Source organism: Meles meles, chromosome 19 (assembly GCF_922984935.1).
Source record: "Meles meles chromosome 19, mMelMel3.1 paternal haplotype, whole genome shotgun sequence".
Taxonomy (NCBI): Eukaryota; Metazoa; Chordata; class Mammalia; order Carnivora; family Mustelidae; genus Meles; species Meles meles.
This window is the reverse complement of record NC_060084.1, coordinates 52600335-52719771: the sequence shown is the minus strand read 5'-3', so window position 1 is coordinate 52719771 and position 119437 is coordinate 52600335. Positions and strand designations below refer to the sequence as shown.

The 119437-nt window shown below is 52.7% G+C and overlaps 4 protein-coding genes across 11 annotated transcripts; 2 read left to right on the top strand and 2 right to left on the bottom strand.

The window, feature by feature from the left end:
• Positions 1-12167: 12167 nt before the first annotated feature.
• Positions 12168-17055, bottom strand: CLEC11A (C-type lectin domain containing 11A). 2 transcript variants are annotated; one of them, XR_006816252.1, is made up of 5 exons: positions 16735-17055; positions 16323-16509; positions 15834-16025; positions 14613-15400; positions 12168-12599 (listed from the first exon to the last, which is right to left on the bottom strand). XR_006816252.1 is itself a non-coding variant. In XM_045988319.1 (4 exons), exons 1-4 carry the CDS (start codon positions 16879-16881, stop codon positions 14955-14957), a joined length of 972 nt encoding a protein of 323 aa, XP_045844275.1. In that variant the 5' UTR covers positions 16882-17055; the 3' UTR covers positions 14606-14954. The 2 variants fall into 2 exon arrangements, 1 of the variants encoding a protein (XP_045844275.1); XM_045988319.1 differs by lacking the exon at positions 12168-12599 and having other exon boundaries at positions 14606-15400.
• A 3555-nt stretch (positions 17056-20610) lies between these two features.
• Positions 20611-66621, top strand: SHANK1 (SH3 and multiple ankyrin repeat domains 1). Of its 4 annotated transcripts, XM_045988199.1 has the most exons (26): positions 20611-20978; positions 23477-23774; positions 23987-24190; positions 24687-24758; positions 25853-25961; positions 26056-26207; positions 27978-28145; positions 28575-28691; positions 32815-32892; positions 33122-33188; positions 33449-33779; positions 34684-34877; positions 38464-38577; positions 38736-38811; positions 39273-39302; positions 46870-46952; positions 47161-47285; positions 47842-47977; positions 48262-48342; positions 48900-48923; positions 49122-49190; positions 49626-49744; positions 56977-57073; positions 58748-61865; positions 63234-63314; positions 63733-63817. In XM_045988199.1, exons 2-25 carry the CDS (start codon positions 23520-23522, stop codon positions 63277-63279), a joined length of 5865 nt encoding a protein of 1954 aa, XP_045844155.1. In that variant the 5' UTR covers positions 20611-20978; positions 23477-23519; the 3' UTR covers positions 63280-63314; positions 63733-63817. The 4 variants fall into 4 exon arrangements, with proteins under 4 accessions (XP_045844155.1, XP_045844152.1, XP_045844154.1 ...); XM_045988196.1 differs by lacking the exon at positions 63234-63314 and having other exon boundaries at positions 63733-66621; XM_045988198.1 differs by lacking the exons at positions 39273-39302; positions 63234-63314 and having other exon boundaries at positions 63733-66621.
• A 521-nt stretch (positions 66622-67142) lies between these two features.
• C19H19orf81 (chromosome 19 C19orf81 homolog) lies at positions 67143-75825 on the bottom strand. Its single transcript, XM_045988366.1, has 6 exons — positions 75812-75825; positions 75142-75209; positions 69853-69925; positions 69628-69748; positions 68242-68381; positions 67143-67462 (listed from the first exon to the last, which is right to left on the bottom strand). The coding sequence occupies exons 1-6, from the start codon at positions 75823-75825 to the stop codon at positions 67267-67269; spliced, it is 612 nt and encodes a 203-aa protein (XP_045844322.1). The 3' UTR covers positions 67143-67266.
• A 5733-nt stretch (positions 75826-81558) lies between these two features.
• On the top strand, positions 81559-96637 carry SYT3 (synaptotagmin 3). Of its 4 annotated transcripts, none has more exons than XM_045988245.1 (11): positions 81559-81616; positions 82627-82757; positions 84273-84443; positions 87387-87912; positions 90389-90776; positions 91010-91228; positions 93067-93187; positions 93395-93566; positions 93675-93807; positions 95835-95903; positions 96105-96637. In XM_045988245.1, exons 3-10 carry the CDS (start codon positions 84293-84295, stop codon positions 95898-95900), a joined length of 1776 nt encoding a protein of 591 aa, XP_045844201.1. In that variant the 5' UTR covers positions 81559-81616; positions 82627-82757; positions 84273-84292; the 3' UTR covers positions 95901-95903; positions 96105-96637. The 4 variants fall into 4 exon arrangements, with proteins under 4 accessions (XP_045844201.1, XP_045844199.1, XP_045844202.1 ...); XM_045988243.1 differs by having other exon boundaries at positions 81560-81616; positions 84278-84443; XM_045988246.1 differs by lacking the exon at positions 81559-81616 and adding an exon at positions 81965-81995.
• The last annotated feature ends 22800 nt before the right edge of the window (positions 96638-119437 follow it).

Sequence of the window (119437 nt, the reverse complement as noted above, 5' to 3'; positions counted from 1 at the left end):
CCTTCCCCCATACTGTCTCCAACCCCCAGGAATTTCCCTTCAGGTCCTCCAGGATGGTTGGACCTCTCACCCATGGCCACCTCAGACATACTCCCTCGGTTCTGCCAAGGGCCTGGCATAGCCTGGAGGCCTTGTCCCCGGGTGTGTAAGGCATAGGGTTGAAGCACCCACTAGCCACCCTCCCCTCCCCCACCTAGGGTGAGCTCCAGTGGTCTGAGCAGCACCCACACTTCCACCACGTCTGGCCTGGGATCCCCCATCCCCACCAGCCCCAGCAGAAGCAGCAGGGTAGTAAGGCCACAGATGAAATTAAGGCTGTTTGTCAAAATGGGGAGAGGATCCTGGATTATCGGGGGAGGCGGGGCACGTAGTCACTGGGAAGTAGAAGAGGGAGGCAGAAGAGCGAGGGACCCAGAGACCAAGCCTACTGGTTCTGAAGATGGACCAAGGTTCACGAGCCACAAAACAGGGCAATTTCAGAAACTAGAGAAGGAAAGGAAATGGACTCTCCTCTTGAACCCAGTGACCCTCCCCCCCCATTTAGGGCCCCCAGAACTGCAGGATAGATTCATGTAGTTTTAAGCCTTTAAGATTATAGATATTGGTTACAGCAGCCATTAGAAATGAATACACCCATTTCATAGACCAGCAAATGGAGGTGCTCTGAAGGCCACACAGTTTGAAGGTCAGTAAGTTTGCCTCTGAGAACAGGGGTAGGGAGTTGAGGGCAGGCAGCTGGGAGAGAGGGTCTGGACCCAGGATGGCTGCAGGGGAGGCCTGGAGGGCGTGGCAGGCTCTGGGAAATGGGGAGGTTAGTCTCCCATGCTCTGCCAGACTGGAAGGAGGTGAGACAAGGGAGGGTGTCCTGGATTAGAGCCCACTACTAGCCCCTCCCTCCTTCATTCTCTCTTCTCCATCTCTATGGTCTGGCCCCCACTTAGGCCTTCTCCTCTCCCCCTGGACCCCCATGCTCACTTTCTCCTGGCCTCTTTCTGGGGACCCCAGAGAGACTCCTCTACATTCAGGGTTGACTCTAACCCTCCTCTGCTCACACACCTTCCATGGCTCCCCAGTACCCCTCAGCCTGGCCTTCCAACAGACTCCATCAAAGCCTTCAACTCCATCTCTCAAGCCCACCCCCTCGACCCCTTACACCTGGTCCCCGCTTTGTCACAGCCGTAACTAACTTGATAGCTCACTGACTATATCCGTCTCTGTGGCCAGCCTGCAGCCTCTCTGAGATCAGGGTCCTGGGCTGACTCCTCTGGGGTCCCCAGCATCACCCACCACTGGAGGAGGCACATGCGAAGTCCCCATTTTCAAAGAAATGAATAATTCATTACACTGAGTAAGGTCTGGGTCAGCACAAGACCCAGAGGGTGGGGCAGCGCATCATTCATGACAGACTGCATCTCAGGAGCGAGGGACACAGAAGCGAATGAAACAGACAAAGGCATAAGGCTGTCACCTTGCCCCCCTTTCATTTGATTCTGCAGGGACAAGAATGGGAACCAGGAGACCCATAGCACAGCTGGTCGTGTGTGTCGGGAAGGGCGTGGGCTCTGGACTCCCACCACAGTGCTGAGTTTGAACCCGGACCCTGACATCCTGACCCTGACTGGGACCCCCCCCCCCCCCAGCAGTTCAGTCTCTCGACCCCAGCAGGGGTGCGTGAGGATTAGGAAGCATTCTGTGCTCAGTCAACAGGAACAGAGACTACGGCTTTGTTGCCGCGAGGAAGGAGGGCTTCAGGTGCTGGGAAGGGAAAGGTGTCAAGTGTCAGGGGTTGAGGAGTCTCCTGACAGACATTTTCCGACATTTGATGACAGTCTGTCTGTCTCCCACGGCTAGGAACATCTCAAACCAGGCCAGATTGGGGGCGCCGCCTCCCCTCTCTCCTTGCTGAGAGAAATAGAGGTAGTGATTAAGAGCGAGTAATTGCTTCCCTCCTGCCGGGGAGGTAAATATCTTTCTGCAGGATTTTGCTGTTCAGGACTGTCTTCCCTAGGCTGCGAGTTCTGTGAGGGCAGAGGCCATCTTCTGGTCAGGGATTCCAGAGATGGCAGAGATTTGTGGCTCTGTCCATACTTGAAGGGACAGACTATTGTGAGGAGGATGCTGTAGGCTCTGAAAGATAGGGGCTGTCGGCCCCTCCCCTTGGGACATAAGCTCCTCCCCCAGAATGTCAGCCCCTCCCCCTGGGGTATCAATCCCTCCCCTGAGATGTCAACCCCTCCCCCTGGAATGCTAGCTCTTCACCCAGAATGTCACCTCTTCCCCAGGGCTGTTGACCCCTCCCCCAGAATATCAACCCCTTCTCCTGGGGTGTCAGCCCCTCCCCCTACTAGGTCAACCCTCCCTCAAAATGGCAGCCCCTCCCCCTGGGATGTTAGCCCCTCCCCCAGAATGTTAACCGCTCCCACCGGCATGTCAGCTCCTCCTGTTAGCCCCTCCCCCTCAAATATCAAGCCCTCTCCCTTGAATGTCCCTCTCGAAAGTAGGGATCATTGTCTCCTTCGCCTCTCTGTCTCTAGAGCCTAGAACCATAACGTTCAGCTCACCAGTTCTCAATAATCAGGACTGAATGGATTAGTGGGGTCAGTCTTTTCAAGGCCCGACTACCACTTACTCTGTGACCATTGGTAAGTGACTTTACCTCTCTGACCCTCCAGCTTCCTCATCTGTAGACTAGGCATAATCTCAATATCACTCTGGTAGAGTCGAGATGCCGGTTTTGGGTGTCTGTATGTTTATGGAGTGCTGGATAGGGCCTGGAGCACAGGTCACCATAAGTGCCGGTGAACTGCCTTTATCTGGGTGAATGAAGCTGTGATCACCTTCTTGGATTCTCATAGAAATTTTATTAAAGAGAGATTTTCAGTCCCTAAAATCCGAGGCTTAGGGCATCAAGCCTCTCCCATGGAGGCTGCCCAAGGAAATGCTGATGAAGCTGTGCTCCCTCTGGGTCTCAATCCCACCTTACCAACCATGCGGGGCTCTTCCCAACCAAAGACTACCATCTCCCTGAGGAGGATCCTCAAATGCCTCTGAAACTAGTCTCCTGAAAGACTACTTAACCACATTCATTAGAAAATCAATACAAATTTAAAACTTCACAGCGATCCCACCGGTCTCCTGGGGTGTGTGGGAGGGGAAGGTGGAAGACAGTGACATCGTGGTCACTCTGATGAAACACAGGAAATGCCCAGCTGGGTGTCCTATGGCACCAGCTGGCAATGCAACATGCCACACGTCCTCTGGCCTGGCCAGTCCCCTAGGAAGAATAAAGACAAGGAGAAAATTCTTTCTTTTTTGTTGCTGTTTTAAGATTTTATTTTATTTTATTTTTAATATTTATTTCTTTAAGAGAGAGAGCAAGAGAGCAAGCACATGAGCCGGGCCAGGGAGGGCAGTACGGGGGAGAGGGAGAGAGCAACTTTAGCAGACTCTGTGCTGAGCATGGAGCCTGATGCAGGGCTGGATCCCGGGACCCTGAGATCATTACCTGACCCAAAAACCAAGAGTCTGCACTTAACCGACTGAACCACCCAGATGCCCCAAGATTTTTTTTTTTAAGATTTTATTCATTTATTTGACAGACAGATCACAAGTAGGCAGAGGGCAGGCAGAGAGATAGAGAGGAGGAAGCAGGCTCCCTGCTGAACAGAGAGCCTGTGTGGGGCTTGATCCCAGGATCCTGGGATCATGACCCGAGTGGAAGGCAGAGGCTTTAGCCCACTGAGCCACCCAGGCGCCTCAAGATTTTACTTTTTTTAAACAACCCCTATACCCAGTGTGGGGCTTGAACTCACAACCCCAAGATCAAGAGTCATGTGTTCTACCCACTGAGCCAGCCAGGCACCCCTCAAAGTGCTCAAAGAATAGCAGTGGCAACCAAGAATCTTATACCTAGCAAATCTATCTCTCAAAAGTAAAGGTAAAATAAAGACATTCCTAGATAAACAAAAACTGAGAGAATCTGTTGCTAGCAGACCTGCCTTACAAGAACTACTAAAGGAAGTTCTTCAGGCAGAAGGCAAAGTTATTCCAGATGGTAATGCAAATCCACAGGGAAAACTAGTTAAGGTAACTATGTCATTTTATTTTATTTCATTTTCTAAGGATTTTATTTTTAGTAAACCCAACATGAGGCTCAAACTCACAACCTTGAGATCCACAGTCACAGTCTCCACCAACTGAACCAGCCAGGTACCCTGGTAATTATGTAATTTTAAAAGACACTATTAATGCACAGTTTTTCTCCATTATTCTCTTAACTGATTTTAAAGTCAATTGCATAAAATAATATGCAAAATAACGTATCATTGGCCTATAACATGGAGAGATGTAAAATATTTGCCAATATCAACACAAAGGAGGTGGTAGAGGAAAGCTAAGGAAATAACTGTGGATGATAAAGTAATAATAATAATTATTGTTGGGTTAGTAATATTAATATGTAATGACAATAATACCATAGGAAGAGAGAAAAGAGAATAGAGCTCCATAGGAGTTCCAATTCTCTATCTCACTGGAATTAAGCTAGTACAAATAAGAACCTGATTCTGATCAATTAAAATGTAAGCCCCAAAGCAACAACCAAAAAAACAAACAAACAAAACAAAACAAAACCAAATAGGTAAAGAACTCTTCCAACTCAGTATCAAAAATACAAATCACACAATTTTTGAATGGGCAAAAGATCTGAATAGACGTTTCCCAAAGAAGATACACAAATGGCCAAAAAGCACACGAAAATATCCGCATCATTAGCCGTCAGAGAAATGCAAATCAAAATCACAAGGAGGTAGGTACCACTTCGCATCCACAAGGATGGCTAAAATTAAAAAGTCAGATAATAGCAGGTTTGGGCAAGGATGAGGGGAAACTGAAACTCTCACACACTGCTGGTAGGAGCATAAAACCGGGCAGACTGTGGGAAACGGCTAGTAGTTCAAAAAAGTCAAACATAGAGTTACCCTGAGATCCAGCAATTCCCCCTCCTAGACAGACTTCCAAGAGAAATGAAAACATAAACCACACAGAAACTGGGACATGAATATTTATAGCAGCATTAAAGGTGGAAACAGTCGCCATGTCCCATCGACTGATAAATGACAAACAAAACGCAAGATATCCATACAATGAAATGTTATTCAGCCATAAGAAGGAATGAGGGGCTAATCCATGCCGCAACCCAGATGAAACTTGAGAACACCACACTAAGCTAAAGAAGTCAATCAAAAAGACGACCATTTACACGATTCCGTTCATCTGAAATATCCATAATGGGAAAATTTGTAAGATCAGAAAACAGATTCTTGGTTTCTTGGGGCTGGGAGTGGATGGAGAGATAAGATAATTGCTAAAAGCTACAGGTTTGGGGTGCCTGGGTGGCTCAGTGGGTTAAGCCTCTGCCTTCGGCTCAGGTCATGATTTCAGAGTCCTGGGATTGAGCCCCGCATTGGGCTCTCTGCTCAGCGGGGAGCCTGCTTCCCCCTCTCTCTCTGTCTGTCTCTCTGCCTACTTGTGATCTCTGTCTGTCAAATAAATAAATAAAATCTTTATTTTAAAAAAAAGCTACAGGTTTGGTGTTGTTTGTTTATTTGTGTGTCTGTTTGTGATGGTGAAATGCTCTCAGACCATGAAGATGGTTGCTCATATCTGTATGTACCAAGAGCCGATGAATTGTCCACTTTAGTTGTATGAATTATATGGTATGTGAATCTCAATAAAAGTTTAAAATAATACAAGTAGAAATTTGCTTACAACTATATTACATCTATGACTTATTGGTGAGGTATTAACATCTGTATAACATTTAATCACTCAACCAAGAGCATAGAGTGTCTTTACTTTTATTCCAATCATCTTTGAGTCCTTAATTAAGAGTTTGGGGCACCTGGGGGGCTCAGTCAGTTAAGCATCTGCCTTCCACTGGGGCAGGGTCCTGGGATGGAGCCCTGCATTGGACTCCTTGCTCAGTGGGGACTCTGCATCTGCCTCTCCCCCAGTTCATACTCTCTCTCACTCACTCTCTCTCAAATAAATAAAATCTTTTAAAAAAATAAAGTTTTCAGGGCGCCTGGGTGGCTCAGTTGGTTAAAAAACCTCTGCCTTCAGCTCAGGTCATAATCCCAGGGTCCTGGGATCGAGCCCCACATCAGGCTCTCTGCTCCGCAAGCAGCCGGTTTCCTCTTCTCTCTCTGCCTGCCTCTCTGCCTATTTGTGATCTCTGTCTGTCAGATAAATAAATAAAATCTTTAAAAAAAATAAAGTTTTCTCCCCCAGAATCTTAATTTTTTTTAATGTGCTAGTTCCCAGATGATTTCAAGGTATTTCAGAAAGATGGTGAATGGTATTTTTAATTACATTTCATGTTTGTCTATTGTTGCTGTAAAGAAATGGAACTGATTTTTGTAGGTTAAACTTGGGAGTTTTTGTTTGACTTTTTAAAGATTTTTTATTTTTTTAAGTAATCTCTACACCCAACGTGGGGCTCAAACTCACAGCTCCAAGAGATCAAGAGTCTCACGATCCACGACTAAGCCAGCCAGACACCCCTCTAGGTTAATCTTGTAATTCAGGACCTTGCTGATATCTCTTACTTGTTCCTACAGCTTTTTAAATAAACCATTAATCAGGATTTATATACAGTACTGTGTTGAGCAACAGCCATGATGAAAATATCCTAATATCATTCTTGCTCTTGGAAGGAAGCCATCCAAAATTTTTATGGTGTTTGCTGGAAGCTTTAAAAGGTTAAGAAAATATCCTTTTCCCCCTAGTTTACTGTTTTAATTTTCACTCATAAATAGATATAAAACCTTACCAAATTATTTCTCCACATTGACTGAAATCATTACATTTTCCTCCTTGGTCTGCTAGTGAATTACACTAAAAGAATTTTTTTTAAAAATTTTGAAAGACCCTTGCTAACTAGTGATAAATCCTGCCCCATCGTGATGAATTACGATACAGTGTTGGATTTAATAGGCTATTATGAAATGTAGGATTTTTGCACCCACATTCACAAATGAAATGGACCTATAATTTTCTTTTCTTGTACATGTTCCTTATCTGGTTTTAGAATCAGCATTGCATTAGCTTCCAAAAATGAACTAGACAGATTCTACATGATTTTTATTTTCTGGAATAATGTGTATAAGATAAAAATTAAGCATTTCTTGAATATTTGATATCAGTCACCTAGAAGACCATCTGTGCCCCTGGAGATTTTTTGAGAGAGAGAGAGAGAATGGAAATCTTTGACTCTAACTTTGTATATTTTAGTAGTTACTGGTTTACTCAAGTTCTTGATTTTTGCATAATTTTGGGCATTTTACATTTCTCTAATAATTTGACCATTTTTTTAAAGATTTCATTTATTTATTTGACAGAGAGAAATCACAAGCAGGCAGAGAGGCAAACAGAGAGAGAGGAAGGGAAGCAGGTTCCCCGCTGAGCAGAGAACCCGATGTGGGGCTTGATCCCAGGACCCTGAGATCATGACCCGAGCCGAAGGCAGAGACTTAACCCACTGAGCCACCCAGGCGCCCCTAATTTAACCATTTTATCTACATTTTTATTTTTTTTATTTTTTAAAAGATTTTATTTATTTATTTGACAGAGAGAGATCACAAGTAGGCAGAGAGGCAGACAGAGAGAGAGAGAGAGAGAGAAGGAAGCAGACTCCCTGCTGAGCAGAGAGCCCGATGTGGGACTCGATCCCAGGACCCTGGGATCATGACCTGAGCCGAAGGCAGAGGCTTAAACCACTGAGCCACCCAGGCGCCCCTTATCTACATTTTTAAATGCTGGCCCATTGTTGGTTATAGTACTATCTAATTACATTATTTTTTATTTTTTTAAAGATTTTATTTATTTATTTGATAGAAATCACAAGTAGGCAGGGAGGCAGGCAGAGAGAGAGGGGGAAGCAGGCTCCCTGCTGAGCAGAGAGCCCGGTGCGGGGCTCGATCCCAGGACCCTGAGATCATGACTTGAGCCAAAGGCAGAGTTGAGCCACCCAGGCACCCCTCTAATTACATTTTTAAAAGTTTATTCATATATTTTTTATTCATATATTTTTAAGTAAACTCTACACCACCAAGGGGCTCGAACTCATGACCCCAACACCAAGAGTTGCATGTTCCACTGACTGAGCCAGCCAGGTGCCCCTAATAACTCTTTATATCTCAGTCCTAGCTATAATTATCCACTTTTATGGTCTGTATTTTATTTGGAGCCCCTCTCTTTTTTTCTTATTCAGTTTTGCCAAAAGTCAATCGATCTCAGTAACTTTTTCTAAAATCAACATCTTGTTTTGTTAGACTTTTCTCCCCTCTTTCATCCCATTGATTTCTGCGCCCCCTTTTATTGGTCACTTGTTTTCTCTTGTTCCTGTGGATTTGCTTTATTGCTGATTTTTCCACTGTTTGCTTTAGATTGTTTGCTCATTGTAGAAAAAAACTATTTATTGGATCAAGTTTTTATCAAATGCTTTTTTTCCATCTGTGGTGATTGTCATCTGGTTTTCCTCTGTTAACCCATGAATGTGAAGAATCAATGAATTGATTAAATCAGATAGTAGTATTTTATTTAGGACTTTTTTGATTCATGAGAGAAATAGACTGTGGTTTTCCTTGTTTACGCTGTGCTTGAGTATTTTTTCAGATTCTATTTTTTAAAATAATCTCTACACCCAGCGTGGCACTCGAACCCAAAACCCTGAGATCAAGAGTTGCCCACTCTGCGGACTGAGCCAGCCGGGTGCCCCTGTCCTTGACTATTTGTGTGTGTGTGTCAGTGTGTGTATTAATATTGTAGTAACCTCATAAAATGCGTTGGGGAGTGTTAGTTCTTTTCCTAATTGCTGGGTGGGTTTATGCAAAGTTGTAATGACTTGTTCCATGAAACGTCATACGAAGCAATGATTACTGAGACAGGATGGTCTTGATGCTGGCTTAAACAGGTGAATCGATGTGCGGAACAGAGAGCCCCATAAAAGACCCACAAATACTAAAATATAATGAGGCAGGGACCACAGAGAATCAGAGAAAGATAACTACTTAACAAAGGCTGTTGAAATCATTGTTTATCCTTAGGAGGAAAGTGAAACTGATTTCTATATCACACCTCACAAAAATCAACGTCAGGTGGACTGAAGACTTTCGTATGGAAGGGAAAACTTTAAGAATGCAAGAGAAGGGGCGCCTGGGTGGCTCAGTGGGTTAAAGCCTCTGCCTTCGGCTCAGGTCCGATCCCAGGACCCTGGGATCATGACCTGAGCCGAAGGCAGACACTTAACCCACTGAGCCAGGTCCCCCAAATTAAGGGATTTAAAACGAAGCCCTTAGAGTCAGGCCTAATCCAAGCTGACTGGTATCCTTCATGAGAGGACATTTGGACACACAGAGAGACACCAGGATGCCTAAGCACAGACGGAAGGCCGAGTGAGGACACAGAGAAAAGGCAGCCACCTGCTTGCTGACACCTGCATCTTCAACTTCCAGCTGCCAGGACGGTGAGAAATACCATTTCTGCTGTTTAAGCTACCCTGCCTTTGGTACTTGGTTACAGCAGCTCTAGAACCCTCATGCAGATATCGTTGCTACAAAGCTCAAAAACAGGCAAAAAGAAATCATATGCTGTTTGGGGACGCGTATATACATGCCAAAGTAATCATGGAAATTGAGTGAAGGACAGACATGATTCAGGATCGTGGCTACAGGTGGGCATGAAGGAAAGAGTAGTAAATAATAATGTCCTAGTATTAAATCGAATGGTAAATTAATGGGCGGTCTCCTCATACCTCGGTCCTTACACATAGATTATTTTGCATGTACCCACCATTGCCCAAAAGACTGTTTTGAAGGCAGAGCTGGTGTTCTACTTCCCGCCACCTCTGTCCTCCAAATCCATCCCAGCTCTGGCTTCCTGCCCAGAAGGCTGCCAGGAGCTGTCACGGCTCAGGGTTAGAACCCGAAGTCCAGTTGCATTTGGAGTAGGTGGAAATAGACTGAGAAGGGAAGGTTACTTGCCTCCTGCAAGAATTTCCAAAACCAGGCTCATGCTGCCATCTGGCCTGGCTCACACAACCACCTGTGCTTTGGAAAAAAAGCGACTTGCTGCTGGAATGACAGAGGCTGGCATTTTAAGAGGCGGTGGTAGCTTGGGGCTGGAGCAGAGAAGAGGTTGTTCAAATGAATGAATAAAGAACCCGGGGCTGGCACGGAAAAGCCTGTAGAAGCCAGGAGGGGGCCATGTGCAAAGTGAACCACTGAGGACAGAAACAGGACCTAAAACAAAAGCAATCTTTCCATGCTCTCCATGCTTCCCTTAACTAACCATAAGGAGGAAGGACACGCTTCACCTCGTATATTGTGGCAGAGAATGAGTACCCTGAGTGGAATCACCATGAGTAAATAGTCAGGCAAATTCAAGGGAGGAACTCCTATTAAAAAAAAAAAAAAAAAAAGGTTAGGTTGTTCTTCCAAAATGTCAATATCATAAATATGGAAATGTTCCAGATTCAAGGAGATGTGACAACAAAATGCAATCCCTGAGCCCAGACTAGATCCTGAACTGGAAGGGGAAAGTGCTATGAGAGAGCATTTGGGTCAACTGATGAAACTGAGGGCTCAAGACATTAGATAAAAAGAATCAGTAAATGCAGGGCACCTGGATGGCTCAGTGGGTTAAAGCCTCTGCCTTCGGCTCAGGTCAGGATCCCAGGGTGCTGAGATCGAGCCCCACGTTGGGCTCTCTGCTCAGCGGGGAGCCTGCTTCCCTTCCTCTCTCTCTGCCTGCCTCTCTGCCTACTTGTGATCTCTATCTGTCAAATAAATAAAATCTTAAAAAAAAAAAGAATCAGTAAATGTTATGTTCATTGAGGTTGAGGATTGTGGATAAGTAAGAGAGTATCTCTGTTTTAGGAAATACACACAGAAGTATTCAGGGGTAAAGGGCGACGGTGTATGTAACTAAAACATGCTTCGGAAAATAGATGCATGTACTGAGAAATGAAAACCAGCTCGGACTGTAAACCTCTGCCTACCATTTACCTACACACACAGATAAGGTTCGGGGCAGAGTTAATGGGCAACATTTCTCCCAGGGATATGCGGCACCTGTGAAGGGTCCCACCACCCGCTTTGTGAGCAAGGACTGCTCTCTTACTCACTGAGGAAGTTTGTTCTCTAAAATCACAGGCTTTTCGAAACTTTGTTGTTTGAAAGTCTATCCGTAGGAATGGAACTTAGCCCACTTTTCCCGGAAGATCTACGTCACTTTGACACAGACAAGAAGCCTCAATTTCCAGCCCCGAAGAAGAGCTTTATATAGAGTTTCTGGGCATAGCATGCCACGTTTATCTTAACTTTGTAGTTTCCAAGGAAACAGGATCCTGAGTCCACTTTGCAGTCCATAACTGTTGACTCATTTATACACATCCCTGCTTTGCTCTGAAGCTACCAAACCACAGTTTCACTCAAATTTCACCAAATTCTTCTCTTCCCCTGAATGCCGTAAGTTGATCACAGCTTCTCTTTTGGGATGTGGTCTCCTTCCCTGCAACTGGTCAGTAAACCTGATTTTAATTTGTTCCTGCTAATTGGGTTAGGACGGATGGGTGGGTGTTGGATGGATGGATGGATGGATGGATGAATAAGTAATGATAAATCCAAAGCAATGGGGTAAACTGTTAACAATAGATAAATCTGGGTAGAAACTATTTGTGTTTGGGCAGATTATCTGTAAGCTTGAGATTATTTCCATACAAAAAGTGTGTGTGCTTTTTTTTTTTTAGAGAAACTAAGTTTAGTTTGGACCAGTATTTAGCCATTTTTTTCGAGGCCAAGAAAGAATTTTCATGTCGTATTTTATGTTGTAATTTAGTACATATTCAAGATACTCATATTTTGAGAAATATTTCTTCCCATTTTCTACGCATTTTCATATTTTCTATGCACTTATGTTTTAAAAGACGCTTATTACCAATTTACAATTATCCGTGGAAATTCACCCGTATTTTTAAAAACTCTTGGAAAGGTCTGAGCACTGGTTACAGTCTAAGCCTAAATGAATGTCAAGACTTCGACTTTGGGGTTTTCTCCCCATTGACGCGTGACGGGACTACATTTCCCAAAATACCTTTGGGGCGAGGCCCGGCGGGGTGAGGGAGGGGGAGGAGGGGTGTGAGCTGTGATTGGAGACGGCCAAGTTCCTACCTGTCACTTGGGAGGAGGGGGCGGGATTTTCGAGAGGACTTCCATGAGGTTCCGATGGCTGCTGGGAAACGTGGTTCTGGGAAGAAGGGAAAGTCCTGCCGCTCGGACTTCTGGGATTTGTAGTCTTGGCAAACTGGTGACGACCGAGTTTTTCTTCGGCCGGGTCATGTCAGGCATTGGGCCCTTCCTCCACCACCGCCCTGCAATCTCTTCAGGCATCGATCCCAGGCAGCTGCTGAGACCTTCCCTGGTCCGCGACTCCGAGCTCTCTAACCGCAGGTGCTCCGCAGAGTCAGGGCGGGGGCATTGGCAAATGCTGGTCTTTAGCAGGCCTGGGAGGGCTTCTAGAAGGTGAGGGGGGCAGGGTCCCTATGAACAGAACTGAGTCAGGAATCAGTCCAGAATGCATCGTACAGGGGAACTGATCTGATGCTTAAACAATCCTTGCAAAACGCCCTTCACCACCATCCCACGCTCCCACCTCTGTGTGGATGTAAGTCTATGTCCAGGCTTAGACTGGACGTATGACCAAACAGTGACACCTAGAGTAATGGATGGTGTGATAAGGAAAGCCCCCAAGTATGTGGGAGCCCAGGGAAGGCTCCGGACTCAGCCTGGGGGAGGGCAGGGAGGAAGAGAAGCAGAGATCGAACTCATCTCAAGGTCCCAAACATGGCATCATGTAGGCGTCTTTCTTTCCATAAAGAGCTCCCCTATGCCTGGGGATGGTGGGGGCACAGAATTGGTCATACCCAGCCCTGTCCAGCTAGGCTCCCTGGTCTGGCTGATCGGGGCTTACTTAGCTCAGAAGAGAACTCAGCATTTATGAACATCACAGGGGCACCATACCCTGCTGGGGAAAGGGGAAGCAGGTTGTTCAGGGTGACACATTGGCCAATTCTTGAAAGAAGCTGAACATATGCAAAGACAGCATCTGGATAGAGCATGCAGAGGTGAGGGGGAGGTTAAAATTGTCACGTGAGAGTCAAATCTGGTGTTGCAAGGACCCCTCTGTGTCCAGCACTCTTCTAGGAGGTAGACACTCTTACCCCCATTGTACAGATGGGGACACTGAGACACAGGGATTATATCTAACTTTATGTGCCTGGTAGGTAAGTGGCCAAGATATGATTAGAACCCAGACGTCTGGCTCCAGAGTTCAGGCAGGTAACCACTGACCTACTCCGTATTCACCCACCACTTTCCAGAATGTCAGGTGTGTAATGGTGGGCCCCTTCCAGGCAGTAGCAGTTACCCATGTCTGCCTAATGTGCCCTCTGGTCACCTAGAAGACAACCTGCTGCCTTCCCCGACCCCAGGAAACAAGTTCAGAGGAAGAATAATTTTGAGCAAGGTCTTCAGTCCCCCAATTGAAGCCTTCCTGACTAGAGCCCCCCCCCCACCCCCTCACCCCCTCATCATTCCCCATTCTGTTACTCCTGTAGGGGCTGTGGGGTGAGAAATGACAGGGGTGGAGATGACAGGGATGGCTCATTCCTCCCACTGGTGGATCCAGTGGTGACATTTAGGCTGGTGGTACCATGGTGAAGGAGAGGCAGGGATATAAGGACAGACAAGGTCACACTACATTTCCTGGGCTCCATGATGATGTCAGGGTCAGGCCAATGTTGCCACTATTGCGCGGGGGTGGGGGTGTAGCCTGGGAAATTCCAAAAGAAGAGCTCCTCCCTCAAAAAGTGCTGTCCTCAGTGCTGAGGCCCAGGCTGGCCCACTCCTGAGTATTCTGACTCAGGCAACGAAGGTATGAAAAAGGTAAAGAAAGGTAGCATGTGACTCACGTTCAACCATCTTCAAAATGCTCACTTTCCTAGGCTCCCCAGAACTTTCCAAGAGCTAATACAAGGTGGGATGATTATTCCCATGTCCAGGTGAGGAAACTGAGGCTCACAGAGGAGGGACTGGCTTATGGCCTCATAGGCAGGGAGTAGAGAAGGAAACACTGGGAGGGAGCCTAAGCTTCCAGGCTGTACAGGTTAAGCTTGCTTCTCAACACATGTCCCTGGGGGTAGGGGAAGGGAATGAGGCAGGGGCTGACATTATATGATGCAGAGGAAACATCTGGTGGAAAGAGTCTGAGATACACCAACTAAACAAAATTAAAGGGGCTATTTCTTGCAGGACTTGTCAGAACCTTTAGCTCCTTTGTATTTCCCAGATCTCTTTGACCAGGACCAAGGCAAAGGCCTGGACAATGGCTGACAGACTCTGTGTCCCAAAGGCCATGAGTGGGACACAATGGGAGTAGACGCGTCAGCAGCACGTGCATGCGTGCACTCCGGGCATCTATGTGCAGGAGCAGATGATGTGTGTATATTTGTACATGTGTTCTCCATCACTCTGATTCTGGGGTTCAAACGATACCTGTAAAAGCGGAACAGGACAGGCATCCAAAGGCCAGGGTCTTGCCCTTCCAGGCTTGCCCGGCGACGAGATAAAACACCAAAAGTGCCTCCACCGCCCGCTCAAGTCAGATTCCACAAGGCTTTATTGGCGCATAACTTAGCCTGGTGCCCGCCGCTCCCAAGAAAGACACAGGCGAGGAAGGGCTCTCGGCTCCACAGAAGACCCCCTGGGATCGCCCAGCCAGGGGGAACACGCTTCCATCCGTGGGCAGGGAGGAAGGCAGGGAAGAGCGTACTCGGATGAACCGCCCAGCCAAAAGGCGAGTGGTGGGATGGGCTGGAGACGCGAGGACAGGCCCCGCTAGAAGGGGTACTCGCAGACGTAGTAGAGGCGGCGTTCGCAGTCGTGGTCCCACCAGGAGCCGTCATCCGAGGCTTGCGCCACGCAGTTCTCGAGCGTGCCGCCGTTGGGCTGGTTGGGGCTGAGCGGGTGCGGCGCGGGGCTAGGACCGGCTCTGGGCTCCGGACGGGGCGCGCGGTGCCAAGCGAAGAAGGACACGCGCTGGCCGTTCTCGAAGAGATATAGTCCCTCGGAGCGCCGGTCGTGCACGCCCAGCCACACGGGCCAGTTGTAGGGAGCGAGGGCCCCGCGCAAGTAGCGAGTGAGCGCCTCCATCTGCTGGCGGTCGGCAGGCTGTGCCAGGCTCCCGCCCCGTGCCACGCACCGCGCCTGCGCCGCCGCCTGCGCCTCGAAGTCGCGCGATAGCAGGAAGCACTTGTGGCCAAGGCGCAGCCCCTTCAAGCAGCCTGGGAGAGGGGAGGGGCGGGGTCAGGGGGTCCGGGGGCGGGGGGGAAGGCGGGATCGGAGCCTCCCGGGCGGGGCTGGGAGGAGGCGGGGTCAGAGCCACAGGGAGTAAGGAGGCGGAGAGCTGGGACCGCTGGGGGTGGGACCAGACGGCTGGAACCGGACTGTAGGGGGCGTGGCGCGGCCCGAGTCGGGTACGCTCCACAGCGCGGTAGGAGCGGGCCTCCCCCTCCGCGCGCCGGCTCTCCGCTTTCACCCTCCCGGCTACTCTAAGCTCTCCGTAAGCCAACACCCTGCACATCTCTAGGAAACCGCTCGTCCCTAACACCCTGGGTCCTCACGTCTCTTCAGATGTTTCTGGGCCCTCTCCTCCCTCCGGTCCTCCACTTGACCCGGATCGTCCCACTTTCCCTGCCCGGCGCGGCGCGGACTCACCCTCTAAGCGGCCATGCTCGCGCTCGGCGCGCCTCTGCGTCTCCTGCAGGGCTTCCACGGCGTCGCGGGTGTCGCTTGCCGCCTCCCGCAGCTGCCGCAGCCCCCGAGTCAACTCGACCACGCGGGTGTCCAACGCGTGCAGACGGACGTGCAGCTGGTGCAGGCCTGCGTCCAGGCCGGCCAGGCGGCCCACTGCGGGCAGACAGGGAGCACGCTGGACGGGACCGGGGAAGCGGAGCTGGCGGATCAAAGGGCCTGGGGGGCAGCTAGGGCTTCTGGGGGTAGAGTTGCGGTGGGCGGCACTCGGGATTTCTGGAAGGTAGGGGCTCTTGGGAGTGCAAGACCAGGCACCCGGAGCTCCCAGGGACATGAGGGGTGGGGGGCTGGGCGGTGGGCCGTTGAAAGGTCCGCGGCAGTGAAAGGACGGATCGTTTTTTGAGAAAAGGACCACGGAGGCCTGGGGGCAGGGCGGAGCTAATGATTACTCACGGATATAAGTGACGGTGTCCTCAGGGGTGGGAGAAGGGCTAGGGCTAGAGGAGGGCGTTGGCGTTGTTTCCTCCTCTTCCTCCCCCTGACCGTCCTCCTCGGTCCCCCAGGTCTCTTTGTCTTCAGGGGTTCCCTCGGGGTTTTCGTCCCCCCTCCCAGCGGGCAGTCCCAGGGCCTCCTGCAAATGCTGATGCGGGGGAGGGATGGTTAGGGCCAGCCCAGCTGCGTTCAGACGCCCCACACGCTACAACCACATTTTTCCAGCAGTGAGCCTTGCTTGAGTCCCTTGTCGGAATCCATCATCCCCATCCTTTGAGCCTGCCCAGTCACTCTCCCTTGCCTATTTCCCTAACCCTGTAATACCCTCCCTCCAACACCCACAGTTCCCCCATCAAAGTCTTAAGCAACTCACCTTCAGCATCAGGGCCTCCCTTTCCCGCTCCTCCTCTTGGGCGCCTCCCCAGACCCCCTCCCACTCCCTGTCCGCTCCTCGAGCCCCATGGCTAAAGCCCAGGAGCTGAGGGACCACCAGGGCCCCAAGCAGCCAGGCTGCCTGCATCAGGCTGAGCTCTGCAGCTCCCAAGGCTGCAGACGGATGTCTCTGGGCGCTGGGGAGTGCGTGCAAATCACTAGCCCCTGGTTTCTGCCTCTCCCAGCTTCTCTCGGTCCCTCTCCTCCTAGCTCTTGTCTCTGTCCACTGGTCTGTTCATCCGTTGGTCTCTGCTCCTCTGTGTGTGTGTCTCTCCCCGCCTCTCTTGGCTCCCTTGAGGCCCTGCCTCTGTGGCCGGAAACCTCCAACGTTCCAAAGCCTGGATCCCGCCTTGGGTCTCCCCACATACCCCCCTCTTCCCACTTTCCAGAGCTCACTTCCGCCCTGCCCTTTCCTTCCATCATGGCCAAAAGCTCAGATGGTCCGAAGAGGATGGAACTGGCTCTCCAAGGGATTCTGGGGACTCGACCTGTGCCCAGGAACACCCTCAGGGGGTTCTTGGGGCTTGGCCCTGCTCCCTACTCCTCCTCTTGGCCACTCTTCAGGAGCAGGGAGACTGCAGGGTCTCCATAAGGTTTTTATTATCCTGTGACCACCATCGCCCACACACCCTGCTGGAAGAGGCTTTCCCAGGATTCACAGGCTCTAGGGCGCCTCCTGCCCCCAGCTCTCCCATCCTGGCCTCAAGCCCTTGCCCCAGGATGAAAATGAGTGTGTGTGCCTGTCTGTGGGGACACATATGAAGAGTATGCATGTCACTGTGCGGGCAACTCTAGAAGGCGGGGTTCTGGGATTCATTGACTATACTCTCCTGGAAGCCCCCCGGCAGGGGCAGGTCCAGGCCCTGGGTGGGGCAATGCTGGGGACTCCAGCCCTCACCTACAAGCAGACAGCAGGGCAAAAGGGAGCGGGGAAGGGTGGGTGGGTGGTGGTCAAGGAAGCTTCCTCCAGGAGGTGGAGTAGACAGATGCAGGGCTTGGCTGTGTGGAGCTCTGAGCATTCAGCCGCGCCACCTCCGGCCTGGACCACTGCAGTCACCACCTCCTGGCTCTCTCCCTCCTTTCTCCGGAGCCCCTCCAATCCACACTGCTTGCCGCAGCCAGAGCAATGCTTCCAAACCACCGTAAATCAGATCTCGTCACTCCCCACTCCCCTGCTCCCCCAGCTTCCCATCATATACAGGAGGGAAGCCAAACCCTGTCCTCAGCAGGGGCCTGGGCTGCCCAGTGGGAAGCTGGGAAGGATGGGCCCTTGGCACCTTGGCAAGCTCATCACCCACCCCTCCCTTTGCCCCCCAGGCTCCAGCCACACCGCCTCTCCACTGTTTCCTGAATGCCAAGCTCCTTCCTACCTCTAGCTTTTGCACTAGCCTTTTGCTCCTAGATCCTCTTCCCACAGCTCCTTCTCATTATTAAGGTCTCAGTTCCGTGAGGCCTTCTCGATCATATCCAAGGAAGCTGCACTTCTACAACTTAACAGCCCATTTTATCTTGTTGGTCTAATCAAGACTGGATTGTCTTGTTTGTTCATTTCCTCGTTTGTTGTCCGTCTCCTGCCAACCAAAGCAGGCATTCTTGTTCATTGCTGCATCCCCAGAGCGAGGACAAGGCCAATCTAGCACACAGTAGGTGCTCAATCAGTCTGCTCCATGAGGACAGAAATAGCCATTCCTGGTAGGGTAACAGCTTAGCCAAAAAGGCTGAAGACTGGACCACTGTGTTTAGGTGGCATCCCAAGTTCCTTGGGGCAGGGGGAGAGGGGCATGCTGGGGAGGGGCTGGTGATCACCAGGGTGGAGGTGGTGAGGGCAATGAGAGAGAAGCTGCAGACACAAGGAAGCAGGAGGCCAGGCCAGGCCCACTCTCTGCCAGACCCGTGAGTCATGCAGGGCTTTCCCAGCTGGGGCCTGGCTGGTCATGCCAGCCGCCATGGAGCTCAGCAGCCTGGGTCTGCAGGGCCCACTCTTCAAGGGAAGAAACTGAGGCTCAGAGAAGGGACGACGCAGCCTGCTGGAGGTCACCAGTGTGGCAACAACTAGCCAAGGCTTTTGGCTCTAAGCAAGGGCAGGGCATGGGCCCTCAGCTGCTGGGAGCCCCACGAGGGGGCTTGGAAATCCACTCCTCCAGCCTTCCCTTTTCCAAGAAAGCAGAAGGCAGTGTGGCATGAGGGCAGGCCGCTCACCCCCTGAGCCTTTCGGCTGCCTCTTAGGGGCCTGGGGACCCCTAACTAGCAGCTAGAGCCCTGGAGAGAGAATGCACAGGCTAGGAAAGGCCTCGCAAACTGTAGAGGGGCGCACAACCTCTCTCGCTGCTGGTGCCAGTGTGGGCAGCTGTTCTCTCCCCGGGCCCAGATGCTCGCCACCTGGGCTGGTGTATGCATGCAGAGTGGGACCTCCTGGGGCAGGGCTGGCTCATCCCTGGTACCCTGGAGCCCACAGCTGGAGACGCGGCCAGAGGTGTCTCCGAACTGCCCTCTGCAGGTGCCTGTGCTCCAGCTGGCTGCTCTGGAGGCGCTGGTGGAGCTAGAAGGATAGGAGCCTGGGCTCTGGGGACACTCTCACCATTGCCCTATGGGACCTGCCCTGTCTCTCTGGGATGTCCCGGGCCCCAGAGACCTGAGCTGTGAGGGGACCTTGGGAGTATCTGTGTACAATGAAAGAGGACATGCCGTGATGTTGTGCCTAGCCGAGAACAGCCACGGTGTAAAGACTGAGCCGGCTGCCTGTCCCTGCTCCTTGGTGCCACCTCTTCAGAGCTAGGTGACCTTGGGCACCAAGTTACTTAGCTTCTCTGTGCCCCAGTTTCCCTTCTGGAAGATGGTGATGGTGAAAGTCCCATAACCCATTGGACCGGTGTGAGAAGTGGACGAGTCAGTCCAGAGCAGAACGTGGCACACGCGAAGTGCTCAGGAAATGTCAGCTAGGGAGGGGAGCCACGGCACAAGGCTGTGCATCTAAATGGGCACGTGCACACCTGTGTGATGGATGGTGGGGGGAGGGTGAGATGGGACCACATGCACACTACCCCTCACAATTGCGAGTGTCCATTTCTAGATTGCACGGAGTGGGGGAGATCAGAGCATCCTGCGTGCCCCTGCGGGGGGGTGGGGAGTAATGCTGTGCAGCGCGTGTGCTCTGGCACGAGGGTGTGATATGTGCATGTTGTAGCTGGGTGTGTTTGTGGTGATGTACACTCAGGTATGTTAGGTCATGCACACGCAGGAGAGTGTATGTGGGGGAACGTGCGACCGTGCAGGGCCAGCTAGTGACTCTAAGCACCTGTGCCTTGGGGGAAGGGCTGTGTGTGTGTGTGTGTGTGTTTGGGGCGACGGGAATCTATAGCTCTCACAATCCAATTTGGAGGTTTAGAGTCTAGCGACAAATATTTATTGGGTCCTACTGTGTGTAGCCGGGTTGGGAAGCGTTGTGGGAAGGGGCGGTCCTGGGGTGGGTGTGTGTGTGTGTATGTGTGTGTGTGTGTGTGTGTGTGTGTGTGTGTGGATCGGTATCCTTAGGGGGGCGGGGCCCCATGGTCCGGGTAGAGGGGCAAGCAGGGGTAGAGCCCGGTAGGGTTATCTGGTGGCGATGGGGCGTGGTGGGGGAGGGCAGGGGGAGGGGGCGGAGCCGGCGTGGGGGGGGGATGGGCGAGGTTTGGGGGCGCGGGGAGGGGCGATGTCTCCTCAGCAGGCTCGGGAGGGAGGGGAGAGGGCGGAGGGAGGGGAGGGAGGGAGAGAGGGAGGGAGGGAGAGAGAGACAGGGCGAGGGAGAGACAGTGAGAGCTAGAGAGCGAGAAGGGAGGCAGAGGAGGCGCGGAGCGGGCGGCGGCGGCGGCGGCGGCCTGAGGAAGAGGAGGAGGAAGAGCAGGCGGAGACGCCGCGCCCGGAGCCGGCCGGACCGAGCCGGGGGCGGGCTAGCCCGGAGGGGCGCGGCGGCCGCGGCAGAAGGGGGGGCGCTCTGCGGATGGCCAGGCCCGGCCCGCGGGGGGGGTGAGGTCCTCGGCCCCCCCGTCCTCCCCCCCGGCCCCCGCCCGCCCCCTCCCCGGCCCGCTCGCCCTCCGGGGCGGTGGGGCATGGCCTGAGGGTCCCCCGTCTCCGGGGGGGTGGGGGGTGGGGGGAGGGGGGAGGGGCCGCGGGCGCCGCCGACCGGGACTCAGCAGCCCCGCCAGGCAGGTAAGGGGACCGAGGGTTTGGGGGACCTGCGGGGCCGGGGCCGCGGGAGGGGGCGGGGGCGCCCCGGACGTCCTTGGCCGCTCGCCGGGCTCCGGGCCCGGGTGTGCGGTGGGGGGTGGGGGTGAGGAGGGGAGCGTTGCCCCGGGCGACGCCAAATTGGGTTACGCCCCAGTCCCCCGTCCCATATAGCAGACTTGAGGGGAGAATGAGCCCCCCATCCCCCGCCAGTAAGGCCCCCAGCCCGAACCCGCTTCCCCGCGCTCCCAGACCAAGGGCTCGTTCTCTGTACCCACCTCCTGGCCCTGCCTGGCCACTCCCCCGCCTCACCCACCCAGGCTTTCCAGTGCCCACAGACCCCGTCTGCAGCCCCACCGCGCGAGGCCCCTCCCCCAGGTCACCCTGGTTCTCTGCCCCTCCGTCGGGGGTCTGGGCCTTGGCCTCCTCCGCCCCCTTCGACCCCCTCTAGCTCTGGCTTCTCCTCCTAGGCTCCTCCAATCCCCTTCCACCCCCTTCACCAGCTCCCCTCATCCCCACCGTCTCCTCTCCCTTCTCCACCGGCCGGCGCGCCCCCTCGGCTCCCGCCTCCGAGTCCCGCTCCCGGGTGCCCCCGCCCCCTCTCCCCGGCCCGTGGCTCTCCCCCACCAGTTTCTCGGCCCCAGCCCCGGCTCTTCTCCCCGCCTTTCCCCGCCTCTCTCCGCCTCCATTCATTCTCCCGGCCCAGCTCTCGGCCACACCAGCTGCCCCCTATCCCCCGCAGCCTCCCAGGGCACCCCCTCTCTCCCCTTCTCCACCCCCCCCCCCGCCGATTCCTCAGCCCGTCTCAGTACCAGCTGCGTGCCAGCTATTCTTAGCCGCGGAGCGTTTGATTCATGCCGCCCCGGCGGAGTGTGCCCGCTCCCTCCCTCGGGCCTGAGGGGGAGGGGCCGGAGCTGGTCTGGGGGGTTGGGGGCAGCCGCACGCGCGGGGGAGCCCGGGCCAGCTTTGCTTTCATCCCCCAGGCCACCCCATTAGTGCCCGCTTGAGGCTGGGGTCAGCCAGGGTCAGCCGAGGGGGAGTGGCAGCGGGCTCCGGGTCCGGAGGTGGGATGTGGAATCCGGTGGGTTGGAGGCTGGGGGGCCTCCGCGAGGGCAAGGTGAGGCAGCTCTGCTGGGTACCTGGGGGGCGGGTGGGGGGGGTGCTTCACTGTCTGGCCACTCATGGGGGAGGGGTTGGCCAGCTCGAGATTAAGCTGCTCCCTCACCCACAGCTCTTGGAGCTGTCCTCTTCGCACACTCATTTTGTCTTCCCTCCCCCAACCCCCCCAGCCCATCCCCACTCCCCCAAAGTCAGCAGTACCCTCCACTGCTTCCCATCTCCATGGCAACGGTGCAGGAGCTGGGCCTGGTGTGGGGGGGAGGGACCAGACCAGACATTCTGGTTTCCGGTGCTGGGGTGGGAGACTGGGAGAAGAGAGAGGCGGACCCCATTTGGGACCTCGGCTTACAAGGCCGCCTCCGGAGAAAATAGTGGGGATCTGGAGATGACCTCCCACCTTGGTCCCCCAGACCATCACCCCACTTCTTAGCCACCCTCCCAACCCCCCAGGCCCGCTCCGAGTGGATCTACCAGTACCAGGCAATGCCAGTCGCCCTGTCCTGTAGCGTCAGTGCCCAGATGCGCCCGCAGGTTATCCACAGCCACCCCACGCTGACCCAGGCCACCGCACTACCAGCACCAGTCGGCCCTCCCAGGCCGGTCTCCCCACCCACCCGCACCCCTCTCAAGATGCCCCCCAACAGCCTGCAGAGGCCACGTCTTGTGGTTCCCTGAGGGATGCCCCATGGGTGATCCTCTGCCCCATGACACCCGCATCTGAGTGTCCCTGCTCCTCTGGGACACTGATTCCCAGCAGTCCTCTGCACACGTTGTCAGCCACACTTCAGTGAAGTCACCAGTTCCACCCGCTCCCGGGCACCACTCCCGGGCACCACGCGGCCTCCCACTTCTGCTGCCCCAGGCTCACGGCGCCTCTGTCTCCCCAATACTACATCCCAGCCTCCCACCACCAGCTATCCAGGAGGCTGACAGGAGGGACCCGGGTGAGGGGCCAGGCTGGGTGGGGCCGGGAGGCCAGGATGCCGGTGGGTCGTCCACCTGTCTGTCCTCAGCTAATTTTAGCTGCATTTTCCGTGGCCTGCCAAAGTGGGCCAGTAGCTCCCGCGGTGATTCTGCGGTTTCTGGGACACTGCCATGCTGGGTCAGCGGCAAAGTGGGGCGCAGGAGGGGTGGGGGGCTGTGAGCAGGGCCAAGGGCAGGGAAGGAGATGCGTTGGAAGCATGGCAGGGATGGGCGTGTGTGAGCAGAGATGGCAGGAGTGTCTGGGGGTGTGTCCAGCCTCCTTCCTGGCTGCCTGGGGCACGTGGCGTGGCAGCCCTAGACAGCTTGTCCATGACTTGCCTGTGGCCTCGGAAGAGTCCCGGGCTTTCCATCTGACAGCCGCCCTTGGCCCCCCCCGGCAGCCGCCTGTGATGCTGCTGTCCCCTGTCGCCCCGTGGCCCCACGATGACCCACAGCCCCGCGTCAAGCGAGGACGAGGAACGCCACAGTGCCAGCGAGTGTCCCGAGGGGGGCTCAGAGTCCGACAGCTCCCCAGACGGGCCCAGCAGAGGCCCCCGGGGGACCCGGGGCCAGGGCAGCGGAGCACCTGGCAGTCTGGCCTCCACCCGAGGCCTCCAGGGCCGCTCCATGTCTGTCCCAGACGACGCCCACTTCAGCATGATGGTCTTCAGGATTGGCATCCCGGACCTGCACCAGACAGTGAGTGACCTCTCGACAGCCCGCTGGCCAGCAGGGCCCGGGGACCCCAACCCACAGGAGGAGGCTTCTGGTGTGGGGCGTCCTCCCACCTGGGCCCCCTCTCCAGACCCCCACAAGCTTCCCCCCAACCCAGGGTCCCCGTCCCGTTTCCAGAATCACCCTACCCCCTCTCCAAACCAGCTCAGGCTCCTCTCTGTCACCTCCCCAACCAGAAATGTCTGCGCTTCAACCCTGATGCCACCATCTGGACAGCCAAGCAGCAGGTGCTCTGCGCCCTGAGCGAGAGCCTGCAGGACGTGCTTAACTACGGTCTGTTCCAGCCGGCCACCTCAGGCCGCGATGCCAACTTCCTGGAGGAGGAGCGGCTGCTCCGGGAGTACCCTCAGTCTTTTGAGAAAGGGGTGCCCTACCTGGAGGTGAGGCCCACAGACTGTTCAGCTTGGTCACAGAGGAGAGAAGGCTGGCCCCGTTGTTTGCCCCGTCACGCCCTTGCAAGGGAAAACCTGGTGGGCTCTTCCAGATCTCCTCCTCAGCGGTAGAGTCAGAGAGGCCTGAGCTCAGAGGACAACCTGTTTTGCCTCTGGCCAACAGAGTGGCCTTGGGCAAGTCACTTCCCTGCTCCAAGCTTCTCCTCGCCTTTCAAAGTGGGAAAGGATTCACAATTACGTAGGTGTTCTAGAACATTCTGTGTGGGGTCCAGACTCCTACTCCTCCAAGTCAGGGGTTGCAGTCCACATACTTCACAGCAGCCCCGCACTCCTCTGCCTGCCCAGCCAAGGCTCCAGGATTGTTTCCACCTTGACCCTGAGATGACCAGCCCTCCCCTCACCAGCTCAAAAGGAGTCCAGCCTCCTCCTCAAGCCCCTGATTCCAAGTCTCTGTGTCTCTCCCCTCATACCCCCCTGGCCATAGTTCCGATACAAGACCCGGGTTTACAAGCAGACCAACCTGGATGAGAAGCAGCTGGCCAAATTGCACACGAAGGTGAGAGAACCCTGCTGGAGTTTACTCCCCAACATCCCCCACAGAGACCGGGACCCCCCCACCTTCCCACTTCCTCTCCCACCTTTTCCCCACAGCCTTCCACACTCCCCAGCCCCTTCTGTTCCTCTGCCAGGCTCCCCCACTAACTCGAGATGCTGTGTTGCATTTAGGACAGCCCCAAATGCCATCCTTTTATCTCCATCACAGCCCTTCTTCTTTCCCCTCTCTGCCCCTTATTGCTCTGCCCAGGCCCCCCCATTTCTCCCTTGCTCCCACTTTTTTCTTCCTTAGACTCTCCCATCTCATCTCTGGGTCCCCCATATCCACGCAGAGCCCCTGCTTCCCCCCACTTGGCCTGAACTCCAACACAGTGTCCCTCTGCCTCAGGGCTGTTTCGGAGACACTCCACAGTTCCCCCAATCCCATGCCTAAACCCTGCCGGGGTGTCTCCCACTCCCGGCCACATCGAGCCATGTAGTCCTCCAGGCCTCTGACCGTATAGATGTCGCTTGTATCTCCCCTGGCCCCCTAAGACCTGGGAGAAAACCAGGGGCTGCTTTAGCCAGAGGTGAAGAGAAGGCTTCTTGACACTTGGGGAAAAAGCCTGTGTCCCCTCCTCATGCCCCACCTGGCCCCTCCATGCATTCTTCTCTGCCCTCCCCCAAATATTCCATCCCTCCAGACCTGCGCCAGCCACTCTGGGAGCCACTGGCCACATATGGCTCCCCAGTACTTCCGGTGCGGCAGGTCCAAACTGAGCCTCGCTGCGCATGTGAAATGCCCACCAGATTTTGAAGACTCTATGCCCCAAAAGAGTAAACTCTCTCCTTGATACATTTCCTATGGATTACATGTTGATGCGGTAGTATGGTGGCTAGATCAGGTTAAAAAGATAGGTCATTAAGATGAATTTTGGTACAATCAACAGTGCCCCTTCCTCTTTTTTTTTTTTTTTTTAAAAGGTGGCTCCTAGAGACTTTCCAATGCCCCATGCGGCTCGCTGTGTATTTCCACTGGCCAGCTCTGCTTGGGACCCTAGCTTTTTTCCCTTGCTCCCTGACCGGCCTGTCTTCTCTCTCTTGTCCATGGCTCAGACGGGGTTGAAGAAGTTCCTGGAGTATGTGCAGCTCGGGACGTCTGACAAGGTGGCGCGGCTGCTGGACAAGGGGCTGGACCCCAATTATCACGACTCGGATTCAGGAGGTAGGGAGGGAGCCAGGTGATTTGGAAGAGGTTTGGCGGGGAGCCCAGAATGAGGCATAAGGGCTGCATGTGACTGGCCTTTCCTGCCCCTTAGAGACCCCCCTGACTCTGGCTGCCCAGACGGAAGGCTCCGTAGAAGTGATTCGAACCCTGTGCCTGGGAGGGGCCCACATCGACTTCCGAGCCCGGGATGGCATGACAGCGCTGCACAAAGCTGCGTGTGCCCGTCATTGCCTCGCTCTCACGGTGAGGTGCCAGACCCCCGGGACCCTCCCCCAGACTGCAGTGGTCCCCTAACAGGTTGAACGGCAGCGAGTTGCCCCAGACCCGCCCTCCTCCTCCCCTTCATCTCCCTTGACCCCACAAAGCCATCGGGTCTCCCCTTTGCCTCTCATCTCGCCTCCTGGATGTCCCCTCCCACGTCCCCGTAGGGATGCCACTTCTGCTCTTCCCTCAGACTCCTCTCCCTTTTCCGTTTGTTCTCTCTCAAGCCTCAGTTCTTTAGATTAGTTAAAAATAGTCTCTCTTCGTGTCCCAAATACAAAGCCCCTTTCCAGAGCCTGACACACACGCAACCCCCATGCTCACTCCTCCAAGGGACTCCGAGACCCTCTGCTGCTCCCCGGGTGCACCCACCCTCCAGGGCACTGTCACACGGAGCTTTCCCCTGGAAGAGCCTAGGGAGATCCTAATACCTGCTACCCAGACATTCTGGCTCCCTCTGACCCAGCTCACCCCCCAGCCTCGCCTCTGTCTCCCTGAAGTGTCAACCCTCCCTTCTCTGTTCCTTAAAGTACACCGTGAGCTACCTGCTGGGCCCCCAGATGCAGACACTCCTCCGTGTGCTCACACACATTCCCTGCAAACACAGCCCGTCCACCTACCTTCCCCAGGTGCCACCCCCCATACCTCCTGGTGCAGCCCCTCACCTACCCTTCTGGCCTGGGGCTCATTCCCCTCCTCTTAGAAGCAGACGCAGCCCTTCCCTGTGCTTTGCGACTAAAATGCACTTTCCCAGGTAGATGAACCCGCATCTCCACTTATGTGGTCTTGTTTTAAAATCCCCTTCCTCTCCCCTCACCCCAATGGCACTTGATCCCTCTTCGTACACAGGTCAGGATAGACTGCCCCCAGAGATATGTAGCTGTTGATAAAAGCCCAGCTCGCAGATGCTCCGGTGGGATGGACCCTCCCTTCCCTTTGCCAGCTGCTCTGAAGGCCCTAAATGCAGTCAGACGCCAGCCACAGAGATCTGCTTAGGCCCTCTGGATGCACCCCCAGTCTGCTCCCTTCCCCCCAGACCGATCCTGCTCTCACCACCACCCGGCCTCCAGACCGACTCTGTCCAGTCCTGTAGCCACTGGCCACATGGGGCTGTTTAGATGTAAATTAATTAAAGTGAACTAAGACGAACACTTCTGTTTCTCGGGCTCGCTGGCAGATTCGAGCACCCCGGAGCCCACGTGTGGCTGCTGTGTTGGATGGGTGGGGCGGTTGTAGGCTGTTTCTGTCCCTGCAAATGTCCTGGTGGACAGCGCTGCTGCAGGCTGTCCTCACGCAGCTGCTGCCAACACTTCTCTAATGATGCTCAGCTCCGCCAGCCTCTGTGCCCCCTGTCCCCCAGCCCCCCGGCCTCAGCGAGGCTGGCTCGACTCCCCTTGGTCCAAGCTTGCCCTTTTCCCAGATCTCCTTCTGCAGCCCATCCTTGGGATGCTGGTCCCAACTACGTCTCCTGCCTGGCCAGGGATCCTCTCACGTCCAGACTATTCTCTCCCATGGTCCCCCAACTGTCCTCCTTCTAGGATGAGGTGCTGAGGCACCAGGCTTCTTCCATGTCTCATTCTAAGTCAGCCACGGGACGGGGGAAGAGCCAGCCTCAAGGTCGTACAAGGGCATCATGGCAGAACCCAAAACAGCCTTGGCCAGTGTGGGTCACCCAAGACTCCCTGCCCCATTGGTCCCTTCAGGTTGAGCCAGGACTAGTGGGACAGTCTTCTGTCTTGTCTCCCTCCTCAGGCACTCCTGGACCTTGGGGGCTCCCCCAACTACAAGGACCGCCGAGGCCTGACCCCTCTGTTCCATACGGCTATGGTGGGGGGCGACCCCCGCTGCTGTGAGCTGCTCCTTTACAACAGGGCCCAGCTGGGCATAGCTGATGAGAACGGCTGGCAGGAGATTCACCAGGTGCTCCAGACTCGGCCAGGAGGGGTTGGGGGGGGGGATGTGTGCGGAGGGGGTGTGCCTGGGCCCTGATCAGAGCAAGGATCAGAAACCCTTGTGCAAAGAGCTGGGGATCCAGATGCTGGGGTCCTCACAAAGCATGGGGGTGGGATGAGCATGGTCTCCAAGGAGAAAAAGATGGGGGGAGGCAGGGACGGGGGGTACTGGACATCTTGATCCCTGAGATGGCTGGCGATGGTCTCTTGAGCCTCTTGCAGGGCCAGATCAGTCACCTGTGTCTTGGAATGACCCGGGAAGCTGATAGTCTGGGCTCCTGGGCAGGAATGGAGGCTGAAAAGAGAGGGAGAAGGAGGGTTTGCTGGCATCAGGCTACAGATAGATGCTACGGTTGGGAGACTCTGATGTGGCCTTCTGGGTTCCCTGTCTTCCCAGGCCTGCCAGCGGGGTCATTCTCAGCACCTGGAACACCTGCTCTTCTATGGGGCTGAGCCCGGAGCCCAGAACGCCTCGGGGAACACGGCCTTGCACATCTGCGCCCTCTACAATAAGGTCTGCTCTGGCAGCGCCTGCCTGGGGCCCTCCTCCTGCCCCCAGCCTCCCAGCCTCCCTGCGCCCCCTGTTCCATCACTGTTTCATTCGTTCGTTCGTCTGTGCCTTCATTCATTCAGCAGACTATTTACTGAGCACCTTCCCCATGCTGAGGACCAGGTAGCGAGCCAGACAGATAGCCACCCCCCCAGCCAAGCAGGACTTCCTGTTAGGCTCTAGGGCAGTGGGAGGGAGATTCCAGGGGATCTGGGTCCCCGCGGGAGCCCGAGCCTGAGCTTGGCCTTGGGGCTGGGGTGGAAGTGGCGCCCCAGAAAATGCAGTACCAGTGCTAGGACGAGCAGGAGTCAGCTGAATTGGAAGGAGAGAAAGGGTGTTCCAGGCAGTGGGCACAGCTTGGGTAGCAAACCAGAGGGGAGAGAGCACATCAGGACTGTCACCAGACGGGGGAGTTGCTCCCCGGGTCCCCTTTCCTGTGTGTCTCCATTCTGCTGCCCATGGAGGACCTGCTGTGTGCAGTGCCTTTTGGGGGGCGCTGCAGGGGACAGAGGAAAGGCCAAACCATAGCCTAGAAGGGAGCAAGAGCGTATTGCAAGTTGTAGCAATTCAGGGTTGGGTGGACGGCCCCCACCTCAGGAGCCATGGGAGGAGGTGAGCCAGAAAGAGCTAGCAGGGGCCTCACAAACCAGAACCAGAACCAGCCAGTTGTGACTTTCAGCCTGCTGACCCCAGCCCTGGGAGATCCTGTGCGAATTAGCCCCTCAGTCTCCTTCCCTGTTATCCAGGGCTTCCTGCCCTTGGAGGGGTGCCTCAGGGACTCCGCAGAGCGGGGCTTGGCACGCTGGTGCTGGTCTGCCAACCACTTCTCCCCCTCCTCCAGGAAGTCTTCCAAGACAGCCCCAGCCCCTTCTGCCTCATCAGAACTTGCAGTGCTGGGAATGTGGCAGGTAGCCACGTGCCGCCTTGTGGCAGCAAGCAGTCTGCTCTGCCGAGGAAGAACTCCGTGTTTGTCAAACCCAACCAACGCGGTGCTGTCATGTCCCCTCCCCAGTGTTTCTGTCTCTCCTGCACCCTGATTCCCCCGTTCCACAGCCTCGGCGCATGGCCTGTGGGCAGACCCCCCCCCCCCCAGACAAGCCTTCTCTCAGGCTCTGTCCTTTCCCTGCTGTGGGGATGAAGTCAGCTGATTGAAGGGGAGGAAAGACCATGTGTGTTGAGCGCTCATCCCCAGAAGGAAGCATTGTTCGTCAGGACATGGAAACTGTATCATTTCAACAGGGAAAACTTAGTATAAAGAACTAGCGTGTGGGAGCAATTACCCTTGGCCGGAGGAGCCTCCTTGAGCTTCTCCTCTCTCGGTGCAACGGGTCAGTAACACCTACGGAGCAAAGGCTCGAGTGGATGGACGTCTTCGCATGGCGCTTAGCTAGTGGATGTTGAGAAGAGAGAGTTCGTTTTGTGTTTCTCCCTACCAAGTTCTCAGACCTTAAGCTTCCCCAGGGCCAGAGCTAGGTCTGACCGATTTCCTCACTCTCCCCCACTGGTCTCCTGACATGGCTGTCTCTCCCCTGCTGGTGAAGGTCAGGTTCATGTTATGTAAGGCCATGAGCTCCTCAAGTGTGGAGGCTCAGTTTGATCATTCACTCAGCCCCGAGGCTGCAGGACGTACTCGGCCTCAGTGCCTCTATGTTGAATAAGTGAGCGGACGGATTAATTATGAATCAGCTACCTTGAATTTGCCCCAGGACCACACAGAGCCCCCCTCAGAATATTCAACAGGTGTTTTCTTTGCAATAGACTGAATGACTCAGTGAATGAATGACTTGAACAAATGAATTCTGAGTGACTCGGCTCCATGTCCTTCCTCCTCCTCGTCCTCCTCCTCCATCCCCGTGCATGTTTCATGGGCATCTACCAATGGGAGATGAATCGGACTCAGCATGGTGCCTGTCTGGGGAGCTGGGGGTGGGGGCGCGTTCACACCAGGCGAAGAGGCAGCTGTGTAGACAAGGAATTGCAGTGCCGTGAGATCAGTGCTAGGACACCAGTAAACTGAGGTTCTTGAGGCATAGGGTGCATTGCTGGTTGGGCTAGAGGAGATGCTCTGGGCCTGGGCTGGGCAAGGCAATGGTGGAGGCAGGCAGACACGCAAAAACACACAAACAGCAGTTAACAGTCTAATTGGGGGTCAGCATGTACAACTTACTTGGATGCACACACATACTCTCACACTCTCACAAACACACCCAGAAAACTGAGCTAACTTTGCTGTTCAGGGATCGACTTAGGCAACTGGCATTGTACACCCATAAGACACAGATGAGCCCTGGGCTTCAGAGGCCACGTTTGAATTCTAGCTGCTCCACTCCCCGGCTGTGTGACTTTGGGCACAGATTTGCCCTCTCTGAGCCTGTTCTGTAGAACGGGACCATACAAGCATCCTTGGCATGCTTGTTACACGAAGAGAGTGAAACCGAGGGGTGCTTTGTGAATGCTGGTTGAATTGCATCCGGGGGGAGTTGGAGAGGGGAGTTGATCTGGGGCCAGGCTGGGTTTGTCAGGCAAGACAAAGGGTGGAAGACTCCAGTAACAGTTTATTGGACAGCTCCTGTGGTCTAGGCATTATTCCAAGTGCTGGGTGCCCCTATGTAAAACTCACGATGTAGTGGGGGAGAGATGCTAATGAGACAAGTAAAAGAGAAATGTCATTTGAGGGAGATAGCGTCATGAAGAAAATGAGCTAATACTGGCTTAGAAGAATGCCTGGCATATAGTGGGCATCGTATAAATAAAAATAAAACAGGGAACAGGATAGGGAGCTATTTTGACAAGGTAGCCAGAGACGCCCTCTCCGAAGATGCAGAAACATGAATGAAGTGAGAAAATGAGCCATGTGGAAATCTAGGGGCAGACAATTAATTCCAAGTAGAGGGAGCAGCAGGTGCAAAGGCCCTGGGGCAGGAGCATGCCTGTCAGAGGAAGAAGGAGGCTAGTGTGGCTGGAGTATGGGGAGTGAACAAAGATGGCAGAAGATGAAGTTGATGAGGCTGGAGGTAGGAGAGCAGGAAAACCAGGTGGAGTTGGAGTCTCGGGCCATGGTGAGGCCACTGGGATTTATCTAGACAGCGAGAGGGAGTGACGTGGCTGACATTAGGAAGGCACCGATCTGGACATGGATGGCATTCCTACCTCCCACTGTCCAACTCTGGCCCCCTCTGCCCACCCCCTTCCTTCTGGGTCTAGCAGAATGCATGATAAGAGGAAAGACTCTGGAGCCCGAAAGATCTTCATTCAAATCCAACCGCTGATAGTCACCAGCTGCATGACGGGGGACTCCTTGTGATGCCTTAGATTCCTCCTCTGTCAAATGGGGATAGCAATTTCCATCTCGTGCAACTGTTGGGCAATACAGTGAGCTCTGCCTCTAAAGTGCTATGCCCCTGACATGCGACATAGGAAGCCCTCCGTGAAGCCTGGGTGGGTGGCTCTGGACTTCGGCACCCCTGGCCCCAGGAGACATTTAGCCCTATGTGCAGACATTCTTGGTTTTCACTGCTAGAGAAGGGAGTGCTAGTGGCATCTAGTGGTAGAGCCCAGGATGCTGCTAAGCTTCCTAAGATGCACAGGACAGTCGCCACGACAAAGGTGGATCTGGTCCCTAATGTCAGTAGTGCGGAGGGCGAGAATCCCTGATTCTGATGAGCGCCGTCCAATAGACTGTAACACGGGACACGTGTGTAATTTTAAGTGTCCCAGGAGCCGCATTTAAAAAAAAAGTTAACAGGTGACATTAATCTTTGTAGCATATTTCAGTAACCCATGGTTTCCAAAGATATTATCGTGTCAACATGCAAGTGATATAACAATTATTAGAGATGTGTAATTTTTTTTCATGCTAAGTTCTTGAAATCTGGTGTACAGTTTACACGTATAGCTCAGGTCAGTTCGGACCGGACACATTTAAAGGGCTCTTGAGCCACGTGTGGTAAGTGGCCGCTGTCCCAGGCCAGGCAGGTTTAGATCAGGTTGTTCCTGAAGTTCTCAGCCCAGCTCCTCTGTCTGCTCATGATCTTCATGGTTTCCTTTTGTTTCACCCTCTGCCACCGACCATCGCTTTCGTCCACAGGAGACCTGTGCTCGGATTCTCCTCTATCGAGGAGCCAACAAGGATGTGAAGAATAACAACGGACAGACCCCCTTCCAGGTGTGGGGCTGTGAGGGCTGGCGGGGGGGGGCGGCGGGGAGGTGCACACAGAAGGCAGGGGTGAGGAAGGCGGGACAGGTAGGGGTGCTGGCGGAGAGGCTGGTGGTTGGGGAGAGAAGGGGGTGCGGTTGCTGGGGTGAAGGTTTGGGGGGCAGGGGCCTCACCGTGCTTCCTGCCCTCTCCCTCTGCTGCCTGGGCCACCCCACCTCCCTGTGCCCCCTCCCTCCAGGTGGCCGTGATCGCTGGGAATTTTGAACTGGGGGAGCTGATCCGAAACCATCGAGAACAGGATGTGGGTGAGCGAGCAGGGGTGTGGGGCTGAGGGGCGATCGGATGGGTACCTGGGGGTGTTCAGAGGGACTGGGGAGTCAGTGGGCTGTGAGACTATCTGAATAGTAAAAAGGGGTAATTAGGGTAATAATGGGTGCAGTTCCCACCCCCCACTCTCTCTCATGGCTGTCTTTCTCCCGTTATGCCTCTCCTCCCTTGCCTGCACGCCCCCTCCGCCTGCCTGTCTCCCCTGCTCCTTCTGCCCCCTGCTGCTATGCCCTCCCAGTGCCCTTCCAGGAGTCCCCCAAGTATGCAGCCCGGCGACGGGGACCCCCGGGCGCAGGGCTGACGGTGCCCCCAGCCCTGCTGCGGGCCAACAGTGATACCAGCATGGCCCTGCCCGACTGGATGGTGTTTGCCGCCCCGGGGACCTCATCCTCTGGGGCCCCTGGCCCTACTTCAGGGCCCCAGGGCCAGTCGCAGCCCTCGGCCCCCAGCACCAAGCTCAGCAGTGGGACCCTCCGAAGCGCCAGCAGCCCCCGGGGCGCACGGGCCCGCTCCCCATCCCGCGGGAGGCACCCCGAAGAGGCCAAGAGGCAGCCCCGTGGACGACCCAGGTAGAGGAAAGCTCAGCCCTGGTCCCAACCAGATCCTATCCTTGGAGCCGCAACTGCCCCCACCCACGCTGGCACCCCATCCACCCCAGGCCCTGGTCCACCCCCTCAGGCCTCCAGATCTTGCTCCTGCCCCCTGAGGGGGGGAGGGCCTTGTAAGCCGCAGTCTTGCACCTGTCCCAGAATGTGCCAGTTTAGCTGAGCACCTGCTCGATGCCAGGGGCCAGGGGTGGGAAGCCCAATGAAAATGTTTGTTCCAGCCCCTGAGGACAGACAGACAGAAAGACAGGGCAAGGTGAGAAAAAGCCAAATGGGGTGGGGATGGACAAGGAACTTGGGGAAGGGTATCTGAGCTTAGGGAAGAGGCCAGAGGAGGGGTGGGGGAGCAGAGGAGCCACTCAGGGTAGAGGGAGGATGAGCAGGGGGCATTCTGCGGGGGTAAAGAAGCCAGGCTGGGAGAAGGGGGACTGTGGCTGGCCGGTATGTCCTGAGGACACGGAAGAACGAAAAATCATGGCGGGCTGGGCATGGCAGGCAGAGGAGTTGGACCTGCACCAGGAGGAAGCTGGGAGTCGCTGAAGGCTCGTGAGGGAGCTGAGAGATGACACAGTCAGAGCTCCACTTCAGGAAGCTGAATCAGGCACAGCATGCAGGGCCGTGGGAGGGGCAGAGCCGGAAGCCAGGAGGCAGAGGAGGGGGCCGGGGGGCGGGGGGGGGGGGCAGCAGTGGGCCGGCAGAGGGAGCCCCCAAATGCCCTCTTCCCCTAAGGATGCCAGAGCTGGGAAGCCCACTCAGACCCCCTCCCCGCTCTGATGCTCCATCTCCCCCCACCCCACGGACCCCTGTTCTCCCAGAGGTGCCCCCTCCCTCCACTCTCCCCTGCCTCTCACACCCTCTGTGTATGCAGCTCCAGCGGGACGCCCAGGGAAGGGCCGGCAGGGGGAACGGGGGGCTCGGGGGGCCCTGGGGGCTCCCTGGGCAGCCGCGGGAGGCGCAGGAAGCTCTACTCAGCGGTGCCTGGACGCTCCTTCATGGCGGTGAAGTCCTACCAGGCCCAAGCGGAGGGGGAGATCTCCCTGAGCAAGGGGGAGAAGATCAAAGGTAACCGGGCAGGGCCTGGCCAGGCTGGGGGCGAGGGTCGGGCAGGGGAGCTAACCACTCGAGGAAGCAGTCAAGGACAAACAGTTCTCCAGGGCCTAGACTGTCCAGGGCATACTCTGGGGACCCCAGAGAGCCCCCTGGACACCCCCGCCCTGAGCGTGAATCGTGGCTCGCCGCAGGACATGTTGAGGCAGAAGAGGGAAATGAGCATTTGGGGACCCCAACACCATGCCAGGCCCTGTGGGAGTGGTCCCCCCGCAAGATCGGCCTTTCAGGAGGGTGTTGGGACCCCCTCTGACAGTTGAAGGAAAGGTCTCCCAGGTCCAATGACGTGCCCCAGTCCCCAGTCTGAACCCATGGTCTTTCCTGCCACCTGGTGTGGAGCGGGGGGCCAAGCCACCTTGACTTCACCTCCTGCCCCTGCCAGGTGTTCTCCTCTGAGGAACATCATGGGGCCCACTTCTTGGGGCTCTGAGACAGGTGCTGGAAGCCAGGGCCGTGCCCAGGGCTCCCTGAGCGGCCGGCGGCTGCTGTTCCTGGAGTTTGCCTCTCTTTGGTTCTTCTGTGTGCTTCTGGAAAACGGTGCCAGTAGCCCTCACGTGCAGACTTCGCGGGGCTGGTGACGTGTGTTCTTGGATAGAATGAGGCTTGGAAACGGGAAGCAAGCAGACGTGGCAGTGAATGCGAGACGGGGGAGCAGTTCTTTGCCGACTCTCGGCTGCAGAGGAGCTGAGTAGTGTAGCGCTGGAGGGCCAGGCTTCCTGGGTTCAAATCCCGGCTCTACCGCTTCTTGGCTGGGCACCCTCAGACAAGAGACTTTTCTCTGGGCCTCAGTTTCTTCATCTGTATGACGGGACCCTGATGAGGATTTAAAAAGTTCCTTTAAAGCATCCAGGACAATGCTGAGCACACAGCAAACGCCAATGATCATGGTCCTCAGTGAGCCCCCACGACAGGAGCTCAGAGAGGAGAGAGAGAGACCCCGGCTGTCTGGGAAAGTTGGGGGTTCCTCCCACAGGAGACAGAGGTTGTGTGGGTCATGGAAGGGTGTGCAGGGGTCAGAGCATCAGCTGGGTCATGCATCGGTATCTGTTCGCATTCTCTCTTCCCGTAGCCTGAGTTCCTGAAGGCAAGGTCACATGTCCTTGATCTCTGGGTGGCCAGGGGCCCATGTCAGGACCCAGGACCCAGGAAGCCTCAATGCACATCTGTTGAATGAATGAATGAATGAATGGCCAGACGGAGGAGCAAACTGGGGACCGGGGCAGTGCCGCTAGAGGCAGGGCGCCTGGGAAGTGTGTGCGCCTGTGCGTGCACGGATGCAAGCCACTTGGAGGGTGTGGTCTGCGCTTTGAGACTGAGTTTGAAAGAAGAAGGGGAAGCTAAGGTCCGAGGGTGGAACCTCCCGTGTGCAGTATCTTCCAAGTTTCTTTCTGAAATTCAAGCCCAGTACTTCTGTACGCTGCCCGGTTTGGATGTCCTTCCTTTACAGTAGGACATGTCTTTGCTTCAAAGTGCGCCTCCATCCACCATGCCCTTGAGGTTCCCCCCTCCCGAAGAGGCTGCAGGCTTCCTCTGCTCTCAGGCCAAACCCCAGTGCCTGTGCCTGGCTGCCAGCCCCTCCCCTGACCACCCACCAACCTCATCCCATGGCACTCTCTCCTTCCCTCACAAGGTGCCAGGAACCTCTTTCTCCCCATTCCTCACATGCCCCAAGCCTTTTCCACACCAGACGCTTTGCACATGCTGTTCCTTCTCCCAGGACAACCTTTCCTCCCTCTCTGCCTCTTCAACTCCTAGGATCTTTCCAGTCTCAGTCTGTATGTCATGTCGTCCAGGACACCGTCCTGGCACCTCTTTGCCATCCGATTTATAGACCCCCATCTGGCCTTTCTTTGGACACCTGGTCCTTCTCCCCTGGAGTGCTGACCTTAACTTTCTTTTTTTTTTTTTTTAAAGATTTTATTTATTTATTTGACAGAGAGAGATCACAAGTAGATAGAGAGGCAGGCAGAGAGAGAGAGAGGGAAGCAGGCTTCCTGCTGAGCAGAGAGCCCGATGCGGGACTCGATCCCAGGACCCTGAGATCATGACCTGAGCCGAAGGCAGCGGCTTAACCCACTGAGCCACCCAGGCGCCCCTGACCTTAACTTTCAATCGTGCGGTCGCCTACAGAGTTACACCTCCCACGGCTGCCTGCGCGGAGTCTCCGCGAGGGCAAGAACCACATTGGTTGTGTCCAAGGGCGCTCTACCCAGTGTCTAGCCTGATGCTTGACTCATGACCAACACTAAATAAATACTCATTCGGTGAACAGACGATTGATTCCATGACCACTCAGTCGGTCACTGGAGGGCTAGCCAAGAGCCCAGAGCCCTTTTTACTCCCTCACTTGTTCCTTTCCCTGACCTTAAGCATCTCCTCGATCTGGTCTCCCCAGATCCTCCCAAGGGTGGAAGTTGAAGCAGAGAAAGCCACCAGGGGGCCCCAATTCAAATCCCAGTGTGACTTGAGCCGTCTCTGGGACCAGGGACTTTTCTGTTTAGCTGCAGCTTCTTAGTCTATAAAATGGGAAACCAGTTGTCGCCTACCCCTGTAGGTGTGAGGAAAGTATGCGAAGGGCAGGGCGCAGAGAGAGCCAGGAGAAATGAAGAAATGGAAGACCGTGCGTTTGTTACTGTTGCTTTGATCATCAGTATTAGAAGCAGCAGCAACACAGTGCTTGAACAGAGAGGTCGCGAAACACTGTGACTCCAAGCATTCACCCTGGAGACGCAGTGCGGTGTTCAAATCCAGACTCTATGGACGATAAGCCGTATATTCTGAGCAAATGACCTCGGCCCTCTGAGCCTCAGTTTCCCTGTGGGTAAAAGGGGTTTAACGAAAGTGTCCCTTCTTAGAGTTCTGGTCACCGGTGAGAACTGGATAGACATTAGCAGTTCCCAATGTCTGTCTTTGTCCTTGAGCAGTTGCCATACACACAGCACAGCCAGTCAGCAAATGTGTGCTATGTGTGGCTAAGAGATGGGGCCAGCAGGAAACGGCCTCCAGGGACGGGGGTGGAGAGGAAGAAAGAGGTGATTCTAATCTCTTCTCCTGTCTAGAGCCAGGGGAAACAAAGAGAGGCAGAGGGCAGGGGCTGGGAGCAAAGGACAGAAATTTGAGTGGCCAGGAGGGAGTGGGAGGGAATGGGGACTGTGGCGGGACTGCGGAAGGGTTTAGGGAGTCTAAAAGGGCATCAGGAAACTATAGAACAGTTGAGCTGTGCCTGGTTGGTTACCAAGGGAGGTGAGGGCCAGTCCTGGGTGGATTTAACCTGTGAGGACCATGTCACCAGACACAGCCCTTTCTCCCAGTGCCTCTGGATGTCCCCATTGGATTCAGAAAGCAAGAATGCAGGAGTGATAGGATTTGGTTCTCCAGCCAACCCCTCATCCCTTCCTTGGACATTTATTAAGGATGCCCTTGGGCCAGGCCCTGTGCTAGGTGCTGGGCAATTGTGGCAAGGCTGTGCATCAAGTATGTTGGAGCTGGGGAGACGACACAGAAACACAGAAGTGTTTCTATGTCCCTGCTCCCCACCCAGTGCTTAGCATCGGGGAAGGAGGCTTCTGGGAAGGCCAGGTCAAAGGTCGTGTTGGCTGGTTTCCTTCGGACTGCCTAGAAGAGGTGGCGAACCGCTCCCAGGAGGGAAAACAAGGTAATGAGGACTCCCCAGTTGTCCCTGATCATCCTGGGGTTCTCCCGACAGGGGTGGGATGCTGGGGGTGTAGAGGGAATGACATGAGCCAGGACTCCCCGGAGTGGGCCCATGGTTTCCAGAGTGAGAGTCCAAGGTCGTCCTTTGTCCTCCTGCAGAAAGCCGCAGTGACAAGGCAAAGAGACTCTTCCGGCATTATACCGTGGGCTCCTACGACAGCTTTGATGCCCCAAGGTAAATGTCCTTACACCCTTGGGTGCCTCTCACCCCAGCCTCCCTTCATACTCCACCTTTAAATATGTCCACCACCTCCAAGCCTCCTTTCTGCTCCCTCAAAAGTTTGATCCAGAGGTGGGAGAAGGCAGAGTTAGCTTCAGACCACAAGCCCAGTCCCAAACCGTCCTTGGCAGCCACTGAGACTGCCCAGTTTTGGGGTAGCCTAAGACCAATGGGGTGGACAGATAAGTATGGAGCTGTCTGGGGACCTGGGGAGCTCGTGTGTGTGGCTGGCTGGAGGCCTTTCTCCTTCGTGTGCCCCATCTCTGTGCGGTCACGTGCAGCAGAAGTGTATGCATCCCATGCCTTGCACGGGTTTGGGGAGAGGGGCAGGCAGAGCTGGGCCAGGAGGGGTGGGGGTGGAGAGATGGGCACACTGACACCTTTCCCCTCCCTGGCTGCTGGCTGACTTGCTTCAGAAGCTTGATGGATGGGATTGGCCCAGGGAGGTGAGAGGGGAGGGGAAGGGAGGGCACGGGGTCAGGAATGGGAAGAAAGGGTTGCCTGGGGATATGTGGACTTGCGTGTGCACGACCAGAGCTGGTTTCCCTGTGCGTGAACATCTGACACTGGCGAGCGTCCTTGTACGGATTCTCTGAGTGTGTCCTTGCCCCCGTGTCTCTGTAGGTGAGCATGACACGTGTCTGTGTGCATGGGTGACTAGAGGCCCCAGACCTGTAGCCCTGTGCCTGTAGATGCCCATGACAGCGAGAGGGTCTGTCCTACTCTGTGTAGATGGGTGCATTTTTGGCTGTCATTTATGGGCGCGCGATTGAGGCTAATCGTGCGGTTGGCACTGCACATTTGTGTTTCCCTGAATCTGTGTGTCTGAGAATGAGGGCAAGTGTTTCCAGGGATGTCAGTGTGTCTGCTTACCTTGTACGGACAGGTGGGTTTCTGCACACGTCTGTCTCTTTCTATGCATGCCACTGTCCGTGCGTGCCAGCCCAGAAAATCGTGTGCATGCATTTGCATCTGTCCGATCGATCTGGAATTCAGGACTGGGGCACTGGGGGAGGGGAGGGCAGAAGAGGGGAGGATTCCAGGGCATGGGCTTCCAGAAGGGCAAGACTGTGGGGGAGGGATGGTCATAACTGGTATCTGAAAGATGACACCCTCCCCCACTGTTCCCCCCATCCAGGGAAGGGTCTCCTTGTTTGTAGCATCCTTCCATTAAATGTGTCCAAACCTACGTGTCTGTGTTCTGGCCAGTGGGGATGGGTGAGGGGGTTGGGGAAAGAGAAATAACAAGATGGGGAGAGAGGGTGGGGCTGGGGTGCCACCCTGCGCCCGGAGTGTCTGAGGCGCTTGACCATTGTGCATGTTCACCTGGCACGTCTCTGGCTTTGGGCACCGGGTGAGTATCAAGGTCCCCCCCACCCCAAATCTCCCTATCAGCCTCTGCTTCTTGTCTCTGACAGTGTCTCTCTGGGTTTCTCCTTGGTCTTGGTCTGGGAATCACTTGCCTCACCAGCTGGATTGGCGTGGTCCCTCTTGCCCTCAGCTTCTTCCTTCTCCTCCCCTAGCTCCATCAACTTCATTCCCTCCCCTTCTCCTTCCCTCCTTGTGCCTGCTAGCATGTGCTGCTCTGTGTGGTGCGTCTGAGCCTCTTCCCCTCCAGCCCCCCCCCCCTTACCCCATCTGAGGGGGCCTGGTCTGTGTTGTGTGCCTTGCATCCCTGCTGGAGCTGTGAGGTCCTGGCCTGTTGCCACCCTCTCTCCTTCCCTTAGGGGGTCTATGCTCTCTCCTCTCTGGAGTGAGCTGCGGTGTGTGTCTGTCCCTCCTCTGGGCTTCTTTGGGCCTGGGGGGAGGGGTGTCTCTCACTGCTCTGGAGCCCAGTCTCAATGTTTCTAGCCTTCCCTTCCTGGCCCTTCCAGACTGTGTCGGGGTGCATTATGTGTCGATCTGCGATGGGGGGCTGTGCGTCCCCTCCTGGGGCCTCTCTCACCGTGGTATCCCTGCCTGGGAAGTGGGGCTCGGTTCGCGCGTCCCCGCACGCGGTCGCGAGGCATCTTGTATGGTGTTGTGCGTCTCTCTCTCCGCTCTCCCTCGCTCTGCACCTGCGCGGGAGGGCTCAGGAGGGGGGAGGGGGTTAAGGGGGGGCCCCAGACCGGAAGTGCCTCCCCTTCTCCTCCCCCCCCCGCGCCTCGCCCCTCCCCCTTCTCCCGCCAAGGGGGCCCCCGCGTTCCCCTCCCGGCCCCCTCCCCCCCTGCCCGGCCCCCTCCGCCACACGGCGCAGGACGCCAAGGGGTTAAAGCCTCGCGCCCGCCGCCCGCCTCCGGAGCTGTCCGCGGTGCTGAAGCCGGCGCCGTCCGCGGTCCTCGCGCTCCCGCCGCGGCCCGACCCCGCGCCCCGCGCCCCCGCGCCCCCCGGCATGTGAGCCCCCGGCCCTGCCCTCCCTCCCGCGGGAGGGTGCGCGCCCCCTCCCCCTCCCCCCTCCCGGCGCGGGTCAGCATGAGGCGGGGCCTGGGGGCCCGGACACGGGGGTTCGGCCGAGCGGGGACGGGGACGCGGCGGCGGCGGCGGCGGCGGGGGCGGCCGGCACCGGGACCCGGACCGGGGCCGGGGCCGCGGCGGCGATGGCTTTGTCTGCGGTCGGCGGTGGCGGGGGTCTCGGAGGCGGCCCCGGTGGGGGCTCCCTGCCGCAGCCGCCCCCCGCGCTCTCCTCCAGCTGGCCGGCCCTGGGGCCCCGGCGGCGCAGCGTCTGGTACATCTACAGGTAACGGAGCGCGCCGCCCCTTTTCTCCGCGGCAGGCTGGGAGGCCCAGGCCCGCTGTGACGACCCTCCCCTCGCCGCTAATCCCCCAGCCTTGGGACTCCTCCCCCCTCCAGCCGCCCCCCCCCCACTCGCTCTCCCCTCACCTTCCCCCTGTGGTAAACCCTTAAGGACCCCTCTTCTCAACCCTTCTCTCATCCTCGTCCGTGGGCCTCTCTCCCCGAGCCCTCCTCAGCACATACACTCCTCAGCCCCCTTCCTAGGCCCTTTCAGACCCCCCTCATGTCTTCCTCCGAAACCTTGCCCCCAGTCAGACCCTCCAATCGGATCCCACTCCGGGGTTTGGAACCCACTACCCCTTTCTGCCCCCCTCACCGCCCCCACTCTGTGGAGCCCTCCCCGTGGGGAGCCACCGTGGCTCCCCCTCAGGCACCCTGTTCCACTGATCCCCATCTCCGCACACCCCTTTACAGAGTTGGCAAGTCCCCTCATTCATACCCCTCTCTCCCATTCACAGTCATCCCCCCATCACACACACATCCCACCCCCGGCCTCCCCTCCCCTCCTCTTTTTCCGCTGCGTGTCACTGTGCGACTGTGCATGTGTCAGTGTGGCTGTGTTGATGTGCGTGTGTGTGACTGCCTGCAGCCGTGCGCGCACGCGTGTGTGTGTGTGTGTGTGTGTGTGTGTGTGTGTGTGTGAGAGAGAGAGAGAGACAGACTGACAGAGATGGAGAGATGGTGGGCTCCCAGCCCCCCTCCCCCAGCTGTGTCCATCTGTGTGTCCCTGTTTGGCGGTGTCTATCTGTGTGTGTGACTTGGAGCCACAGAGAGGCTGTCTGAGGATTGTGTGTGTGTGTGTGTGTGTGTGTGTGTGTGTGTGAGTGATAGAGTGGGTCTGTCCCAGGGACTGCGGCTGTGTTTCCCATTACCTATCCTCTCATGCCAGGCCTGTCCCCTCCCCCCCACACACCCCTCCTTTTCTAGTCCCTCTGCGTGTCTCTGTCCCCATGTGCCCCTCTCCCTGCCTCCAGGGGGTCCGTGCCGGTGTGGGGCATGTGTGCTGAGCCGTGGGCTGCGCTTCTGCACGGGGAGCTGCTTCTGCCTGTGTGTACCACTTCTCAGCATGGGAGGGGGCTGGCTTCCCAGCGAGGGGGCCTCTGTGCAGGTCCTGGAGAGACCCATGGAGATGGGTCCATGAGGAGGGGCTGAGTACTGGAGGGGGTGCCTTGTACAGCAGCCAGCTCTAGGCTGTGGGATCCTGGGTGTGTGAGAGGCACCTCTGGGGTGGGGGTGGGGGGGAGTGGACACTGCTGCAGTCTCCGCGTGTGGGATCCAGGGAACAAGAGCTGGCCGCTGAGCTCCGGAGGCCGCTCTGGAGTCGCCAAGGGATGGCCTGGGGGAGAGCATTGTGTGTGTTCCTGCAGGGCAGGTCGTCAGCAATGCCAGCCTGAATGGGGTATGGAGTGGGTAGTGAATGCTGGGGCAGGGGTGGGGTTAGAGGGTCTCAGGAGGAGGGAGGCTGATGAGAATGGAACAGGGGAAAGTGGAGGACACCGAAGTGGGGGAAACGGGGGGGTGCTGGAGCATAGAGGGTGCGTGGGGTGTTTGGAGAAATGGGGTGAGGAGGATTTGGGGGTGGGGATTCAGGCAGCACAGGGAGAACACAGAGAGGATGCAGGGAATGTAAATGAAATGCAGCTGCAAGTACCAGGAGGCGGAAGGGTGCGTGAGGAAGTGAGTTGAGGCTGCAGAAGTAGAAAGCGGCTTCCACGGAGGAGAATGCGGGGGACTGGGGAGTATGAAAGGAACCTAGGGTGCTGTAGGGGACACGGTGGGGTTGCATGCAGAGGCAGGAGAGGCTGAAGGAGGGGTGAGGCGAAGGGAAGGGTGAGGGGGGCATGGGAAGGGTGAGAGGTCACAGAGGTCCGTGGAGGACACTTTGGGGAAGGGGATGGGCCGTGTGCAGAAGCGAAACAGGAGGTAGAGGGATGGCCCAGTGCGGGTGTGAGGAGGGCTAGGGGAAGTGAAAGCTAATGAGGGTGGTTTGGGCCAACAGGGAGCTTTCAGAGGGCATGGAGGCGTAGGGAGCAAGGCTCAGAGAGGTAAAGGGGCACACACACACACACACACACACACACACACACACACAGAGGATAGGGAGCACAGAGTTTAGGGAAACTGTTGGGGCAGAAGGGCAGATGGGAAGCTGGAGGAGAATGTGGTGGGATGAGGGGGATGAGGGAAGCATCCCATGGTCAGGGACTGGGCGAGAAAGTCATAGGAGTGCGGAGAGAAAGGAGCCTGTATGGGATGGGGATGCTTGAGAGGGAGGAACAGAGGTAGTGTTGTGATGATCTGAGGGTGTTTGGACGCATCTTATTGGAGTGTACGGGTTGCCTGTGAGGAATTCAGTCTTTGGCTTTGACCCTTTTTTAGCTGCTGTGATCTCGAGCATGTTACTTCTCCGTGCCTCAGTTACCCCTTGCAGGGGTGTTGTGAGAATGTGTGAATAGATAAATGTTAAATGCGTGGAGCCCCGTCTGGCATTCAGCAATGGGTCACTAAATGTCACTCATTGTGCTGAGGGCGTAACCTGGAATAATTTCAGGCACCGAGGGGTGGGTGCTTCTGGCCAATTCAGGGCAGATATATATGTGCTTGAAGTATTTGGGTGCAGAGAGAGAACAGTGTTATAACTGCAGCCACCCAAGTATTTCTGCTGTGTTTCTAAGATTACATGCTGTGTGACCTTAGGCAAGTTGCCTAACCTTTCTGTGCTTCTGTTTCCTCACCTATAAAGTGGAAATAGTACTTACAGTTATGTCAGAGGCTGGCTAGGAGAGACAACCGAGTTACTTCCCAGTGAAGGGTTTCAAATACCGCCTTGCACAAAGCAAGGGCTTCTTCCTGGCGTGCAATGGACATGGGAGTTCTATTGAATTATATGGGGGGGATGGGCTATTTGGGGAAGGCTTGTGTCTGGAGTGTGAAGATAATGTGGGATAAAAGAGAGATTCCTGAGGTAGGGGAACGGTGTGGGAAACAGAGGGGTTTGTGGCATGAACAGAAGAAAAAGAAACAGTTGCAAATGAGGGATGAACAAAGTCCCAAGGCCACTCTGCCTGCTGGGAGCCTAGAAGTCTGGAGGGGGTAGGGGGGTAGCAAGGGCATAAGGGTTCAGTATATGTGCTGCTGATGCGAGCACAAGGGCATAAGAGTTCAGTGGAAGTAGTCAGGCTGGGACAAAGGTGGGTGTCACAGAATGCATGGTCAGGAGCAGGCAGCTCTGAACCAATTTCTGTTGACCTTGTCCTTGCCCTCTTCCTCCTCCTTTCCCCTCCCTTCCTTCACCCCTTTTGGAACTCCTTCCCTCCTCTCTTCCTATACCCCTCCCACCCAGCTACAAAGGTGGCCTCTCTCTGGCTTGAATATAAGATCCAGAAGACATGGTGGGTTAGTGTGGCATGTTGACTGGACCATGGTGAACCTGAAGAGAGAGCTGTTGCTAGGTCTGCCTGTCTATACACACGTGCTGTTGAGCACACCCAGTTACGATAAGGGGAGGGGGGGAGGGACGGGGGCAGGGCTGCCATACACGCGCATGCGCAGAACGCTGGCGCAGAACGCTGGCGCTGTGGTGCAAACATGGATGTGACAGTGACAGTGGAAGTCGTGGGGGGTCACGGGAGTACACAGGGGTGCTTGCGTGTCAGGGGAGTGGTACCGAAATACAGTAGGAGCGCAGCGGGTATTATTGGCGTGTGCTGGGATGTGTTCAGGGGGCGTGTTATGGGAATACACTGAGATCCAAGTGAGGGGGAGTTATTATTGGAGCATACTGGGATGTGTGGGGGCGTTACTGAAATCTACTGGAGTAATCGTGAAGCGCTGTTTCGCCGAATCTGTGGGGGTAGGTAATTGAAGTGGGTGGGGAGCACGCTTGGCTATTATTGGCGTGTGTTGGGGCTGGTGGATATTACTGGGATCTGCTAACGGGTGTGCATGTGCGCTGGAAGGGTCTCAGACGTGACCACAGGGAGCTCGGGGTATAGTAGGGTGTGCATTCTAGTGGGTGGGGGGTATTCTTGGGGCTCCCAAGGGAAGTGGGGTTGGAGTCAAGGTGAATGGGTATTCCTGTTGCATACTGGGCTTCCTGGAATGCAATGGATATATAATCTTGAGGTACACTGTGGTGATTAGAGGGTTTGAAGGTGTTACCTGAGCAACCCCGGGCAGGTGTTGAGATTCATGGAAAAAATTTGAGTTTAATTGAACTTTCCTGGTTATGTGAACATCACCTAAATGTGCGACAGGCTTTGGTGGCCTGATGGTGGCGACTGCATATTCGTGGGTAGTTTGCATTTTTACTAGAACCTATCCACTGCATGCAGGAGATACATTGGAGGTATACCAGGGAATAGAAAAGTCTCTGGGGCTCACTAGAACTTCCTGCAGCGATGGAAATGTTCTGTAACTGCACTGTCCGCCTTGATAACCACTAGCCGCACATGGCTACGGGGCACTTTGAAACGTGGCTAGTGAGACTGAGAAACTGAACTTCTCGATTTAATTTTAATTAATTTGCATATAAATCGTCACATGAATCGAGTGGCCACCATCTTGCACAGTGCTGAGTAAGTGAGGCTACAATCTGCTTGGGTACCTGGGGGGCCGTTACTGTAGTAGATAAGTGGTCAAGGAGTTGGGAGGGCTATCGTCGAAGTACCCATGTCCTGTTGACTTGGTAACTTGACCCAAGACTTAGTTAAAGGAATCCTACCGAGCACATGCTTGTGCCCTGCTTCGTGCTGAATACCGTACATACTGAACTCCCACAGCGACCCCGTCTGGTGGGGCCTGTTATTGTCTCACATTATAGATGAGGAAATTGAGGTCCAAGAAGTTAAAGCCTCCGGCTCAAGGTCACAGATAAGGAAGTGGCTAGTGGGGGCTCCAGTCAGGCTGTCCGGTAATCTGACAACTTATCTCCCATCCCTTGCGCTGCGCCCGCACACAGTGGGCTTGGAAACTGCTTGCTGAATGGATGGGTGGATGGATGCACAGATGAATGAATGAGGGAAGACTGAGTGGGAGAGTGAGCACTCCGGGCTCTGAGGGGGAGGCCTGTAAGGGCTGCTGTGAGCAAACACACATGGAATGGGTGAGGAAGATCCTAGGAGGTGGGATGAACGGCTCTGGAGCAGGGGCTCAGGTCACCGGGTTGCTGCTGGAGCTCAGACTCCCGTGTCTCATAATCCCTTCTCCACCCCCCCTACCCCCACCCCACCCCCTTGCCAGCGATTACATCATTAAGGAGAAGACAGTCTTGCTGCAGAAGAAGGACAGTGAGGGGTTTGGGTTCGTGCTCCGGGGGGCCAAGGGTGAGTGCCGGCTGGGGAGGAGACGGGAGAAGGGCTCTCTGACCCTGGGGGATGGACAGGGGAAGGGACCCCAGCCCACACCACCCCACCCCCAGGGTGCTGGTCCCTCAGCTACGGTGAGGCCTCTGTGACTTGGGTCTGAGCCCCATCCCCTGCTCGGCCTCTCCACCCCCTCCCCTCCGACCCCGCCGGCTCCTCCCATCTGCAGCGCAGACCCCCATCGAGGAGTTCACCCCCACCCCGGCCTTCCCGGCGCTGCAGTATCTGGAGTCTGTGGACGAGGGGGGTGTGGCATGGCGAGCGGGACTGCGGATGGGAGACTTCCTCATCGAGGTGAGTCCTGACCCCCAGCCCCAGGGGCCTTCCCAAGGGCTGACCTCCAGCACCCCTTCCACAGATACTGCTCTCTCCCTGGGACCCTGGTGACAGAAATCCCTAGGCTCCTCCCGATCCACAACAAATCTGCCCAAATCCGGACACTCTTTCAGCACTAGGCCTCCCAGCCCCCCAGCCCACCCCCTAGCCAGCCTCGCTTCCTTCAGTGATTCCTTCCAAAAGTCTTCTCTGAACCATCAGAAGAAAACAGAGCTATTCCCCAGCACACACACACACACACACACACACACACACACACACACACACACACAATGCAGGGGCATGGATGGGGGGGTGGGAGAGGGGAGAATAGGGTGAGCTCAGCCCCTTCCCTGGCCCTGGGGCCGGGAAAGTTACCGAAGGAGAAGTAGGGCCTTGCAAAGAGAAGGGGTGATGGGGAGGCCAACAGTGATACACACGGGGCAAGGCTGGAGGCCACTCTGTTGGGGACTCTGAAGCTGAAAGCATCCCTCCCCTCACCTCCTCTGTGTGGTGTGGGGTATCTGTGCCACAGGTGAATGGGCAGAATGTGGTGAAGGTTGGCCACCGGCAGGTGGTGAACATGATCCGACAAGGGGGCAACACGCTGATGGTCAAGGTGGTGATGGTCACCAGGCACCCGGACATGGATGAGGCTGTCCATAAGAAAGGTGCTTCTCCACTCATTTGTGTGGCCAGACCTGGGCACCCCACTGCCACCAGACTCAGATCCTCAGAGGTCCTAATGGCCTAATGGTCCCCACCACTGGCCTTCCCTTCCCCAAGGCTGCTTGTTCATGACCCTTCTGGGGGAGAAACTGAGGTAGGGAGGGCTCAGCATGCTGGTGGCAGTCATTCTCTGATATCTGGGAGCACTGCAGTGTTGGTGGGGGGGGGGTGTTCATGGGCCTTCTCTCCGGATACTGATGCCTGACCCCCACCGTCATCTTTTCAGCACCCCAGCAGGCGAAGCGGCTCCCACCTCCAGCCATTTCTCTGCGTTCAAAGTCTATGACCTCAGAGCTGGAGGAGATGGGTGAGCCTATGGGGCTGCTGGGGCACAGGCGCTGGGGAGGACGGGGGTGGGGGGGGGGTTGGACAGAAGGGGGCTGAACCAGACCTTGAGTTTGTTAGTGTTGTTAGTGACCAGGGGTCCTGTCCTCATCCTGTCCCTAGTCCATGGGTCAGACTCTCTCTGGCCTGCGTGTGTGTCGCTGGGAAGGGGCGTCTGAGAGTCAACTTTGCTTTGTCCACTTATATCTGTTTCTCTGTCGAGTCTCTCTCTGGGTCTGCACGTCCCTCTTACGGGTCCCTGTTTCCTTTCTGGTTTTCTCTATCTGCCCCAACTCACCCCACCCCCATTCTCTATCTCTTCCTCCACTAGCTTCCCCACCCCCATAACAGAAAGGAAGGCCAGCCCATCCCCCAGACAGGGCCGAGTGGACCTGGGGGTTCCGGTTTCCCCTGACAGGGGGCAGATCAGGCCACTGACCGCCCCTACCCTGAGGGAGGAGGGTGTTCCAAAGAGGGGACCCCTCGCCTCCCCCTGAAGTCCTAACTCTTGGCTCCTCTACTGCCTCTCCCCCGGGCTAGTCTCCCCCTGGAAGAAGAAGAGTGGTGAGTGGGCACAGGACTGGCGGGGGGGCCCCCGTCCCCATCCCGCCGGCGGACTTGCCCCTCTCCCTGACCCGGGCCCGGGCCCTTCACTGCCCCACTCGCGCTTGCGCACGCCCGCTGGCCACGCCCGCTGGCCGAGCTCGCTCCACCCCGCCCCCGGGGGCGCCCCTGGGCTTCATTCGCATCCTTTGCCCACAGAGTATGAGCAGCAGCCGGCGCCGGTGCCCAGCATGGAGAAAAAGCGGACCGTGTATCAGATGGCACTCAGTAAGATGGCCCAGCCCTGCTCCCCGTGCTGCCCAGGACCCCTGGCCCCACGCCCCCTGCCCCTGCACGCAGCCCCTCCAGCCCTCTTCCAGCCTGCCCACCCTTTCGCCACCTCCGACCTGATCACATCATACCCCAGCCTTGCCCCAGCCATCAAGTGCAAGCGCCCACCTCTGTCCTCAGCCTCTCCCCCCACCCTTCTGCTTCCCCTCCACCTTCCCTCCTGTGCCGATTTGCAGCCCTGACCCCTTCCCACCGCTGGGTCCTGCCTTCTGGGCTGGAGATTCTGTCTCCATAAGGGCCATCGGTGCACGGGAATAGGGGAAGGGGTGCTCTTTCCTGGTTCATACAACATACCGCATGGGCTCCTGGCAGCTGTTTCTGCCCGAGGCCAAAGCAAGCTTCATTTCACTGCCTCTTTCCACCTCCCCTTAGACAAACTGGATGAAATTTTGGCGGCAGCTCAGCAGACCATCAGTGCAAGCGAGAGTCCTGGACCCGGTGGCCTTGCGTCGCTGGGCAAACACCGGCCCAAAGGCTTCTTTGCCACTGAGGTAGGCAGCCTGGACGGTGCGGGGGGTGGGTGGAGAATGGGAGCAGAGTGGAGAGGAGGCTTGGGGGATGCACACTCCATTTTCTCCTTGCATAACCTTCCCGAACCCGCTGTGCTGGATGTCCGCCCTGGAGGGGCACCGCCCTTCCTGGGTCCCCTCTTTTCTCCTCACTCTGGGAACCTTCTTTTCTCTCTGCCCATCCTCTTCCTTATTCTCCTCCTATGTCTTGTCCCTCGTTTCCTCACTCCCCGCTCTCACCTCTTGTCCATCTCTGTCCCACCTCAAGAGTCTCAGGGAAGGCAGAATGATGTCACAACTGGTGAGCCCTGGCATTGGCCCAGCACGTGATAACAGGTGCTCAACAAGTGGGAGTTTTTAAAATATTATTTATTATCGCCATCTCCACTCTGCCTGCTTTTCCCTACAACAGAGGCGGACCTGTAATGGGTGGTGATCCTATTTTGGACACTACATTTTACGTGGATTATCTCGTTCATTCCTAGGATCATCCACACAGCCCATTTACAGAGGGGAAACCAAGGCTTAGAGAGGGAGGCAATATTTCAGTCCAGGCAAGTCAGGCAACTGGATCCATGGCCCTGGTTCTTCTGGTGGGCATGATGGTCCTTTCCTAGCTGGCTTGTCATTGGGCTGTGCCCCTTTATGGGAAACAGCCACCAAGCAACCTCCGCTCACCTTCCAGAGTCCCCTGCAGAGATCACACACCACCCTACTTCTCTGCTCAAGCCGTGCCCTCTGATCCTGCCCTAGACTCCTTCTTCCCACAGGCCACACCCACCACCCAGTGGCCAACAGGCTGTTTACTCTAAAACTGGATTCTTTGGCTTTTGAGGGACCTTGGACCCCCTGGCAGGCTGGCCTGGTCCTCCGAATAATGCTAAGAAGCATAAAGTAAATTACTTAAGAAAACAAAAGAAGCCAATTAACACTGATAATACAGTTATCAAAATATTTTTTAAAAGCAAAATTCGTGGGGCACCTGGCTGGTTCTGTCAGTAGGGCAGGTGACTCTTGATCTCGGGGTCATGTGTTCAAGCCCTGTGTTAGGCCTAGGGTTCAGTTAAAAACATACACAAAGTAAAAACATAATTTATGATATAGTAATATCGGTGCTTTTTCATCAACATGTTAGCCAGCAAGACCTCGTGATGGATCTTAACTCTTAACTAGTCATGAGGCGCATAAACACAATTTCAAGAGATCTGCACCCCTGTGAAGGGCTATGGGACGATCTGGGATTTCTACTGGGGATACAGGCACAAGTCTTGCTAAGGCCAGCTTGGTTTGCTGCCTACATCCTTAATCGAGGAAATACTGTGTTTTTATTGGAAGATAATGACCATAAAGATGTAATTTTTTTTCTAGTCCAAGTGCATGGCCCCCTTGAAGTCTAGCCACAGATCTACTAAGGGTTAGACTGCCTACTTTAGAACGCCTCAAATGAAGGTGGCAGATTTTGTACTCAGACTCATAGAATTGCTTTCAGATGTAGAAGCAGAGGGTCCTTGGCCACCTTCTCAGGGCTTGGCAGAGTGCCCTGCACGCAGCAGTCCCTCCCGTCTCACCTGTCCCGAGTTTCTCAAGGAATCTGAAATCTCTGAGGCTGTGAGGACCCTGTTCTGTGCCCACCTCTGCCGAAGGTCGGTGTAGACTCAGAAGTGCATGGGCAGTCAAGCCAGGCAGACCTGCCTTCAAGTTCTGACTCCCTCTGACTCCCTGAGTCACTTGAGCCATACTGCCTGATTTCTCTGCATCCTCAGTTCCCTGCTTTGTATAATGGGGCTAAAGCCAGTCTTGCTGGTCCTGATGAGGATTGAATGAGGTCAACTCCTAGCACAGCAAGCTCTCAACACATGGCGAGCCCTCTTAGGCCATAAAACAGACTGGAGATGCCACAATGACTAGCCAGTGAGACTTGCATGTGCCCCAGAGACCCTACAATAGCATATCACACTCACATACTCGCTCCTAGAGTAGATAGGGCAAACCCTGCTTTCATTTATTCAACAAACAGCAACCAACATGCCAACTCCTTCCTGGGTGAACCATGGTTACAGGACAGATAAGATCCCAGCCCTCATGGAATTCACCATCTGAGCTCCAAAGACACCCCTACAGGGGCCCAGACGTGGGCCAATGATAACATCTAGTGCCCCCATGCCCCACCCTCCTGGAAATGAGACTCCTAGGCAGTCACCTGAGTTCTTGAATGGCATCTCCCTTCCCTCTGGGTCTTAGAGGCCAGTGGTCATTTTCCCTTTTTCTTCCCCCTTCCAGGGTCTAGCCCTGGGCCTTCCCAAAGCCCCACCTCTTGTGTTGGGGGCTCTCTTCACCCCATCTCTGTTCCCACCTTTCCAGCAGACATCCTGACTTCTCACACTCTAAGTCAACACAGGGGCCCCTTCCTGCTGCTTCTGTATCTCTGTGGCTCTCTCCCCCTCTATGGTCTTGTTTTCTGTTTCTCATTTTCCCATCTGCTTCAGCTTCTCTTCCCTCCTCCCTGTCTCACTTTGAGCCCTGTGCACTAGACCAGAGGGGGGTAAGCAGGCAGTGTGGGGGCTCAGTATTGCCACCCAGGCCTCTTTGTCGGTCAAGGTGCTTCTTGGGCTGTCTCCTCCTAAGGTTCTGCTGTCCATCCATCTGTCCTCCCCTCTGTGTGGCTTTGTCTCCCTCAGCTACTGTCTCTGTTACCTGGTCTCTGACCCCAAGGGATACCCTACCTTCCCCCCACTCTTGCACTGTCCTCCCTTCTCCCCATCTCTGTCTGGGTGCCAGTCTCAACCTTTCTCTGGACTCTGTTTTTCCCTCTGATTATTTGGCCGTACCCTCTTGATTGCATTGTCTGTCTCTTTCCCTCCTGTTTGCATGCCTGACCCTCCTGGAGCAGCCCTGCCCCCCCACCCCCTTGAAGGCCTCTCAGGACTGCCTCTCTTCCTGCTTTGTTGGGGCCCTCTTTCTTCCCATTGCTGTCTCGTTTCCCCTCCTGTCTCCCCCCTCTGAACCCCCATCTCTGTCTTTGTCTATCTCTGTCTCTCCGCCTGTTTCCCCCTCCGCTCTCTCCCCCATCACCCCTTTCAGGGGCTGTCTCCCTGGCGCGCATTTCTCAGCCTATCTTCAGCCTCCAGGCTGTGCACAGCACCAGGGCACACACTCTGCCCTTGAGGCATCAGACCCACAACCGGTGCACGAGGTGGCACCGGAGGAGGGCGGACCTCTGGCTGACTTGCTGGGGAGGAGCTTGCCCGCAGCCGGTGACGTCACGCGCACCCGGGCCCTCTGATTCGCTGCCCCTCTGCGCGGGAGAGGATGCTCCCCTTTCGTGGATGGAGGTCAGCCTGTCCCACCTGGAGTCTGTGTGCCCCTCAGGCAGGCAGTCCAACGCCTCCTCAGACGCTTTTATGGCTTCTCCATCAGCCTGGCATCTCGTCTGCCACTCTGACCCCTTTTATGTCAAGTTAACCCATCATTTAATCCCTCCTCTTCCACTTAGAATGTCTTCTGGCAACGTGCCAATCTGACTCCTCTCCCTTCACTGTGCACTTTCTTCATTCAGAGGAACTCCTCCCCTGCCCCTCGACCCCTCCCCTGTCATTCGGAACCCTCCCCCACTACTCTGCCCCCCCACCCATCCCCATGCCCATTCCTCTACCAGATGCTTCCCTCACTTTCCTTCCCACGTCCCTATTATCCCCATGCTCGCCCTCCTCAGCCTGGACTCCTGCACATATTTACTGAGCACCTTTATGCGTTGGACCTGCTGGGGTTGGAAGAGCGAACCCAGTAAAGCCACTCCCGTTAGGGAATTTAAATTCCTGGGCAAGGGCTGGATTTTGCAGAATTGGGTTCTTCCATATGTGAAAAACCTCCAAATAACAGTGGCTTGAACCAGAAGAGTCTTGGAGCTCTGTCATGTTAACGAAGTCTGGAGTAGGTGGGTATGGCAGCTGCCATGGTCATGAAGACCCAGGACCCCTCTCACTTTCTGCTCCACCATCCTAACCTTTCCGACCACGTGGTCACCTCCTAGTCCAAGATGGCTGGAGCTCTAGCCGTGCCACCAGCATTCCAGGTAGCAGGAACAAGGAAGAGTGTCAAGGCAGAAAGGCAAAGGAGGGCACATTGTTGTTTCTTGGGTTACCTCTGAGGAGACTTCCCCAAAGTAACACACAAGGCTTGCGCTTATACATCCCAACCTACCGTAGTTCCCGTGCCCCCACGCAGCTGCACAGGATCCTGGGAAATGTAGTTCCAATAGGTGCCAAACCAGATTGGTTTTTTTCTTACCAAGGAAGAGTAGAATGGGAAATGTGTGGGCTCCATGCCCAGCGAGACAGACAATGAACAAGAAGCAAATAATTATAATAAGTCTACACTACACTAGGTTAATTTCAGGGAGTTACAGTGCAGAGTAACAAGCGGAAGCCTCTCCAGGGAGGAAATATCTGAAACTAACAGATTCCACCCATTATCACCTTTCTACCAGATGTCTGACCTCATCTCTCACCCCTCAGCGCCCCCACTCTCCTGCTCAAGACACATCGGTCTCCTGAGTGTTCCTTGAGCACACCACACTCACTCCCACCTCAGGACATTGACAATTGCTGTTCCCTCTGCCTGGCAACTCCCCACCACCCCGGGAATATGAATGGCTCCCTTCTTCTGGAAATTGCTCAGATTCAGTCTTCACAGAAAGGCCTTCCTTGATGGCCCTGTTGAAATCCTCCTCTCCTCCCTCTCTTCTGTCCGCCCAACCCCGTTATGTTACTAATTTATTTTGTCTGCCTTCCATGTAGGCAGGGGGACTTTGTCTGTTTTGTTGATGGCTGCATTTGCAGCATCTGGAACAGTCCCTGGGATGGCCCAGGCGCTCAGTAAATATCTGTGGAATGAATGAATGGGACAAATGCAGAGATGGGCAGTCTCAATCCAGGGGGTGAGTGCAGGGAGAGGTTAGGACAGGTGCATCCTATGTGGTCTAAAGCAGCTCTGTCTTGTCCAGTAGAGTTACTGTGTTGCAGGAATGGGTGGTGACTAAACCCTTGAAATGTGACCAGCAAAAACAGAGGAAGGGAATTTTTCATTTTACTTTATCTTAATTTGTTAAAATTTCCATCTGAAAGGGTGGTGGTTGTTGTATTGAGCAGCATAGGTCTAGAGGAAGGGAGAGGCCAGACCGGAGTGGGGGTAGGAAGACAAATGTTCCCAAGCAGAGCAAGGGGAAAGGATGTTCCAGGCAGAGGGAACAGCGTATGTGGAGGCTCTGAGGTGAGAAACAGTACAGGAAGTTGAAAGAGCATGATGGGAGGTGAGGGCAGTAAGGTGGGGACTTCTTCAGAATTGGGGTTCCCTTTCTCTGTACTTCGGGCCCCAAAGACAGATAAGAGTGACATATGAGGTCACCTGGCAGAAGCACTGGAGTCAGTGCTTCTCATTCTCTTCTCATTCTCATGCTCGTTCATTCTCTTTTAGTTACTATTCATCCGACACAAGCTTATAGAATATCGGGTCCTGGTTGGAAACTGGGGACCCAGCAGTGAAAGAGAGCAGCAGCGTTGTTACCATCCAGCAGGCTGTTAGGATTCCATGGGCCTTTGGCACTTTTGCCTTCCTAAGTCCCTCCCTCAAAAAAAAATTTAAAAATCTGCATTTTATGGCTGTGTTGGTGCAAAGATGAGTATTATCATCCAGACTGGATTCTATTCATGTTCCCCCCTCTGATTTTAAAGGAAATGAAAATATTTTGCCTGCAGGTGTCATGGGCCAGAGATACCATACCTCTGATGCCGTCAGGGAGCCAAATTCTGGGCAGGGAGTCAGGGAGGGAGCATGTAAACAAGGTGTCTCAGATGGAGATGAATGTCCTAAGGAAACAGGACAGGGAAGTGCAGTAGACAGCGACTGGGAGGGACATTTGTGTAGAGGACAGAAAAATGGAAAGGAATGTGTGATGAGGAGCAGAAAACGTTTCAGAAAGCAAAAGCAGGACTTATGGGTGCTCTAAAACAGGGATGGACCTTGGGGTGTTGGGGCGGGACTGGTGGACACAATGGAGTCAGAATGAGCAGGTAGGAGATATAGGCAGGGCTGGACTGTCCTGGGCGCCTGCGTTTCCTATAGGCAGAGCCTGAGATGGGGATTCCTGCTCTGACAGTATTGTAAGGGGAGAATTATAAGGGAGAGAGGGGGGCAGGGTGGGCTGTGGGAGCTCAGCAAATGTGGCCCCCGCTGGAGTCCCTTTCTGCCTGATCACTGGGAGAGTTTGAATTACACCACTGACTTAATTCTGCCTTGGATCTCCCTGTCAGTTGGTCCTTGGCTGCAGGCTGTTCCCAGAAGTAGGGGGACATGGGGTGCCAGGGTGCCTCAGTCAGTTAAGCGTCTGCCTTTGGCTTAGGTCAGGATCCCAGGGTCCTGAGATGGAGTCCCTGCTCAGCCGGGAGCCTGCTTCTCTCTCTGCCCCTCTCCCCAACTCGCGCACTCTCTCTGTCTCTCTCTCTTTCTGAAATAAATAAATAAGATCTTAAAAAAAGAAGAAGAAGTAGAAGTAGGGGGACATAACTACTTGGGCCCATCAGCTCCTTTGGAGGAGGTGGACTCTTTAAACCCAGGGGCAGCCAAGAGTCCAGGCAGGTGACACTCTCAGCAGCTGGGGATGGTCACAGCGTCCCAGCCAAGGGGATGCGGTATGTACCAGCAGTGTCCACCGCAGACCACAACTCCAGACCAGAGTTGGGAATTCCGATTCCCTCCTGACTGGTGATGTGGGATGCTCCTGTGGGATTTTAAGCAGGGCAATTGCATGACCTGGACTTCTTTCTGAAAGATCCCTCTGACTCTTACGTGGCAGAGTAAGAAAGGGGTAGAGGGACAGGGGAAGAGGTTAGGGCAGTCAGCAAGCCAGGCAATGCTGGGGACTTGGACCTGGGGGTTGACAGCAAGAATGGAGAAAAGACCCAGATTAGTGTTCGGTATGGGAAGCAGAGCAAACAGGGCTGCTGAGAATCTGCTTTCTTTTCCTTTCGTTCTCCCCGCTGCCCAAACTCAGACAATTTTCCCTCTTCCAGAATTCCCATTTGCCTTCTCCATGCCTTTCACTCTTCCTGCAGAGGCTTGGAGCAGGCTTGGAGGCTGGCTCTGTGGTGAAGTTGTGATTCTTCAAGCCCAGACTGATCTTTCTCTGTTGTCTTTTTTCTCTGACTGCCACCCTAAAGTCAAGCTTCGATCCGCACCACCGCTCGCAGCCAAGTTATGAACGTCCTTCTTACCTGCCTCCAGGACCTGGGCTTATGCTCCGGCAAAAATCTATTGGTATGTCACCTGGAAGGGTGGGTATATTGGATGCTAGCAGGGGAGGGGGAGGCTGGGAGGATGACAGTTAAAACAGGAGGAACGAAGGGACTTTGAAATGTTCTTTTCTACTTCCGTATATGACCACAGTTCCATCCAGCTGGGCAGAGAGCTCAGGCTTTGTTGTTGGGCAAGCCTGGATCTGAATTCTGGCTCTTGTCCCTCCTAGCTGTGTGGCCTGGGGCAAGTAGATGTACCTCTCTGGGCCTTGGGTTCTGCATCTAGAACATGAGCATGTTATTATTCCTGCCTGGATGCAATGAGCGGAGCCCCCACTACCTACTTTCTTCTCTCTTCTACCTGACTTCATTCATGCGTGGATGCATTCTACAAATGTTTATTGGGCATCCACCCTACGTCCTAGACTGCTGGGGATATGTCAGTGAACAAAACAGAGGAAAGGGTCCTGCCCTCATGGAGCTTGCCTTCCAGCAGGGGAAGACAGACAAGAGATTATAATGACAAGAAACAAGACAATTATATAGTGTGTTGGCAGTGGTAAGTTCTAGTGGGGTGGGAAGCAGAGTAGAATAAGGGAGATGAGTTCTGGGAGGCAGATATGAGCCAAAATGTGGAAATGAAGGGGGAGAGCGATGTGGATATATGGCAGTAAGGTATTACACGGAGCGAGAACAGCCAAGACAAAGGTCCTGAAGTAGGACTGAGCCACCGTTTGTCCAGAAGGGGGAGACTATCGGATGGGAGGAGATCAGGAGTACAGCTGGGAGCCTGCTAAGTTTCAGATGCCATTGAGACATCCAATTAAGTGGATATGGCATTTGGATATAGGAGCCTGGAGCTCAGGGGAGAGGACCGAGCCCCAGGACAGATGTGGGCTTCTTCAGCAGAGACCTAGTGAATGAAGCAGCATGTCACTTGAGATTGCCAAAGGAGAGAGAGTAGTCAGAGGGGAGAAGAGGGTCAAAGACTGAGCCCTGACAGTGATAAGTAGGCAGACTTCACTCTTCCCATCCACGTCCTTCTGTGACTGGGTCTAGCTTTTCTCCCATTTCCAGCGTCCAGAGTCTACCAGTGAGTCTTGCATCTGTGAGGTCTACCTGTATCTCCTTTATCTCATCTCAACTACCTGTAAAGCCACCCAGCATTGCTTACCCATAAATTGGATCTCTCTCGTAAACGTTAGCCTCATCCTAACCAGTTCCGTCTGTGAAAGCACAGGCTTTATGTGCTAATTACATTTTATTTCCGCGTATGCATGAAAAGAAATCTGTGACTATGCACCTAAACATGCATCTGTCCCGGGCTCCAGCCACTTTTGCTTCCCCCAAGCCACCACGAGCGTAGGCTGTGTCTTTGCGGGAATTAGTAAACGGCGCCCCCTCCTGGCATGGGGAGGAAGTGCAGCTGAATATCGCCCCGCCTCCCCTTGCTCCCCCTGCCGGTTGCTTTGTGCAACGCACAGCCTGTGACATCAAGCCGATTTACCACAGCTGGGGAACTCTGGACTAGTTCGTGTGAGGTTCTTAGCATGTATTCAGTGGTGACATATTATTATTATTGTTGTTGTTTGTTGTTGTTGTTGTTGTTGTTGTTGCATTAATATTGTAGTACTATGGTATAGGGGAGGAGGGAGACCCCCTCCCCCCACTCCTGGATCCACTGTATCTTCCCCAGGGGCTGCAGAAGATGATAGACCGTACCTAGCACCCCCAGCCATGAAGTTCAGCCGCAGCCTGTCTGTGCCTGGCTCGGAGGACATCCCCCCACCGCCCACCACGTCCCCACCCGAGCCCCCCTACAGCACACCTCCAGCCCCCTCCTCCTCCGGCCGCCTCACTCCATCCCCCAGGGGAGGGCCCTTCAACCCCAGTTCGGGTGGCCCCCTCCCGTCCTCTTCCCCCGCATCCTTTGATGGACCCTCCCCTCCCGACACGCGTGTAGGGAGCCGTGAGAAGAGCCTGTACCACAGCGGGCCCCTGCCCCCCGCCCACCACCACCCGCCCCACCACCACCACCATCACGCCCCGCCCCCCCAGCCTCACCACCACCACGCCCATCCCCCTCATCCCCCGGAGATGGAGACGGGCGGCTCCCCCGACGACCCCCCACCCCGACTGGCTCTGGGGCCCCAGCCCAGCCTGCGCGGCTGGAGGGGCGGCGGGCCCAGCCCCACCCCGGGGGCCCCGTCCCCGTCGCACCACGGCAGCGGGGGCGGAGGCATCAGCTCCTCCCAGGCCCCGGCCCTGCGCTACTTCCAGCTGCCCCCCCGGGCGGCCAGCGCGGCCATGTACGTGCCAGCCCGCTCGGGCCGCGGGCGCAAGGGGCCCCTGGTCAAGCAGACCAAAGTCGAAGGCGAGCCTCAGAAGGGAGGCGGCCTCCCTGCCGCCGCCTCGCCCACGTCTCCCGCGTCCCCGCAGCCGCCGCCCGCCGCGGCCGCCCCCTCGGAGAAGAACTCCATCCCCATCCCCACCATCATCATCAAGGCTCCGTCCACCAGTAGCAGCGGCCGCAGCAGCCAGGGCAGCAGCACCGAGGCCGAGCCCCCAACCCAGCCCGAGGCTGCGGGGGGCGGCGGCGGCAGCGGCAGCGCCGGAGGCTCCTCGGCGCCGAGCCCCGCCCCGGCCATGTCGCCGGTGCCGCCGTCCCCCTCGCCCGTCCCCACCCCCACCTCGCCCAGCGGCCCGGCCACCCTGGATTTCACCAGCCAGTTCGGGGCGGCCCTGGTGGGGGCGGCCCGGAGGGAAGGGGGCTGGCAGAACGAAGCCCGCCGGCGGTCCACGCTCTTCCTCTCCACCGACGCGGGGGACGAGGATGGCGGCGACAGCGGGCTGGGCCCAGGGGCGCCCCCGGGTCCCCGGCTGCGCCACTCGAAGTCCATCGATGAAGGCATGTTCTCCGCCGAGCCCTATCTGCGGCTGGAGTCTGCGGGCGCGGGGAGTGGCGGAGGCTACGGGGCTTATGCAGCGGGCAGCCGCGCCTACGGGGGCGGCGGGGGCAGCAGCGCCTTCACCAGCTTCCTGCCGCCCCGGCCCCTGGTCCACCCGCTGACGGGCAAGGCCCTGGACCCCGCCTCCCCTCTCGGGCTGGCCCTGGCCGCCCGAGAGCGGGCGCTGAAGGAGTCCTCGGAGGGTGGTGGGCCCCCCCAGCCCCCTCCAAGGCCCCCATCGCCCCGCTATGAGGCCCCGCCGCCCACCCCCCACCACCACTCGCCCCACGCCCACCATGAGCCGGTGCTGCGTCTCTGGGGGGCCTCACCACCGGACCCCGCCCGCCGGGAGCTGGGGTACCGTGCGGGGCTGGGCAGCCAGGAGAAGTCCCTTCCGGCCAGCCCTCCAGCTGCCCGACGCTCCTTGCTGCACCGCTTGCCCCCCACAGCTCCCGGGGTCGGGCCCCTCCTCCTGCAGCTGGGGCCAGAGCCCCCGCCCCCACACCCCGGGGTGAGCAAGGCATGGAGGTCGGGAGCCCCCGAGGAGCCGGAGCGGCTGCCCCTTCACGTGCGGTTCCTTGAGAACTGCCAGCCCAGAGCCAGTGGGGCGGGGGGAAGGGGACCCCCCTCGGAAGACGGGCCGGGGGTTCCGCCGCCCAGCCCGCGCCGGTCCGTACCGCCCTCGCCGACCTCCCCGCGGAGCACTGAAGAGAACGGGCTTCCCCTGCTGGTCTTGCCGCCCCCTGCTCCCTCGGTGGATGTGGAAGATGGCGAATTCCTCTTTGTGGAACCGCTGCCTCCGCCTCTGGAGTTCTCCAACAGCTTCGAGAAGCCAGAGTCGCCCCTCACACCTGGGCCCCCGCATCCGCTGCCGGACCCACCCACCCCGACCACCCCTTTGCCCCCAGTGCCGCCCCCTGCTGTCGCCGCTGCACCTCCCACCCTGGACTCCACGGCATCCAGCCTGACTTCCTATGACAGTGAGGTGGCCACACTGACCCAGGGGGCCCCCGTGGCTCCTGGGGACCCCCCTCCGCCAGGTCCACCGGCCCCGGCTGCCCCTGCTCCCCCGGCGCCACAGCCTGGCCCGGACCCACCGCCCGGCACAGATTCTGGAATAGAGGAGGTAGACAGTCGGAGCAGCAGCGACCACCCGCTGGAGACCATCAGCAGCGCGTCCACACTGAGCAGCCTTTCTGCGGAAGGCGGGGGCCCCGCAGGAGGCGGTGGTGGAGGCGGTGGGGCCAGTGTGGCCAGCGGGCCGGAGCTTCTGGACACATACGTGGCCTACCTGGACGGCCAGGCCTTCGGGGGCAGTGGGACTCCTGGCCCACCGTATCCCCCGCAGCTCATGACTCCTTCTAAGCTCCGGGGCCGGGCTCTGGGGACCAGTGGAGGCCTGAGACCTGGCCCCAGTGGGGGACTCCGGGACCCTGTCACTCCCACCAGCCCCACTGTCTCTGTGACGGGGGCTGGAACAGATGGGTTGCTGGCCCTGAGTGGTTGCACGGGACCCTCGACGTCGGGTATGGCTGGGGGTCCAGTGGCAATAGAGCCGGAAGGCCCACCAGTGCCCTTGCCATCGGCCTCCTCTCTGCCTCGGAAGCTGCTACCCTGGGAGGAGGGCCCGGGCCCACCGCCACCACCCCTGCCCGGGCCCCTGGCCCAGCCTCAGGCCTCAGCCTTGGCCACAGTAAAAGCCAGCATCATCAGTGAACTCAGCTCCAAGCTTCAACAATTTGGGGGCTCCTCGGCAGCTGGTGGCGCTCTGCCCTGGGCCCGGGGAGGCAGCGGGGGAAGCGGGGACAGTCACCACGGGGGATCCAGCTACGTCCCTGAGAGGACCTCTTCCCTGCAGCGGCAGAGGTGAGCCGGGGTGGGTGTTGGTGACGGAGGCCACAGGGCCAATGCTGTGGGTACCAGAGTCCACCCACCCCATAGCTGCATCCTTGGAGGGTCCCAGGTGGTAGAAAGAAAACAGAAATGGGGCTGGCTTGCAGGAGTCTGTCCTCAGAAGCATGCTTTCCCAAATGCTTTAGCTCAGTAGCTTTTGTGGTCTCTTCCCATCACCATGACAACCCACATCCCATGGTGAACAAAAAAGTTACCAACAAAGGAGACTGGAGCACAACTTGCCAATGTCTGTTTCCTTGGTGGGTTGTCATTTCTGACAGTCCCTGAAATCAAGTCCCTTGAACCCGGTGTGGCTCAAGCTTAAGAGGCTCTAGGGCATAGTGGTTTGGTGTGTGGGCCTGGAGCCCGGCTTCTTGGGCTTTGGTCTCAGCCCGGGACTTCTAACTGGGAGACCTCAGGCAAAGGAACCCACCTCTCTGTAGAAGGTGGACAAAATTGGACCCATCTAAAGGGTTTTCAAGAGGATTAAATGTGGGCCTCTGTTGTAACAGGAGTTGGGGGAAGGGAGGGGCCTCTTACCAAGGCCCAGCAAATGTAGAGGGAAAAAATACAGGATAGTGAAGAAGTTTCCTAAAGCAGCAAGCTTAGCCAGGATCGCCAGAAAGTTCGAGCTCATTCAAGACCTTCTAGTCTTAGGGCAAGTAGAGTCACATTCCTGATTCAGGCACACGGAGAGAGTGAGGAGAGGTCTCTTAATCCCCTTGCCTTTGGCTTTCTGCAGAGCTCACTCTAACTCTGAGGGTCTGATGTCCTTATGGTGATGTCTGAATGTGGTTTTCTCAAGCCTTTGAGATCTTAGGGCAACCGGCTGGTTATTTCTAAGTATTCTGGGTGGAGGAGAGAATGCTTAATGTAGGTGAGATGCACTGCTATTGCTTTGGCACCTACTGTGCACTGGGTGCCCTTCTGAGTAACAGGGACACCATAGGGGACAGGACAGGCAAGGTCCTGCCCTCACAGAGCTCATAGTCTAATGAGGCAGGGATGGGGATGGTCAGAAAATGCCTCGCAATAAACCAGCAAGATGAGCAGAAGCTTAAGGAAGGGAGGGAGCAGATCCCATGGCTACATGGAGGAAGTGAGCTAGGCCCGTTCAAAGGTCCTGAGGCAGGACTGTTCTGAAGGAGCTAAAGGGATGAGGGGAACCTTTTTCTCCCCTTGTTTCTTCTCTCTTTCATCTCCCTCTCCTCATCTCTCTCCCTCTCTCTCTCTGTCCCCTATCCCCTTCCATCTCTGTCCCCTGAACGCTCACCCTCTTTTTGTTCCTCTCTCACCGTCTCCCTGTCTTCCACTCTGCTGTGACTGGCCATAACCCGATAGGCAGTATAGAGTAGTGGTTAAGAGCTCAGACTTTGGTGCCATATAACTGGGCTCTGCCACTTCCTGGCTGTGTGTCCTTAGGCAAGTTACTTAACCTCTCTGTGCTGCTGATAATAATAGTAACCTGCATCAGGGCTGTCATGGGGAATACACTGAGATGCGATATGTAAAGCACTTAGAACAATGCCTGGCACACGTGAGCATCAGTAAGTGGTGGCAATTATTATTATTATCACTTAATGTCTCTTTTTCTTTCATCTCTCTTGACTGTCACCCTCTCCCTGTCCTCTCGTTCTTCTCTCCCTTCATTTCTGTCCTGACATCTGTCTCACCCCCTCTCTCCTTCTATCTCTTCCCATCTCTCTCCTCCACTTCTCTACCCCCCCCCCCCCGCTCCTGTGTCTCTTCTCTCCCTACGTCTTGACCTCTGCCTCTTTCTCACCCCTCCATTGCCCTCCAAATCCCCTTCCTCCACCCTTGCTCCTTTGTCACCTTCCAGACTCTCTGAAGACTCCCAGTCCTCGCTCCTCTCCAAACCCGTCAGCAGCCTGTTTCAGAACTGGCCCAAACCACCTCTGCCGCCGCTCCCCACAGGAAGCGGGGTTCCCCCTTCAGCCGCTGCAGCGTCGGGGGCCACCTCACCCTCAGCCTCCTCCTCCACGTCCACCCGCCACCTCCAGGGCGTGGAGTTTGAGATGCGGCCTCCTCTGCTCCGCCGGGCCCCCAGCCCCTCACTGCTGCCCGCCTCGGAGCACAAGGTCAGCCCTGCGCCCAGGCCCTCATCCCTGCCCATCCTGCCTTCCGGACCTCTGTATCCGGGCCTCTTTGACATCCGGAGCTCCCCAACCGGAGGGGCAGGAGGTTCAGCTGATCCTTTCGCCCCTGTCTTTGTGCCATCACACCCCGGGATGTCTGGGGGGCTTGGCGGGGCCTTGTCAGGGGCCTCCCGCTCCCTCTCACCAACCCGCCTGCTTTCGCTGCCCCCGGACAAGCCTTTCGGCGCTAAGCCTCTGGGGTTCTGGACCAAGTTCGATGTGGCTGATTGGCTCGAGTGGCTGGGGTTGGCTGAGCACCGGGCGCAGTTCCTGGACCACGAGATCGATGGCTCCCATCTGCCTGCCTTGACCAAGGAGGATTACGTCGATCTGGGTGTGACCAGGGTGGGCCACCGCATGAACATCGACCGGGCTCTCAAATTTTTCCTGGAGAGGTGATGGCTGGCCTGGACGGACCAGCCCGTCCACAGAACCCCTGGGCCTACTGGCCTCTTGACCTCTGACCCCTGACCGTCATTCTCTCCCCCTGGGCCAGGGACTCTGCTAGAACTGCGCCCTGCCCTCCTCTCCCAAGGCCGGAGGCCACCAGGTGGCCTGATCCCAGCCAGACATTTGCACCTCACAGGAGGGGGCAGCTGACACAAGACTGTGTGTGAAGCAGGGAGCAAAGGAGGAGGGGGAGGGTGATGGAGGAAATCACAGAGGGGGATGGAGGAGGAGGGAAGGGTCGGTTCTGGGGAGGGGGGAACAGACAGAGCCATAGAGGGTCAGCCCTGAGCCTGACTGGATGCGGGGTTGTCCCCGGCCGCAGGGGAAGGGGGTGCCCTCAGATTCCACCACCTGCCGCCCCTCTAACAACCCTTCCCCCCCTCTCCAGGCCCCTGGGCTCTCCCCACCTTCCCCTCTCCCCAGCACATACAGCAGCTGCCGCTCCCCCCCTACACACACACCGCCCCGGCCTCTTGCACGCTCCTTTGCACGCCTGCTTGCCTCTCCTCTCCCTGGGCTACAATTTTGCACAAATTTGCCCTCTCGCTGTCTTGCACACTCCGCCTTCGCTTCTGGCTCGCGAGGCCCTCTCAGTGCTCAAAAATCCCGCTTCCCTAGCACACATTGCATTTCTTCCTCCATGTTCCATACCCTTCCTGTCTCAAACTTTTGCCTGCGTACTCTTTCCTTGGTACCTTCCTTTACACACCTCACTCCTGAAAATCTCTAAACCCTTGCTGCAGACACACTTGGGACACCCTTTTCCCTACCCACTCACAAACTCTGTGCACACGTATTTATTCTGTGGAACACACCTGCCTTGACTCTGTCCTTGTGCACTTACTATCTCATGCACGGCTCCTGACACGCTTGTGCCCATCGTCTTTATGCATTTCCCCTTCTTGTTCTCCAAGCCCCACGTTCTGACTCTCCACGCCTCTCCCTCTCACAGTGACACTCCCACGCCCTTCCCTGCCCCTCCCCTCCTCACACCATCACTTCTCCGGCAACCTGCACACCTGCCTCCCAGGAACTGCTTCTCTCTCATTCCCTTCCTCTTTGCCAGGTTCCCACTCCTGCGCACCCTTCTTTTCCAGATCTGTGTCCTGCTTCATTCTCAGCTCTTTTGTGAGCTTTCTCGCACACTCAACTCTTGCGCACATGTCCTCCCCAGCTCTCCCGCCGCTCTCTTGAAGCCATGTTCCTTCTCTAACGTCTCTGCACACCGTGGCTTTGCTGCACACTCATTCTTGAATCTCTCCTTATTCCTGGTGGCTCCCGGACTGTTTCAATCTCCCTGGGGGGAACTCAACCATCTCTCTCCTTTTGCACACTTGTCTCCTTCCACACGCTCTTGGGCTGTACTGTCGTTTCTTTTCCTAGCATCCTTGTTTTGTGCCTGTGGAGGAACACCTCTTCTGGACATTCGTACCCTGCCTGTTTTCTCACCTCTTGGACACTCCTTTCTCCTGGCAAGAGAAGACCCTATGCACACTCCCCTCTTGCTCACCGTGCCTCCACACTTCCTCTCCTCCCTGCTCCAGTCTGTGAACTCTTGCACATCCCCCCTCCTCTCACTCTTCCTAGACCATCTCTCCATTCATTTTGCACGAAGATCCTTCCCCCTCCAAACCTTTCCTTTTCTCCAAGGAACTCCTCCTCCCTCCAGCATGGCTGTTCCCTTCCTGCACGCTTCCCCACTTCCTTTATTCCTGGGGCTTGGGAATTTTAAGCCACCCCTTCCCCTGGGAAGCCCCCTCTACTACTGTGGGTAAAGGGGGGAGGGCATCGCCCTCAGGTCCCCCCCATGTTCAGCTGCCAAAGAAGGGAGCTCCCCCTCCTTTCCCCAAGCCCATTCCCTCTCTGCTGCCCCCTACCCCCGAGGGAGGGGCGCTCCGTCCATGGGGAGGGAGGGTGCTTGCAGCCCTCTCCCCTCACCACGTCAGGGATCTGCGGGGAACCTTGTGGGAGGGTCGTGGGAGGGGGGAGGGGTAGCAAGGAGGGGGGCAGAGGTCATGCTGGGCCCCTACCCGCCCCCTCCCCCTTGTCGGATGCCCCCCGCCCGCAGGGGGCCTGCGCGGCGCCCGTCTATCAAGGGCTTGTTCATTTTGGATGGGTGCCGCGGGGTTGGGGAGGGTGTAGGGGGTGGGGGGGGGGGGAGGAGAGGTCGGGGTGGGAGGGGGAAGGGACTGGATGGGGGCAGCGCGGGGCGGAGAGGATAAAGCAAAAAGAGGAACAATAACAAAAGAAAATACAAAAAAAAAAACCTAGAACACACACAAAAAAAATCCAGAAAAAAAAAAACCTGAAATAAAAGCCCGAGAATTGTCTTCCAAGGGGGGTGGGAGGAGAAAAGAGGGGGGCGGATGAGGACGTCTGGTTCTCGCTGAGACGGATCGGCATGGGTTGAAAGCCCCGGCGCCCGGGTCTTCCCTCTCGCGAGCCTCAGTTCATCATTCAAGGGATTGGGACCCAGGCGTCCATTTGCAGGGACTGGGGGAAGATGAGGGAGGCGGGATTATATTATGGGGGTTCATCCCTACCCCCCCATCACCTCCCTCCCCCTGACTCCCCACCAAAATTTTGCAGAGAGAAATGGCTTTTGTACCAGGTCATTCTTTATAATTAAACTCACAGTATCCACCCCCTTGAGCCGGCCCCGCCTCCTTCCTGGGGAGGCAACGCCCCCTTCCCTCGGGGGGTTCCGGGTGGGTCGCCCGAGCCCGCGGGGCGGTGTGCATGCGCAGCCGGGGCCCGCCCTCTAAATGTTAGTCTTCCTCGGTCGGCTCCGCCCCTAGAGCCTCGAGCATGCGCCGCCGTACTAAGGAGCGGCGCAGGTGCAGGCGGTAATCCGCCAGCAGCAGCTCGTCGTGGCGCACCAGCGGGTGTGCGTTCCCGCGGAGGCGGATGCCGGAGCGCAGCAGCCGCGAGCGAGTCTGGAAGTCAGTGACCGTGATGAGCCACCTGCGAGGGGGCGGGGCCAAGAGGACAGGGACGGGGCGGAGACCGGAAGGAATCGCTGGTGGTCCCAGCCCCGCCTTTAATTGTCGGAGGGTCCCTGCCTGGCCCTCCCCGTTCGTTTACCCACTGCGGTTGCTCAGCTCGTCGCGCTGTCCCTAAACCCCTCAGCAGCCCTGCCGTTCGCCGAAGTCAACCCGTACTTCGATCCTTACGCGGGTCATCCTAGGTCCCGTCATCTCTCAACCTGGTCCTTACCCCAACTGCGGTCTGTCGAGACTCCATCTCTTCAAACCGCATTTCCAGGGCCGGGCCCCCTTCAGTGTGTCTCTCAGGCCTGTCCCCTGATTTAGGTTTCTCCCGTCCTCGCCCCCAGCTAGACACTCCAGGCCTCTGACCCTCTAGATCTCTCCTGGTCCCCACTCCTTCAATGTGATGGGTCCAGGCTCCGACCTCACACCTCGGTGTTACCTGTCTGGGTCACTCAAAGTCCATTTCCTCACTCCAGGTCCCGCCTTCTCTCTGATCTCACCTGGCGCTCTCACTCACCCTTCACCGCGCTCACTCACGGCTCGAGCCCCTTCCCGCTTCACTTCTCTCTCAACCCCATCGACCGGCCCTTGCACCCATCAGGCCCCTCTCCAGACCACACAGCCTTCCCTTCCCGGCCCCGCCCACTCAACACCTTGGCCCCTCCCCACCGCCCTAAGTAGGCCACACCCCTCACTCCCACTCCTGGCCACGCCTCTCGTTCCTTCGGGATCGAGACCCAGCCGCGGGCTCACCTGTCCCGGCGCCCCGCGGTCCCACAGATGACATTCATATTTTCAAAGCGGATGCTGCTCACGCGCCCGCTCTCCATGGCGCCGGGTAACTCGACCTCCAGAGCCTCCAGCACCTCTAGGTGGGTAAGGTCCTCCTCTGGCTGGAGGAGTCAAGAGAGTGTCAGCACGAGACAGACAGGTTCAGTCCAGGTTCCTAAGCCCCTACCTTAGACCCACTTGCAGGACCTGCCAGAATCTCAGGTGGCATTTGCGAGGCAAGACTCACACTCGATCTCAGGAGCCCATCGCTGTAGTCCATGCGGGGAGCTCAGAGATAGAGCTACCTCTATCTCTGAGGTAGAAAAGCATCTACCTGCCTTTCTAGGTCATTCTCCAAAAAGCAATTCTCACGGAGCCGATTTGCCAATGAACAGGTGGCTTAAATGATTTACCAATTTGGCCAACTTTACCAAAAACTTTTCCAGCAACCTGCGCTGGATGGCAGGCTTTTAGCAACTCTTGAAGATCCTGCAAGGATTAAGGTTGTACACTTTTCCTTTTATCTTCCTGTTAGCATTTTAAGGAATATTCCGTTGTATAATAATAATAATAATAATAGGGATCATAGGGGTTGTGACTTCTTGCCATTCAGAATCACTGACCACTAACCACATTTTCAGCATGAGATTACCATGTTGAAGGTGATATACTATGGTCATAACATATAAAATTGCTGATGAACTAGGATGAAATCATGAAACCGGTCACCTCCAGGAAGGCAAGCTGTGGGTGTATGTGGGGGGGAGGCGGGGTCTCCTGTTCAGAGCCACAAAGAAGACAAGGACAACAATCTCTGTTGGGCTAAAGTCACACAGATGGGCTGAGGGAGTGCGTCTGGGTCCTGTGCCTGGCGCATGGAAGCATCCCATTAAGGTTTTAATTTACCAGCAAGAACCTAGTAGATACCTCCTCTGACTGATGGTAGGGATTACCAACAGATTTGGACACGGAATCTCCAAAAACAGGGGCTTTATCTTGAGTCTTTGCTACATTTGCAAACTTTACAGAATTTCATGGTAGACGGATTGAAAGGATTCCCTGTGTCCTCAGTCTTCCTGCTCTCTGCCTTTTGATCTCTGCCCTTCTCTGCCCCTTTTCCTCCCCTTCTCTTTGCCTCCCCGGGATCAGCAGTGATAAATATGATGATTGATCTCTTGATAAATGCATAATCAATTTTTAGCAGCCTAAAACCTGGTGCCAAGCCCACAGCTGGTAAGCTGCCGAGTCTAGATTTAAACCTTGTCCACCTCATTTCTGAGCCAGTTCTCTTTCTATCCTCCCAGTGAAACTGTGCAGAAGCTCAGGGCCTGGGGTCCCAGGGGCAGGCGCAGGGGCGGGGCCACTCACTGAGGTCTCCATGCACAGACAGAGAGGCTGAGCAGCGGGTGGTGTGGGGAACTTCCGGATGCACGGGAGCTCTCGGTCCAGCGCCTCGTATTCTGCAATGACCTGGCGCACGTACTGCTTTCTGGGGAGAGAGCGAGCGGGCAGAGACCTCCGAGGGGTCAGGGGTTGCTGACATTGCACTCGGGAGAGCTAAGATCAGAAGCCTTGGGGCCAGGGGCCACTCACGAGGATTTGACAGGCCTTCCCAGGCTCCGGGTTGGCGTCTCCTCTGGGGTCTCTAGGTCCACAAGGAGGGCTCCTGCGGATGAAGAACTCAGTGTCAGGGGTCCTGAGCACTCCTCAGACATTTTTTGGCCTAAATGGGCATCACGAAATGTCCATGCCACCCGAATAGCTCTTATGCCACTTACTAAGCTATTGCCTCTCAGCTCCAAACAACTCCCTTCTGCACCCACTCTGATCCCAGGTCAGGGATTTTACCAACCCCCTCTCCCCACTCCGCTTTCTGGGCTCCAACAGCTGGGTTCCTGCTAGGCTCTGCCTGAAGGGGGCGCGCGCGCGCAACTCCTCCATTGACTAAAGGGTCTCTCCTGGCCAACTGCTCTTTATCCCATATAACCCGTTTTGCCCCTCCTCTACAGTCTTAGAGTCTGACCAGCTGCGGGGGGGGGGGGGGGGGGGGGGGGCTAGATATAACGGTTCCCAGCATCCCTTGCAGCTGTGTGTGGCCATGTGACCGAGTTCTCACCAACAGTGTTAGGGGAATGAGGGGTGAAACTTTGGAATCATTTGTTTAAAAGTCAGTTGCTTGTCTTTGACTTGTTGCCCCTTCCCTTGTACTGGAATGGATGTAGCAACGAGCCAGCTTCAGCCCTGCTAGAGCAACAATATGGAGGGAATCTGGGTCCCTGAGTCATCTCATGGGGCTGAGATGTCCCACCAATCCAGACCACCTGCCTCCCGTCACATGAAATACACTCTCTTCTTCATGCCAGCATGTTTGAGGGTGTCTCTTTGTTACAGCAAATGAACAAAGAGAAAAGCAGCCCTCAACAGCCAGGGCTGTTTATGTTGGACATAAACAATCTCACAGAACACCCACGTCAGCCAAGGCCACTCTGTGACCATGACAGACCAAGATAAAAATAAGAGCGGAGTCATGTCTCAGCACCACACAACATGAACACCGTCCAAACCACAAAATGACCAAACATCCTCCTCTTGGTTTAGAGCTGATGCTGCTTCTTCCCCACCCACAATGTTCACTCCATTCATCCCTCCTGCGTCATAGCCTTGCCTCCACTTCCTGCCAGCATCCGATCCAGAGCAAAGCCTGCTTCCCTGAATTCTCCCAAAGTCACCTAACCCAGCAGCTCCCACAATAATAAGCCCTCCCTAACACCCTCCTACTAAGACACTCCATGTGTTATGGACTCCTTCAGTACAAGTCAGTAAACTTAGGGGTGTGCTGGTAAATGTCTAATTAATATCACTCTGTCTCTGTCTCTGTCTTACATGTGCCCACGTGCGCACGCACCACACCCACTGTAGCCTTTGCCAGTTTTCATTCTGTCAGTACTCCCACCATGACCAATTCCATGCTCCCCACAGTTATAACAACCAGCTTGCAAAATTTAACAATTGGCTCACAAGAGCCTGTCTCCAGCACACAGCTATGTCACAGCTATGATCCTGGTGGTCTTTGACTGAGCTTGTACCATAGTAAGTCCCCTGCTCCGGTCCCCATCCTCCCACCCGCCATCTGTTTCCACAGGGCAGCTGGGGTGATCACTCCATCACAACACCCCATGCTTGCGAACCACCAGTGGCTTCTTCTTGCCTTCAGGGTACAGTACAGTCCTCCCTGAGGTGGGGACTCGCTCCTCAGTGTGTGATCTGGGGAGCAGTACCTTGTTTGAAACACGGCATTTGGATGTGAGGGAACTGGTATAATGGGGATGGTCTATGCTTCACAGTGCTTTGGATGCGATGAATCTAGTCAGGTGTCAACAGAAATATATTTACAATCTCTTCGTTTTGTGTATGCAACTTGGAAAACAAATTGAAACAAAAAGGAAAGAAACACAGTATGTCCCAGACCTACGGGATCAGAATCTGCATTTTAACAAGATCTCCTTGCAGAAGTACCTGCCCTGTGTGTGGTCGCGACTCCTGTTGACCTCTCTAATCATTTTCTTCCAGCTATACTGGCTTCCCTTACATCTCTCCAACACAATAATCTCCCCACATCTGTCCACATAATGATAATAATAACTATAGGTTTACAATCCCTTTTATTATTTTTTTAAAGATTTACTTATTTATTTGACAGACAGATCACAAGTAGGCAGAGAGGCAGGCAGAGAGAGAGGGAGGGAAGCAGGCTACCTGCTGAGCAGAGAGCCCAATGCGGGGCTCTATTCCAGGACCCTGAGATCATGACCTGAGCCGAGGGCAGAGGCTTTAACCCAATGAGCCACCCAGGCACCCCTAAAATCCCTTTTAAAAAGCCAAACCCTTGGGGCACCTGGCTGGCTTAGTTGGTAGAGCATCCAGTTCTTGATCTCGGGATTGTGAGTTCAAGCCTCACACTGGGCGTAGAGCTTACTTTAAAAATAAAATAAAATAAAAAGCCAATCACTTTCAAAAGTGTTTTCCATTGCATCCTCACGACAGCTTGCTGAAATAGTGCAATTTAACAAATGATGAAACGGAAGCATAGAGAGATCATGGGACTTGCCCAAGGTGACGCAGTCTTAAGTGATAGAATCGGGATAAAAATCTAAGCATCTGGATCTAGACTGTGTGTTCTCAATCTCCCCAGTCTGTTGCCTCTTACCCCACTCTGTCTAGACCAACTGCCCTGCTCACCAGGAGCTCCCATTCTGGTGAGGGAAGCAGTCACTGCAAAGGACGATAGAATATACAGTGGAGATGTCATGAGGTGAAGGCAAAGCCTAATCTAGGGGCAATCAGGGAAGGCTCCTTGGAGGAGGTAATATCTACAGGGAGACCCAGGGAATAAGGAGGAGCTTGTCAAATAAAGAAATGGCAGGGGGGCGCCTGGGTGGCTCAGTCAGTTGAGCGTCCAACTCTTGATCTCAGCTCAGGTCATGGAGCCTACTGAAAGGAAAGAAAGGGGGGGGGGACAAAGAAAGAAGAAAGAAAGAAAGAGGGAGGAAGGAAGGAAAAGAAAGAGAGAAAGAAAAGAGGAATGGCAGGGAAAATGTTATTTATGCAGAGGGACCACCAGGTACTAAGGTTTTTAAACAAAAGAGAAGTTGGTCATCTGCAGCAGCTTCTCAGAATTCCCTTCAGCCCCAAGACTAGGGCACAGTTATTGCATTTGTAGGTTATTAATTATTTGTGAGATGGTGTCCGCCCTCTCTGTCTGCCCTCCCTGTGTGGGAATAGGCTGGGTCATTTCACTAATCGGGCACCATAGGCAAAAACACTGGGGACCCACGGGCTTTCTGATGGCTGACGCCAAAGTTCGCACTCTAGTGAGTTAAAAATGTTTCTGGTTCCAAAGTACCACAAAGCCAGCCACAAAACTGAAATACTAATCTATAAAAGTGGCCAACTAGTCAACTCAATTCCACTCAACTTTTCTGGAGCTCTACATAAATTATATTTATCAGATGGGTGCCTCAGTCTAGTTTAGAAATGATGTGGGGCAGAAATCACCAAAAGGGGTCTTCAAAGACCCTAAAAGACACCTGAGGACAGGGCCGCCTGGGTGGCTCAGATGGTCAAGCATCTGCCTTTGGCTCGGGTAGTGATCCCAGGGTCCTGGGATGGAGCCTCCCTGCTCAGTGGGGAGTCTGCTTCTCTCTCTCTCAAATAAATAAATAAAGATGAAATCTTTTTTAAAAATAAGAGAGATCTGAGGACAGAAATGGTGTCTGTTTTGTCACAAGGTCATTTGCTATGCCTGGGATAGCACCTGGCACAGAGGCTCTTGGAACAGACACCAAGAAAGGATCCCCACTCAGCCATTCCCATCCTTCTTCCCCCATTTGAGAAGGGTCCATCCCTTGCTCATGTTACTCAAGGGACCCTCACCAATCTCATTTCCTCAAAGGTATCCCATCCAGTTTAAACCAGTGCCTTCCAACCCTTACTGTTCATCACAATCACTTGGCAAGCATTCAGAAAATATAGATGCAAGGACCCAGATCCTAAAGATTCTGGTTAAACTGGGTCTGAAGTGAGGGTGGGCATATATATTTTTAATCCTTTCACCTGATGTGAGGACCAGAGTTGAGGACTGCTGACAAAAGTAATCATGATAATCTTTTGCCAGGGGTTGAGTCAAGAGTGAGTGGGTGACTGAGTGCTGGCCAATAAGATGTGAGGAGAGACAATTTGGGAGTTTTAAAGATGAAGACCTCCGCAAGTGATACCTGGGACTGTGGCAGCCGTTTCGTGGTGAGTAAGCTGGTGTGCAAAGGAGACACATCCCAGGCCTAAAGGCAGTGAAATAGAACCTGGTCCTCAGTGATATCACTGAGCTGCTGACTCAACCAAACCCAAGCCATGCCCCCTTCTGGGCTTTTGTTTTGGGTGGTAATGGTCCTCCTATTCTTTATACTACACCAAGTCCAATTTCTATTGCATGCTAACCGAATGTATCCTCACCAAGATGCTACTCAATGAATGTTGGCTGAGTGCATGAATGAATGAATGAATGAATGACCCAGCTAAAGTAGAGTGCAGGTAGGGAGCCCTGGAACATGAGGCTGAAGTTGACAGCTGGTGGCCGACCACACGGGGTCCGAGGCTGAGGGGTTGGGACTCTATCCTGGAGGTGATGAAGAAGGAAGGAGAGGTGTGAGCAGAGGAGAGACAGGGTCAGCGATGGTGGTCAGAAGACCCTGCAGGAGCCAAGTGGGGAATGGGCTTAAGGGGAAAAACTGGACCGGGAGTTAAGTAGAGAAAGCATCTATGTGGAAGAGGACAAGACCTGAGTTGGGGCTCTGGGGCTGGAGAGACAGGCAGAGGACAAAGGGAGTGGGCAGGAAGATGGGGCTGCAGACTGATGGCTGTGGGAAGAAATGGGAGGGGAGGGCCAGTACCAATGGTCTAGCCCACTGACCAGGTTGGTAGTGGGACCATTGAGGATGGGAAGGAGGGAGGAGGAGTGACTTTGGGGAAAGCTGTTGAGCTCAGTGTGAGAGAAAAGGAGAGTGTGAGGGACCAGGGCAGAGCACCTAGGGAGACAATAGCCTCAGAAGGGTCATGAAGTCCCCAGAGGCTCATGGGAAATGTAGTTCTGGGTCCAGACCACTGGCCCAGAAACTGCAAAGGCTCATGACAAATGTAGTTTGAAGTCCAAAGGGTGTTGCCCATGAATCTGGTCAACGACGGAATCTGGGGTGGCTTTCTGGTAGGCCAGTGACTAGCTTAAGGCCACACTGCAATCCAGGGTTACCACATGGGGCATGGGTGAAGCCCCCCCCCCCGCCCCATTCTCCCCAATACACACACACACACACATACAGTGCTCAGTACCTGCCTCCCTGTGCATGCTGGGATTGCCCGCAGTGGAGGAGCACAGGGTCTCCACCTCTTGCTGCATCCTGGGAAGGTGGGTGGGGGATGTCTCAGGAGGATGGGGAGAAGGGCCCTGATTGGACCACCCATCCCAGCTCCTTCTCCCCACTGCTGTCTCCTCCTCTTCTCTGAAGCCCCGGGGGTAAAATAAGGAAGAACCGGAAGGCTGAGGCCACATAGGAATCTGGGTTCCCCTAACCTCTGGAAACCCAGTGAGTTCCAATTCCTGTGTGCCCCGATTCCTTCTTTGCCACTTTCCTGCTTCTTCCTCCGTTTTTCCCTGTCTCCTCAACTCTCTGCCTCTCCCCGGCTCTGTCCCTTTCTCATCCTCCTTCTCTCCCCATCTCCCTGTCCCTCTCCACCTCTCTCTCCATCTTTTCCCCCTGATCTCTCTGCATCTCTCCTCTACTCTTTCCCTTGGTTTCTCTGCCCTCTTCCTCCCCACTGTCCTCTCCCTCCCTCCCTCCCTCCCCCCAGTCTCCTCCCCTAGTTTCCCCAACATTTCCCCAGCCCTCCTTCCCTCCTTCTCTTCAGAGTGTTCTGCCTCTCTCCAAGCCTACCATCCTCTCTCTGTCTCCCTACTTCTCTCCCCGTCTCTTCCCAGTCTCCTTTTCCCATCTTTCTTCACCTCTCTTCTCTCATAACTGGCTCCCCTGCCCTCTGTCATCCCCTTTCTGGTCCCACTTGCCCTCCAATCATCCCTGTCTCATGCAGGAACTGGTTAGACACAGGCCAGGTTCAAACAGAAACTGGATTCTGTATGGGGGAGGGAAAGGTGGACAGGGGGCCTGGTTGCCATGGTACTTCCAGAAGGAGGGGGAGGGGCTGGGAACTCCAACTCTGGGTCTGAGGAAGGAGGGAGCTGGGATCCTCGACCTCCAGGTCAATGGGAGGAGGGAGTGGGAGACCAGATTCCTGGATCCAGAGGTGGATGTGGACAGTCTGGGGGCTCCTGGGCCCAGGTGCAGGAGTGAAGGGGTTATGCCACACAGGTGTTCCTTAAGCGTGTCTTTCTTTGTGTCTGCAGATCTCTCAGCAGGAAGTGTGGGAGAAGAGGCAGGACTTTCTTAGTTATTCTGTCTGTCCTCCCCTCTCTGTCCCTGTTACTTATATCTCTAGCACTCTATTCTCCCTTTCAAGATGGTCTCTGCCTTGACTTGATAACCACAGGCTCTCTGTTTTCTAGGGAGCAGTGCCTTGATTTTCTGAGTGATTTCTTCAGGAGTGAGCTTAAAAATCAATCTAGGATAGAGTCCAGCCTTGCACTTTTACAGGACCTGTTATAAAAGAGGATCTTTCTTTTTCTGCTAAGCTTGCCGGGCTGGTCGAGTCTAGGTTGGAGCTGCTGGGGGCTCTCATAACTATATGGGGAGAGAACGTGCCCAAAAGCAAAGACAACATGAGGAGAACAGAGACAAAAGATGCTGATTCCTGATGATGATTGGGATACCTAGATCCAGCCATGCCTGAAGCTTTCATTTACCCAATTAATTCCCTCCTTTGCTTCAGTCACTTGAGTCTCTTGTCATTGGCAATTAAAACAGTCCTCACTTAAACAGACCCAGTTTCATCCTCAGTTCCTCTGTGGCCCTGTCTCCCTTTCGGCACCTTCATGTCTTTCTTTCCTATCAGGCTGTCCTTCTCCATTTCCAGTGGCCAACTCCAACCCTATGGGACAGAGAACATCTTTCATTCCCATGACCACAGGCACATCTACCCCCATAGCCCCTCAGTCTCCAAGCTCCATCCCTCCTGCCTCTCTCTACTGCTTCCTTTCCTCTTCACTCCCACAGTCCTGATACTCAGACTTCACCCTCTCCTGCCTGGACTCTACAATGTTCCTCTTGCCCTCCCCTCCTCATTCCTTTCCCTGCAGGGTTCCAAAGGCATCCTTCTCCACCCAGAGCTGACCCTGCCCCTCACCAGCTTGCAGCCCTCCCATGGCTCCCCCGTGCCCCTGGACAATGATGCAGTTTCTCAGCCAGGAATTTGAAATCTGCAGTCTGGTCCCACTCTCCTCTCCCACCTCGCCCCTTCAAACATTCTCCAATCCCTCCCACCCCACTCCAGTTTTCACTCTTCACACCCTGTCCCTTCTGCCTGGAATGCTCTTCCTCATCTCCCTAAGCCCAAATGCTCTCACCCTTTAATAAGAAACCCAAATGCCCCCTCCTCCAGAACCCTTCTTTGACGCCTCCTCCTCCTCCTAGCTGTGTTTTTTGTCTCCTTCCTTTGCTCATTCTTTGTCTCCTTCTTTCCCAGACTGAACATGGTCCACTCTGTCTTGCTCAGGGATTTGGGCCTGTGTCTACCTGCCCTGGCAGACCAGCAGCTCCTAACTTATCTCTGGCTCTCTAGTATCACCCTACTGGGGACATGTTGAGTGAGTAAATGAATGACTATTTCTCTCTATCACTGTGACTCATGCTCAGCAGCCCCAACCCCATTGGCCCTGTCCCTCTTGGGCCTCATGAGGCAACACAGGGTGAAGAAGAGAACATGAAGAAGAGAACTGTGGACTCAGACCAGCGTCAAATGCTATGTCCAGACTGTGCAACCTTGGGCAAATGTCTTCCCCTCCCTGAGCCCAGTTTTAGCCATCTCTTCTGGAACTCTCTTTTTTCCCTCTTTGGGTGTTCTTCTCTCACTCTCTTTCCATCTCTGTCTCTCTCATTTTCCCTCTCGAGTCGGGGTCTCTATGTTTCCATCTCCCTGTGTCTTCATTTCTCTCCTCTCTCATCTCTGGAATCCTGCCTCATCTCCCTCTGTGTCTGAATTTGAATTTCTATGTCATGTGTCTATTTCTTTGTTCATTTCTTATACTCTGTGTCTCTATAGCTTTCTGCATATCTCTGTCTCCATTGCTCTATTTCTCCATCTCTGTTTCTCTGTGTCTCTCTATCTCTCTGTCTCTTTCTCTGTCTTAGCCCCATATGCCTCCCTCTACCATTCACCTCATCTCTCTTGGGCCATTCCTGTCCCACTCCCTGGCCTGGCTCACAGCCTGGGACACAAATCCCTGAATCAGCATTTTCCTCCTATTCCAGAAATTATGTCAGTGCCGCAGTGGGGGTGGGACTGGTTCTATCCCCGGTCAGAGGGTTTGCCTCCCTGCATCCTCATTCACACAGACCCTAGCCAGCTTGGCCAACTTCTTGGTGTTTGTTCTCTCCAGGGGCAGCACCAGAAGAGGTGAATCTTTGTTTACACACATGTGTGCATGTCTCTGGGTGTGTAGCTGCATCTATTTCCAGGAACATTTGTGTGTGAATCTGTAGATATTTAAGCAAATTCATCCAATCACTCATCCATCCACCTACCCAACCACCCACTGCACCATTCACCCATCCAACTATCACTTCATCCACCCACCCATCCACCCGTACATGCATCCAATCCTCCAGTTGTCCACTCATCCATCCATTCATCCATACATCCATCCACCCACCCATCCATCCTCCCATCCATCCATCCATCCATCCATCCATCCATGTACCCATCCGTCCACCCATCCATCTATCCATCCACCCATCCATCCATCCATCCATCCATTTATCCATCCATCCACCCATCCATCTATCCATCCACCCATCCATCCACCCATCCATCCATCCATCCACCCATCCATCCATACACACATCCATACATTCCTCTATTTATTCATGCACTTGTTCACACCTTCATTCAACCAGTCCATACATATTGGGTCCCTACTGTGTGCCAGACAATGCATCAGGCAGCAGGGATGAAGCAATAAACAAAACAAAGTGCTACCCCCATAGAGCTTATGTGTCTGGCTGTCCTCAGTGAGCCAAACTCCCTGCTGCCCCAGGCCTCGAACAGGCTGTTCCTTCTTGCTGGAGCACTTCCCCTCCCCTCCCCCATCTTCACCTGGTTTATACCTACTCACCCTTCTGAGTTCAAACGTTACTCGGTCATTTCCTCAGGGAAGCCCTCTGTGACATCCTCAGACACACAAAGGATTGATTCTAATACATATAGTTTTTTTTCTTAAGTTGTATTTATTCAGGTAATCGCTACTTAACCCAATGTGGGACTCAAACTCATGACCTCAAGATCAGGAGTTGCATGCTCTTCTGACTGAGCCAGCCAGGCACCCCCGTATAGATATTTATTTGATGACTCTCTGTCTCCTCTACCAAACCATGGGCCTTCGCAAGACTTGGATTTCTGTCTGCTTTGTTCCTTGCTGGATCCCTGGTGCCTAGAGAGAGCAAGCACATGAGTGGGAAGGGCCGGGAGAGAGGAAGAGAGAATCTCCAGCAAACTCCATGCTGAGCATGGAGCTCAATGCTGGCTCGAGCTCACGACCCTGAGATCACAGACTGAGGTCAAAACCAAGAGTCTGATGCTTAACCGACTGCCACCCAGGCATCCCTATGCTTAATAAGTATTTAACAAATGACAGTATGGATGGAATGAAATGAATATGGAGGACTGTTTCCTGGTTCCCTCCCTGTCCAGTACTCTCTGCTGTTCTACACTCCCAGAAGCTGTGACAGGCAAGGTCCTCAAACTTCCTGGAGGCAAACAATGTAGAGGCTGAATACAAGGGTCTGGATTCAGACCCATATGGTTTTGAAACTCACCTCTGACACTTCCTAGGCATCTGACCTCAGGCAGGACATTTCCTTTTTCTGAGCCTCTGTTTCCTCATTGTCAAATGCAGTTTAAAAGTATGTGAGCAGGCATTTGGCTGTCTCAGTCAGTAAGGCATATGGTTCTTGATCTCCAGGGATAAGTTCAAGCCCCAGAGTTGGCTGCAGAGTTTACTTTGAAAGAGAGAAAAAGTACATAAGCAAATGCATATAATTACTAATTATGACAATACTAAATACTAACCTTTTTTTCTAAGCACTTCATATGAATTTAAGCCTCAAAATAACTTAAAGAAGTGGAATCTGGGCTTTTAAAAAGCTATCCTCGGGGCACCTGGGTGGCTCAGTTGGTCTGCCTTCGGCTCAGGGGCGATGAGATGGAGTCACACATTGGGCTGTCTGCTCAGCGGGGAGCCTGCTTCTCCCTCTCACTCTGCCTGCTGCTCCCCCCTGCTTGTGCTCTCTCTCCCCCGTCTCTCTTTTTAAAAATTTAAATAAAATCTTTTAAAAACCAAGTTAAATAAATAATAAATAAACTATCATCATTTACAGACAGGGAACTGAGGCATTGAGAATATAAACCATTGACACACAACACTGAAAAGAGACCTGGGATTGGAGCCTGGCTCTGCCATTTCCCAAACCACAGGTGCAACCGGTACCCGCCAGCCGCCAGCCACTGAGGAGCTGTCTCTTTGGAGATGCGTCATGGAAGTTTGGCAAACCCACCCATGCACACACGTCTCTGAATGTATGCATTGCTGCATACTTCCTTCTGTGTATCTCTCCTGGGGAATGGGGCAGGGGCTGCCTGTGGACTCTGGGCGGGCCAGCTGGGTGTGCAGGTCTTGTTGTGAGCGGGCTCTGAGCTGCATGGACCTGTGTGCCTCCATCTGGGCATGTGCCCCCCTCCCCCCATGCAGGCTTCCTTGGGTGCAAATGCAGGTCCATCAGAAGCACTGAGGATAGGATTCAAGGTGAACCTGGGAGGCATTTCTGGGTGATTCTACAGTGTGACAAGGACTGCAAATGTATATGTACATAGGTAGCAATATGCTGGGAGGGAGATGGAATTTAGTTAAAGGGAGGAAACTTGCCTTGAAGCTGCCTTGGCAGAAGAAAGTAATTTTTTACTTAGTATATTTATACGAGTGTCACTGGGGGTGGGGAGGGCAGCACTAAAGAAGACTGAGGGGCCTCCCAGCCACCCCTGCCCGTTGCTGCAGTGACTCTGAGGTTCTGGGTCCTCTCCAAGGGATTTAACCCCTATGCACCTCGGTTTCCTCCTCGGTGAAATGGGAGTAGCATAACTGTACCCACCTAATAGGGCCAAAGTGGAGATTAAATGAGTGCTTTCCAAGCACTTAGCTCAGTGCCCAGATCACAGTCAGTGGCAATTATTATTAACTGCTATTAATAGGGCATTAACTCTTACTTGCTGCTTTTGAGAAAGTCATTAAGCACCTACTTGGTGCCAGTGCTTTACCTCTGTTGCCTGGTTTGTCAAACGTCTGGATCCCTTCGGAAACAGGTTTATTGTCTATATTTTTGGAAGAGCACACTGGACCTCAAGAGCAAAGAGCCGGAGGTCACACAGGCAGGAGCCGGCCCGGCAGGATCCACACTCCAACTCCTGCTAATCCTCACACCGGGCTGAGAGTCTCCAGACCCGCTAACTCTGGGGCCCCGCCTCCCATCCCACCTCCAGCCCTCAGAGCTCCCCAGACCGGAGGACTCCTATTCCTGGGTCCTGTGAAGGAAAAGCCCCGGGACGAGTGGGCCGCGAGGGGTGGATTCCTAGATGTGAGAATTGAGTGAGTGGGAGCTCAGTACCCTGGGTTCCGGGGGGAGAAGTGACTGGGGTCTCAGACTTTTCCATTTGGGAGAAGAGCGGCTGGGGGCCGGGACCCCCTGAATCCTGGGGGAGCGGAGGGTCATGATCCTAGACAGCTGGATCTTTCTTCCACTGGGTCAGAGAGCTGGGTCTCCGACGCGTCGGTCGCAGGAAACCTCCCTCTTTCCTTGCTGCGGCCGCGCGATTTCGTCTTTCAAGCCGCAGGTTCAGAGGGGAGGAAAGGAGGGGGTGCAAAGGGAGGAGCCGCGGACCTGCGCCAGGGGCTGGGGGAGGAGCCGAGCGGGCACCGCGGCGGGCGCGCGGGGCTGCTGCGGCGGCGGCGGCGGCGGCGGCTCCGGGTGAGTCCGCTCCTCCCCCTTCCCCCTGCCCCAGCCCCCGCCCCAGGCCGATCCTGGGGGGCGGCCCCAGTGCGTGGGGGCGGGGGTAAGTGCAGAGGAACGCGAATCTCCTGCCAGAGAGTGCGGGTGCTGCAGCACTCGCTGGTCGCCCCGGGGGAGGGGCACGTGGCCCGAGGAAGGGGGGTCCCGAAACACCTAGGTGTACCCCAGCCTCGCCCACGGATCCCCCGGGCGTGGGGATCGTTTACCTACTCCATGGCTCTTGAGGACTTAAGACTCCGCGACCTCTCGAGGTCCAGGGCATCATTCCTCCCCCTTGCAGCGCCTTGGGACCCCGGTATCTCATAACCCCCCCACCTCCAAAAAAAATATTCCCATCCTCTCTGCAGCCGGGAGAGGCATTAAGGACTTCAACTCCCAGAAGCCCATGCAGCGCCGGGTCTGTGAAGTCTTAGCCGCGCTAGCGCAAGGCCTGCTGGGAATTGTAGTGTCCAAGCTCAGCGGGAGCTAGGGCCCCGGAGGTGGGAGGGGGTGGCTAGACTGCCAGGGGGTCGCCTGGGGTCGAGCAGCGTCCGAGTAGTACAAGACGTGAAGCTCGGACTAAGCTTTTTCTCCTGGCCGCGACCTCCAGATTCAGCTCCTCCTCCCACCACCTGGCGCGTGGGGACGGGTCCGCAGCCCCTTGTCCGCCCTACAACCCCCATGGGCTGCCGCCAGCCGCCACCTCGGCTGCCACCCAGGACACGGCAGGGATAAGCGCAGGTGAGTCTGACCATGCCTGTCTCGGAGTCCTGGCCTTCTGCAGAACCCCCACGACACCTGTCCATCTGTGATCTCTGGTCTGTCTGCCCGTATTCTCTCCCTGCACTCTCCTTCCAGTCCATCTCTGATGTCTCGCTCCAAACCATGTGTGGCTAATTCCCCTTCTCCCCACATCCACCTCTTTCTCCCCATCCTCTCCTTTTATGCCCCCACCCCCATCCAACCTTCCTTCTGCACCCATGTCTGTCTGCCCAGCCCTCCTTTGTATCCTTTTGCCCATCTGTGGTCTCTGGCCATTGTCTGTCCATCTGTCTTTTATTTCTGCTCCCCATCCATTCTTCCCACCACTGTTTCCCTTTCAAAGATATTTCTGTCCTGGCACTTACACAGTCCCTCTGTCCGCCTATCTCTCACACTCCCATAAATTACACACTCGTCCATTCTTTATGCTTAGTCCATCCCAAATCTCAATCCTTGACTTTCCCTCTGTCTGTCTGCTCATCTGTCCCTCTGTTCTGGGCCCCAGTTTGCCCTTCCCAGTATCTCTGTCTCCCCTCCCCTTATCTCTTTCTCAACTTGGTCCCTATCTCTGCACCCTGCATCTTCCATCCCACCCCACCCACCACCACACTCTTCTCTCTCTAACCTCATCCCTCCCTCTCTCCTGGTCCTCATTCTTTCTACCTGGATCTGGCCTCCTTCCCATTCCTTGAACCCGCCAAGCCCTTGTTCATGCTGTTCCCGCTGCTTGGGTTGCTTTCCCCACTCTAGCCCCACCACCTACTGGCCGTGGCCAGCTGCATCTCGTCCTTCAGGTCTCAGAGAGCCCTCCCCCCCAACTGCCCACCTCCTGGTCCCTTTGTGACATGTCCAACTATTTCTTTCAGGGCACTTCTTACAGTGTGAGCCTGTCTTGTTTGTTTATGTGTGTTTGTTGACTTGTTTACTCCATGTCTCCTTTTACTGGATTGTAACACCAGGAAGTCGGGAAATGTGTGGGGTTCGTTCTCTGCTGGATCTGCAGCTGCTGGCACTGAGCCTGGCATGTAGTTGGTGCTCAATGAATATTTGTTGAATGCATGAGCCATGAACAGCTGTCCCCTCTTCTGCCCGTGCCTAAATTCCGTCCTTTGTCTGTGCACCCCTAATCTCTGTCTCCTTGTCTGTCTATCGGTTTATCGTGCATTCTTAATCTCTGCCCCTTGACTGGCCTTGCTTGTCTCTTTCTCCTTGTCTGTTTGTCCCTATTCTCTGTCCTCTTGTCCATTCATGCTGATCTCCGTCCCCTTGTTTGTCCAACCCGTTACTGTCTTTTTGCCTGCACCCCGAATCAGTCTCCTGTCCATCTGCCCCTAATTTCTTTCTCCTTGTCTATCCCTCCTTAATCTACATCCCCTTGTCCATCTACTCCCAATCTCTGTCCCCTCGCCTATCCTTCCTTTTCTCTTTCTCTCCCTTATCCACCCCTCCCTCAATTCCATTCCCCATCGGCACCCTTGTCTGGCCCCTTCCAAGCACAGAACCCACCGGCTACCATGTCAGGCGACTACGAGGATGACCTCTGCCGGCGGGCACTCATCCTGGTCTCAGACCTCTGTGCACGGGTCCGAGATGCCGACACCAATGACAGGTGCCAGGAGTTCAACGACCTGCGAATTCGAGGCTATCCCCGGGGCCCAGATGCAGGTCAGCACCTCCCCCCAGGCTGTCTCAGCCAGCCCCATGTCCCCTACATTCAGTATTTTCAGAGATTCAGAGCAGACCTCCTCAGCTTTCGGTTCCCTAGGTGCCCATGGCTAGTCCCTTTCAGAGTCTCCCCTCCATCCTGCCTGCTGCTGGTCTCCCAAACTTCTGATCTAAGGAGAAGGAGCTGGGTGGGCCATTTGACCCCTGATCTTTTGGGTTTGGTCCTGTGAGCCCAGGCCCCTCCCCCAAACCATATGCTTATCGCGTTCACACACCTTTTGTGCATCTTGCATAGGGCTTAAAAGCTCAGGTTCTTTTTGTTTTTAAGATTTTACTTATTTATTTGAAAGAGAGCGAGAAAGTGAGCACAAGCAGGGGGAGGAACAGAGGGAGAAGGAGAGAGAGGCTCCCAAGAAGACTCCATACTGAGCACGGAGTCTGACTTGGGGCTCGATCCTATGACCCTGAAGTCATGACCTGAGCTGAAAACCAAGAGTTGGATGCTTAACTGACTAAGCCACCAAGGTGCCCCAAAGCTTAGACTCTTAAGTCAGGCTGTCTGACTAGTCTGGGTTCAAATCCCACTACCCCTGCTTACTATTAGATGACTTTAGGCAAATAACATTTCTTCTGTGCCTCAGTTTCTTCCTGAAAATGGGGATAACAAAAGTGGCTACCTCCTGGGGCAACTGAGAGACCCAAATGATTTAACACATGTGAAGTGCTTAGAACAAGCTGGGCACACAGTGGTCATTCAATAAATGCTGGAAGTTACTTATTGAGCACCAACTGTGTACCAGGCAGCATGCAAGGTCCTTGGCATATTTCATCAACCACTCACAACAACCCTCTATGGTAGCTATAGTCCCTATTTTCGATTGGAGGGGGGAGACTCAGAAGGGTGAAGTGACTTGCCCAAGGTCACCCATCTAGGAAGCAGCAGGATTCTGAGAGCAAGGAAATATTATGAGTGCCCTTGTCCAGATGAGGAACCCCGAAGAAGCACATGCTGCGAGGTTATAATGACAGTCCTACTTGCTGAGTGCAGGGCAGAGCTCGGCACCTTGTATGGGGGTTATCTAGGGGCAGGGATGAGAAATGAGGTCCAGAAAGCTGCGGTTGCTTGCTCAGAGACTCACAACCTGTAAGCAAAAGAGCCAGATTTGACCCCAGGAAGTCTAGCATACTACCACAATTTGAGGGTCCCCAAGCCCACCTGTGGTCTCTGGTTTCAGTTTCAGTGATTTCCCTAGAAGGACTAACAGAAAAGCTGTTCTCCTCACAGTTACGTTTTATTACAGCAAAAGGAGGGAGGTGAAAATCAGCAAAGGGAAAGTCACATAGAATAGGGTATAGGAGAGACCAGGTGTGAGCTTCCGGTCTCGGTCATGTAGACATGGCTGACTGCCCATGGGGCTGAACTTCACCTCCAGCTCCTCCAGAGGCCAAGCTGATACATCCCAGTCCCCCAACATCAATCACATTGTTACATAGACCATCTGACATGGTCCAAGTTTCCTCAGATAAACAAAAATGCTTGCAGGCAGAATGTTCCAAGGGCTTAGAGGTTCTTTCCAGGAGCCGATCAAGGGCCAAAACATTTCTTTGGGCAAGGTTCATCTTTTTCCTGCCCAACTACTCCACCTCGCCAAGCCCACATGGCTCCCCAGACCAGGCAGACAGGAACAAGAAATCCAGCAGAGTTTGGAGGATTGATGTTTTGACTTGGAGAGGGTCTGGGTGAGGCTGAAGGTAGGGGAAAGCAACTGATTTTTCTCTCCTTTTCTCTGCCTTGTCCTCCCAAATGGCCCCCTGACCCCTTTTCTTAATTTTTCCCATGTTCAGGAGGCTGGAAAGCCCTTGCTCTGCTCTTCTTCAGGTCCCAGGAACTCTGAGTTGTCGACTGAGATGTCGGTCACTTGGAAAGGAACACCTTAAGGGGTGGGGGGAGGTAGGAAGTTCAGAGTGCCACTGCCCGTCGCTGGCCTCTGCAGGGTCATGGATACATATGGATACACATACAGCAATAGGATTTGTTAGTCTAATAAAAATCCATGTCTGAACTACCATTTACTGGGAAATATTGACGCGTGACAGCATAAGGAAGACTGTGGGCTCTGGAGCCGGGCACTCTAGACCCAAATTCTGAGGACCCCCACCCAACACACACACCTCTGATCTGCTGTGGGACTCTATACAGAAGACTTTGTGTCTATTGACCTCAGTTTCCTTTTATGGAAGACAGGCATAATAATGTTGCCAACCTCCTAGGGTGCCTGTCAGGCATAAGTAAGCTAAAGTAAGCTATTGCCAATAAAGCGCTTAGGGGTCTGCAACATAGTAACCACTCAGTAAATGTCTGCCTCCACATTCCACTGCAATGCTGGCTCTCCTGGCTATGCAGCTATTTACGCGCTACACTCCTCAATACCATAGCTGAGAGGCAGGACTGATTTTTCCTATTTGGCAAATGGGGAATGTAAAGCTCAGAGTGCTTAAGATATGTTCCCGAGCATAGCACAGCAGAGATGTGAACCCTGACCTGCCTAACTGTGTCATGCAGCCTTCTCTCTCCTTGATCATCTCTGAGCATTTTGGGAGACATTGGTGGTACCTCAGATGGTATGTCCTCTTACGGAGAGGCAGCATGGGCTAGGATTAAGCATCACATCTGAAGACAGACTGCTCTTTCAAATCCCAGATCTGTCATTTACTACCTGTGCAGCATAACACAAGTCACTCAACCTGTCTGTGCCTCAGTTTCCTTATCTTTAAAATGGTTATATAGTGATACCGACCTTGTGGGTGATAGTTTAAGTAACATATGTAAAGTGCTTAGGACAATGCATGGCAAATGCTAGAGGCTAGCTCTTTGGGGACGGCAGTGGGAGGATAAACTGTGACCCCACCCTGACCCCTGACCTTTGTCCTCACTCTCTCCAGACATCTCCGTGAGCCTGCTGTCGGTCATCGTGACATTCTGTGGCATTGTCCTTCTGGGCGTCTCCCTCTTCGTGTCCTGGAAATTGTGCTGGGTGCCCTGGCGGGACAAGGGAGGCTCAGCAGTGGGCGGGGGCCCCCTGCGCAAAGACCTAGGCCCTGGGGTTGGGCTGGCAGGCCTGGTAGGCGGTGGTGGGCACCATCTGGGGGCTGGCCTGGGTGGCCATCCTCTGCTGGGGGGTCCACACCACCATGCCCACACCACCCACCATCCGCCCTTCGCTGAGCTGCTGGAGCCAGGCAGCCTGGGGGGCTCTGACCCCCCTGAGCCCTCCTACTTGGACATGGACTCATACCCAGAGGCGGCGGCAGCTGCAGTGGCCGCTGGGGTCAAACCGAGCCAGACATCTCCTGAACTCCCCTCTGAGGGAGGTGCAGGCTCTGGGCTGCTCCTGCTGCCCCCCAGTGGTGGGGGCTTGCCCAGTGCCCAGTCGCATCAGCAGGTCACAAGCCTGGCACCCACCACCAGGTGAGACAGGCTACTGGGCTGGGGTTCCACTCTGAACTTCTGTTCCTCCTCTGTGTCTCTTTCCCAGATATGATTCTCCTGAGCCCTGCAAGAAGAGAGGCCTAGAGGTCCAGAGTCCTGAGTCCTGGGGCAGGAAGGGGCTTGGGGTGTGGATTCCTGGGTCCTGGAGACAAAGGAGGCTAGGGCCCCAGACTTCAGGATCTAAGGGAGGAGGACCCTAGAGATCTGGACTCAGATTCAGAAGGTATAGGACTCCAGGGGTCAGGAAGGTGGAGGAGAATGAAGATTAGACTCCCGAGGCCCCGAGACACAAAGCAATTCATCTGTTTCACCCTAAGCCAGGATTGGCGGCGGGGCCTGGAGTTCATTTGTTCTGTATTCCTCATTCTGCACATGGATATGGAGCATCTAACATGAACCAGACCCGAGATGGGTGTTGGCTGTCCCCTCCCACCCAGGCCAGTACGGCCGGAAAGTGGCTTAGGGGGCCACAGCTGTGGGAGTCTGAGGAGTCGCAGTTCCAGTCTGGGAAGAGGCTGGGGCCTTCCAGAGGTGGAGGTGTTGTGGCTGAGACCTGCAGAATGAGCAAGAGTTGGCCAGGCACAGAGGTAGGGGTGTGAGCAGGGCATTCCAGGAGGAGAGAGCGGCCCATGCAAAAGGGAGAGGGGAAGGAAGTCACAGTGCACTGTGGGAACTGCCAGCAGTCACTATGGCCTGAGAGTAAGTGTGAAAAAAGAAAGGGAGATGTGGCTTAGGATTTAGGCAGGGCCGGACCACATGGGGCCTTGAATGTGGGGCTGAGGGACTAGGACTTTGTCCTGGGGGCACTGGGGAAGCCATGGAACACTGTGAGCAGGAGGGGCAGGGTCAGTTCTGGGTGCAGAAAGACCTCTCTGTGGCCACATAGGGGAAGGGCTAGAGGAACGGACTGGAAGCCAGTAGTACAGGCAGGAGAGGATAAGGCTTAGCTGAGATTATGGGCATGGGGATGAGAGAAGGAGGTAAAGAGAGTCAGGGAGCAGGAAAGGTGAGACTTAGGACAGATGGCTCCGGGTGGGTAGGAGGGGTGGGAAGAGGAACCCAAGGCCTCCAGCCTGGCCTGGTGATTGGGTGGATGGTGGGGTTGTCAGAGGATCTAGTAAAAGGAGTGAGTTTGAGGGAGTCCCTGAGCGTATCTGGGTCTTGTTGAGTGTGAGGAGCCTGGAGAAGCAATCAGGGGAAACTGCCCTCAGAGGGATTGTCTTGGGTCCCAGATGGTCATGAGAGAAGGTAGTCTCATCCCCAGGCCTGACCAGGGGCCCAGGGGCTCATGGGAGTTGGGGTCTCTGGGGAGGCCTTCCAGAGGCGAATGGATACACGGGTCACAGCTCTCCCCTCCCCCATTATACAGATGGAGACACTGGGGCTCAGAGGGTGTTAATGACCTACTCAAAGTCACCCTGGGAGGAAGGAGTGGCTGGGGGATCTGTAGTTCAAGGAGCCTCCTCCCCTGCATCCCTTTCCACAGCTTAAGACCTCCCACTCCCTCCAGGCCCATGTGTGCCTCTCAGCACACCTGAGGCTGCGAGCACCGCCCATCATTAGGGACCCATCACATGGACTTCACCCTGGGTGTGATGGTCCTTGCAGGAGAGGGCAAAGGAGCCAGAGCCACTGATGGGGAAATTTGGGAGAGGGAAGGGACAGGCTTTGAGGGGACAGGAGGTGGGGATGGCTCTGGTGTCTGATCTGCAGATCTAGGGGGAGCACAGGGGAGAAGAAGCCAGTTGAGGAGAAGGCACTGAGCCTGGCAGGGAATATGAGGGGTGTGTGGGGTATGTGGGGTCTTGTGGATGGCCAAGGCTGGGGGCCTACCCGGCTGGAGCCCAGGAAACAAATTTAGCAGACACCGTGCTGTTGATGGGTGTGGAGACCTGGGCTGCAGATGAGCTTGTCCAGGAGAAGCTTGTGTGTGAGAGGGAAGAAGCAGCTAGGGTGGCTGATGGGGACGCTCTGGGGTTCCAGAGTGTCCCCACACACTTACGGACAGTGGAGAAAGGGGTGGAGAAAGGACAGGCCAGGTGGAGTGATGGTGAGGTGGGAGAGGTGAAATCAGGGTTAAGACAAGTTGGGGGAATTTGAAGAAGGGCAGGTGAAGTTTCAGGAGGTCTGGGTTGTGTGGGGCCCCAGGGGTACTCAGAGAAGTTATTCTGGGTCATGCACTTGAGGTCAGGAGGAAGCTTCTGGAAGTTGGTGCATAAGCAGATCCTAGCTGGAGCTAGCTTAGAGACTGGGATACCCCCCAATACAGGTGGAGAAACTGAGGCTCAGAGAGTGCAAGTGGCTTGCTCAAGGTCATAGTGAGCAGAGGTGGGGGGGGTCTGTCCCCATTTGGCTGTGGCCCTTGGGAAGGAGGCAGGGAGGAGTCTCTCAGGTCTTCAGATACTGTCAAAGACCCCAGCCAGTGACCCCACCTTGGTCTTCCCCACTCTCACAGGTACCCAGCCCTACCCCGGCCCCTCACCCAGCAGACCCTGACCCCCCAGCCGGACCCTGGCAGTGAGGAGCGGCCGCCTGCCCTACCCTTACCCTTGCCGGGCGGGGAGGAAAAAGCCAAACTCATCGGGCAGATCAAGCCAGAGCTGTATCAGGGGACTGGACCAGGCGGCCGGCGCGGCGGCGGGGCCCCGGGCTCCGGAGATGCCGGTGGGGGGGCGCCCTGTGGCCGCATCAGTTTCGCCCTGCGGTACCTCTATGGCTCAGACCAGCTGGTGGTGCGGATCCTGCAGGCCTTGGACCTCCCGGCCAAGGACTCCAACGGCTTCTCAGACCCCTACGTCAAGATCTACCTGCTGCCAGACCGCAAGAAAAAGTTCCAGACCAAGGTCCAGAGGGAGGGTCCTGGACATCCGGGTCCCGCAGAGGAGGGGGCGGGGGTCCGGACTCCTGGATCTGAGGGAGGAGGAGGTTGGGGCTGGATTCCTGGATCTGAGGGAGGAGTGGGGTTGTGGGTCTGGACTCCTGGGTCTGAGAGAGCTGGGAGTCTGGACTCCTGGGTCCTTTGGAAGCAGGGTTGATGGGAATGGTGCCTGTCTCCCTCCCTCGCCCACCCCTCCAGGTCCACAGGAAGACGCTGAACCCTGTGTTCAATGAGACATTCCAGTTCTCCGTGCCGCTGGCTGAGCTGGCCCAGCGCAAACTGCACTTCAGCGTCTATGACTTCGACCGCTTCTCGCGGCACGACCTCATCGGCCAAGTGGTGCTGGACAACCTCCTGGAGCTGGCTGAGCAGCCCCCCGACCGCCCACTCTGGAGGGACATCGTGGAGGGCGGCTCGGTCAGTCTTTCTGGGGACCCAGGACCCCTCAGTGTTTGACCTCTTTGCCTTTGGACTTCATAACCTTCTAACTTCTTGACCCAGGCTTTTAAAATTTTGTTTTACTGCAAAATATTGCAAACACACAAGCAACGTGTAGAGATTGCTATAATAGGACCCCCGGCCCCCCACACCCTGTCAAATACTGACATCATGCCTGGACCCCAGATCTCCCAACTTCTGACCTCCTTTCACATCTGATGGTAACAGCTGAGAAATATAACAGACATCCCTGTACTCACCAGCCACTTTATCATAATTTCATGCTCTGACCCCAGATTCCTGACCCTCCACCTGTCTGACCCTGGAGTTCCCAGCTTTTGTTTTTCTGACTTCCTTCACCTTCTGACCTCCTGGTTTTCTAATTCCCTCACTTCCTGAAGCCCCAACCCTTCTGATCTCTGAACATTTTACTTTTCAAACCCATGACCTCCGGATCTAATCTCATCCTCTGGTCTCCACCTGGCTCCTGAGAGCCTGATCCCCCCAGGCCTTAGACATACCTGGATCCTCTATGTCCTGACACGCCCCCCAGGTCCCCCCAGTACAGATTGTGCTCAGGAGCGCCCCCCACCGGCCTCCCTTCCTATTCCATCTAGTCGTTCCCCAAGCCTGCCTCCTGCGTGCTTGTTAGGGGTCCTGACCCTCTCCCTGCCTCCATCCTGTCTCCTGCTTGTGTGTATCATTTCTCGTTCTCTCCCCTGCCCCTCATTATCACTGGAGGTCTTCATTCGTTCATTCATTCATTCATTCCTTAAACGACTGGCCTTTTTGTTTCAGGATCAGGACCCGGGGACCCCAGACAGTCCTCGGGAGCTCCAAGTCTAGGTTGTCACAGTTTGCTATCAGGGACAGTGAGTGGAGGGGGTCCAGGAACCTGGACCTCGGTCTGTGTAGTTGGGAGGCCAGGAGCCCAGATGAAGCTGAAGGGCCAGCAGGGGGTGAGTTGGAAGTCCAGGCTAGCTGAGCCGCCCTTCCAGATGTCTCTGTGTGTGTGTTGGTGTGGGAGGCTCTGTGTCCCCTGCAGCCTCGCTTAAGGTTGGTGTGTCTCCTGCCTTCCCTAAGACTGACTTCTCTTCTTAGTGCCTGTCACACTGTCTGGATCTCTGCCCGTCACCTGCTCTATGTAGGTTTCTCTCTCTCTCTCTCTCCCCCTCTGGGTCTTTGCCCTTCCCCCCACCCCTTCCTAGGTCTCTATCACTCTCTCTGGATCTCCACACCCTCCACCAAGTCTCTGTCCCCAATTTCTCCAGATCTCCTGCGCCTGAGGGGCTCTGACACACACATATACACACACCCGCCAAACTCTATCTTTCTCCTCTGGGATTCTGTCCCTCTCTCTTCCTGGGCTCTCTATTCCTCTCTCTGAAGTCTCTGTTCCCTGATCTCTCTCTTGGACCAGCACTATCTCTGGGTCTCTAGAGTCCTCCCCTGGGTTTTCTTACTTAAGGACTCTGTGGGTCTGCCTTTCTAACTGTATCTCTCAGTGTCTTGGTCCCTGTCACAGTACATTTCTCACTGTGTTCTTCTCTCTCTCTCTCTGGCTCTTTCTTGCTCGCCCCCCTCCCTCCTGCCTCTTTCAATCTTCCCTACAGAACAAATAGACTTTGCTGGTGGCAGGCAGCTGTGGCCAGGGAGTTACCAGGTTTGGCAAAGTCAGATTGTTGAGTGGATGGGAAACCCAGTCCTGGATATCAGGGAGGAGAGCTGGAGGCTCCAGAAGGGAGAGCAAGTGAGGGAGAGGTTGGGGGGTGGGGAGACCAAGGCAGGGCATTTCGAACACTTTTCCCCAACTGCAGGAAAAGGCAGATCTTGGGGAGCTCAACTTCTCACTCTGCTACCTCCCCACGGCTGGGCGCCTCACCGTGACTATCATCAAAGCCTCTAACCTCAAAGCGATGGACCTCACCGGCTTCTCAGGTGGGTTCCAGAAGGCTCTGGGATCTGAGGGAGGAGCATCTGGGGCCCTGGACTCCTAGGTCTGATGGAGGAGGGGCTGAGGGCCCCGGACTCCTGGGTCTGAGGGAGGAGGGCAATGGAGACCCAGACCGTTGGGTCGGGGGAGGAGTCTGGACTCGGGTCTGAGGGAGAAAGTCAAGGTTCAGTGCTCTCGATGCCCGCCCCCAGACCCCTACGTGAAGGCCTCTCTGATCAGTGAGGGGCGGCGTTTGAAGAAGCGGAAAACCTCCATCAAGAAGAACACACTGAACCCCACGTACAACGAGGCGCTGGTGTTCGACGTGGCCCCGGAGAGCGTGGAGAGCGTGGGGCTCAGCATCGCGGTGGTAGACTACGATTGGTGAGGGGCGTGGCCCGGCGGGCGGGGGCGGGCGAGGGGCCAGGGGGTGAGGCGGGGCCAGGCCCCGCCCCCTCTCTCCCCGCTGCTCACAGCGGCTCGCACCCCCAGCATCGGGCACAACGAGGTGATTGGCGTGTGCCGCGTGGGCCCGGACGCCGCCGATCCCCACGGCCGTGAGCACTGGGCGGAGATGCTGGCCAACCCCCGCAAGCCCGTGGAACACTGGCATCAGCTGGTGGAGGTGAGTGGAGAGGCCACCCGGGGCCACTCGCCCTGCCATTCCGGCGCTCATCCGTCTTTATGGGCTGAGGAGTCAGACTGCCTGGGTCGGAATCCCAGCTCTCGCTGTGTGACTAAGAGCACTTTGCTTAACCTCTCTGTGTCTCAGTTTACTCTGCTGGGAAATGGGTTGTTAATAGTAACTAAAGTTAGGACAGATGTGAAGATTCGGTGAGTTAATGCAGGATCAGTGTCTGCCTGTCAGTAGGGGCTCAGCAAGGGGTCAGTCACTACTATTATTTCCCATGAGCTAAGCCCAAAATAAAAGGGAAAAACTGGGTGATAAGATGGAACAGGGTTGGGGTTTTGAGGGGGTTGGGTTTGGTTTGGTTTAAAGAAGGCTGCAATTGAAAAATCACTAGATTGTGGTTTACTGGGTGGGGATCAACAATTTTTTCTTCGTAAGAAAATGAAATCAAGATAGAACAGAACAGAAAATTTCACAGGGCAGCACCCGTTGTAAGGATTGTACTGCCAATTTTTTTTTCTTGTGGATGGTAGTCCAAAAGGCTTGGAAGTCTGGGAGGTAGAGGACATCTGGACAAGGGATGGGGGGTGCCCTTTGGCTTAGGGTATCCTGAAGGGCCTCTCAGTGGACGTGACATTTGAGCCTGGAGATTGAGAAGGAAGGGGCTTAGGTGAAGGTTTTGAGATTAGGAGAGCTCGCAGGGCAAGAGCTTGGCTGGGGGCTGGGTGTTCCTCTTAAGCAGGAAGAGGCAGGGACAGGACCCTGAGCCTTAGCAGAGAGGGAATGGGGAAAGGGGCAAATAACCAGAGCTAGGTAGATCACGTAAGAATGAGCTTGCTAATTTTTTAAAACTGAAAATCATTTATGATTATCACATGGTCAAGAGAAATTTTCAAATATGGCCATTATCTCATTTGAAACAAACAAACAAACAAACAAAAAAGCACAGAAGTAGATTTTGAAAATATTACCCACGAATTTGCTGTCATTAAAGCCAAGACAGTAAAATCATACTAAATTCTGTTTAGAGTGTAAATAAACATTTAAACTTAATGTACTGTGAATTGCACTACACATACTCTTCATTGTTTTCAATATTTTAAAAATTATTTTAAATTTCCAGGGAAAAATGCCCATAAAAATACATAAAAATAAAGCTGCCGATTTTTCCTTTTGTCTCAGGCTCTGCTATGACATGGGACTGGCCTCCATTTAAAATTTGATATTTTTCTCATCATGGATTTTTTTGGATCAATTTTGATTTTTTAAAAATATTGCATTGCAATATTATTTATTTCAAGTGCTGGGTTTGGGCACACCTGAAATTTTGCACCCAGGGTGAACTCCTCCCAGTCCTGACTGTAGCTCGGCCTTTCTGTGGACTTGGCTTCCATGGGTGGGGAGGGATTTTAAGCAGCAAGCACAGAGCTCAAGTGTGATTTTTGAAAAGACTGTGGCTCTATTTAGAGAGACAGATGGCAGCTACTCCCTCCTTCCACCACTCATTCTTCTCCTAATTTACTCACTCATTCCACAAACTTCTCCAGAGCTCCTGTGTGCTATGCTCGTGCTGGGCAATGCTGGGAGCACAGAGAGGAGTGGAACCTTGGCTGAGTGGGGTCCTGACCTTGGCTTTCAGTCAGTAGTGCCGTAGTGCGTGGCCCCAGAGGGTCTTTCTACCCCCAGCACTGACCTGCCCCTTTGCTTTCTGCCCTTCCCGGCTCCCTAGAGCCTCCAAAACAGAGCCTCAGCTTCTCTGAGCCCCCTCCCCCCGCGAGGGTCTACCCCATCACCCCTGCAGCCTCACCTCGCCTCACATTTCCAGTGACTTTTTTTTTGTACCTCAGTTTCCCCTTCTATAGAATAGGACTGTAATACCACTTGGCCCATCACTTCAGAGCTGAGTGAAAAAAGAAAATCGCAAATGATGAAAACAGGTCTGATATCTTACTATGTTGATTATTAGCGGTTGTCTTGCCTCTGTTTCCCTATATCTGAACTTTCTGGATTCCCTTATTCAGGAAAAGACTTTGTCCAGCTTCACGAAAGGCAGCAAAGGATTGTCAGAGAAAGAGAATTCAGAGTGAAGGGTAAGGAACCCAGACCAGGGGAGGAAGGAGGTTGGGGCCCTGGACTCCCAGGTCCAAGGGAGGAGGGGCTGGGGGCCTGGATTCCTGGGTCAGAGGGTGGAGTGACAAGGGACCAGGTCCCTGGGGTGTCGATGAAGCTACAGCAGGTCACGGGCCTGCTCTCTGCTATCACTGACATCTCCTCCCTGCCCCGTGTTATAGGTCTGGCCTAGGCCCAGGATCGGACCAGGCCCCCTCAGGACCCCATCCCTTCCTGCCCGGACTGGGAATTCATTTCCTTGAAGCCATAATGTCCGAGCTACGTGGTGCAGGGCAGCCCTGGGCCTGCCGGTCCTTCTACCCCACCGGATGTGAGGGTGGGAGGCAGGCGGGCCCCGCTCCCTGTTTCAGGGTGGGGGGCATTCAGTCTCCACTGTGTCTGTCTTCCCTTCCCCAGGGCTCCCCTTCCAGGCAAGGGGCCGTGCATGTCTGGGGGACCCCAGCCCCCCAAACCCTTCATCTTTCCGTTTGTCTCTTTGCTGTTTGTCCAAGAGAGTGCCCTCACCCTCGTTCTCTCCGTGAATGTCAACAGACTAATCCTCTGTATTCCTCCAGACACACACACACACACACACACACACACACACCCCTACCTGTGTCTACCCTTTCTGTTCAACACACCCTGCGTCTGGCCGATCCCCCCACTGCTGCTGCTACCAACACCAGAATAAACACACACCATGGGTCTCACTCCACCCGGGCCTCCTGTTCTCTCTGGGACTGGGCAGCTGGGTTGGAGCATCCTGGCTCTGCGTTCAAATGTTTCATTCACTGCCTGGGCGACCTCTAGCAAGGAAATTGATCTTTCGGAGCCTTAGTTTATAAATGTTACATTTGCCGGGACTGCTATGATAATAGGATGCCAGATGCACCCCAAACTAGAGTAACCCACAAACAGAACTGAAAGACCTTTGTATATGGTGAGTCTGAGCATAGAGAGGACTTCATCAAGCTGTTCAAGAGACTCTGCCTAGCCCCTTAGGACTTCAGTGTCAGGCGAGTCTTTGCAGTATTTGCGAGTCCAAACACGGCGGCCGTTTGGAGCTCCAAGCTTACCCTGCTGTATCTTATATGATGGTTTCAGCTGCATCAAACAGAATTCCAGCAGAAAAGGCTGAGATGATAGCAATTTCTTTCGCTCACGTAAGAAATCTTTCAAAGACACAGAGTCCCAATGTCGGTTCAGCTGTTTAACAGCATCGGGCACTGGGTTGGCATCCCTGAGATTCGCTTGCCTTCCCCTCCTGAGTACAAACTGCAGCAACACCACGCATTTTGTTCTTACACGGTGGCATCTAAAGCAGGAAATGTAGACGGGGCTGCTCCTTATGTGTTTCTCCCCAGAAATGCTCTCCTTATTATCTCGTTTACCAGAACTGAGTTCAGTGGTCACCCTGAGTTGCAGAGCACTCTGGGAAAGTGACCATCTTTGTGGGTTTTGCCAGTGAGGCAGCACAGAGAGGGGAAAGAGCTCTGGGTAGGAAATTTACAGGACCTACTGGAATCATCCTCAGGGCAGATAATTTCAGAGGAAACAAAATCCGGGGTTCCCTCTCTCTCTGCCCCCATATCATTCAGGAAAAGGATTCTGAATGGTGCTATAAGGGCCTTGGATGACCACTTCGGGCTGATCATGTATCCAGTTGGCAAGCTCACTCTTGGCACCTTGATGGAGTCCCCCTCCCCTGCCCATCTTGCTGGGGTAGCCTCCATCCTTGCCTGGTGCCCTGTGTGTCTGGGTCTCAAATCTCCCTTTGCCTTTCTCTCTCTCTCTTTTTTAAAGATTTTATTTATTTATTGACAAACAGAGATCACAAGTAGGCAGAGAGGCAGGCAGAGAGACAGAGAGGAAGCAGGCTCCCTGCTGAGCAGAGAGCCCGATGCTGGGCTCCCTCCCAGGACCCTGAGATCATGACCTGAGCCAAAGGCAGAGGCTTAACCCACTGAGCCATCCAGGCACCACCACCTCCCCTCTTTTTTTAGAGCACATATAGCCTTGATTTTTTGTTTTCATTGAACTCCAACTCGGGGTACCTTTACTCTCTTTTCCCAAGTAGTGGAGGAGCACTTTTCAAACCCCAATAAATGTCAAGGTTATAAAGATACAATCCCATTTGTGAAGTTCTTCTGAAGACAAATAGGGCAGCCAGTTAGCTTCCACAAGAATTGCAAGTTAATTTTAACCTAATAAATATCCTGAAAATTCCCATAAGGAGACAGTCCATCATGCCAAAGAAACTTTTGCTTTAAATTAATGTCACACTCTACTGGTTTCTTGGGCATGCTGTTAGCTTACTTTTTTTGCAATCTGTGGTGATGCCTCTACCTTCTGCCAGAGTTCGTCTGGTACCCAAGTGAGCTCCGAAGTCAGACAGCCGCATTTCATATTCCTCCCCCACACGTATTAGTTCTGTGACTTTGTGCAAAGTGTATAACCTCTCAATGCCTCAGTTTCTTCAACTGTAAGATGAGAACGATAATGCCCACTTCACAAGAATGTTACACAGATTAAACGAAAGAATGCACACAAAACACTTAGCACACACTTGGTGTATAGTAACATGACTCAAATGGTAGCTATTAATTTTGACAATAATAATGATGATTATAATTGCTAATAATTATATCAGAATATATTTGTGCATTAGGAATCTTCATGATCATTTGAATATTGATTGACTTAATATATGTGTCAGCTGCTCCGGAAGGCAGCAAGATGTTTCAGTGCAGGAAAATGTGAACGAAACAAATTTTTTCACCAGTTCACTTTGAACAGGCATAACTTGGTTTTAATTGTTCCTGCCTTTTTTTTTTCTACCTTTCTTTTATAAGGACACCGATCATTGGGGTTAGGGAATCACTCTTAATTCAGGATGATCTCATCTGGAGATCCTTGACTTAATCTGATCTGCAAAGATCCTTTTTCCAAATAAGGTCATTTTCACAGGTTTAGGGGATTAGGACATGGACATTGTCTTTTGGGGACGCCATCATTCTGTCCACTACAACCACCTTGAAGAAGAATTCATCAGTTTCTTACAAAGTCAACACAAACTTACCATGTGACTCAGAAATCCCACTCCTGGGATTACTGAGAAATAAAAGCATATGTCCCTGCAAATATTCACAGCCCCCTTATTCATAATGGCCCCAATTTGGAAAACTGGATTAACTGAAATGTCCATTTATGGGAATGGATAAACAAATTGTGTGTCCACAAGATCAATGACTACTCAGCAACAGAAAGAACTACCTACTGATATGTGCAGTAGATAATCTTAAAAACAGTATGTCTTGTGAAAAAAGCCAGACACAAAAGAGTACAAACAGTATGATTCCATTTCTGTGAAATTGTAGACAATGGAATACTAATCTGTAGGGACAGAAATTGACCGGGGTTGCCTGGGGCTGAGGGAGTGGGGATCTGGGATTGATTACATGTAGACACAAGGGGACATTTTGGGATCATGGAACTTTTCTGTTTCTTGACTGCGGACGCGGTCACACATGGTACATGTTCGTCAAAACTCATTGAACGTTACACTCAAAGTTGATGCATTAAAAACAACTGAAGTGTGGCAATATATGCATATCGTAAAAATTATCTTAACTCTTTATAAGTGGACTGTTCAGTAGCATTAAGTAAATTCACATTGTTGTGCAACCAATCTCCAGAACTCTTTCTATCTTGCAGAATGGAAGCTTTATACCCATTAAACAATAACTTCCTGTTCCCCCTCCTCCCAGCCCCTGGCACCAACAATTCTACTTTCTCTATAAATCTGATTACTCTAGATACTTCACGTCAGTGGAATCATACAGTACAGTCCTTCAGTTGTAACAAATGTACCACATTAATGCAAGATGTTAATAATGGGAATTAGGGGTAGGCCTATGAGGTTGTAGGGAATTAGGTTACAGGGTTCCCATATGGTTTATGGTTCCCCCCCTCAATGATAAATGCAAACTCTGTACTTTTTGTTCAATTTTTTCTATAAACCTAAAACTGCTTTAAAAAAGAATTTTTTAAAAAGATTTTATTTATTTATTTATTCGACACACACAGAGAGAGCATGAGCAGGGGGAGCAGAAGAGGGAGAGGAAGACGTGGGGCTCTATCCCAGAGCGGAAGGCAGACGCTTAGCAGACTGGGCCACCCAGGCATCCCAAAAGTCTATTAATTTTTAAAATCATGGATAACACATGCCAGTTGCGCAAAAACAACAGGTGTCCTTTATATGGGTCCTTAGCTGCAGTAGGTGTCCACTCTAATAATCGTCTGCGTGTCTGGGTTGCTTATAGAGACTAGAAGACATAGAAAAGATGAATTTCCTTTGCATATTTAAGTATTTGAGACCAAGGTCATACATTATTCCTGGGCACACCATTTCTTTTCTCCTCTGATAGCTTCTATAGGCCTGCCTTTCGACTTTGCCAGTGAAAAGAGATGTAGCCAATCAAGAAGGTCTCTTCGGTGACGTCACCAGTCACCAAGGCCTCCAAGTACCCTGCGCACCGTGGCGCCCTCTGGCGGGGAAAGGGAGACTGTGTCTGAGACAGCCAGTCTGGTTCGCCAACTCCAGCAGGGTTGCCAGCTGGGTGCTACACACTTCCCACCTCCTGGTGACTCAAGTCACTTTCCGTCTCCACGTTGCTTAGTGGGAGAAAGCCCGGCCAGGGAAAAGAAATGCTGAGGGGAAAGGAAGATAAAAATTCCCTGGCATCCAATGAAATACAGGCATCCAATCAGATTAGCGGCTCCAACGAAATAGTGCAGGTGTCCAATTAGAACAGGCAGAGTTGCCATGACGACACGCGTCTCCGTGGGTTTGCAGGGTCTGTGGGCTCAGGCGCTGAGCGCCACCTGGCGCCGGGTGACACTTGGCCGCTTACTCCAGAGAGCGCGTGCTGGTTGAAGACAGCCAACAAAGCGGGGCAGAGCCTCCGTGACGTCACCCGTTGCCGAGCGGGCCTCCGCAGCGAGTGCTGCGCGAGTTCGCGTGAGCTTCCGCGAGCCCGCAGGCAGATCGCGCGCACTTTCGCCTGTACTCCGGTTGGTGCGCATGCGCTCATGCTTCTTTTCGTCCCCCCCCCCCCCCCCCCCGCCCCAGCGCGAAGTGATAAAGGGCGGGAAGGAGCGGGTGGCGGGGCGCGAGGCGCGAGGCTGACGAGCAGCCTGACCGTCAGGCTGGGGTCCCGGGAGGGGGCTCCTCTGCCTGTGAGAGGATGTGGGCTCCATAAAACTCCTGCTGAGGGACAGAGCCCCGAAGAGCTAGACGTTCAGAGACAGAACAGAAGAGCCGCAGCTCCACAGGGACAGAAACCTGCCACACCTGCAAACCCAAGGGAGCAGAATGCGATTCATAGACATTAGAAAGGGAAGGAGGAGCCAGCTGTGGCAGGGCAGGGTAGTGAGGAGGCGAGGGGAAGGGCCCAGAGCCAGACAGACCTGACCGCGGCCGGGACCCTGGAGCGGGCCTGACAGAGACGGAAGTAGAGACCGCGGCCTCGTGGAGGCCCGAGGGCAGCAGCACAGAAGGACAGACTTAGAGAAGACGACAGAGGGGACCGCGCCACGAGTGCAGTCAGCCATGCCGAAGGGGACTGTGGGGGCCAAGGGGAAGATCGCAGAGACAGAGAAGACAGTGAACCAGACAGGGGTGAAAGTTGTCGAGGACATGGAGAGGGAGACAGAGCTACCAGAGGCTGAGGGGACCTGAGACAAGGTCTCCCCGAGGGTCTGACCTGAGACCGGAGAACCTGAGAAGAAGAGAGCGAGAGCAAGAGGACAGTGATAGAGACAGAGAACAGTGACAGGGAGAGCAGGAGGATAGTGACAGAAGGGACAAAGACCAAGGGGCCAGTGACGGAGAGGAAAGAGATAAGGGGGACCATGCCAGATAGAAGGTGACAATCGTAGAGACAGGGAAGACACAGAGGCGACAAAGATAGAGAGGACAGTGACAGAGAAAAGACAGAGATAACAGAAGTAATATAGGGAAAAGTGACAAAAATAGAGAAGGTGCCAGAGACAAAGTTCAAGGCAACACTGACAGAGCAAAGACAATAACCGCAGGCAGAGAGGGCAGAGATCAAGATAACAATGTTAGAGACACAGAAAGCAATATTAGATAAGGGGCATGCCGATACAAAGAGGGGACAAAGAAAATGGAAAGTGGCAGGATGACAGAGGGAACAGAAGTAGCGGGGACAGAAACAGAGCTAGAAGGTTCAAAGGCAGAAAGGGGCCCATGACAGAAATAGAGGAAATGGAAGCAGAGTTCGGGGGAGACAGGCGCAAGGAGTCAGAGAAAAAAGACAGATCCAGAGGGAATAGCAACAATGCACAAACTCAGAGCGGAGAGCCATAGTGGTGATAGGACCAGAGTGCGAGTGACAAAGCACACTCAGCGACACTGTGACAGGTGAAGAAACACAGAGGCAGAAAGGATGGTGATGGGACAGTGATGAAGATGATGGAGACAGAAACAGGGTCGAAACATAAAAGAGACAAGAAAGGGGAGTGGGACAGAGACAGGGATTGGTAACCAAGACAGAGGGTGGCCTAGCAGAAATCCTGGATACAGGATAGAGCTAAAGATACAGCTAAAGAGTGGGGATAGGCAGAGTCAGAAAAAATAGAAATTGCATTTTCTAGAGGAGGGTAGAGACAGGAGAACATGACCAAGGCACAACAGAGAAAGACAGGGACAGAAAGAGACCAAGTCATGGAGATGAACAGAGAGACAAGAGCAAAGAGAAAGAACATGACAGGTCAGTCACCTGAGACTAGGTGAGAGGTCAGGATGACCGGTGAAAGCAAAGATCAGGGAGAAGTGAACAAAATACCAGGGAGAGGAAAAGGGACACACCAACAGGTGGATACCAACTAAGACTCACTACGCAGCCTCATACCTCATCCTGGGAAGTACTGAAAACCATGGAGCCTTGAGCTTTCTTCTTTATGCCACTTTGGTAAGTTGTGACCTTGATTTGGGATTGTGTTCTGAAAGGTCTCCACACAGATTCTAGATTTGCGATCAAGTTTCTGAACCCTCTATTTATCTTGCTTTGGTCCACTGTAGCCACAGCACAAAGAGGTGGCAAAATCGCCCTTTTTTCATTCATTCATTCAACAAACATTGAGTACTCACCATATGCCAGCACTATTCTGGATGCTGGGGACATAGCAGCGAACAAAATAAAGTACATGCACCCAATGGAGCTTTCAGCCTAGTTAGTAGACACATATATATATTATTTATTTAATGTCAAGTAGTGTTAAGTGCTGAGAAGAAAAATTAAGCAAAGCTAAGAGGACAGAATAATTGAAGTTGTTGATAATAGCAAGCTAGGTTATTCAGATCAACCCCCCCACTCAACAACTAAACACGTCAGATAAAAAAAAAAATGTTAAGTCTCATAAGCACGGGTCATAACTGAAGGGAAATCAAGAACCCAGAGAAGTAATCAGAGTACTTCTGCCCTGAAGGAATTTTACAGTCCTGGCAAATCTGAACTTTTATTTGGATGGCTTATAGATGAGGGGAATAAGAGAAGCTCAGGCCCACCCACGGTGGGGAGTCGACATTAAAATGTGAAAGCAATGGCTATACCTTCAGGAAGGGTAGGGAAACTAGAAGTAAATTGGCCCACATTTGTGAAGTTGCAGTCATGACCTTAGATTGTGAATTTAACTTGGCCTCAGACTAGTAGTGTTTCTAAACTCTTGACAATTGCACACAAAAACATTTTCTCCAGCGAAAAGAACCTTCATGAAAGACCTCAGATCATTCTGACTAGCATAAGTCAGATATAACCAAGTAGAAAAAGTGCCAGGAGCAAAAACCAGCAGAAGTAAAGGGCACTAGAAACAAGCCCACTAAATACCTGTGATATTGAAATTATCAGACAATATGATTTGTTCACAGAAAAATCTAAGTTTGCCATTGTTACAGGGACCAGAAAACTATAAAATATTAACTAGATGCTTTGAAAATGACAAAACTAGTAGTGACTTAAAACTTACTGAACAGGTTTAAAATTAAAAGCAATGACTGAATAGAGAAATAGTGAACTGGAACTTAAGTCAAACAAAATTATGCACAAGGCACCATGAAGAGACAGGGCAGAAATCATAGAAGTTGACACATGGAGAATGAGTGAGAAGGTCTTATCTATGTATTTATTCTGAGTCCCCAAAAGAGTGAAAATGTGGCAAAAGGAAAATTTGAAGACATAATGGTAGATTTTTCAAATTTTCCAAAATTGTTGAGAAACTCTAACTGAAAGATGCAAGAAGCCCCATGAACAAGTAAGATAAATATCAAGAAATCCACGCTTAGAAGCATTATTACATATTTGAAGAATACCAATGGCAAAGGGATCTTAATAGCAGTTAGAGAAAACAGCTGCCCTTCAAAAGATCAATACGTAACAACTGACTTCTTAAAAATTACAATGGAAACCAGAATAGGCTCAGTGTGCGATAGGAAATAACTGCCAATTTTATACCCAGTGAAAAATAAATTCCAAGAATGAGATCAAAATACATTTTGGGATTTTAAAAAGTGAAGAGAGTTTACCACTAGCAGCAGATCCTTAGTAAAAAATATTCTAAGGATCTAATTTAGGCAGGAAAAAAAATGATCCCAGATGGAATATCTGAGATGTAAGGAGAAATAAAAAGCAAAGAAAGTGATAAATATGTGAATAAATCTGAATAATAATATCTTGTACATTAAAGAAAGAATAGAAACACATAATAAAAACACGTTAGGAGAGATTATATGGTGTTAAAGTATTCTAAAAGTCCTTGTATTGCAAAGGTGTTGATTAATTTTCGTTATTGAAATATAATTGGCATGCAATATCAGTTTCAGGTGTATATCCTAGTGATTCAGTATTTGTATATATTATGAAATGATCCCCACGATAAGTCTAGTTACTATCTGTCACTATACGGTTTTTACAATATTCTTGACTATTTCCTATCAGATTGATTAATTTTAAGCCATTTAAGTTAGTTTGTGAGTTTTGCTTTCTAGGATAATCACTAAAAGAAATAGATAAAAAGAGAAAAATTATAAATAGCCAATATCAGGAATTAAAAAGAGGACATTGCTACAAGTACTATAGATATCAACAAGGTAAAAATTGGATATTATAGGTGACTTAATATTAATACATCTCAAAATATAGATGAAATGGACAAATCCCTAGAAAACTATCACCTACCAAAAATTACTCAGGAAGAAATACAGCATTTGATTAGTTCTAAAACCATTTAAGCAGGGCGCCTGGGTGGCTCAGTGGGTTAAAACCTCTGCCCTCAGCTCAGGTCATGATCCAGGGTCCTGGGATCGAGCCCCGCATCAGGCTCTCTGCTCAGCTGGGAATCTGCTTCCTCCTCTCTTTCTCTGCCTGCCTCTCTGTCTGCTTGTAGTCTCTGTCTGTCAAATAAATAAATAAAATCTAAAAAAAAAAACCACTTAAGCAAATCAAATCAGTAATTTAAAAAAAATTAACCATAAAGAAAAGTCTGGGTCCAGACACTGTCACTAACAAGTTCTGCTAAACATTTAAGGAAGAAATAATTCTAATATGCATACTCTTCCAGAAACTAGAAGAGTGATCACTCTCCAGCTCATTTTGTGAAGCTGGCCTAACTTTGATACCAAAATCTGATAAGTATGAGATAAGAAAATTATAGGCCAATATTCATTTTAAAAAATACTAAATAATAAAAATCAATGTAAGGAAATCCATGTTCTGGTTTTTCCCATAATGATGACTTCATTGCAATATTTAATTCTCCCCCCTCCCCAAATTTGGAAAACCCATACTTTGCTGGTACTTGAACATGTATTTGATTTGCCTCTTGGGTAATCCAATATTGGTTCCAGGCAGAAGAAAGAGGTAAGGACACATTTGGCATGTCTGAGAGACAGAAAGAAAGTCAGAATAACTGAAGGGAGTGTAATGAATGAAAGGAAGGGGGTTCAAAATAAGGGCATGGAGGCAGGGGCCAAATTGTGGCCACAGGGAAATATTTTTTGTTGTTTTTGTTTTTTATTGTAAAGAGAAAGGGAAGCCTTGGCAGGGCTCTTTATATGTAAAAGATCTAACTGGGCCAGAATTCAAAAACTTCTTCACATGTTTGCTGTGTATCTTGGACAATTCACTGCACCTCTGTGATCTTTAGTTGTCTCAAGTTTGGGAAGATAGAGACATAATCCAGGAAGGAGATCCAAGAGATGCTGAATTACCCCCCATTTTATACCCTCCCTCCAGATCCCAAAAGAGAGGCAGAGATTTTTCTCAAGGAAACAGAGTGAAGTGATCCCAGAGAGCCTTTTGCACCTTCCACAGAGAGCTCCCATTTTATTCCTTGATCCAGTCATTTGTCTTTGACCCATATCAAAGCTCCTCTACAGGAACAGAAGGAGGGATCCTGGACTCCCTGAAGACTTTCTCTCTTCTTTCCTTCTCTTTGATGCCTGCTGGCAGTGATCTGTTTAGAACAGAGCAGGACTTCATAACCCGGGGCCTGACTTCAGGGGGTCAAAAGTTTCCCTGGAATTGTATACAAAGGTTTGTCTGCATGTATTTTTCTCTGGGGAATGAGTTTCTAGCTCATCAGATTCTCAAGATTATTTCATTTGCAAAGAACAAAACTCCAACTCAAATTGGCTGAAAAAAGAGGGGTGGTTATTGCCTCATATACAGTTGACTCTTGAACAATGGGCTTGAACTGCAGATCCATTTATACACAGTTTAAAAAAATAAATACAGTACAGTACTGTAAATATATTTTCTCTTCTGATTTTATTTTATTTTTTCTTTATTTGAGAGGGGGCACCTGGCTGGCTCAGTGGGTTAAGCCTCTGCCTTAGGCTCAGGTCATGATCTCAGGGTCCTGGGATTGATCCCCCATCAGGCTCTCTGCTCAGCGGAGAGCCTGCTTCTCGCTCTCTCTCTCTCTCTCTCTCTCTGCCTGCCTCTCTGCCTACTTGTGATCTCTATCTGTCAAATAAATAAATAAAATCTTTTAAAAAAATTTATTTGAGAGGGAGAGAGCATGTGAGCATGAGAGGGGATGGAGGGGCAGCAGGAAAGAGAAAGACCCGAGCCTTAGGCAGACACTCAACTGACTGAGCTACCCAGGTACCCCTCTTATGATTTTCTTAATAGCAGTTTCTTTTTTTTTTTTTTTTAGATTTTATTTATTTATTTGACAGAGAGAGATCACAAGTAGACAGAGAGGCAGGCAGAGAGAGAGGGAGGCAGGCTCCCTGGAAGCAGGCTCCCTGCCAAGCAGGGAGCCTAATGTGGGACTCGATCCCAGGACCCTGAGATCATGACCTGAGCCGAAGGCAGCGGCTTAACCCACTGAGCCACCCAGGCTCCCCTTAATAGCAGTTTCTTTCTCTAGCTTTATTATAAGAATACAGTGTATAATACATATACAAAATATGAGTTAATTGACTTTATGCTATTGGTAAATTTTCTGGTCCACAGTAGGGTATTAGGGTTTTGGGGAGTCAAAAGTTACATGAGATTTTCAACTGTGCAGGGGAGGGGGTCAGCACCCCTAACTTCCTCTCTGTTCAAGGGTCAACTATAAGTGAAAAGTTATGACTAGCCCAAAACTTCCTGCATGGATCCAGGCCCTCACAGGATATCACCAGGAATGTGTCTCTTTGAATTTCTGAGCCTTCTGATTTCCTCTAGTTGGCTTCATCTTCAGGCAGGCTAGCCCCTCCTGGTGGAAATATGACCTTGTGCTTCTCTTGGGCCCATGAAGATAATCTAGGCTACCCTCTTTATCTTAAAGTCAGCGATGAGCAACATTAATTCCCCTTTACCATCAAACCTGACATAGTCACAAGTTCTGGGAATTAGGATAGTTTTGGGGAGCCATTATCCTACCTAACATGGGATAAATTCTGATGAAGTACTCACAAAGCCATCACCAAAATCTGACTCCTGGGTTAGAAGCAAGGTCAGAATTAGGAGGGACTGGAAAATGGAAGGGAATGCACATGTCCTGTCAGACACTCTTCTTGGGACTTTACATACATTATTATTTACTTCTTGTGACAAACCTATTAAATACAAATTAGTATCCCAATGTTATGTATGGGAGAATAGAAGTTCAGAGTGGTGGAGTTACTTACGTAATCTGGTGGCAGAGACAGGACTTGAATTTTTCTGCCTCTAAAGGACATTTATAACAAAATCGTAGGTTTGTATTTGTAGTATGCATGTACTTATACTCACATATACCTCTTTCCTTGTAAAAAATTATTTTTCAGTTGTACAAGTAATGTATGGATAGATTGTCCTTGCTTTTTAAAAACAGTGTTACAGATAAATCTCAAGTACCCTTTGGTCACCTCTCCCCAAACTAGGTGTCTTTTCTGGAAGTAACCACTATGATCATTGTTATGGTGGGTCCTTCCAGATTTTTGTCTAAAAGTGCGTATATATATCTAGTAATATAGTGTATGCATAGTATTGTATAGTAAATGACTAGTATTGTTTTGAGCAAGCATGTGAGTGTGTTTTAACATAAATGGGATCATACTGTACATATTGTTCTGCAGCTTGCTTTTTTAACTCAACAATATGTCTTGGAAATCTATCCAGATTTACTTAAATAGCTCTGTACCATTTCTTTTAAGAACTGCAGTGGCATTCCAGAAAACTCATGTTTATTTATCTATTCTCCTATTGCTGGACATTTGGGCTATTTTTTTGTTTCTTTGCTCTTAAAAACGAAGTTGCTATGGACAACTTTATACAGGTTCCCTTGGGTAAAGGTATGTTTCCTCAGGGTCAATAAGGGTAGGTGGAATCATCAGGTCACATGGGTGTGTTCATCTTAATTTTAATAAAGTTACACTTCCTGTAACTTTAAACTGTTACTATGTAATGGATACTCAGCAACTTCAAATAATAATCATGGTATTGTTTATGTGCTGGCTCATCTAGCTTGGTTTGTTTAGGTCTGCTCCTGCCATAGGATCCAGGCCTGGCTGGCTCAACTCTGCTCCAGGCATTTCATACTGGGGCTCAGGCAGAGGGAGCATCAGCTACTATGGAAAGCTTTTGGTGACCAGAGCAGAGATTCAGAGGACTAATGAGCACAGTGCGAGGCTGCTAAAGTCCTAGACTCGGAATTGACACACTGTTGTTTTTACCCACATGCCATTGGCCAAAGCAAGTCATGTGACCATGCACAGAGTTAAAAGACAGGCGAGTACCCTGCACACACAAGGCCATGGCAAGGTGGTGGATGCAGTGTAGGCATACCAATTTTTGTTTCTGCAAGCCATGGGACAGAGGGCCTGTTCTCCCACATCCTCATCAACACATAATACACCAGTCAATTTAGTTTTCCCAGTCCTATGGGGATATATATATTGACGTTTTTCCAAAATGCTTTTATCTACTATTGGCCAAGAGGTAGCACAATACAGAGGAAAAAGCACCAGGTGGAAATCAGAAGAGCCTGCCACTAATTGCCCCTTATTCTATTTCCTGTGATTTTAAAGTCGCTTTCTCTGTACAGATCATAGCCTCCCCACCTGTCAATGGAGCACAGGACTTGGAGCTAGACAGTTCAAGGTCCAAATTCCAGCAGCTCTGTGTACTTGTTTTATGTAACTTTGAACAAATCACTTAATTGCTCCCAACTGCCATTATCCCAGCTGTAGAATGGGGCCAATAAACTCAACCTTCCCTACTTCATGTAACAAGATTCCTCTAAAGTCATATTTATATATATATATAAAATCATATATATTATATATAATTATTAAATTATTAAATATAGTATATATTTAACTATTATGTGTGTGTGTATATATATATATATATATATATATATATATATTTATAATCAGCATTGAAATAAGAAGCACTGCTGATTCAACTCCTTCATTTTAGAGTTAAGTAAACTATAGCCCATAGAGGAGGAATGAGAGAGTGTTTTGCAGTATGAGAAGATAGAATAGCAGGCAGTTCCTCACCGTTTTGGTCAGTTCTGTTAAATTTACAGGTAATGGAACCCCAGCAAAAACTGGTTTAAGCAAAAAGAAGGAAGAAAGGGAAGAAGGAAAAAGAGAGGGAGAAAGAAAGAAAGATAGGTAGGTAGGAGGGAAGGAGGGAGGAAGGAAGTGGGGGAGAGTGTACATTTCTTGGTTCATGTAACTACAAAGTCCAGGATTAGAGTTGGCATCAGGAATGGCTGGATCAGGCACCCAAACATTGCTAGCTGGAACATGTCTCTCTGTTTCTCCCCTTTGCTTTCCTCTGTGTTGCTTTACTCTCAGGCAGCCTCTTCTATATTATGGCAGGGTCACTAGGTTCCTTAAGGGAAAATTATAAAAACAACAAAAAAGAAGGCCCCTGGACTGGACAAGTTACAAAAAGCCACTAACTCTGGGTGGATAAATTCAAAAAGGCATCCCTTCCATCTGTCTAGCACAGTCTTATATTCAGGACATACAGTTTGGCAAGAGAAGCACTGGCTGAATTTGTGCAGGGTACAAACTGCCCAAACATGTGCAGCAGCCCTGAGTCTAGCAAACGGTCACTGGCAGCTCCAGGTTTCATTTCTACCAGCTAACCAACCCCAGGGTCAAGTGAACACCTTTTCCCTGGTAACCCCAGAAGAGGTCCTGAGATGGGTTCTCCTTGGTTGGGAGATGCCAGGCCTGGGTGGGGCACCTTCTCCTAACACCTAGGATGGGTTAGCTTCACTGAAGTCACATAGACGCACAATGGGACAGGAGAGCTCCTGGAGGAAAGTGATAGTGCCATTACCTGAAAGACGCCCCTCCTTGACTGACAGGAGAGCAGATCCCCCACTATCCTCCCTTATGGAGATTTCAGTCTAACAAAGAGAGTAAGAAGTAGATTAACTAAAGACCTAGAAATTGGATTTGTAAGTGCCCAGACTGTATCTATTCCAACTCCTTCCAACTCACCCCTCCACTTTTAAATTTATTTTTCAGAGAGAGAGAGAACATAATCAGGTGGAGCTGCAGGCAGAGGGAGAAGCAGGCTCCCTGGTGAGCAAGGACCATGACAAGGGACTCAATTCTAGGACCCCAGGATCACGACCTGAGCCGAAAGCAGATGCTTAACCAACTGAACCACCCAGGCATCCCCAACTTGCCTGCTTTTGAAAGATGGGAAAACAGAGGCAAAGAGACCCTCCAGTAAGGTAGGTCAGTCTACTAGCCAACACTGTAAGGTTCCTGAGTGCAGCATTTTTGTTTCCCACTATTTTGTTCATCACTCTATCCTCAGCTCCCAACACAGAGTTCAGTTCATATATGAGATGAATGAATGAACAATCAATAAATAGGGCAAGGTGACTAGAAATACAAACTATAGGACACAGGTACAGTGACTTCCCCAAGGTCACGTATGCTCCATTTTTAACATGTAAGTTGTTTTCAAATTTGGCTATCAATAACACACATCTATGAGTGTATTTTTTTGTCTACCTCTCTGGTTATTTCTTTAATATAAGTTCCTATGAGTTGAATTACTGGGTCATTAACAAAGCTTTGCAGTAAAGTGTTTCATTTTTTTCCTTTCGATAAAGCCCAAGGGTATAGCACTAAAACAACTCAGTGATTCTTTCTTCTGCCCATCAAATGAGCAACAAATATTTTAAGGTTCCACTGAACACTGGTGAGAGTGCAGCAAAACAGATACCCATGCCCATATGCAGTGTCGAAATGGAAATTGCTGCTACTCTTCTAGAAAGCAATTTGGCAGTGGGTGTCAAGTGCAGGAAAAATGGTCATGCTCCTAAGGCCTGAGAATCCACCTGCAAGTCAAACAGACTTATAAACAAAGAGGTTCATCATGATGTTATTTATAACAGTTTTTTTCTTAATGAAATTGCCAGGATATCCAACTAGAAGGGGATGGTTAAGTTAGCTATGCTGTGTCCACTCAATAAAGTATTACACAGCCATTTTAAATGACGTTTTGAAAAATACATACTAACATGGAAATGTTGGTGAGGTAATGTTCAGTGAACAAAAGCAGAACACACACATTTTATATGAAGTATGAATATAACTGTGCTTTTAGAGACTAAGTGGAAATGTACCAAACTGTTAGAGAGCAATTGTATTTGGAAGGCGAGTGCATAAAATTTTTTTTTTCTACTTTTCTCTCTTTGACACCTGTTCTTTCATAATCATTATGGCAGACAGAATAAAATGCCCACATCCTCATTCCTGGAACCTGTGAATTTGTTGATTTACGTGGCAGAAAGGACTCTGCAGATGTGACCCGGTTAAGGATCTTGAAATAGGGAGGTTATCATGGATTTTCCTTGTGGGCCCAATGTCTTCATAAGAGGGAGACAGGAGGATCAGAGTCTGAGAAGGCGATGGTAGCAAAGGTTGGAGTGATGTAGCCATGAGTGGAGGAGTGCAGGTTCCTCAGGCTGGGGAACAGATTCTCTCCAGGATCTTCCTGAAGAATACACCTTTTTAGCCCAGCGAGACTGATTTTGGACTTCTGGCCTCCAATATTACAAGATAATAAATCTGTGCTGTTTAAGCCACTGAATTTGTGGTAATTTGTTATAGCAGCAATAGAAAAACTAATACAACCATGAATTACTTTACTCTAAAAAAATAAAACTTTTAAAAAATATATAATATACACAGGGAAAAATACACAGATTGTAAGTGTCCAGCTCCATAAATTTCTATAAAGGGAGAAGCCCATGTAATCAGCATCCAGATCAAGAAAGAGAGCACACCTAGCCTCCCAGAAGCAACTTCATGTTCCCTTCCAGGCACCATGCTCCATCCAAGGGTACTCACTATCCTAACTTCACATCCCATGGATTAGTTTTTACTCTTTTGGGATTAGCTTCTTTTTTCAGTCCATCTGATTGTGAGATCCATCCATGTTGTTGCATGTGACTGTAGGTCATTCATGCTCATTGCTGTGGGGACGGGTTCCCATTTTGTGACTATGTCACAGTTTACTCATCCATTCTGCTGTCAGTGCACATTCGAACTGTTCTCAGACTTTGGCTATTGTGAGCAGTAGTACTGTGAAAGTCACTGTACGTATCTTTTTGTGAACACACGTATGCAGTTCTGGTGGACAGATGTCATAGAGTATGTGGATGCTCAGCTTTCAGGGATCCTGCCAAACTGTTTTCCAGAGTGTTTATACCAATTTATGCTCCCACCAGCAGGGTAAGAATTTGCCCGTTTTTTTCTGTTGGTTTGTCTGACTTTTCCTTATTAATTAGAAGGAATTCTTTACATATTCTGGATAAGAATTCACCCTTGTCTATAGCTTGCCTTTTCACTTTCTTTTGATGAACAGAAGTTCTTTATATAGCCCGACTTATCACTTTTCCCTTCCATGGTTAACTTTGGTCTTGTTTAAGACATCTTTTCTGCACATGTACATGAAAATGTTCTCTAGTGCTTTCTTTAAAAAGTTGTATTGTTTTACCCCTTAGATTTAGATATGTAAAACATCCAGAATTTACTTTGATAAGTTATATGAAATAGAGGCCAATGAATTATTTTTAGGATTAATTAATACACAGTCAAATGCAGAGATATTGAGGTTACAATTCAGTGAGTTTTGACAAATCTATAGACACATGTATAGTACCTCATTCAAGATAACAAAATACTTCAGTCAACCTGGAAACTTCTCTTGTGTCCCCTTCCAATTAATCGCCAACCCCATAGTCAATCACTATTCTGATTTCTATTACTGAATATTAATTCTGCCTTTTCTTGAACTTTACACAAATAGAATCATACAATATGTATTTTTCTGTATCTTTTTTTCTTGCCCAACAAAATGTCTATGAGACTTATCCATGTTGTTGAATATATCAATTGTTTTTTTTCTTTTTTGTTGCTAAATAGTATTCCATTTTATGAATACAAAACAATGGGTTTGGTGAAAGCTGGGGTTGTTTCCAGTTTTATGTTATTATTCATAAAGATGCTCCAGTCTTCCCTAAGTCTTTGTATGGACTGTGTGGAGACTTGTTTTCATTTCTCTTGAGTAAATACCAAGAGTGAAGTTACTGGGTGATAGCACAGGTTTTAGGATCACAGTCCTCTTCTTTCATATTTATTCATTGTCTGAAAACAGTGGCCTCATACATGTTGTCCACTTTAATAGTTGTTTATCACAGGAGGACAAGTCTGGTACCAATCATGGCCCTAAGCAGGAATTCCCAATGTAGTATAATGAATAGAAATTGTGATTCAACTATGTCTCAAAGAGTATGGGGCAGAGTAGAACATGCGCTTTGGAGTCAAGTAGAGCAGATTTGGAATCCAATCTAAACATCCTCCCTGTGTGGTCTTGTATAAGTACTTGCCTCTTCAAACTTGAGTCTTTTCTGTAAAATAGGGAGAATAAGAACATCTTCCTCATGGGATTGTTGGGAGAGGTGAGAGATAACGCAGGTGTCTCTCTGATGCACAGTAGGAGCAGCAAACACAGGTAGTGTTTTGTTATGCTGAGAGATGGTTTTGTTTCAAGAAGAACATTTAAAGTACATGGAAGATTGGATGGATTATTGTATTCAACAAATTTAATGAAAATACTGAATTTTTCTGACACTTTCTATACACTGGAGATTTAGTAATCACTGAGAATAGACCAGGTGTCTGTTCTCAAGGAGTTTGCCATCTAAAGAAGAAAAACAGTCAGTGAAAAGTAGGTAAACAAACAAATAAGAAAATTCCACTTATGAATAAATGCTATAAAGAAAACAGAATAGAGCCATGTTATAAAGAGTGGCTAGGAATAGGTAAGAGGGTTCCTTTAAATCCGTCAGACAAAGAAGTTCTCTCTGAGGAGGTGATATTTGAACTGAGACCTGAAAATCAGAAGGAGCCAACCATGTGAAGATCTCGGAGAAGAGTATTGCAGGCACAGAGTAGCTGGTGCAAAGGCTCTGAGGTAGAAATGATCTCACTGTAGTAGAAGCAGCTGGAGTGAAGGGCAGAGTGGTAGGAGATGAAGCGGAGTGCTATCAGGGCTCAGACCATACAGGGCCCTAGAGGCCACGTTCAGGAGGGCAGATTTAATTCGAAGTAAGGTGGGAAGTCCTCAGAATGTCTTAAGTTGGGGGATAATATGATCTGATTTAATTTCAACAAGATCACTCTAGCTACTATGTGGAGAATGGATTGTAGGGAGGCAGGAGTGGCTGTAAGGCCAGTGAGGAGGCCTTTAGCTGGCCATGGGAGAGAGGATGCTGACTGGTGCTACTGTGGTGACAGAGGAGATGGAAAGAAGGGACTGTTTGTGATACATTTTAGAAGTAGAGCCACAAGACTGGATGATTGGCGGGACGAAGGTGAAGAAAGAGCACCACTGAGAACAACTTCTACATTCTTTCCTCAACTAAATAGAAGGTGGTACAGTTTGCTGAGATAAAGAAGACTGGAAGCAAACGTGTGTGTATGAGGGGGGAGTGGAAGTCTAGAGCTCTGTTTTGGACATGTTGCATTTGAGAAGTGGAGATGTCAAGTAGCCCTTTATGTGCATGCAGGGAGGGGGAGCCCAGTGCAAAGGTTAGGGCTGGAGACCCACATTCATCAACTGACTGGGGGATTTAAAGCTGTGGAACTGGGTGAGTTCACCTAGGGAGAGAGAGCAGAGCACCAGAGAGGGCTTGGCCCCTGCAGCCCTCCTCTCACATTGGGAGGCCATTTGAAGGTAGAGAAGCCAGCAAAGGAGTCTGGTGAGGGCAGAGGAAATTGAGGAGGGTTTGGAGTCACTAAAGCCAAGAGAAGGCATGGTTTCAAGGAGGTACTGTGTCAATTGCTGCTAAGTGGATAAGTAGGGTAGGCATGGAGAAGTGGCCCCGGCTTATGGGGGTCACCAAGACCTCCATACCGCAATATGGAGGTCTTGGTTACCTAGACAAGGGCGGGTTAGTGGAGTGGGGGGAGCAGATTCCCCGCTGGCAATTGAAGAGAGAATAGGACGTGAGGAAGTAGAGATAGTTTTCCCAACTGTTGTAGAGGTTTTGCAGAAAAGGATGAAGAATAAGGTGCCCTGCAGGGTAATGTGGTTTCAGAAGAGGGGATTTGAAGAATTACTACTTCTTTAGATGAGAGATGCTAGGCCCATCTTAAGTGCTAATGCAGAGAGGGAATAATTGTTTATGCAGGAAGGGGAGGGGTTAATTGCAAGCGGCAAACTGCCCTAAGTGTTACTTCTCTCAGCTAAATCCCCACCAAAATTTTTATGAAAAATGACAAACATAGAAAAAAATTGAAAAAGCATGGAGCATCTATCTACCTACCATTTAGACTCAATAATTATTCACATTCAAATGCTGAATTACCTGCAAGTAAGTTGCAGACATAAATACTTCAGCATGAACCTCTTAATAAGAATATACTGTTACATAATCATAGTATCATATTATCACACATAAGAAAATTAACACCAATTCCTTAATGTTTCTGAGATCAAGACCAAATTCACATTTTCCCAGCTGCCCAGAGACTGTCTTTTAGGGCTTATAAAAAAATGTTTCAAGGGGCGCCTGGGTGGCTCAGTGGTTAAGCCTCTGCCTTTGGCTCAGGTCATGATCTCAGAGTCCTGGGATCGAGCCCCACATCCGGCTCCCTGCTCAGCAGGGGAGCCTGCTTCTCTGCCTGCCTCTCTGCTTACTTGTGATCCCTCTTTCTCTCTGACAAGTAAATAAATAAAAATCTTTTAAAAAAAAAAGTTTCAAATCAGGACCCAAGCAAATTTCATGCATTACAATTGGTTATTATATCTCTTTAATATCTTTTAATCTAGAGCAACTAATCCAACCTTGTTTTTCTTCTCTGAGATATTGACTTTGTAAGTGACCAGGCTGCTTATTGTATAAATACCCCATAATCTGGATTTGTCTCATTTTTTCTCCGTGGTGTCCTTTAATTTGTTCCTCTATCCTATTTTTTTTTATTAAAGATTTTATTTATTTCTTTGACAGACAGAGATCACAAGTAGGCAGAGAGGCAGGCAGAGAGAGAGTGAGGTGGGGGAAGCAGGCTCCCCGCTGAGCAGAGAGCCTGATGCTGGGCTTGATCCCAGGACCCCAAGATCATGACCTGAGCTGAAGGCAGAAGCTTAACCCACTGAACCACCCAGGCGCCCCTATCCTATCTTCTAATTAGATGGAAATCAGGTCTAGAGCAGAAGTTCCCAAACATCCTCACTTCACGGGGCCTGTAGTATCTCGGTAATTCTTTCACAAAGCACATAGGCTCAAAAGAAATACCTAACTAAAATTCCCATTTATTAAGTAGTTATACACATACAACCTAAGAAGTTTTTCTGTCCTAACAACTTAGCACCAGTTGAAAAGGTAATGCACATAAATTAAAAGGAAAATATCTTATTTCATTCTTTTTTTTTTTAAGATCCCATTTATTTATTTGAGAGAGAGAGAATGAGAGAGAGCATGAGAGGAGAGAGGTCAGCTGGAGACGCAGACTCCCTGCTGAGCAGGGAGCCTGATGTGGGACTCAATCCCTGGACTCTAGGATCATGACCTGAGCCGAAGGCAGTTGCTTAACCAACTGAACCACCCAGGTGCCCTCTTATTTCATTCTTAAGCAACACTGATTACTTACTAACAGGATGGCGGTATACACCATCTCAAACTTCAGCATCACTCTGATCACTGCCACCTTCGTATCCTGTTCCACAACGATTTTCAGGGCATTGTTTGCCTTTAATGATAGAACTACCAAAAACCAAAAACCCAGCTTCACACAGACCTACCATCCAAAAAAATGTAGCACAAATCTAATGCTGATACCATGAACCACCTCAGGGTTAGTAGGTCAGGTGGCATCTGATAGTACCAAGTACCACTGTTTCACTTGAAAACTTTAAATACCCTGTAACCAGGAGGCAACCGGTACCGGCTTTCCAAGAAAGAAGGCGGCACAGGGCATCTCTTTTCAGCTGAAAGCTGATGTCATGGTGTTCAGTGACCACTTTTTTCCCAGAGAACTTTTTTTTTAAGATTTTATTTATTTATTTGAGAGAGAGAGAGAGAGAGAGTGTGTGTGTGTGTGTGTGTGTGTGTGTGCGTGAGCGTTGGGGTCCCAGGGAGAGGGAGAAGCAGACTCCCGGCTGAGCAGGGAGCCCGATATGGGGCTTGACCCCAGGACCCTGAGACCATGACCTGAGCAGAAGGCAGGGGCTTAACCCACTGAGCCACCCAGGCGCCCCTCGCAGAGAACTTTTTCAATAGTGCACCAGCACAGCATCCTGTGCATTTGCAGCAGCCCCCCTCTGGGTGCCTCCGCATACAGTTTGGGAACCAGAAGTCTTGAGGCTTAATTAGAGTCAGTTTAAACATTTTTAGTAAAGAAGCTTCATAAATGATGCTGTTCTTCTTTGTGCATTACTTCAGGAGGCACATATGCCAGGTTGTCCCATGATTAATGCTGCTTTCGTAGCTTTGTGAAGGTGGCAACCACTATTTCTCTCCATTAGAAAGGTATGAGTAATCTGTAGAGTGAGACTTTAGCAACATGTGAGTATCCTGATGATCCTTGCAGGAATGAATTTGGGGCTTCAAGCTAGTGGTTATCATTCTGTCACATGTATATATCATCATATCTGCCATATCTATACATGATAGATATGTGTGTACATTTACACACACATTTCTGTGTCTGTGTGACACACACACACAAAACATGTTACTGTCATAGTCATTCCTTGTGATGCTCGATTCATCCCAACTTTTGCCCTAGAACACTGGCTCCAGTGTCCTTTTAATGTGAAGCCATTAGACTTGGAGCACTTTCTTGTCTTTTTGGTGCAAAAGATGTCCCAGGCTTACTTTGTACTTGCCCTACCCCAAACCTGGAAGCAGTTGCCTTTCTAAGGAGTCTGGGTCTTTTGGGGCGGAGGGGAATAATATCTAGAAACTAAGACCAGGGTGGGATACATGCTTATTTCTGCCAAACTTTTGACCACTGGTGGAAGCAGATGGCTTGAGACTTCCCTGTCTGACAAAAAACTATGGTGCTAGTGGTCTGTGTTGCTGACTGTCGTAGTTATCTATTGCTGTTATCTCTCTTTTTTTAATTAAGAGGTTTTATTTATTTTTTATATAGAGAAATGGAGCACAAGCAAGGGGAGAGGCAGGCAGAAGGAGAAGGAGAAGTAGGCTCCCTGCTGAACAAGGAGCCTGATGTGGGGCTCGATCCCGGGATTCTGGGTTCATAATCCAAGCCGAAGGCAGTTGCTTAACTAACAGAGCCACCCACGCGACTCACAAATCACTCTCAGTACTTAGTGGGGGCACATCAGGCTCTCGGGTCAGTGGGGAATCTGTTTCTCCCTCTCCCTCTGTGTTCATGTGCTCTCTCTCTCGCTAAATGAATAAATAAATCTTTAAAAAAAAAAACACTTAGTGGCTTAAAACAACAAAA

Coding starts and splice junctions, on each gene's coding strand:
- SHANK1 (XM_045988196.1), top strand. CDS start 23,520: ATGACCCACAGCCCCGCGTCAAGCGAGGACGAGGAACGCCACAGTGCC. Junction 38,578..38,735: donor CTCCCAGGAGGGAAAACAAG/GTAATGAGGACT, acceptor GTCCTCCTGCAG/AAAGCCGCAGTGACAAGGCA. Junction 48,924..49,121: donor CCCCTGGAAGAAGAAGAGTG/GTGAGTGGGCAC, acceptor CTTTGCCCACAG/AGTATGAGCAGCAGCCGGCG.
- CLEC11A (XM_045988319.1), bottom strand. CDS start 16,881: ATGCAGGCAGCCTGGCTGCTTGGGGCCCTGGTGGTCCCTCAGCTCCTG. Junction 16,510..16,734: donor GGGAGGCCCTGATGCTGAAG/GTGAGTTGCTTA, acceptor CCCCCGCATCAG/CATTTGCAGGAGGCCCTGGG. Junction 16,026..16,322: donor GGACACCGTCACTTATATCC/GTGAGTAATCAT, acceptor GTCTGCCCGCAG/TGGGCCGCCTGGCCGGCCTG.
- SYT3 (XM_045988245.1), top strand. CDS start 84,293: ATGTCAGGCGACTACGAGGATGACCTCTGCCGGCGGGCACTCATCCTG. Junction 87,913..90,388: donor AGCCTGGCACCCACCACCAG/GTGAGACAGGCT, acceptor CCACTCTCACAG/GTACCCAGCCCTACCCCGGC. Junction 93,567..93,674: donor GCGGTGGTAGACTACGATTG/GTGAGGGGCGTG, acceptor TCGCACCCCCAG/CATCGGGCACAACGAGGTGA.
- C19H19orf81 (XM_045988366.1), bottom strand. Junction 69,749..69,852: donor GGAAGGCCTGTCAAATCCTC/GTGAGTGGCCCC, acceptor CTCTCTCCCCAG/AAAGCAGTACGTGCGCCAGG. Junction 68,382..69,627: donor GTCTGTGCATGGAGACCTCA/GTGAGTGGCCCC, acceptor TGACTCCTCCAG/CCAGAGGAGGACCTTACCCA.